General features: G+C 42.1%; 2 protein-coding genes and 1 long non-coding RNA gene across 6 annotated transcripts; 2 read left to right on the top strand and 1 right to left on the bottom strand.

The window, feature by feature from the left end:
* Positions 1-33,437: 33,437 nt before the first annotated feature.
* Positions 33,438-36,385, top strand: tmem82 (transmembrane protein 82). The gene is made up of 6 exons (XM_029723268.1): positions 33,438-34,201; positions 34,368-34,440; positions 34,918-35,119; positions 35,247-35,661; positions 35,829-36,013; positions 36,136-36,385. Exons 1-6 carry the CDS (start codon positions 34,117-34,119, stop codon positions 36,217-36,219), a joined length of 1,044 nt encoding a protein of 347 aa, XP_029579128.1. The 5' UTR covers positions 33,438-34,116; the 3' UTR covers positions 36,220-36,385.
* Positions 35,762-46,435, bottom strand: LOC115168213 (uncharacterized). Its single transcript, XR_003870635.1, has 2 exons — positions 45,792-46,435; positions 35,762-36,002 (listed from the first exon to the last, which is right to left on the bottom strand). It is a non-coding gene; the product is annotated as an uncharacterized LOC115168213 (long non-coding RNA).
* On the top strand, positions 44,707-96,043 carry spen (spen family transcriptional repressor). Of its 4 annotated transcripts, none has more exons than XM_029723265.1 (15): positions 44,707-45,535; positions 53,053-53,373; positions 60,066-60,659; positions 74,604-74,761; positions 75,561-75,776; positions 75,948-76,099; positions 76,216-76,341; positions 76,473-76,586; positions 84,370-84,483; positions 84,613-84,713; positions 84,822-92,664; positions 92,835-93,170; positions 93,330-93,524; positions 93,723-93,881; positions 94,056-96,043. In XM_029723265.1, exons 1-15 carry the CDS (start codon positions 45,453-45,455, stop codon positions 94,185-94,187), a joined length of 10,644 nt encoding a protein of 3,547 aa, XP_029579125.1. In that variant the 5' UTR covers positions 44,707-45,452; the 3' UTR covers positions 94,188-96,043. The 4 variants fall into 4 exon arrangements, with proteins under 4 accessions (XP_029579125.1, XP_029579126.1, XP_029579124.1 ...); XM_029723266.1 differs by having other exon boundaries at positions 74,601-74,761; positions 75,561-75,761; XM_029723264.1 differs by having other exon boundaries at positions 74,601-74,761.
* The last annotated feature ends 15,898 nt before the right edge of the window (positions 96,044-111,941 follow it).

Genomic DNA, 111,941 nt, shown 5'->3' with positions numbered 1-111,941 from the left:
ATCAGAAAGGGGGCAAATACTTTTTCACATTTCTATCTGAAGCAGTAATGTGGCTGCTAAAGAGGCAACTGGACTTCCCTGAGTTCTTTGGAATAGTGTGCTGATATTCCTCCATTCAAATATCATCATGGCATACTGAAGAGTCCAGAGGCTGACCACCTGACAGACTTGGGCTGACGCTCATGGATTCCTTTCATTCCAAACATACATTAGTTTAACATTTGGGCATACCTTCCCGATATCGGTGTAGCATTAAGTTTAAAGTAGGTGCTCACTAAAGCTTTTATGGACGTCAGTTTTTTTGCACTCGATCCCTGCCCAAAATACAGTCTGACATTGTACCCAAGTTCCTACTTCAGTGAAGTACATTAGAAGAAATGAATGCAGTTGACAGTGTGTGTGTGTGTGTATGTATATATATATATATATATATATCAGTTAATTCCAACTGTGGTTCTGGGGGGGGGGGTCATATGGGGAATAAATGTACTGCTGTACCCTTAATGAGGAACCACCTACTGTATACAGTTGGAATTAACTGATATTTACAGGATTATTTAAAATGGGGTTTAGTTCATGTTAATTTAAATACTGCTCTGATATTACTACCGCCTCTTGCAGAAAAGCTGCTTTAAGAATGGAGATAAGTGGATTTTGGTCTATTTGTTCTTTTGTTTTACTGTTTCTAAAAAATAAAAAATAAATGAAATCAGGACAGTCTGAGACAACAAAAAAGCTCACTTTAAAAAAAGAAAAGACCGCTGTAAACAGTACTTCCACACATCACCCTCTTAAAAACTAATGGCAAGTGACAGATTATTTGATCATCATCCATAACCAAAATGTAAATAAAATAAAAACGTAAGGAACAGTATCTCCAGTATTATGGCTGGATGAAGCTGCATCATTCCTCTATTGCCTTGATTTGCTTCGGTCACTATTCTTCTCTCCTCTGTTTTCAGGAATCCTCTGTACTCAGTATTTCCATATTGAAGAGTCCACGGCTGATGTCCAAATTAGCTGCATAAAGCAGAACCTCAGGTTTCCCATGACGGACCGGTTGCTGGTCACACTTTAGGCAGATAAGAGACAAGGAGAGGATTCCTTGGGCAACATGGGTGTAGGGTGGGGTACTTAAAGGGACCATCACAGTGAGCAGAGTCCCAAGATGTCTTTGTCACAGGGTTAAAACAGTTGTGGTGGGGTGGAGAGAGAGAATGCATGTTTCCCCTCTAAGCCATCCCACACATTACCAGTGGGAGCCATGAGGGGAGAACATATGCATTTAGATTCACAGCACAATCCCATAGAATTGGAGGCCTTTTGTATTTTTTTTTACACCCTACTATAACCCCAGCCATTTCATATTCCTCTTAAATCACTCTCCCCATGTCAGGATGGCCCCTATTCCACTTATCTGTTTTGGCGAAAGGCTTGTGTGCCATCTAGGCATGCTAGTTGGTGGACAGCATGATTTTTTGATTGGTCCTCTGGGGGTGTGGTGGAATTTGTAATCCCTGGTTCAGGAGGTAGGGAGAAGACCAAAAACAGTGGTGCTTATGTACAGTATAAATTATGTGATCAACTACAAAAACATTGCTTTAGTCAAAGTTGGGCTTCCAAAATATATGTAGCAGATAAATGACAAGATACCCAGACTTTGTTTACAGAATCAGAGATTGATGTCCGATCCGAACAGCCACAGGTATACACACATACAGTAGGCCTATACTTGTGTAACAGTGTAGGTTCCGTCCCTCTCTTCGCCCCAACCCGGGCTCGAACCAGGGACCCTTGCACACATCAACAACTGACACCCCACGAAGCATCGTTACCCATCGCGCCACAAAAGCAGCGGCCCATGCGACGCAAGGGGAAACCCTACTTCAAGTCTCAGAGCGAGTGACGTCACTGATTGAAACGCTATTAGCGCGCACCACCAACTAACTAGCCATTTAACATCGGTTAGACTCACCCCCCTTTGACCTTCTCCTTTTCCGCAGCAACCAATGATCCGGGTCAACAGCATCAATGTAACAGTGCAGGTTCCGTCCCTCTCTTCGCCCCAACCCGGGCTCGAACCAGGAACCCTTGCACACATCAACAACTGACACCCACCGAAGCATCATTACCCATCGCGCCACAAGAGCCACGGCCCTTGCGACGCAAGGGGAAACCCTACTTCAAGTCTCAGAGCGAGTGACGTCACTGATTGAAACGCTATTAGCGCGCACCACCGCTAACTAACTAGCCATTTCACATCGGTTACACTTGGGATTAACAGTTGTATCATGGCAGCTGTGCAGTGGACACCATTTTGCCCTGCACTGTCAACTGGTAACAGCGTGCATAAGGTATTTATTTACCCGTCTGCATTCAGCTTTTCCTGAGGCCACTCTTCAAGGCTGGCGCTGAATTGTATTCTCTTCCTGGCCTCTGCGTATGCCTCCTCCCGCTGGGCCAGGGACTTGACCTGTGGCGCGGGACGGTTCTGGCCCTGGGCCGACCCGTTACTGGAGGGTCTCTTCAGAATGTGGATCTGGGGCAGAGGCGCTGCGTGGGGGGAGTTGTTCTGGATCACGATGGGCGTCTTCAGAATTCGACAGACTGGGAGCAAAACGACAAACTAGTGTGAATGGTGATTTCAGTGAGAAGGCTGTGAGTATGAGAGGACTATGAATGCGGCTGAACCAGTGGGAGATGAGGGGAGGTCAATGGAAGTATAAGAGAAAATGCTTAGTGCGTGTGAGGTGGACAGGAGATGTTTTGAGTAATGTTAAGTTTGTGAAATGCAAATGGTTTAATTAAGAGACTATTTTCCAAAATTCCTGTCCATTATCAGAAATGTTTGCCCTATGACTTGTTTGAGTAATGCACGTGTCAAACTCATTCCATGGAGAGCTGTGTCAGCGGGGTTTTGCTCCTTGTACTTCATTGATGAATTAAGGTCACTAATTAGTAAGGAACTCCCCTCATCTGGTTGTCTAAGACTTAATTGAAAGGAAAAAAATAAAACCGAAGGCCAACAGTGTCAGCATTTTACTCCCTTCTCTTTCTGGCTAATCTTAAATGTTTTAATCTTCTCTCCATTTCCTGCATTTAAGAGACAGAACAGAAAGATCTGTGGTTAAAATGCAATTGTGCATGCGAAATTTGTAACGTTATGCCAAATGTAACTGGAAAGTGGTAACCCGGGAGGAGTAATGTTAGCAGGAAGAAAGGGGGAGTGGAGGGTGGCTGAATCTCTGGAGGCCTGGATTCTGGCAGTGTGGCAATAAAGCAAGGCTGGAAATATAGTCTAGTAGCTGGAAAATTGACATTGAGGTAGACACGATTGGCACCATAATTATTCAATAGATGCTAGCTGTAATATTGATATCGCTGCTAGAGGGGCACACGAATCAGTATCAAACGTTTTATGAATTCATAAGTTAGCTAACGTTAGCCAGCTAGCCAAGACGTGGATTTTAAAGCGCAACGTTAGCATTTCAACAAACTATTTTGGACTGAGCCCCACAGTGGACGCGTCATAATACCCATAAAACCTAGCAGTGGAACACGAAAATGAATCTAATCGTTTTCCAATATGGGATTTTAGAGCCACTTCAAAACGGGGGAGAACTTCATTGTTTGTATCCATGAGCTAGCTTTTTTATGACCAGCCGTGTAGGTGCGAGACAACTTTACCAGCATCATAGCATATGTAACCGATGTGAAATGGCTAGTTAGTTAGCGGTGGTGCGCGCTAATAGCGTTTCAATCGGTGACGTCACTCGCTCTGAGACTTGAAGTAGGGTTTCCCCTTGCAAGGGCCGCGGCTTTTGTGGCGCGATGGGTAACGATGCTTCGTGGGGTGTCAGTTGTTGATGTGTGCAAGGGTCCCTGGTTCGAGCCCGGGTTGGGGCGAAGAGAGGGACGGAACCTACACTGTTACACATAGGTATCGATGAATCGTTGTGACATACATTTTTCACGTAGTTATTACACATTGATTACACTATCACTCGTATTTCATATGTCACAATGATTCATCGATACGTATGCTATGATGCTGGTAAAGTTGTCTCGCACCTACAGTGCTGGACATAAAAAAAAAGAGCTAGCTAGGTCATGGATGCAAACAATGTAGTTCTCCCCCAAAAACATAGCAAAACGACAATCAGTTTCAGTACTGTAGCTGTAGTTAGCATCATCTAAAAAATAGCCCTAATTTATAAGAAAGTTCTTATTTGATTAATGGTGGTCGGACCCATCTGAAGCTAGCCACAATAAGGATTAGCCACAATAGTGGACTTTCCGGTTAGCCTTCAAAATAAAAGTATGGCATAATTCTACTATTCGTATTCATTTGCATCACTGTCAATGACACTTATTTTGAATGCAAACCGCAAATTCCACTATTGTGCCTAATCCTTATTGTGGCTAGCTTCATAACCCGGTCCGGTCAAGCCTGACTAGCCAGATGAAGCTAGCTGGCTGCTTATAACGTTATCTTTGGTCAACAGGGTTAAGTAGCTGGCTATGTATTTTCATGAACTGAAGTTAAATTTCAATAGGCGAACAACAAGTGGCAACCTAGCTAATACTTACAAGGATTCCTAAATCATTGCTAAGAATAATGAAAATGACTGCAGTTTCTACTGGTCATTGTTTTCTGGCTGGTTGTATAGGTGCTAGCTAGGTACCAAGCTAGCTACCCCAGAAGTTGCGGTCGAACAAATGATGCTTTATTACTAATGCGGTATTGTAAACACATCGTTCGTGGCCGGTGTTTGCAGACTTGTTTTATACAGCCTTGACAGTGCTACTGTATCTTTTTTGACACGCAAAGACCCAAACGGAATTCCATAGTATGTATGTCGTGAAGCTAATAGCGGTGACGCCATTACTGTGCATCTCAGTAGGGCAACATCTGAAAAATAGCCACCAGTCGGGAAAAGCCAACATCACCCATGACAGTGAACGGTTGATTGTCAATGGCAATGAATTCCATTATCGTGGCTTTAATGGATTTCGCCTTGGAGTTGTCTCGCTGAAATTCTTACACTTTCAAATGACTGCTTAACTTGTTGACTGCTCGCTCGATCGACACAGCAGACATTGTGGGCTAGGTTAGGAATGCTGTGTTGCACGTGTAGCGCCAATTTTTACGTGGCATCATAGCGTCATGTACCTACGTTTATATAGGTATGCACGGTAGCATTGACATTGGGCTGATACCGATGTTGCCATTTTTAGCTAATATCGGCCGATTACGATATGTGCACCCCTAGTCCTGAGCTACAGGCAGTTAGATTTGGGTATGTCATTTTAGGCGAAAATTGAGAGAAAGGGTTGGATCCTTAACTAATGTCTTATTTATGCATTTGGTCTTGTTTGTAATACTATCCTAGTAGCTGTCACATTTACAATGTGCCATGAATACTACGCTAGTTTATTTGCAAAGAAACTAGCTAGCAACCTACCTACGATGATATTAGCAACATGCCCGTATTCTAAATGTGAGCCCTTATCATTTTTGAACAAGATGAAATCTATTTCAATTTATGGTGTCAGAATGCACTGCTGTATTAAAGCAATTCAGAACTAGTTGACATGTTCTGTTGCAGATTCAAAGCCAGATTAACTCATTGCAGAATGTATCCATAATCATGAATGAATAAGCATATTTATTTGACAAGAATGCACCTAGTCACCCATTAATCACATCAAACCTCTGAACTCCAGCAATTGTTTTAAAGAAACCAAAATAGTAGACAATGCATACATATGCCTTTTATACATAATGTAAATATTTAATTTATTCACTAATGCCACAAAGCTGGAACATCGAAGAGCACCATATGAACTATTATTAGTATCCAAGAGCGCACAGATTCTTTGGCTTTTCCATTATAGGAATTAGACCAGCACAAATAACAAAATGTAAAACAGCATATTGTGATTTTTGGTGGGTGAGTTAAAAATGGAGAAACTACTGGATGGGTAAGGTAGGTTTAATATAAAATACCAGGTCAACTCCAGCAGAATGAGAAACACACTTTAGACAGAAAAACAAGGAAGCCATGCCTAAACGCAGCTATATCAACATCCATATCAATTTAACAGGTCCATGTTGCTGCTGTCAATTGTGAGCAGCACATTTATCACTGCATTCAGTTTGAACCCCAGAATAAGCAGTACATTACACAGGTGGAAAAAAAGGTAGCAAAAACAGCACAACACTTTTAAACGTGTTACTGAGTGTAAAAAAGGCCCATGGAGTTGGTGGAATAATCATTTAATTCATTGCCATTTACTCAGCTGGGCCAGGGGCGCTTTAATTAGGTCAGGTGGAAATGTCCGACAGATCTCAACTCCATAAAAGGAGAAAATCGCCTGATCGCGCTGCTTTCTCTTCCTTAACTCCGTCTAATCCAGAAATTCTGTGCGTCCATGAATCCACCGAATCGGTTACCTTTCATCTGAACTATCTGTTGCAATCGGGAGAGTGGGCCATCAGTTGTTTTTCCTAGGGAGTTTTTCCTAGCCACCGTGCTTCTTTCACATGCATTGCTTGCTGTTTGGGGTTTTAGGCTGGGTTTCTGTACAGCACTTTGAGATATCAGCTGATGTACGAAGGGCTATATAAATAAATTTGATTTGATTTGTTTAGAGTTATTACCGCGGAGTGCACGCTCCAAACATATTGTGTAATGTGAGTGGTCAATAGGCCAATTATGCAATCGATATGGTTAATATGTAATGAAATTACATGTACACATGAAGGCACTTGAAAGGGTGAAATAAGAAAGTCATTGTTTGTTGAACTGATCGACTCTGATATCCAACTAATGGCGATTATAGATTGAATAACCGATCATTGTTTATTATTCTTTCATGATAAATAGTTACGAGCCTAAATTACTCACGGATGATTCCTATTGACTTCTTAATGAACTGGATTGTTGAATCCCCTAAATTATGTTACTAATGAATGATTGTTATGATTTGATCTTTGTGATTATGAATTTGATTGGATACATGTTATTCTGTTTCCTTTGTTATGCAGCACAGACTACACAGTAAATAAACCACTTTATGGTTAAAGGAATTCCTGCCTCAGTCTCATCCATTCCTCTGTCACCTGACCCGTGACCACCTGTTCACCCTCACTGTCAGTCATCCTACCTGTCCAGCTACCCACACAGATTCAACTAATCTTTCACTGAGTCTAGATATCAAATCAGGACAACTAGTGAAGGAAGCAGCGTAGGATTATAGTCAAGATGGAGATATCCATATTGAGGGAACATGGGGCATGACAGGCATAGTGTGGAATAAAGGTTATCTAGAGGGGTGGTTGGCTATGAAATAAACATAAAATGGGGTGCTTCTGCACCCCTTTTAGATCGTTGTCAGAAAATATTCAAATGGAGTTCATCTTGAGTGTGAATCACAACATTAAAGATGAGTGATCACAGCATTTCCACCAATTGAGCCATACACAATACAACTTATCCTCTTTTAAGCATTAAGGACAGCATTTTGTTGACAACATGGTGGTTTACACCATGTCTAATGTATGTGAATGACAGAAGAATCTTCCCCAGCTGTAGGTCCATTTGAGTGTGTGTGGTTACTTAGGCCAGCACATCAACCAGTACTGGGACCATTGTCAGACAGGGCAGGTATAGACCATTGTAGTCTTCTGGCCTGCAGCTGCTCCCTGCTTTGCAGCCGCCACCTTGGCATCAGTAAACAAGTTTAACTTGAGAGGAGCATGCATTATACAGTATATCAGTCAACAAGTTCAACTTGAGAGGAGCATGCATACATCAATAACTTGGGAAAGTATTCAGACCCCTTGACATTTCCCATTTTGATACTTTACAGCCTTCAAATGGATTAAATTAAAATAATTCCTCAGCAATCTACAAACAATGACAAAGCAAAAACATGTTTTTAGAATTTTTTGCAAATTGATTAAAAACAGATACCTTATTTACATACAGTACTTGTCAAAAGTTTGGACACCTACTCAGTCAAGGGTTCTTTATTTTTTACTATTTTCTACATTGTAGAATAACAGTGAAGACAAACTATGAAATAACACATATGGAATCATGTAGTAACCAAAAAAAGTGTTAAATCAAAATATTTTATATTTCAGATTCTTCAAAGTAGCCACAATTTGCCTTGCTGTCAGCTTTGCACACTCTTGGTATTCTCTTAACCAGCTTCATGAGGAATGCTTTTCCAACATTCTTGAAGGAATTCCCACATATGCTGAGCACTTGTTGGCTGCTTATCCTTCACTCTGCGCTCCAGCTCCGGGTCATTGTCATTGTCAGACTGGAATATGTTCCGGGATTCCTCCAATGGCATTGAGGAGTACACTACATCTGTCACTGGCTTCATCAATAAGTGCATCGATGACGTCGTCCCCACAGTGACCGTACGTACATACCCCAACCAGAAGCCATGGATTACAGGCAGCATCCGCACTGAGCTAAAAGCTAGAGCTGCCACTTTCAAGGAGCAGGACTCTAACCCGGAAGCTTATAAGAAATCCCGCTATGCCCTCCGACGAACAATCAAACAGACAAAATACAGGACTAAGATCGAATCGTACTACACTGGCTATGTTGCTCGTCGAATGTGGCAGGGCCTTCAAACCATTAGACTACAAAGGGAAGCACAGCCAAGTGCTGCCCAGTGACACGAGCCTACCGGATGAGCTGAACTACTTCTATGCTCGCTTTGAGGCAAATAACCCAGAAACATACATGAGAGCACCAGCTGTACCGGAAGACTGTCTGATCACGCTCTCTGCAGCCGATGTGAGTAAGACCTTCAGACAGGTCAACATTCACAAGGCCGCAGGGCCAGATTGATTACCAGGATGTGTACCGTGAGCATGCGCTGACCAACTAGCAAGTGTCTTCAATGACATTTTCAACCTCTCCCTGTCCAAGTCTGTAATACCAACATGTTTTAAGCAGACCACCATAGTGCCTGTGCCCAAGAACACTAAGGTAACCTGCCTACATTTACATTACATTTAAGTCATTTAGCAGACGCTCTTATCCAGAGCGACTTACAAATTGGTGCATTCACCTTATGATATCCAGTGGAACAACCACTTTACAATAGTGCATCTAAATCTTTTAAGGAGGGGGGGGGTTAGAAGGATTACATTATCCTATCCCAGGTATTCCTTAAAGAGGTGGGGTTTCAGGTGTCTCCGGAAGGTGGTGATTGACTCCGCTGTCCTGGCGTCGTGAGGGAGCTTGTTCCACCATTGGGGTGCCAGAGCAGCGAACAGTTTTGACTGGGCTGAGCGGGAACTGTGCTTCCTCAGAGGTAGGGAGGCGAGCAGGCCAGAGGTGGATGAACGCAGTGCCCTTGTTTGGGTGTAGGGCCTGATCAGAGCCTGAAGGTACGGAGGTGCCGTTCCCCTCACAGCTCCGTAGGCAAGCACCATGGTCTTGTAGCGGATGCGAGCTTCAACAGGAAGCCAGTGGAGAGAGCGGAGGAGCGGGGTGACGTGAGAGAACTTGGGAAGGTTGAACACCAGACGGGCTGCGGCATTCTGGATGAGTTGTAGGGGTTTAATGGCACAGGCAGGGAGCCCAGCCAACAGCGAGTTGCAGTAGTCCAGACGGGAGATGACAAGTGCCTGGATTAGGACCTGCGCCGCTTCCTGTGTGAGGCAGGGTCGTACTCTGCGAATGTTGTAGAGCATGAACCTACAGGATCGGGTCACCGCCTTGATGTTAGTGGAGAACGACAGGGTGTTGTCCAGGATCACGCCAAGGTTCTTAGCACTCTGGGAGGAGGACACCAGGGAGTTGTCAACCGTGATGGCGAGATCATGGAACGGGCAGTCCTTCCCCGGGAGGAAGAGCAGCTCCGTCTTGCCGAGGTTCAGCTTTAGGTGGTGATCTGTCATCCACACTGATATGTCTGCCAGATATGCAGAGATGCGATTCGCCACCTGGTTATCAGAATGGGGAAAGGAGAAGATTAATTGTGTGTCGTCTGCGTAGCAATGACAGGAGAGACCATGTGAGGATATGACAGAGCCAAGTGACTTGGTGTATAGCGAGAATAGGAGAGGGCCTAGAACAGAGCCCTGGGGGACACCAGTGGTGAGAGCGCGTGGTGCGGAGACAGATTCTCGCCACGCCACCTGGTAGGAGCGACCTGTCAGGTAGGACGCAATCCAAGCGTGGGCCGCGCCGGAGATGCCCAACTCGGAGAGGGTGGAGAGGAGGATCTGATGGTTCACAGTATCAAAGGCAGCAGATAGGTCTAGAAGGATGAGAGCAGATGAGAGAGAGTTAGCTTTAGCAGTGCGGAGAGCCTCCGTGACACAGAGAAGAGCAGTCTCAGTTGAATGCCCAGTCTTGAAACCTGACTGATTAGGATCAAGAAGGTCATTCTGAGAGAGATAGCAGGAGAGCTGGCCAAGGACGGCACGTTAAAGAGTTTTGGAGAGAAAAGAAAGAAGGGATACTGGTCTGTAGTTGTTGACATCGGAGGGATCGAGTGTAGGTTTTTTCAGAAGGGGTGCAACTCTCGCTCTCTTGAAGACGGAAGGGACGTAGCCAGCGGTCAAGGATGAGTTGATGAGCGAGGTGAGGTAGGGGAGAAGGTCTCCGGAAATGGTCTGGAGAAGAGAGGAGGGGATAGGGTCAAGTGGGCAGGTTGTTGGGCGGCCGGCCGTCACAAGACGCGAGATTTCATCTGGAGAGAGAGGGGAGAAAGAGGTCAAAGCACAGGGTAGGGCAGTGTGAGCAGGACCAGCGGTGTCGTTTGACTTAGCAAACGAGGATCGGATATCGTCAACCTTCTTTTCAAAATGAAGGACGAAGTCATCCGCAGAGAGGGAGGGGGGGAGGAAGAGGATTCAGGAGGGAGGAGAAGGTAGCAAAGAGCTTCCTAGGGTTAGAGGCAGATGCTTGGAATTTAGAGTGGTAGAAAGTGGCTTTAGCAGCAGAGACAGAAGAGGAGAATGTAGAGAGGAGGGAGTGAAAGGATGCCAGGTCCGCAGGGAGGCGAGTTTTCCTCCATTTCCGCTCGGCTGCCCGGAGCCCTGTTCTGTGAGCTCGCAGTGAGTCGTCGAGCCACGGAGCAGGAGGGGAGGGCCGAGCCGGCCTGGAGGATAGGGGACAGAGAAAATCAAAGGATGCAGAAAGGGAGGAGAGGAGGGTTGAGGAGGCAGAATCAGGAGATAGGTTGGAGAAGGTTTGAGCAGAGGGAAGAGATAGGATGGAAGAGGAGAGAGTAGCGGGAGAGAGAGAGCGAAGGTTGGGACGGCGCAATACCATCCGAGTAGGGGCAGAGTGAGAAGTGTTGGATGAGAGCGAGAGGGAAAAGGATACAAGGTAGTGGTCGGAGACTTGGAGGGGAGTTGCAATGAGATTAGTGGAAGAACAGCATCTAGTAAAGATGAGGTCAAGCGTATTGCCTGCCTTGTGAGTAGGGGGGGAAGGTGAGAGGGTGAGGTCAAAAGAGGAGAGGAGTGGAAAGAAGGAGGCAGAGAGGAATGAGTCAAAGGTAGACGTGGGGAGGTTAAAGTCACCCAGAACTGAGAGGTGAGCCATCCTCAGGAAAGTAACTTATCAAGGCGTCAAGCTCATTGATGAACTCTCCAAGGGAACCTGGAGGGCGATAAATGATAAGGATGTTAAGCTTGAAAGGGCTGGTAACTGTGACAGCATGGAATTCAAATGAGGAGATAGACAGATGGGTCAGGGGAGAAAGAGAGAATGTCCACTTGGGAGAGATGAGGATTCCAGTGCCACCACCCCGCTGGCTCGATGCTCTAGGGGTATGCGAGAACACGTGGGCAGACGAGGAGAGAGCAGTAGGAATAGCAGTGTTATCTGTGGTAATCCATGTTTCCGTCAGCGCCAGGAAGTCTAGGGACTGGAGGGTAGCATAGGCTGAGATGAACTCAGCCTTGTTGGCCGCAGACCGGCAGTTCCAGAGGCTGCCGGAGACCTGGAACTCCACGTGGGTCGTGCTCGCTGGGACCACCAGGTTAGAGTGGCAGCGGCCACGCGGTGTGAAGCGTTTGTATGGCCTGTGCAGAGGGGAGAGAACAGGGATAGACAGACACATAGTTGACAAGCTACAGAAGAGGCTACGCTAATGCAAAGGAGATTGGAGTGACAAGTGGACTACACGTCTCGAATGTTCAGAAAGTTAAGCTTACGTTGCAAAAATCTTATTGACTAAAATGATGAAAATGATATAGTACTGCTGGCTGGTGGAGTAGGCTAGCTAGCAGTGGCTGTGCTGTTGACTTTGGACGTGTAGCTGGCTAGGTAACCTCGATAGTTTCAGTACTACACCTTGTCATGATACAAAAGCAACTTTGTAGCTAGCTAACATAACACTAATCAAGACGTTCCTTTGTAATGTATTTAGTTTCTACAGTGCTGCTCGTCGGTAATAGTTGGCTACTTTTGGAAAAATGGCGTCGCGGGGGACGGAAATAGCTGGCTAGCTAACCTCGATAATTACTAAACTACACAATTATCAAGCTATGACAAAGACAACTATGTAGCTAGCTAGCTAACACTGCACTAGTCAAATCGTTCCGTTGTAATGTATTAGTATCTACAGCGCTGCTAGTCGGTAGCGGTTGGCTAGCTATCAGTGGGTTTGATGATGACTAAGTCTGGAGTCTGGACAACGGACAACGGCGTCGCGGCTGGCTAGCTAACCTCGATAATTACTCTAAACTACACAATTATCTTAGATACAAAGACAGCAAAGACAGCAATGTAGCTAGCTAACTAACACTAACACTAAACTAATCAAGTCGTTCCGTTGTAATGTAATAGTTTCTACAGTGCTGCTAGTCGGTAGAAGTTAGCTATTTGGCTAGCTAGCAGTGTTGACTAGCTAGCTAGCAGTGTTGACTACGTTAGGACGAAAATAGCTAACCTCGATAATACTCTAATTACTCTAAACTACACAATTATCTTTGATACAAAGACGGCTATGTAGCTAGCTAAGAATTGCTCAGATCAAACAAATCAAACCGTTGTAATGTAATGAAGTGTAATATTACCTGTGGAGCGAAGCAAAGTGCGACTGCTCGCTCCAAACCGGAAGCCTAAATGACTACTGACCCGTAGCACTCACATCTGTAGCCATGATGTGCTTTGAAAGGCTGGCCATGACTCACATCAACACCATCATCCCAGAAACCCTAGACCCACTCCAATTTGCAAACCGCCCCAACAGATCCACAGATGATGCAGTCTCTATTGCACTCCACACTGCCCTTTCCCACCTGGACAAAAGGAACACCTATGTGAAAATGCTATTCATTGACTACAGCTCAGCGTTCAACACCATAGTGCCTTCAAAGCTCATCAATAAGCTAAGGACCCTGGGACTAAACACCTCCCTCTGCAACTGGGTCCTGGACTTCCTGATGGGCCGGCCCCAGGTGGTAAGGGTAGGTAACAACACATCCGCCACGCTGATCCTCAACACAGGGGCCCCTCAGGGGTGCGTGCTCAGCCCCCTCCTGTACTCCCTGTTCACTCATGACTGCATGGCCAGGCACGACTCCAACACCATCATTACATTTTCAGATGACAACCGTGGTAGGTCTGATCACCGACAATGACGAGACCGCCTATAGGGAGAAGGTCAAGACCTGGCCGTGTGGTGCCAGGACAACAACCTCTCCCTCAACGTGATCGAGACAAAGGAGGTGATTGTGGAATACAGGAAAAAGAGGACCGAGCACGCCCCCGTTCTAATCGACGGGGTGCAGCAGGTTGTGAGCTTCAATTTCCTTGGTGTCCACATCACCAACAAACTAACATGGTCCAAGCACACCAAGACAGTCGTGAAACGGGCACGGCAAAACCTATTCCCCCTCAGGAGACTGAAAAGATTTGGCATGGGTCCTCAGATCCTCAAAAGGTCCTCCTGCTGCACCATCGAGAGTATCCTGACGGGTTCCATCTAGAGGTCGACCGATTAATCGGAATGGCCGATTAATTAGGGCTGATTTCAAGTTTTCATAACAATCTGTATTTTTGGCCACCAATTTGCCAAATATTTTTTTTAATAATTTTTTGTATTTATTTTGTATTTATTTATTTTATTTTTATTTTTTACACTTTTATTGAACTAGGCAAGTCAGATTAAGAACACATTCTTATTTTCAATGACTGCCTAGGAACGGGGGTTAACTGCCTTGTTTTGGCCTTTCTAGGGAGTTTTTCCTAGCCACCGTGCTTCTACACCTGCATTGCTTGCTGTTTGGGGTTTTAGGCTGGGTTTCTGTACAGCACTTTGAGATATCAGCTGATGTAAGAAGGGCTATATAAATACATTTGATTTGATTTTGTTCAGGGGGGATTCGTTACTAGTCCAACGCTCTAACCACCTGCCTTACACATTGCACTCCACGAGGAGCCTGCATGGCAGGCTGACTACCTGTTACGCGAGGGCAGCAAGAAGCCAAGGAAAGTTGCTAGCTAGAATTAAACTTATCTTATAAAAAACGATCAATCTTAACATAATCACTAGTTAACTACACATGGTTGATGATATTACTAGTTTATCTAACGTGTCCTGTGTTGCATATAATCGATGCGGTGCCTGTTAATTTCTCATCGAATCACAGCCTACTTCGACAAACGGGTGATGATTTAACAAGCACATTTGCGAAAAAAGCACTGTCGTTGCACCAATGTACCTAACCATAAACATCAAAGCCTTTCTTTAAAATCAACACACAAGTATATATTTTTAAACCTGCATATTTAGTTAATATTGCCTGCTAACATGAAATTGTGTCACTGCTCTTGCGTTCATTGCCTAGCTTGTTGCAAACTAATTTGCCAGAATTTTACGTAATTATAACATACCATTGAAGGTTGTGCAATGTAACAGGAATATTTAGACTTAGGGATGCCACCCGTTAGATAAAATATGGAACGGTTCCGTATTTCACTGACAGACAAAAACGTTTTGTTTTCGAGATGATAGTTTCCGGATTCGACCATATTAATGACCTAAGGCTCGTATTTCTGTGTGTTTATTATAATTAAGTCTATGATTTGATAGAGCAGTCTGACTGAGCGGTGGTAGGCACCATCAGGCTCGTAAGCATTCATTCAAACAGCACTTTCGTGCGTTTTTCCAGCAGCTCTTCGCAATGCATTGCGCTGTTTATGACTTCAAGCCTATCAACTTCCAAGATTAGGCTGGTGTAACCGATGTGAAATGGCTAGCTAGTTAGCGGGTGCGCGCTAATAGCGTTTCAAACGTCACTTGCTCTGAGACTTGGAGTAGTTGTTCCACTTGCTCTACATGGGTAACGCTGCTTCGAGGGTGGCTGTTGTCGATGTGTTCCTGGTTCGAGCCCAGGTAGGGGCGAGGAGAGGGACGGAAGCTATACTGTTACACTAGCAATACTAAAGTGCCTATAAGAACATCCAATAGTCAAAGGTATATGAAATACAAATCGTATAGAGAGAAATAGTCCTATAATAACTACAACCTAAAACTTCTTACCTGAGAATATTGAAGACTCATGTTAAAACGAACCACCAGCTTTCATATGTTCCCATGTTCTGAGCAAGGCACTTAAACGTTAGCTTTCTTATATGGCACATATTGCACTGTTACTTTCTTCTCCAACACTTTGTTTTTGCATTATTTAAACCAAATTGAACATGTTTCATTATTTATTTGAGGCTAAATTGATTTTATTGATGAATTATATTAAGTTAAAATAAGTGTTCATTCAGTATTGTTGTAATTGTCATTATTACAAAAAATAAAAATCAGCTGATTTAATCGGTAGCGGGTTTTTTGGCCCTACAATAATCGGTATCGGCGTTGAAAAATCATAATCGGTCGACCTCTAATATATATAGTGTGTGCAAATGGCGTGAGGTGGTAAGGCAATAGTAGTAGTAGGCATAGTAGCAAGTAATTACAATTTTGCAAATTAACACTGGAGTGATAGCTGTGCAGATGATGTGCAAGTAGAAATACTGGTGTGCAAAAGAGCAGAAAAGTAAAAAAACTACGGGGATGCGGTAGGTAGATTGGATGGGCTATGTACAGCTGCAGCGATCAGTTAGCTGCTTGGATAGCTGATGTTTAATGCTAGTGAGGGAAATAAAGTCTCCAGCTTTAGCGATTTTTACAATTCGTTCCAGTCATTGGCAGCAGAGAACTGGAAGGAAAGGTGGCCAAAGGAGATGTTTGCTTTGGGGATGACCAGTGAGATATACCTGCTGGAGCGCGTGCTACGGGTGGGTGTTATCGTGACCAGTGAGCTGAGATAAGGCGGAGCTTTACCTAGCAAAGACTTATAGATGACCTGGAGCCAGTGGGTCTGGCGACGAATGTGTAGCGAGAGCCAGCTGATTAGAGCATACAGGGTGATATATGGGGCTTTGGTGACAAAACGGATGGCACTGTGATAGACTGCATCCAGTTTGCTGAGTAGAGTGTTGGAGGCTATTTTGTAAATAACATCGCCAAAGTCGAGGATCGGTAGGATAGTTAGATTTACTAGGGTATGTTTGGCGGCGTGAGTGAAGGAGGCTTTGTTGCGGAATAGAAAGCCGATTGGAGTTGTTTAATATGAGACTGGAAAGAGAGTTTACAGTCTAGCCAGACACCTAGGTATTTGTAGTTGTCCACATATTCTAAGTCAGAACCGTCCAGAGTAGTGATGCTAGTCGGGCGGGCAGTTGCAGGCAGTGAATGGTTGAAAAGCATGCATTTAGTTTTACTAGCGTTTAAGAGCAGTTGGAGGCCACGGAAGGAGTGTTGTATGGCATTGAAGCTCATTTGGAGGTTTCTTAACAGTGTCAAAAGAAGGGCCAGATGTATACAGAATGGTGTCGTCTGCGTAGAGGTGGATCAGGGAATCACCCGCAGCAAGAGAGACTGTTGATATATACAGAGAAAAGAGTAGGCCCGAGAATTGAACCCTGTGGAACCCCCATAGACTGCCAGAGGTCCTGACAACAGGCCCTCCGATTTGACACACTGAACTCTGTCTGAGAAGTAGTTGGTGAACGAGGTGAGGCAGTCATTTGAGAAACCAAGGCTGTTGAGTCTGCCGATAAGAATACGGTGATTGACAGAGTCGAAAGCCTTGGCCAGGTTCGATGAAGACGGCTGCACAGTACAATCTTTTATCGATGGCGGTTATGATATCGTTTAGTACCTTGAGCATGGCTGAGTGACCAGCTCGGAAACCGGATTGCACAGCGGAGAAGGTACGGTGGGATTCGAAATGGTCAGTGATCTGTTTATTAACTTGGCTTTCGAAGACTTTAGAAAGGCAGGGCAGGATGGATATAGGTCTATAACAGTTTGGGTCTAGAGTGTAACATCACATAAATGAACAACATTATTCTGTGTAATTGCGGGCAAATCGGTCGTTTAAAAAAAAAAATGTAAACGTTATTTATGTGACTTCAGAGATCCCAGTCCACCAACACTGGTCGCAACTCAACGTCATTGCAATGAAAATCGTCGAGTTTAGTTGGCTACGCCACCAGTCATTAACTAACGTTACTGGCTAGCTCAAACCTAACCGGTGTTAATACCAGTAGCTAGTAATTTTGGCTAGCTGGCTAATCCTAGTCTAACATAGGCTAACGTTTTTTTAGTTCGCTAACAATTAACACAACATTAGTTACTAGTTTCTGGCTAGCTAACGCTACCTGAGGTAGCTAGCTATTTTAGCTACAGTTGGCGCGCTGGCTAAGCTACCTGTTGCTAAGGAAGAGACACAACAGGTCAAAATACCAAACCCATTAAGGTTGCTGGCTGAATGCCTAGAAGCTCTGGTTAGCTAGCTAGATGTATCCCATTATAAAGTAGTTAGCTAACGTTAACTAGCTAGCTATGCTGGTTGCCAGCTAACCTTAGCTACATTTGGTGGCTGGTTCAACATACATTTTCATGTGTCAGCTCCCTAGCGCAAATTTAATTTTAGCTAGATGACTGTCTGAAAACAACTTTCATTTCTGGCTTAGTTTCCTTGTTAGCTAGCTATCTTAGCTAGCTAGTTAAGTTAACGCTTACTGCCTAAAATGAGTCGTGACTGTCAATTGACCATTTCCTCAGCAAAAAAAGGTATGATTTCAAAAGCATCCAACTTGGTCTTACACACTAACTTCCCACATATCTCCAATGTTGCATATCCTTACCCCACTGTCTGCTGCTTCAACCCAACATCATCATCCATGTTTCATTATTTCAAACAAGTTGAAGAGTTTTCTCTCGTGTATGGTTCCATATTAACTCGATCCTTAACAAGATCCTCTCCTTAAAACCTGTTGGGGCTAGGGGGCAGTATTTGCACGGCCGGATAAAAAAACGTACCTCATTTAAACTGGTTACTACTCTTGCCCAGAAATGAGAATATGCATATAATTAGTAGATTTGGATAGAAAACACTCTAAAGTTTCTAAAACTGTTTGAATGGTGTCTGTGAGTATAACAGAACTCATATGGCAGGCCAAAACCTGAGAAGATTCCATACAGGAAGTGCCCTGTCTGACAATTTGTTCTCCTTCTGTGGCATCTCTATCAAAAATACAGCATCTCTGCTGTAACGTGACATTTTATAAGGCTTCCATTGGCTCTCAGAAGGCGCCAGTAAGTGGAATGACGTCTCTGCAGTCTCTGGGCGAAAAACAGCAGGAGTTTTTGTGAGTGGTCAGGCAGGGAACAATGACACTGGAGATGCGCGTTCACGAGACGAATCCTTGTTTTTCTCCCGGTTGGAATATTGTCGCTATTTTACGAGAAAAATAGCATAAAAATTGATTTTAAACAGCGTTTGACATGCTTCGAAGTACGGTAATGGAATATTTTGAATTCTTTTGTCACGAAATGCGCTCACGCACCCTTCGGATACTGACCTGAACGCACGAACAAAACGGAGCTATTTCAATATAACTATGGATTATTTGGAACCAAAACAACATTTGTTGTTGAAGTAGAAGTCCTGGGAGTGCATTCTGACGAAGAACAGCAAAGGTAATCCAATTTTTCTCATAGTAAATCTGAGTTTGGTGAGGGCCAAACTTGGTGGGTGTCAAATTAGCTAGCCGTGATGGCCGGGCTATCTACTCAGAATATTGCAAAATGTGCTTTCGCCGAAAAGCTATTTTAAAATCTGACACCGCGATTGCATAAAGGAGTTCTGTATCTATAATTCTTAAAATAATTGTTATGTATTTTGTAATTTAGTAAATTCACCGGAAGTTTGCGGTGGGTATGCTAGTTCTGAACATCACATGCTAATGTAAAAAGCTGTTTTTTTATATAAATATGAACTTGATTGAACAAAACATGCATGTATTGTATAACATAATGTCCTAGGAGTGTCATCTGATGAAGATCATCAAAGGTTAGTGCTGCATTTAGCTGTGGTTTTGTTTTTTGTGACATATATGCTTGCTTTGAAAATGGCTGTGTGATTATTTTTGGCAGGGTACTCTCCTGACATGATCTAATGTTTTACTTTCGCTGTAAAGCCTTTTTGAAATCGGCCAATGTGGTTAGATTAAGAGGCTTGTCTTTAAAATGGTGTAAAATAGTAATATGTTTGAGAAATTGAAGTTATAGCATTTATGAGGTATTTGTATTTCGCGCCACGCGATTCCACTGGCTGTCTTGCCCAGGGAGGTTAAAAGTGGGTGAGGTGGCAATGATGGGACTGGGGGTTGGCATCCTCTCACATCAAAACATATCTGCAGACGAGAGACAGATGGAGGGAGAGAGAGCATGCTTAAGCCTTGTGTTTTTATTTTTATTCTAACATTGTTAGTCATCATAATAATCAGGAGGTGAAATTCATAACTGACCTTGGATCATTAACTCTGGGACTACTGCATCTCTATGTGTATTCCAATGTAAAGCATCTCTTTAATAATAATTCCTGTTGACCTGACCATGTGACCTCTCACCTCTGATCAGGCTGTGCACTCTATGTAGCCAGTTCAGATACTGGAGGGGTTCACCAACACAGCTGATATAACCTAGAGGATTTAGGGAGAAGAGGAGAGAGGGATGAAGTAAAGGAGAGAGACTTCTTGAGAAAATAAGGTAGTTAAAGACAGTGTTCAACAGGAATCTGTATGTGTGGCCTCACCTGGTGTTCACACTACACTAAGTGGCTGCTGAGTACTTTATGCTGAAAAACATGAACGGACACACGAGGACAAACAATATAGTGTAGTTATAGAAATAATGGAAGTGTCTTACTATTCTCCATGGTTGGCCCTCTTGCCTATTCTTTGAAGGTGGAAGGAGCCACAGTTATACACCTGAGCCTGTTTACTGCACAACACAATCCATCAAAAAGATTGATACATGAGTGTGTAGGTGTGGGTTATAGGGTGTCTAATTGTTCTACATTTGTTCAATATGGGTGATCTGAGGCATCTGGAGCAGGTTTTCATCAAGGATCTCTCTGTACATTGCTCCGTTCATATTTCCCTCGATCCTGACTAGTCTCCCAGTCCCTGCCACTGAAAAACATCCCAACAAGATGCTGCCACCACCATGCTTCACTGTAGGGATGGTGCCAGGTTTCTTCCAGATGTGACGCTTGAGTCTTTAGGTGCCTTTTTGGCAAACTCCAAGCAGGCTGTCATGTGCCTTTTTAAAATTTTATTTCACCTTTATTTAACCAGGTAGGCTAGTTGTTAACAAGTTCTCATTCACAACTGTTCTCATTTACAACTAATTTACAACCTGGCCAAGTTAAAGCAAAGCAGTGTTTCCAAACTTCTTCCATTTAAGAATGGACCTTCAATGCTGCAGAAATTGTTTTAGTACCCTTCCCCAGATCTGTGCATCGACACAATCCTATCTCAGAGCTCCACAAATAATTCCTTCGACCTCATGGCTTGGTTTTTGCTCTGACATGATCTGTCAACTGTGGGACCTTATCTAGACAGTGTGCCTTTGCAAATCATGTCCAATCAGTTGAATTTGCCACAAGTGAACTCCAATCAAGTTGTAGAAACATCAAGGATGATCAATGGAAACAGGATGCACTTGAGCTCAATTTCGAGTCTCATAGCAAAGGGTCTGAATAATTATGTATCTGTTTTTTGTGTTTAATACATTTGCACAAATTTCTAAAAACCTGTTTTCGCCTTGTCATTATGGGACATTGTGTGTAGATTGCTGAGTTTTTTTAGTTGATCAATTTTAGAATAAGGCTAACATAACAAAATGTAGAAAAAGTCAAGGGGTCTGAGTACTTTCTGAATGCACTGTACAGAAATAAGACAGATCCAGCTTTTGTTGCCTGTTTGAGAGTTTGTTTAATAATACCCTGCTGATTCCGTGAGCTCCATGCCTCACGTCACCACAACATGTCGGATAGAACAATTTCACAATTCTTTATTTTATTTTTATCTTTGCTATGCTGTAATAAAGGCATTACCATTTTCCCCCATTAGAACACACTCTCTGGTATTAGTTATAATTTATTTCGTGTTTACTCTTCCAAACGGTCAGAAATATTATATTGTAATCTAACAGCACCTGTTTTTTCTTGATCTCCTCCTTATTGTTTTAATTACAATAATAAGTAATGTCATTATCATTAGTAGGCTTAGTATAGTAGCCTTGTATAACCACCATTGAGCTGTAGGCCTAAGAGCGTGTCCTGTCTTAATACGTAACTTACTTAGGTCTATAGTAAAATATATATAGGCTACTGTATACTTAAATTCACCACTTTACAAGCTGGACAGCTAACTCTTTCAAATAAACCATTTTTTATTATGGGATATGTCAAATAAAGCTACAGATTCAGTCTGACATTGACAATTAGCTAATTGTTACCTTTATTTCAATATTTCAGTGGGGAGTCAAGTGAGGGGACTATGTTTCATGAAGCCATTACATTCTTAGAACTCAAAAGGGTTCTATGCTTGCATCATATGAGACCTCTTAAGGTTTTATATACACTGAACAAAAATATAAGCGCAATATGTAAAGTGTTGGTCCCATGTTTCATGAGCTGAAATAAAAGATACCAGAAATGTTCCATTCGCACAAAAAGCTTATTTCTGAGGACCATTGTCATGCCATTCATCCTCTGCCATCACCTCATGTTTCAGCGTGCTAATGCACAGCCCCATGTCGCAAGGTCTGTACACAATTCCTGGAACCTGAAAATGTCCCAGTTCTTTCATGGCCTGCATACTCACCAGATATTCCACCCATTGAGCATGTTTGGGATGTTCTGGATCGACATGTACGACAGCGTGTTCCAGTTCTCGCCAATATCCAGCAACTTTGCACAGACATTGAAGAGGAATGGGACAACATTCCACAGGCCACAATCAACAGTCCAACTCTGCGAAGGAGATGTGTCGCACTGCATGAGGCAAATGGTGGTCACACCAGACACTGACTGGTCTTCTGATCCACACCCCTACTTTTTTGAAAGGTATCTATGACCAACAGATGCATATCTGTATTCCCAGTCATGTGAAATCCATAGATTAGGGCCTAATTAATGTATTTAAATTGACTGATTTCCTTATGTGAACTGTAACTGTAAAATCGTTAATTGTTGCATGTAGTGTTTTGTTTATATCTTTGTTCAGTATAGAACCGAAATTGGTTTCATATAGAACCCTATATGTTTATACAAGGGTTATATATGGAACCAATTTTGGTTCAGTGAAGAAGAACCCCTGGGGTTGTGATCAATGAACACTACAAAATGGTTCTATATACAACCTTTAGGGGTGCCATTTAGGAAGCTAGCAATTGAAACCTTTTTGGTTCTATCCGGAACCTTGTTTTATAAGAAGAAGACTGTTGCTGACAGAGCAGGTATGTATAAATGATGTATAATATTATTTTTTATTTAAACTTTATTTTGACAGGGAGTCAATGCTGAGACCAAGGTCTCTTTTCCAGATGAGCCCTGGATAGCACCTCGATACACATCAAAATACAATACACATTAAACTACACATTCATATACACAAAATACATGTTATTATATACAAATAGTAAAACAAATATAAAAAAGACATTCTTCAGTTGAAAAGGTCCCCTAGCAACTGTCTGAAATGCCCTAGAGCAGGGATCTCTAACCCTGTTCCTGGAGAGCTACCCTCCTTTAGGTTTTCAATCCAACCCCAGTTGTAACTAACCTGACTGAGCTTATCAACCAGCTAATTATTAGAATCAGGTGTACTAGATTAATGTTGGAGTGAAAACCTACAGGATGGTAGCTCTCCAGGAACAGGGTTGGAGAGCCCTGCCCTAGAGGCACCAATTCCTCCCATTTTAAAGTGTATTGTAGGTCATTCCACATGTAAGGTGCAAGGAAAGGCTGATGTACCTAACTCTAGACACCAAAGGAGTCTCCAGAGTTAACCAGCCCTGTCACAGGATCCAACGAAAGTGGCGCCCCTCCTCGGTCGGGCGGCGCTCGGCGGTCGTCGTCGCCGGCCTATTAGCTGCCACCGATTGTTGTTTCTGTGTCTTTTGGTTTTGTCTCTGTTCCGCACTGGTTTTGTGTCTGTCATTAGTGGGGCCTTATTTAGTGTGTGTTTTCAGTTGGGGTGTTGTGCGGGATTGTTTATTGTCCACTCAGGACGGTGGGCCGTGAATATATTTATTTCGCTGTTTGTATTTTGGATGTGCTGGCTGACGTCTTATTTTTCTCTCCGGACCGTTTTGCCCTGTGTTTTGGGTTGGTCATTATTATTACGCGCCCTTCTGTTTTGGCGTGACCGTTTTTGTGCCGGAGAAAATAAAGACGATATACTTTACCTCTGCTCTCTGCGCTTGACTCCAACCACCACTCCTAGAATCCTTGACAAGCACAGTGAACGGATTTGATAACTTGCCATTTTAAATCTTCACAGTGATGTTCGATAAGTCGGAAGTTTGTGGAGCAGGGCTTTGCAAACAAAATGTGTGTAATTATGTGATCTACATGACTTCAAAGGGGTCCAGCCAACCTTTTGATAAAGAATACAGTGATGAGTAATAAAACTGTCTCCTGTGATAAAAAAGGGCGCTATGAAAAACGGCATCCAGGGATTAAAAAGTATAGGCAGCTGCACTTTGTTAAATAGTATGACCATAATCAAGAACTGATAGAAAGGTTGACTGCACAATCTGCTTCCTGCTGACTAGAGAGAGACAAGATCTGTTTCTATAAAAAAAGGCCACTTTAAATCTTAGTTTCTTAACAAGCTTAGTCATATGTTTTTTAAATGATTGACCTCAATCCATATACTAAGGTATTGTATGCAGGGACTCGTTCTATTATAGAACCATCCGATGAGTAAAGATCCAATCCATCTGAGACAATCTTATGAAGACTTAAACAACATGTATCTAGTTTTGCCCGTATTAAGTACGAGTTTTAAGTCATTAAGGGCTTCCTGCACAACTGGAAAATCTGACTGTAGCCTTGTCACAGCAGTCGGGGCAATTGCATACATAACAGTATAATCCGCATATAGATGAAGTTTAGAATGAACAGATTGACCAATAAAATGTATATAAATAGTGAAAAGAAAAGGTCCTAGTATCGATCCCTACGGAACACCTTCATGTACTTCAAGAAAATCATACTTAACCCAATCAATCACGAGGGGGTGAGTTTTGTCACTAAGATAATCATGAAACCATGAACAGGCCTGAGCTCTGATGCCTATCAAGGACAACTTATTCAATAAAATAGCATGATCAACAGTATCAAAAGCTTTTGACAGGTCCACAAACCTAGCAGCACATTTCATTTTAGTGTCTAAAGCTTTGACAAGATCATTAACAACTGAAGTGGTTGCTGTAATAGTGTTATGCCCAGGCCTGAACCCTGATTGGTTTTCTCTGTATACATCAATGATGTCGCTCTTGCTGCTGGTGATTCTCTGATCCACCTCTATGCAGACGACACCATTCTGTATACTTCTGGCCCTTCTTTGGACACTGTGTTAACAACCCTCCAGACGAGCTTCAATGCCATACAACTCTCCTTCCGTGGTCTCCAACTGCTCCTAAATACAAGTAAAACTAAATGCATGCTCTTCAACCGATCGCTGCCTGCACCTGCCCGCCCGTCCAGCATCACTACTCTGGACGGTTCTGACTTAGAATTTGTGGACAACTACAAATACCTAGGTGTCTGGTTAGACTGTAAACTCTCCTTCCAGACTCACATCAATCATCTCCAATCCAAAGTTAAATCTAGAATTGGCTTCCTATTTCGCAACAAAGCATCCTTCACTCATGCTGCCAAACATACCCTCGTAAAACTGACCATCCTACCAATCCTCGACTTCGGCGATGTCATTTACAAAATAGCCTCCAATACCCTACTCAACAAGCTGGATGCAGTCTATCACAGTGCCATCCGTTTTGTCACCAAAGCCCCATATACAACCCACCACTGCGACCTGTATGCTCTCGTTGGCTGGCCTTCACTTCATAATCGTCGCCAAACACATTGGCTCCAGGTCATCTACAAGACCCTGCTAGGTAAAGTCCCCCCTTATCTCCGCTCACTGGTCACCATAGCAGCACCCACCTGTAGCACGCGCTCCAGCAGGTATATCTCTCTGGTCACCCCTAAAGCCAACTCCTCCTTTGGCCGTCTCTCCTTCCAGTTCTCTGCTGCCAATGACTAGAACGAACTACAAAAATCTCTGAAACTGGAAACACTTATCTCCCTCACTAGCTTTAAGCCCCAGCTGTCAGAGCAGCTCCCAGATCACTGCACCTGTACATAGCCCATCTATAATTTAGCCCAAACTACTACCTCTTCCCCTACTGTATTTATTTATTTTATTTATTTTGCTCCTTTGCACCATATTATTTATATTTTAACTTTGAACTTTCTTCAAATTACAAATCTACCATTCCAGTGTTTTACTTGCTATACTTTATTTACTTTGCCACCATGGCCTTTTTTGCCTTTACCTCCCTTATCTCACATCATTTGCTCACATTGTATATAGTCTTATTTTTTTCTACTGTATACCTGATTGTATGTTGTTTTACTCCATGTGTAACTCTGTGTTTTTGTATGTTGTCGAACTGCTTTGCTTTATCTTGGCCAGGTCGCAATTGTAAAGGAGAACTTGTTCTCAACTTGCCTACCTGGTTAAATAAAGGTGAAATAAATATATAAATAAACATTCAAAATACATTCCTCAGATAAAGAGCAAAGTTGTAAATTTACCAAGGACTCAAGAATCTTAGCTAGACAAGGAAGCCTTGAAATGGGACAAGAACGCAGTCCAGACCAAACACAGGAAAAGAACCAGGCTTATTATTAGTTATTTGACTATGAGTATTTGATGAAATACAGCATCATAACTTTATCTCTGAAACATTGAGTATAGCAGCACATTTATGAGCACATCTGATGCAGATTAGGGAGACGGGGCTATACCGGGGTTATAGGCTACTGAATAGCAAAAGTAATATGAAGATTGGGACACAAGTGATGCTTCATTATACAGATGATTTAACATTAGCATTTTTGTACAATAAAGAAATGACTTGTATGGACAAGTGGATTTGTTTAGGTGTTTTACATTTGGCATTCTGAAACCAACCTGACCAGATGAAAAAAAATACAATGTAACAAATAATCTTACTCTGATTTGAACTACACCTCAAAACTGTGTGAAAACGCCCTAAGTCAAATGTCTTCCACACATCTGACTTCCTCTTTCCCTCCTGAGCAACCAGTAAACATTCCCCCATTTCGAGTTTATTTTTCACGTCCTCCTCATCCATTATGCTGTCATGTGTTATGGTGTTGGAATTTAAAAAACAATTTATTGCTGTGATTATGCTATAGGTTAGGCTCTATTGGTCATGTGCATGCGATGCATACGTGTCACGTAAAGAGAGCAAGGGTTTTTCCTAAACCAACTTTTTCCTAAACAAATTAGGGATTTTGGTAGCAGAACTTCTCAGTCAGAGAAACAACAAGTAAGAAATTAGAAATGGATGTAATTATGTTGCAGCTTTAGCACCACAGACAGCGCAATAAACACTGTTGCTATGCTGTGTTGCCTGGTTACTCTAGCAGGGAGGCGAGAAAGACAACGTGCGCTAGTCACAGGAACTCGCTGTGTTTAAAAAAAAATTTAACAGAGCGGTAAGTCTGAGCCCGGCCCGGCCCAAATCAATTGCCGTCGAGCTCCCTCTGAGTCATTGTGTATTAATTATTTCATCAAACAGTGAGCTTAAAGCATGAGACAAGCTCAATAGTTAGTGTTGATTTTATTAAAACACATAGGGTGTGTTTATATATGGAAAAACAGAAGTAAAACAATTTCAACCAATCGATTGACTCTCAGTTGACCAATATTTTTTTTTGTCGGGGACAGCCCTACACATGTTTATATAGATTGTTATCAATTAAGTGAGTAGCATTTAGGCAACTGATCAGTAGTTCAATCAGATTTCAACCAAAATGTGATTTGCTTATAAGACGTCCCGACCAGATTTCAACCAGAAAAATGTCTTTATCATGTTGTATAGATGTTTTGGTTGTTTGGCAACAAAAACACTGTGTGCAACTATGAGGCAAAACAGACATGCAATCGCACACATGTTGATTTTTGTGCTCCACACCAGATGCGATCAGGACACGCAGGTTTAATATCAAAATTAACTCTGAACCAACTAAACTCAGCAAAAAAAGAAACGCCCCTTTTTCAGGACTGTCTTTCAAAGATAATTCGTAAAAATCCAAATAACTTCACAAATCTTCATTGTAAAGGGTTTAAACACTGTTTCCCATGCTTGTTCAATGAACCATAAACAATTAATGAACATGCACCTGTGGAACGGTCGTTAAGACACTAACAGCTTACAGACTGTAGGCAATTAAGGTCACAGTTCTGAAAACTTAGGACACTAATTAGGCCTTTCTACTGACTCTGAAAAACACCAAAAGAAAGATGCCCAGGGTCCCTGCTCATCTGCATGAATGTGCCTTAGGCATGCTGCAAGGAGGCATGAGGACTGCAGATGTGGCCAGGGAAATAAATTGCAATGTCTGTACTGTGAGACGCCTAAGACAGCGCTACAGGGAACGCTCAGACTGTCCGCAATAGGCTGAGAGAGGCTGGACTGAGGGCTGTAGGCATGTTGTAAGGCAGGTCCTCACCAGACATCACCAGCAACAATGTCACCTATGGTCACAAACCCACTGTTGCTGGACCAGACAGGACTGGCAAAAAGTGCTCTTCTCTGACGAGTCGCGGTTTTGTCTCACCAGGGGTGATAGTCGGATTCGCGTTTATCGTCGAAGGAATGAGTGTTACACCGAGGCCTGTACTCTGGAGCGGGATCGATTTGGAGGTGGAAGGTCCGTCATGGTCTGGGGCGGTGTGTCACAGCATCATCGTACTGAGCTAGTTGTCATTGCAGGCAATCTCAACGCTGTGCGTTATAGGGAAAACATCCTCCTCCCTCATGTGGTACCCTTCCTGCAGGCTCATCCTGACATGACCCTCCAGCATGACAATGCCACCAGCCATACTGCTCGTTCTGTGCGTGATTTCCTGCAAAACAGGAATGTCCGTGTTTTACAGGAATGTCCGTGTTCTGCCATAGCCAGCAAAGAGCCCGGATCTCAATCCCATTGAGCACGTCTGGGACCTGTTGGATCGGAAGGTGAGGGCTAGGGCTAGGGCAATTTCCCCCAGAAATGTCTGGGAACTTGCAGGTGCCTTGGTGGAAGAGTGGGGTAACATCTCACAGCAAGAACTGGCAAATCTGGTGCAGTCCATGAGGAGGAGATGCACTGCAGTACTTAATGCAGCTGGTGGCCACACCAGATACTGACTGTTACTTTTGATTTTGACCCCCCCTTTGTTCAGGGACACATTATTCCATTTCTGTTCGTCACATGTCTCTGGAACTTGTTCAGTTTATGTCTCAGTTGTTGAATCTTATGTTCATACAAATATTTGCACATGCTGAAAATAAACGCAGTTGACAGTGAGGATGTTTCTTTTTTGCTGAGTTTATATTGAGTTGAGGACAGGTCGAAACACGTGAAACACTCATGGACATTTAGCTAGCTAGCTTGCTGTTGCTAGCTAATTTGTCCAGGGATATAAACATTGGGTTGTTATTTTACCTGAAATGCACAAGGTCCTTTTATCTGGATCTTTGTATAATTTTTACCCATTTTGAGTCACAAAATTGTGTGTTCTCTACTCAGACAACTAATCCACAGATAAGAGGAAATCTACTTAGTTTCTAGTAATCTCTCCTCCTTCAGGCTTCTTCTTCTTTGGACTTTATAAATGGTGGTTGGCAACCAACTTTAAGGTGCATCACCACCACCAACTGCACTGGAGAGTACCTCAGTTCATCTTTCAATCCCCCACATGGGTATACGCTCCTAAAAACGAATGAGGAGATGGGAGAGGCGGGACTTGCGGCGCATCAAGCGTTAAAAATAGAACCAAATTCTATTTTAGCGCCTGGTTGAGCAGATGCACGTGAGCAGTTTAGATTAAATTATTGAATAACTTCTACGGGATCGGTGAACCCCCCACTCCCCCCGGGACGGCTGAGCTAACGTGCGCTAATGTGATTAGCATGAGGTTGTAAGTAACAAGAACATTTCCCAGGACATAGACATATCTGATATTGGCAAAAAGATTAAATTCAGTTTAGTTTAGTTTACAGTAGCTATTACAGTGAAATAATACCATGCTATTGTTTGAGGAGAGTGCACAGTTATAAACTTAAGTGTATTAACAAACCTGTCATGGTTGTCGTAGGGTTGAGACCAAGACGCAGCGGGAAAATGTACACTCATCTTCTTTTATTAAAGTGAAGAAGGAAAAACACCAAAAACTTATACAAAACACAAAACGAACTTCACAGTCTTGTCAGGCACACATATCTAAACAAGAACAATCTCCCACAAAATACTAACACAAACACATACCTATTTATAGGACCCTCAATCAGAGGCAACTAGAAAACACCTGCCTCCAATTGAGAGTCCAACCCCAATTACCTAAACATAGAAATACAAATGACTAGACTAAACATAGAAATCCATTACATAGAACAGTGCCCAAAACCCAGAATAATAAATGAAACACCCAACTACTAACACAACCAGCCCGAACCACATAAAACAAATACCCCCTGCCACGTCCTGACCAAACTACAATAACAAATAACCCCTTTTACTGGTCAGGACGTGACATTTGGGCAGTCTTGATACAATATTTTTAACAGAAATGCAATGGTTCGTTGAATCAGTCTAAAACTTTGCACATACACTGCTGCCATCTAGTGGCCAAAATGCACCTAACTTGGAATATTACATTTTGGCCTTTCTCTTGCATTTCAAAGATGATGGAGCAAAAACAAAACAATAAAACTCATGTTTTTGTCTTTGTATTATCTTTTACCAGATCTAATGTGTTATTCTCCTACATTAATTTCACATTTCCACAAACTTCAGTGTTTCCTTTCAAATGGTATCAAGAATATGCATATCCTGAGCTACAGGCAGTTAGATTTGGGTATGTCATTTTAGGTAGAAATTGAAAAAAATGGTTCGATCCTTAAGAGTATAACATGTATGTGTACATTTATTTTGCAACACTCGCAAACGCAATGTGGTCAGTATGTTAGATTGTTGACATGAATTGACCTAATTAGTCAAAACACCTGAAAACAAGACATAGTATCAAGAACAAGATTAAACTAGCTGAAACGAGTCACTACATTCCCACATTGCAGTTTCTTGTCATTGCTTGTAGCTATCTGGCCATCCAGAATCACAACTCACAGACAAGCGTGCGCATCGTTTGTGACATTGTCAGCTAACCCAAATATGCCCACAGAGTCATCCATCATAGTCCTCCCAGACTTGAAGTGCACATGAATCCAATAGCATTAGGCCTATGTCTACATAAATGGCTTAGCACCCCAGTTTTGAAGAAAACGTGCTTTTAATTCAAGTCATTTAAGTTAATATTTACAGAGTTAAATTATATATAAATACTGTAATTGAATTCATAGCTCACAATTTTGGGGATTTTCTGGCCCGGAAAATTAGGCTACTTATGTTTTACTGTAAAATCTTCGACGTACTCACCCATTGGCGGTATTATTCCTTACGTCATAATGATGGAATATTACCACCATCTGGCGGCAGTCGGGCTAGTAAAATATTTTATGAACAACGCTGACAATAACCCTTTTCATGGCTTCCCGCCTGACATCCTCATGAAGACAGTTGGCAATATTTGTAACATTTGGAGAGATCTCGAGTACATGATACGGACCAATATAGTCACGTATCATTAATCTTAGCTCTCTGATAGGTGGGAAAGCCTGACAGTCAAAGACACCAAACAAGGATGGTAGACAATGATCAAACCAAGTTAAGAGACAAGCCACACTTGTTTTGAACGCCTAAGAAACTGTCTTTGCAAGAATAACCATATGATATAGACTACTGGTTATAAACTACATGCATAAATCTGTCGTTGGCTATTTTGTTGCTATAGTATATGCTCAAAGCAAGCTTGTGCTGATTTGTAGGCTACAGAAAGTACAGTAGGGGAGAGTGGGGTAAGTTGAGCCAAAGGGGTAAGTTGAACTTGAGCCTCCCTTATTTCTAGGAAACCACACACAAAATGTATTATTTATCAGTGAAGGAAGAAACAACATGAAAAAAGTGGTAAGCAAGTTAGGTAAAAAAAATGATTTTCACCAAGTCAAATTAATTTGTGTTAGAGGTATCGTGATGCTTGTATCTAAACCAAAGTAGATCATTTAAGATTGCTCTATGCACCAGTTGGGGATCTCTAGAAGCTTCAATATGAGGTCCTTAACCTAGCATGAAAGTGCATCATTGTAGCTGTGTGGGCTAATATAGTCCAAATGTTTGCCATTGGGTAAGTTGAGCCAATGGCCATGGGGTAAATTGAGCCAGTGGTTGAGACAATGGCAAGTTAAGAAAATTCAAGTGTTTTCTTCCCAGGTGTAATGCAAGGCATTATTGCTGGGATATGAGGTAACAACAGGACCTGGCCTATGTTAAGTGTTTAAAAAAGTACAAAGTGTTTGGTAGTTGTCAAGCCTGTGTTAAAAGATGCTTAATAAAATGATTAAAAAACAAAAAAGCAATTGTGATTGTGAATATTGTGTTTGGGAAATAAAGATTAGACATGGTTTTAAAAAGTAGTGGTAATATTTTATTCTGCACAGAAATGTGTAGGTTGCTTAACTTACACTGTCCCGCGGCTCAACTTACCCCATTCCTGGGGTAAGTTGTGCCAAGAGGCCATTTTATATGGACAAGCTATGTTTTCAAAACTGTATAATGTTTACATTAATTATGATTATTTCTAGGGATACACAACATTCTAAAATATATGTACTGTAGATGTTTCAAATGGTTGAAACTGTTATTTAAAGGCTCAATGCAGCTGTTTTTATATCAATATCAAATCATTTCTGGGTAACAATTAAGTACCTTACTGTAATAGACTTACATTCAAATGGGGAAAAATTGCTTTTTAGCGAAAACTATTTCTCAAGCAAGAATTTTGCGAAGACTGTCTGGGAGTGGTCTGAGTGGGGAGGGGAAAACTGAAAACTAGGTTTGGAAATCTTTTTGTTATTGATCTATTAACCAATTTCCGCATGTTGAAACTCTCGCCCCTGCAAACCTGCTGATTAGAAGGTCATGAAGATTGTATTTTCAACCAGAAACTATCAGGAATTAACACTGATCAAATTCCTTTTTACAGTGTTAATTGCATCAGCTGTTGTACAATAGGATATAAAACACAGGGGAAAAAATAGTTTTATTGATGATTACACACGAGCTACACTGATAAGTTTGAATTGATTTAAGTTTTAAAAGAACATTTGAACACACCCCAAATGCCTCTGAAGTTGTGAACTCAATGATATCACAACATATAAATCAAATCAAATTGTATTTGTCACATGCTTCATAAAACAACAGGTGTGGGCTAACAGTGGAATACTTACTTACGGGCCCTTCCCAACAATGCAGAGAACGGAAATAGAAAAATAATAGAAAAGTAAAACAAGTAATGAGCTCTAGTCAATGAACAGCATTCTCACATACAGTAGGTGTTCCTTTTGTCCAAGTGTGAAAGGGCAGTGTGGAGTGCATAGAAATTGCGTCATCTGTGGATCTGTTGGGGCAGTAAGCGAATTGGAGTGGGTCCATGGTGTCTGGAATGATGGTATTGTGAGCCATAACCAACCAGCCTTTCAAAGCATTTCATGGCTACAGATGTGAGCTCATAGAAGGCATTTAGCTCATCTGGTAGGCTTGTGTCACTGGGGCAGCTCATGGCTGTGTATCCCTTTGTAATCTGTGATAGTTTGCATGCCTTGCCACATCCATTGAGCGTCAGAGCCGGTGCAGTATGCTTTGCCTGTTTGATATAGGTGACTTAGTTATGGTACTGGGACAATCACCGGACTTCGGATACTCTTATACAGAGTGAATTACAGTAGTGAGTTTTTGTTGTACTTCCAAACACATTATTTACACTATTTTCTCTAGTGAAGGTTTATTTTATTAAAATATCACTTTTACATTTAAGGTGTATTTTTGCCACACATTTTTGGTTGTAGAGTAATTACATTGGTTGTTTCTACAACAATTAAACGTTCTTTATTTAAAGACACCTTTTATTAATGAATTTCACATACATTTTTGTCTCACAGTTTTTGTCTCACAATGACTGCCCACGACTGACCTTTGAACGGCACAATGACTGAGCAAAGCGTAGTTATTTAATCACAGAGAAATAGACAGAGGTAGTAATTTAAACTTTTGAAATTATTTAAGTATTTTGTCAATTGACAAACTGGCATGGTCTTATCTTTTATCGAAATATAACTGTGGCAATTAAATGACCTATTTCTGTAATTAGCCTATTATTTCAATTCAAAGTGTATTGGTCATGTGCACACGATAGGGTGTAAACCGGCAATAGGTTTGATATCGAAACTAGCTATAGCTTTAGGGAATCATTCGTCTAATATTCTAGCGATTTAACGAAAATGTTATCTTTAATTACATCGTTCCTTCCGAGTTTACCTGTATGGCTGACGCTTGATGCAAACCCCCTGGACAGTCTACTCCAAGGTGAGATGTTTGTATCGTTCTAGGCTACCCCGGGTAAAGGGCCTTCTCCTTTCTTGGTTTGTTCCCGAATGCATTTTTGCAGGTTGCTACTCATGCTGTACGTTTATTTTAAGAACCATATTATATAATACAATTTTGTTGATGATAAATGTTTTGTGTGACACAGGGCTTGTCGGCGCATGTGGGATCTCTGTTCTCTGTAACCTGTTGAGAGTACACGTATTCTTAGAGGCTGAAAGGTGAGAAACGTGTACAACTATGGACAACTCCCAAAATATGACATTGGAAGATATTATTTCACTTGGATCTCAGGCTACACTTCTTGTTATTATCATACCTTTTTAATTACATTGTAGTTAGACAACTTCAGTATATAGGTTAGGCTACATTGTTAGTTGTAATAGCATTTGATAAATAAACAAACTGATTGTTGCTATACCTTTTGCCCTATAATTAGAATCTGGATGCAATTACCATGTTATAGACAGGGACATTTAAAAACACGTGAGAAACGGGACCAAACCATATAGATGTGGATGTAGATAACTAACCTCATACCTGTAGTTTAATAATTTGTGCTATTGAATATTGTGCTTGATTTCGCCACTATGAACAAAGACTGTAATGTGATTTACATTGTCAATAGTAATCAATGTATCCTTAGAAATCATTGTTTTGTATTTCACTGCTTTGAAATGAATACTTTCTCTACTCAGTTCAAGCAACAAAAGCAGCAGTAAAGAGACATCTATGCAGAAGAAACCAAGGCATCAAGCCAGTGCTAAAATTGGGCTGAGTGGAACTCTCCAGTTCTTGTTCCTGTCAGTGATGCTGGCTGTAGTGGGCTCTCGGGTTGCCTCCCTGGTGGTTCTAGAGTTCTCCCTCAGAGCAGTGTCAGCTTGGGTCACAGCTGGACCAGTGAGGCACTTGCAAGATAATAACATAAATGTCACTTATAATTATATGAAAATCTCTCTCACATCTCCCATTCATCAGCCTTGATTCATCTCTAATTTAATTTCCCTCCTGCTCTCTGAATCTGCAGGACTCCAGTTGGTTCCTACAGCAGCTGCTGGTGCAGTGCCAGTTCTCCCTGGGTTGTGCCCTCAGCTGCAGTCTCCATTTCCTCCACGAGGGGGCGCCGCAGCGCTGGCTCTGCCTCCTCCTAGCTGCAGGACTGAGCTGGTTCCTGGCCAGCCAGACTGGGCGCCTACGGCTCCATGTCATTGCACTGTACAAACTACACAGTTCCCAGCGCTACTGTGGAGTGTGCATTGCACTGCTCACATCAGGTTGCTCTTTGTTACCACACCTGATCAGGGCCCTTATGCTCAGCTTTGCAGTGGCTGCCATTTCCGCCATATCTATAATAAACAAACACTTCCTCTCAGCTACAGAAGCCCTCAGGTTCTGGACTCCACTGACAATCTGCTACACACTGCTGGTGGTGTATATGCAGGGTGAGAGACTGAACATACTGTATCCTGTATGGGGAAACGTTTAAGCAGCAGATTGTCAGATACTATTTGGGTATTTTGTAAATACCACAAAACAAGTAAATGACAAGCATAGTGTTGTTATTCTCATTGGGAAAGCATTCAACTGATGATAATTATTTTCTACTCAGAGGAGCAACATCGCCAGCCAAGTGGCCAAGCTGTTATAAACACAGTGGTGGTGCGTCTGGGGGGGCTCACGGTCCTGATGCTGACTGTCGGCCGCTGGGCAGATGTGCTCCATATCCTTCTGTGCTTCCTGGGTGAGGCTGGCTGTCTGATACCCTCCAGAGACCTGTTGGATGCTACAACACAGGTGAGAATGATTCTCCTTCAATTTACCGTGCTGTTGCAGGTTGCCCTGCGTTCATCAATCTATGTAAATATTTCTGTCATTTCAATTTATCTAACATAATATAAATGTGTGTTTGTATGCAGGATATGGAGGAAGTTCCCAGACATTCCCAGGGAAGTGAGAACCGGAGGAGACACCTGACACCTGGCAAAGACCACCAGAGTTAAGTCATGGGAAGAAACTATTCGTGCTGGGAATCTTTCTTAAGCAATAGTGTATTATATTCTATGATTATAATCATATCAATTATTGACAAGTGTTGACTTTTATACCGAGGAATGATATAATGAAAATAATAATAAAATTGTATGACACATCTACTAACCTTTTGAATAAGGTACCTTGCAATAATATTATTTTCACATAGAAATGCAGAGCTCTTGGGAGATAGGAATGATGCTCTTGCCACTGTTTTCAAATGTCACTGCATTAAATTGAGCCAGAAGCTGTTTAGAATGCACAGAATGGACCTTATCAGCCCTGAAGTAATCTAACAAATGCTGCTTTAGTGTAAAGCATTGGTTAAGGCTACATCATCTCATGTAACAGTAGCAGCTGCTGTAACAGTATCACTTGACACCAGAGATGTGATCATAATCTCTTGAACACAGGATGTTTATGGTATACAATTTCCTCTACTTTCTTTGGGTAGATTGTATTTCATCACAGGCAGGCTCTCCAGCGCAAGCTGTCATATTATGTTACAGTGGCAAGAAAAAGTGTGTGAACCCTTTGGAAATACCTGGACTTCTGCATAAATTGGTCATAAAATGTTATCTGATCTTCATCTAGGTCATAACAATAGACAAACACAGTCTGCTTAAACTAAACACACAAACAATTATACGTTTTCATGTCTTTATTGAACACCGTGTAAACATTCACAGTGCAGGGTTGAAAAAGTATGTGAACCCTTGGATTTAATAACTGGTTGACCCTCCTTTGGCAGCAATAACCTTAACCAAATGTTTTCTGTAGTTGTGCAGGTCTGATCCGCAACGGTCAGGAAGAATTTTGGACCATTCCTCTTTACAACACTGTTTCAGTTCAGCAATATTCTTGGGATGTTAGGTGTGAACTGCTCTCTTGAGGTCATGCCACAGCATCTCAATCGGGTTGAGGTCAGGACTCTGACTGGGCCACTCCAGAAGGCGTATTTTCTTCTGTTGAAGCCATTCTGTTGTTGATTTACTTCTGTGTTGTAGGTCATTGTCCTGTTGCATCACCCACCTTCTGTTGAGCTTCAAATGGCGGCCAGATAGCTTTACATTCTCCTGCAAAATGTCTAGATAAACTTGGGAATTCCTTTTTCCGGCGATGATAGCAAGCTGTCCAGGCCGAGGCAGCAAAGCAGCCCCAAACCATGATGCTCCCTCCACCATACTTTACAGTTGGGATGAGGTTTTGATGTTGGTGTGCTGTGCCTTTTTTCTCCACACATAGTGTTGTGTTCCTTTCAAACAACTCAACTGTAGTTTCATCTGTCCACAGAATATTCTGTCAGTAGCGCTGTGGAACATCCAGGTGCACTTTTGTAAACTTCAGACGTACAGCAGTGACTTCTTCCGTGGTGTCCTCCCATGAACACCAACCTTGTTTAGTGTTTTACGTATCGTAGACTCGTCAACAGAGATGTTAGCATGTTCCATAGATTTCTGTAAGTCTTTAGCTGACACACTAGGATTCTTCTTAAACTCACTGAGCATTCTGCGCTGTGCTCTTGCAGTCATCTTTGCAGGACGGCCACTCTTAGGGAGTGTAGCAACAGTGCTGAACTTTCTCTATTTATAGACAATTTGTCTTACCGTGGACTGATGAACATCAAGGCTTTTAGATATACTTTTGCAACCCTTTCCAGCTTCATGCATGTCAACAATTCTTAATCTTTGGTCTTCTGAGATCGCTTTTGTTCGAGGCATGCTTCATATCAGGCAATGCTTCTTGTGAATAGCAAACTCAAATTTTGTGAGTGTTTTTATAGGGCAAGGCAGCTCTAACCAACATCTCCAATCTTGTCTCATTGATTGGACCACGTTAGCTGACTCCAATTAGCTTTTGGAGAAGTCATTAGCCTAGGGGTTCACATACTTCTTTTCAACCTACAGTCGTTGCCAAAAGTTTTGAGAATGACACAAATATAAATTTTCACAAAGTCTACTGCCTCAGCGTCTTTAGATATTTTTGTCAGATGTTACTATTTAATACTGAAGTATAATTACAAGCATTTCGTAAGTGTCAAAGGCTTTTTTTTAATTTTTACAATTACATGAAGTTGATGCAAAGAGTCAATATTTGCAGTGTTGACCCTTCTTTTTCAAGACCTCTGCAATCTGCCCTGGCATGCTGTCAATTAACTTCTGTGCCACATCCTGACTGATGGCAGCCCATTCTTGCATAATCAATGCTTGGAGTTAGTCAGAATTTGTGGGGTTTTGTTTGTCCACCCGCATCTTGAGGATTGACCACAAGTTCTTAATGGAATTAAGGTCTGGGGAGTTTCCTGGCCATGGACCCAAAATATCGATGTTTTGTTCCCCGAGCCACTTAGTTATCACTTTTGCCTTATGGCAAGGTGCTCCATCATGCTGGAAAAGGCATTCTCCGTCACCAAACTGTTCCTGGATGGTTGGGAGAAGTTGCTCTCGGAGGATGTGTTGGTACCATTCTTTATTCATGGCTGTGTTTGTTCTTAAGCAAAATTGTGAGTGAGCCCACTCCCTTGGCTGAGAAGCAACCCCACACATGAATGGTCTCAGGATGCTTTACTGTTGGCATGACACAGGACTGATGGTAGCGCTCACCTTGTCTTCTCCGGACAAGTTTTTTTCCAGATGCCCCAAACAATAGGAAAGGGGATTCATCATAGAAAATGACTTTACCCCAGTCCTCAGCAGTCCAATCCCTGTACCTTTTGCAGAATATCAGTCTGTCCCTGATGTTTTTCCTGGAGAGAAGTGGCTTCTTTGCTGCCCTTCTTGACACCAGGCCATCCTCCAAAAGTCTTCGCCTCACTGTGCGTGCAGATGCACTCACACCTGCCTGCTGCCATTCCTGAGCAAGCTCTGTACTGGTGGTGCCCCGATCCCGCAGCTAAATCAACTTTAGGAGATGGTCCTGGCGCTTGCTGGACTTTCTTGGGCGCCCTGAAGCCTTCTTCACAACAATTGAACCGCTCTCCTTGAAGTTCTTGATGATCCGATAAATGGTTGATTCAGGTGCAATCTTACTAGCAGCAATATCCTTGCCCGTGAAGCCCTTTTTGTGCAAAGCAATGATGACGGCACGTGTTTCCTTGCAGGTAACCATGGTTGACAGAGGAAGAACAATGATTCCAAGCACCACCCTCCTTTTGAAGCTTCCAGTCTGTTATTCAAACTCAATCAGCATGACAGAGTGATCTCTAGCCTTGTCCTCATCAATACTCACACCTGTGTTAATGAGAGATTCACTGACATGATGTCAGCTGGTCCTTTTGTGGCAGGGCTGAAATGCAGTGTAAATGTTTTGGGGGGATTCAGTTCATTTGCATGGCAAAGAGGGACTTTGCAATAAAAACTGAGGCAGCAGACTTTGTGAAAATTAATTTTTGTGTCATTCTCAAAACTTTTTGCCATGACTGTACACTGTGAATGTTTAAATGATGTATTCAACATATACAAAAATACAATACATTGTGTGTTTATTAGTTTAAGCACACTGTCTATTGTTGTGACTTTGATGAAAATCATATCAAATTTGATGACAAATTTATTCAGAAATCCAGGTAATTCCAAAGGGTTCACATACTTTTTCTTGCCACTGTATATTAATGTGAACCATGCCAACTCATCTTAAAAATAAACTTGTACAAAATGGCTGAAGCATAATGTTGGCACTTGTAAGTCACACAAAATGGCGTTATACAAAGTGACTATACAGGCTATTTTCAGAAAAGAGGAACAAACCAATCCCATAACTCACTGCATAGAAAGTGTCAAATCTAATAGTTTGAATTCTGATTGTTTTGAGTGTCTTCAGACACGCAAGTATATTATGTGTATGAATAAATTGACAATAATTACATCGAATATACCTAAACACTAAAATGTAAATTATGCCTCCCACGAAAAGCCTATTCGGCGCTGTTTTCCTTGCTGTATGCAGTTCTCGTTTAAATCCGAAATTTATGGCACCCACAAACCAATTTTTTATCAGTCCTTTATCTTTTGATAGCAGTTTTGAGACACTGTTTATATGAGCCGATTTTATTTGACAGTTGGTGACTTATTTGCCTGCATCCAACATGGGGCTTTGTTTATTCCGTTAATTTATTCCATGATCTGTTGAAGAAATGTGGATAATAAAACGGTGCCGCATTTTCAAAATAATCCAGGGTCGACCAAGACCGAAGTTGTAAAGGACATTGGCATGGTATAGGTTCGGTAGTTCCACCACAATGTTTTTAGGCAATACGAACATTTTACAATCCACGATGTTATTGGTAGACTTTATTAAGCTGTTCCTTTTTACATCAGAACGATGAATTCGTTGAGTTTACTGGAAGGACACGATTATTTCCAACAGCGCTCAAGTATGGATTTCTTTAAAAAAAAAAAAAAAACAGTGGGAATTATCATTTTCCTGTACCTCCTCTGACGGCTGGACTCTACTGTAGCCTATTTCTAGAAATGTCTCTCTTGACCCCTTGGTAGCATTCCATACGCATGCGTCCTTGTTCCAAAGTGCAGATCCCTTTTTTACCGCATTGCAGCGCATGCCTACTAATAGAAGGCAAATTCGTTTTCAAAATTCGTTATCAATCTTTATTCAAACTGTCCATTAGATTTCATGAAACCTTCACTATAAACTGTATCATTCCTTCAAGTAATTTTATATTTAACTAGCCTACTGCACTTGCAATACAATGGACGTTGACCAATAGGCTATCATATCTTATCACATTGAATACTTGGTTTTTTGGACTTTGGGACTTGTGCCTGATTTCTGCTGGCAATTATTAAACAGCTCAGAAAAGAGCAAAAGTGTTGAATTACTGACATTGTGGTATAGCCACTAAATTGAAATGGCATTGCAACTCATTTACTTATTCAAAAGGATATATTCTGCTAGGTATGTTATAGATTCAAGGATGTAATGGTAAAAAACGGGGAAACAACAACTTAAAAATAGGTGGGGACACCCTATTCACTAAATACAAAGGTGCTGGATGAAGTTCACCCTCCACTATATAATTGGCTGTCATAAGTTATGATCTTTGAGGGGCAGTTGAGCAGTCAGTACAATGATCACTGTTATAGAGGTATCGGTTAACCATTCTCTCTCGTGACAATTGTGTGATATTATTCTCTTGTTTTCACTCGGTGTTCCTCATGTGGATTTCAAACTATGTTCTGCTCATTCAGAAGAACAGAAGTTAGTTATATGTTTAGTTCTTGCAGATATGAAAAAAGCATAGTCTGTTTGTGCTTGCTCCAATACTGCATTTTTCAGGTATAACCTGTCTTATTCACGGTTCAAATCGGGGTTTGTAGGTGATGGTACTGTCCCCCAAATTGGTGGCCCTTCCATTATGGTTTTGACTAGAAATCTGTTTAATTCCTAATGTTAAAGGTCCAATTCAGCTGTTTTTATCTCAATATCAAATAATTTATTTGTAACAATTAAGCATTTAAATGTGATTGTTTTCAGTTAAAATTGTAAAAAAATAAAGCTTCTTAGCAAAGAGCAATTTCTCAAGCAAGAATTTTGCTAGGATTGTCTGGGAATGGTCTGAATGGGAAGGGGACAACTGAAAACTAGCTGTTATTGGTAGAAAGGTTTAACTCTCTTTGTGGATTTTTAACAAATTTACCACCATGCGCATGCACGTGTTTCTCAGAGGGTATTTTTGTGTCTCAGTTGCTATGTGTGCAACCTGAACTTGTGACGTGTTCCAGGGCATCAGTGTTAAGCACATAAAGTTGAAGTCGGAAGTTTACATACACCTTAGCCAAATACATTTAAACTCAGTTTTTCACAATTCCTGACATTTAATCCGAGTAAGAATTCCCTGTTTTAGGTGATTTAGGATCACCACTTTATTTTAAGAATGTGAAATGTCAGAATAACAGTAGAGAGAATTATTTATTTCAGCTATTATTTCTTTCATCACATTCCCAGTGGGTCAGAAGTTTACATACACTCAATTAGTATTTGGTAGCATTGCCATTAAATTGTTTAACTTGGGTCAAACGTTTTGGGTAGCCTCCCACAAGCTTCCCACAATAGGTTGGGTGAATTTTGGCCCATTCCTCCTGACAGAGCTGGTGAAACTGAATCAGGTTTGTAGGCCTCCTTGCTTGCACACACCTTTTCAGTTCTGGCCACACATTTTCTATAGGATTGAGGTCAGGGCTTTGTGCTGGCCACTCCAATACCTTGACTTTGTTGTACTTAATAAGCCATTTTGCCACAACTTTGGAAGTATGCTTGGGGTCATTGTCCATTTGGAAGACCCATTTGCGACCCAGCTTTAACTTCCTGACTGATGTCTTGAGATGTTGCTTCAATATATCCACAAAATTTTCCCTCCTCACGATGCCATCTATTTTGTGAAGTACATCAGTCCCTCCTGCAGCAAAGCACCCTCAGAACATGATGCTGCCACCCCCGTGCTTCACGGTTGGGATGGTGTTCTTCAGCTTGCAAGCATCCCCCTTTTTCCTCCACACATAACAATGGCCATTATGGCCAAACAGTTCTATTTTTGTTTCATCAGACCAGAGGACATTTCTCCAAAAAGTAAGATCTTCGGTTTTGGAGCAGTGGCTTCTTATGACTCGTTTTACTGTGGATATAGATACTTTTGTACCTGTTTCCTCCAGCATCTTCACAAGGTCCATTACTGTTGTTCTGGGATTGATTCGCACTTTTCGCACCAAAGTACGTTCATCTCTAGGAGACAGAACGTGTCTCCTTCCTGAGCGGTATGACAGCTCATTTTCTGGAATTTTCCAAGCTGTTTAAAGTCACAGTCAACTTAGTGTACGTAAACCTCTGACCCACTGGAATTGTGATACAGTGAATTATAAGTGAAATAATCTGTCTGTAAACCATTGTTGGAAAAATTACTTGTATCGTGCACGAAGTAGATGACCTAACCGACTTGCCAAAACTATAGTTTGTTAACAAGAAATTTGTGGAGTGGTTGAAAAACAAGTTTTAATGACCCCAACCTAAGTGTATGTAAACTTCCGACTTCAACTGTACCAGTCGGCACACTAGCTCTGATCCAGGGCATTATGTTAGTGTGTTTAGTAGCATAGTGGTTGAAGTTGGGAGAGTTAGCTAGCTAGCTTTTTTCAGGATGAATATATTGTTTTTATAATTTTTGGATACAATGTTATTATTAATGCAAAGAAATCACTACACACATGCAACCACTATTGCTTGTGCTTTAGCTGTCACCTTGATAAATTGGCTACACTGGCTAGCTAGTACTATTAGCAAAGATAGACAACTAACCTCTTGTCTGCGCTACTTTTCATTTTAAATGTAATTGCACACCGATGCTGTTGGTGGTAATGCACCATCCTCTCTGGCACCATTCGACATCCTGTCTCATCCTGTCTCACAGCGAAGGTACAGTGCCTTCAGAAAGTATTCATACCCCTTGACTTATTCCAAATGTTGTGTTACAGCCTGATTTTCAAAATTTATTAAATACAACTATTCTCACCCATCTATACACAATACCCCATAATGACATAGTGAAAACATGTTTTTAGAAATCTTTGCACATTTATTGAAAATGCAATACAGAAATATCTCATTTAAATAAGTATTCACATCCCTGAGAATACTTTGTAAAAGCACCTTTGGTGGCAATTACAGCATTGGGTTGTCTTGGGTATATCTATCAGCTTTGGGGATTTTCTTGCATTCTTTCTTGCAGATTTTCCCAAGTTCTGTAAAATTAGAAGGTGAGCAGCAGTGAACAGCAATCTTCAAGTTTTTCCACAGATTTTCAATGGGATTCAAGTCTGGACTTTGGGCACTCAAGGTCTTTTACTTTTACATTCTTGTTCTGAAGCCATTCCAGCTTTGCGTTGGCTGTATGCTTGGAGTCATTGTCCTGTTGGAATGTAAATCTTCACCCCAGTCTAAGGTCATTTGCACTCTGAAGTAGGTTCTCATTAAGGATTTGCCTGTATTTGGCTCCATTCATTATTCCCTCTATTATTACCAGTCTCTCAGTCCCTGCCGCTGAAAAGCATCCCCATAGCATGCCACTACCATGCTTCACAGTAGGGATGGTATTAGATGGGTGATGAGCTGTGCCTGGTTTTCTCCAGACACAGCGCTTTGCATTCAGGCCAGAGTTCAATTTTTGTCTCATCAGAACACATCATCTTTTGCCTTATGCTCTGAGTCTTTCACATGCCTTTTTGCAAACTCCAGGCATGCTGTCATGTGCCCTTTTCTCAGGAGTGGCTTCCGTCTGGCCACTCTCCCATAAAGTCCAGATTGGTGAAATGCTGTAGAGACTGTTAAGGAACTCTGTAGTTCTGTCAGAGTGGTCATTTGGTTCTTGGTCACCTCCCTGACCAAGGTCCTTCTTGCCCGGTTGCTCAGTTTGGTTGAAAGACCAGCTCTAGGCTGGTCATTTATTTATTATTTTCAAGAATTAAAGAATTTCTAATTCTTGAAAATAATACATTTCTATAAGCTTATAAATATCGTATGAGCTTAGTACAAATGTCTAATAAATGTTTTATTCTCCATTGTTTGTTTTTGTCATTTGGGTCTTTGAATAGCAACTGAAGCCTACAGTTCATTTTTTTTCTTATACCACTTCTTATGTATACTTTGTGACACTATTCAATGTCACAAAGTAAAACATTCTTCAGTGGCCTGTTGTAGGACTGCTTGCCAGGTGCTATCTGTCTCTGTGAAATATTCTATTCACACCCTCCTTCTACCCAAACCCCAAACTCACACATCGATACCCACGCATGCGCAAGACGAAAGGCGATCTCGTCTGAAAGCGAAAAAAAATAGTTCTCACACAGTGCCACGCGTGCGCTGTGTGCACCTCATTACGAGCAAGGTTGCTGCATCTTTTTAGGTAGCTACAAGCGTTTTTTCGACAGCCAAAGGGTCGCATGGTGTCAGGGACGCGCCTAGTCACGGGAACAGTAATACAGCGCGTGCTCGTAAGCCCAGATCGCGCTTAGACAGCAAAGGGAATCAAACAGCGTGCAAGAATTGAACCCCAATGGTTACATTGGGACAGAACATGCAGTCGATGATATACGCACAATACTTCGCTGCGCTCAATTTCGCAACGTATTTTACTTTGTATCGGAGAAGATAAGGACATCAAACTCATCTGTATGATCGGGGGACAGGAGCGCACAGTATGGTCCGGGAAACCAGACATTTATGGGTGGGAAATTTACCCGAAAATGTACGAGAGGAGAAAATCATTGAGCATTTCAAACGGTGAGTAACGCTAAACAGTTATGCCAAATATTTCACTGAGTAACGTTATCCCACAACTGTCAGCATCTGTCTGCCTGATTCCCCTTAAATCAGAGGGAGATCAATTCTGGATCGAATTGCCCAGGCAAGTGACAGCCTGGCTAACCCACTGCCAACAAACCAGAAACCCAATGCAAACAACTCGGGTGAAGAGGAAGATAGATATAACTAACTAAACAACATGAGCTTACCAATTGCTATCTTATGGCCCATTTACCTGGATTTCGAGGTCTTGCATGCCACTTCTCCCACGCGGTGGACTTAGAAATAGCTTAGGTAGCTAGCTAATTACTTTAGAAAACAGCTAGCTAGCGCCACTGAACAATCGTGCCACTGTAGCAGCCTGCTGGTTGTGGTGTGTTAAGACCGAGCGACTTGGCTTGTGTTTCAAAGTTATGCCATGGTATAGCCTAATTAAAACTTGCCAGTTGTGGAGTGTCTCCAGCAATGGAATTATAACGAACCATGCAGTGGTTAGAAGTCTGTCAGCAATCAATCATAGTTCTAAAATCAAAACATACTGCCCACGTGCAATGTACTCACACCTTCGAAGCATGTTAATCACTACTTCGCATCAATGTTTTTCCTTGTTGCAACTGCTCGCTGTTCAGCCAAGTGATGGTCCATTGTGAGATCAACTGCCATTGCTGGGCCCCACCGCAACATTTGTTGCAAATTTCAAGTAGTTTCAAAGTGTGAAGTTCCGCTGAGACTCTGCAACGTAAAAAATATTGAGGTGGCTTGTGCGAGGTGATGCAGAGCTGACTTGCCAGCAGCATCATACTGTGTGTGACTACTGGCGTCAATTAGCCAAATAATGTAATTAAATGTCAGTGGTTAGCAATTGACAATCAACATGTTTTTCCAAAATAAACTGACATTTTAATAGAATACATGTATGGTTGCTATGAATTGTTATTCAAATGAGTAATATTGCCTAACATTTCGTAGGCCTATAGGTAACAGCCTACAATTTCAAGATTGTCCCCTTCTTTACATTGGTTGCATTCATAAATGGTGTAAACAAACGACAATAATGATGACCATAAGCCCTAATTAAACTGTCAAGGTAGGAACAGGAATAAGAAACACGGTGATTATATGGCACTGATCATATTCCCTATTGGTAGCCTACATGATTGTCGATATAGCTAACCCTATATAAACTATAGGCTATTGGAACATTCTTTTTCACTTCTGAAATGTAAAGCGATTTTATTGCCGTTATTCAATTGTTATTACTTCACATTTTTATCATTATGTCAAATCAGATTGTCTGATGGTAAACTATATAGCTTTTGTGCATTTAACACAAACATTTCCCAACATCTGAATTGGGCTAAATTTGGTTATTGTCTTGACACTGTGCGCTCTCTAGTTCCTACTCTCTGTCAAAGAAAAAACAGGCCGCCTATCTGTCGAGCTAGGCAGGAGGAGTAGCCTAATTAAAATACGCGATAACAGTATTATTTCTTTCCGTTATCTGAAGTGCTGCATTTTTAAGTTAGAACAGTATGGCTGTATGTCCTAAGTGGCGTATTTCTGCCACGGTTTCCAGCGCAGGTTTTGCTATCGAGCCAATAGAGACAAACAGCGTATTCTCATCAGACCATTATGACTGGCAATTTGACTGTATTTTGTAGGTTAATCTCAAACGGATGCTCATTTAGGCCTAATTTCATTGAATTTAATCGTTGATGTTATGTTCAGATGCATGCATGAATTCTGGTAACCTATCTGCTTTTCAAATCTTGCGGTGCATTTATGTCATCCTTATGATTTTCATGCATTATATCATAGGAACGTAATATGCATAGACTATTAAAAACGTTTGACAATAGATCACAGACATTTTGATTTTGTTTTGAAGATGAGGCATTCATCGAGGTAATGAGTGCGCATGGAAAAACATTTCGGGTGCTCACTGCTCGTCGTGTAGCTTCTGGTTATATTGTAACAAACAAAGAAGCAGACAGCGTATGCAGGTGCATGACAGCTGAATGTGTGATAGGAGTCATTGAAGATGGGGGACGGCAGAATGAGTAAGCAGTGTGAACGGGTTTCTAAAATGGCGTCGAAGGCTATTCAATGTGGGAACTGGCATACCTTAGAGTCTACACGTATGGGCATTCTCTGGGTGTCTGTCGGACAATGAGCAGAAATAGATAGATGTATGTTCTGTTTTCATTTTCTCCCTCAATATAAAAAGTGTTGTATGGAGTAGCCTAAGCTCCCCAAGACGTTGGCAAATAACTCGAATCAGAAATAACATCGTAACTGTAACATTTTGTTACTCCAGTTGTTTTATAGACGCCATAGGCTACAATGAAATACATTTTAAGGCAATAACCCATTTTAATTATAGGCTACATCCAGGGAAACGATTGCAATTACTTTTTCCTCTGTGAAATACACTTTAATTTTCCTTGCATAAAACAGTTGCACTTTCCGTATGAAAATGTAGAAGCCCATATAGCTATATTTCTCTTTAGCAAGCCTTATTGGAAGGACAAGTGAAATTATCCCATATTGCGTAATGCATCGGGTTTGCACCCACAAGCAAGAGGAGGGCTCCACAGTGCGACCGTTTTACTCTTATATGCGCCAAAATATATATATATATATATATATATATATATATAGCTTTCAGACCTGATATTTTAATTTAGGAGCACCAGTGCGCCTAGACAAATTAAGGATTCAAGCATTCATTTTTCATTGTGCTCCTACATTTATTTGTGTGCGCCTAAGTTTTTCAACTTACGCGCACACGTGCTCCTTGTAACAACAAAATAACTCAGTGTAGAGCCCTGGGTCCTCATGTATAACCTTTGCGTAAATTAACACGAAATATCTGAGCACACCAATATTGAGAATTGTTTACTTGGCGCACGCCATACATCCCCATGTTTCCCGTTATAAATCAAACCTGTCGTAAAATGGTGCGCGCGTTAAACACGCCCATAATTCATATTTTATGGTGACAAAACCAGCCTGTATACTTTGGAAGTATTGGAATTAGGCCAAGACGGTATCTAAAGGAAATTGCAATGGCGAACTTGATTAAAATTTATTTGGAGGTGTTGGCAGAACGTTTTGTTTTCCAGTGACATTGCTGTATCTGACCATTTTTATGAAAGACAAAAACAATTCAATCGATTAATTTATCAAATGTATTTATGAAGCCCTTACATCAGCTGATGTCACAAAGTACTGTTCCGAAATACAGCCTGAAACCCCAAACTGCAAGCAATGCAGGCGTAGAAGCACGGTGGCTAGGAAAAACTCCCTAGAAAGGCCGGAACCAAGGAAGAAACCTAGAGAGGAACCAGGCTATGAGGGGCGGCCAGTCCTCTTCTGGCTGTGCCGGGTGGAGATTATAACAGAACATGGCCAAGATGTTCAAACGTTCATAGATGACCAGCAGGGTCAAATAATAATAATCATCATCATCATCACAGTGGTTGTAGAGGGTGCAACAGGTCAGCACCTCAGAAGTAAATGTCAGTTGGCTTTTCATAGCTGATCATTCAGAGTATCTGTATCGTACCTGCTCACTCTAGAGAGTTGAAAACAGCAGGTCTGAGACAAGGTAGCTTGTTCGGTGAACAGGTCAGGGTTCCATAGCCGCAGGCAGAACAGTTGAAACGAGCAGCAGCACAACCAGGTGGACTGGGGGACAGCAAGGAGTCATCAGGCCAGGTAGTGGGGAGAGGGAGAAACACTTAAATTCACACCGGACAAGAAAGGAGAAATACTCCAGATATAGCAGACTGACCCTAGTCCCCTGACACAAACTATTGCAGCATAAATACTGATTGCAAATTGTTGTGGACCTGTAAACAAATTGTTTGAATGCAGTAATGTTTGCATTCACTTTTTCCCTAACCTAAATATGCTGCACTGTCTGAGAATTTTGAAACATTGTCCACTTTGAAAAAAATGAAAACTACAGTAGACCTAGTTAGTTTGCATTGAAGTGTGTAGGCTACCACTATCTGTTCACCTATTACATTCTACTGTATACTATAAACCGATGCATAGAGCGAAAGCTTGAAATTATAATATCCTTTCTAATAGGCCCAATATAAATGAGAGATGGACATGGTCATTTGTTGTATGGCTACTTCGGGAATATGAACTCTGCTGTCTCAACATGGCCAGAAAAGGTGAGGAATTTATTCTGCAATGGTTATGATAAATGTATATGTTTATAAATTAAATATTGTCTACTCGAGAGATTTGACTTGCCAAGAGTGTGCAAAGCTGTCATCAAGGCAAAGGGTGTCTACTTTGAAGAATCTCAAATATGACATTTATTTTGATTTAACACTTTTTTTGGTTACTACATTATTCAATGTGTTATTTCATAGTTTTGCTGTCTTCACTATTATTCTACCATGTAGAAAATAGTAAAAATAAAGAAAAACCCTGGAATGAGTCGGTGACCGAACTTTTGACTGATACTGTATACTGAACAAGAATATACATGCAACAATTTTAAAGATTTTACTGAGTTACAGTTCATATAAGGAAATCAGTCAATTTTAAATAAATTCATTGGGGCTTATTCTATGGATTTTACATGACTGGGCAGGGGCACAGCCATGGGTGAGCCTGGGAGGGCATAGGCCCACCCGCTGGGGAGCCCGGTCCAGCCAATCAGATTTTTTTTCTACCACAAAAGGACTTTATTACAGACAGAAATACGCCTCAGCGTTAACTTGAAACGTATAAATGCCAACTTTTGCGTGAAAACAGGCGCACGCATATTTTGGGACATATTTTGTGCGTACCCAACATTTATAAATGAGCCCCGGAAGAGCAAACCAGGAAATTTCACGTGTGTATATATATGCTGCGTTGTGCAGACCTCATCAGAGTTCCATCTTTGAATAACTTAAAGAAGGGACCTTTCTTATAACTGGAATACATGATATATTGAATGTGTGTACAGGTAGCATGTAGGATAGGCCTACAAAGTATATTGAATGCAGGTGCTTCCACACAGGTGTGGTTCCTGAGTTGATTCAAACATTTCAACTTTAAAATCTATGCCAAACAAAGTTTAATAAACCATACAACTCGATGCACAAGGACTACGTTGAACAATTTAAACAGGACATTTCACAAAAACACTTTTAGTGGAAGAACTATGCAGATGCTAAGTTTAAAGTAAAATCTCCATCAGTTTATGAGACTAAGTTTTCCAAAAACTCTTAAGTATCTGCTCCAAATTAAGATTCAGAGATGTCTGCAGAAAGAATGGGGTGTCAGCTATGATGTGACACCTTGGGTTTCATTATTATTATTTTTGGCTATTGGAACTATGGTAGGTGAAGTGGATTCACATCCGGTAACGGAATTACATCATGGGTCCCTGATCTGTATTATACAGAAATGCCTAATTACGCATATGAATATCATTCTCTTACTTCATGGTAATGTATCATGAATAGGTACACAAAGGTAGAAATATGCAATACTCTTCTTTTGCATATCTGGGTATTATTCAACACGCTGGCTATTATTGTAATGAGTTCCACCCCGAAACAAGAATACATTTGTTTGTTTCAGATTTGGTCTGGTCAGGAACAATCATAGACATCTATGTTTCTCAAGTTTGGACATCACAGTAGAGTACATTTAAAGTCTATGTACAGTACATTATACTGTACTGTACTGAACTCTGCTCTACTGTACTGTTCTCTACGGTGCTGTCCAAACTTGTGAAACATAAATGTCTATGATTGGTTCAGATTTGGTCCGGCCAGGGTGGACTGACCCAAACTACTTTTTGACATCCAGTGTCGGTTGGTGCTCAGTAGGTGAGGATGTTTGTTACAGTAAATGTAACTAGGATAGGTGTCATGGTAGGTGCCAGTAAGAGCTGGGTGAGGTAACATTTAACTTGAAAGAGAAAGAAGAGAGAGGGCAGCAGAGAGGGAGAGGTTGTCCAGACTGTTTTCACAGTCTTGCTTTGACCACCAGACGACAGAAAGAGAAACAAAACAGTTATGAGCTGAACATAACAGTATGTCAGTGGAAGGGAGGACAGTAGCAGGTGACCCAACTGTGGTTTGTCTCTACTATGATTTCCCATTGTAGCCAATTCAATTGCAGTAATTCCGTAACTGATTTGGTAACAATTCCAAGTTTTAATCACTTAATTATTCATAAACTTGATATCAGTAAAATCAGTAACTAATTGGCAGGTCTACCTTTACTTGTTGCTTCTATGAACTTTCATTATCCTCCCTTATGAGGGAGAGAAATTAGAAAATATCTTAAAGATATGTGCACAAGGCGATGTTTCTAAAACTTACAGAAGGCAAATAATTTCTAAAACTAAATAAAGTGTTCATATTAGTTCTCAGGGGTCTTCAACATTTGTGTTTTGATGTATTTCTAATACCTTAAGACTTTTTCTGGTAGTTGTTGTCTAAGACCCCTTTTCCATCTGTTTGACCAGAAATCAAAGCTGTTGCTTATACCTAATTATTAGGATGGAAAATGGTTGTTATATAACAAATTATATATATTTTTTAAACATACTCTTAGCTTTCATTTGACATTCTCCTATGAACTTCACATGTTAGTGCTCATGGGTCAAACTCATTCCATGGAGGGTCTAGTGTCTGCGGGTTTTGGGGTTTTCCTTTCAATTAAGACCTAGACAACCAGGTTAGGGAAGTTCCTTACTAATTAGTGACCTTATTTCATCAATCAAGTACAAGGGAGGAGTGGAAACCCGCAGACACTCGGCCCTCTGTGGAATGAGTTTTAGAAGTGTTTTAGATGGAAATGTCCTTAAGCAATTAACATACCATCATGCTTAAGGTCATGTAAAAAAATGACCAGTTGCCCATTACTTTTACTACCATGGCTAGAAAACATCTCAGTGACTTTGAAAGAGGGTCTTGAAGGAGCATAGGAAGTTTAAACTATGCGTGTTTGTCACCAGATCTCAAAGCAAATGAACACTTATGGGAGATTCTGGAGTGGTGCCTGAGACTGTTTTCCACCACCATCAACAAAATACCAAGTGATGGAATTTCTAATGGAAGAATGTTGTCGCATCCCTCCAATAGAGTTGCAGACACTTGTAAAATCTATGCCAAGGCACATTGAAGCTGGTGGCTCGTGGTGGCCCAACATCCTATTTAGACACTTTATGTTGGTGTTTCCTTTATTTTGGCAGTTACCTGTGTATCGTGCTATGTGCCAAGATTTGTAGTTGCTTGGTTACTGTTGCCTGGTGAGGTTGGGAAATGACAGTGGCCTAATAAATATTTTGTAAGGACACCCCTTTGTGGACCCCCCTTGCACGCACATACACATCTTGACTCAATTTTATAAAATGCATCGGTCTACTTTACCTATTGACTTGTTTCCATTTCCAATAAAACATTCCAATTGGTATACAACTTAAATCAATAAATAAACAGTTTTCTTTTCATTCTCCATTTCCTCCCTAGATATGGACGGGTGGAGAGTGTCAAGGTCCTTCCAAAGCGGGGGTCAGAAGGTGGAGTCGCAGCCTTTGTGGATTTTGTGGACATTAAAAGTGCTCAGAAGGCACATAATTCTATCAACAAGATGGGGGACAGAGACCTGCGCACTGATTACAATGAGCCAGGCACAATCCCTAGTGCTGTGAGAGGGCTGGACGATAGCCTGTCCTTAGGCTCTCGTGGACGGGATGTTTCAGGGTTCATAAGGGCGGCAGGGAGCCCGGTGTATGGGCCCCCTGCATCTCTCCACAGCAGAGAGGGACGCTATGAACGCAGACTAGACGGGTAAGTGGACAAAGTTTCTCTGAAGGCAGGGGGAACTTGGTTTCTGATAACTCACCCCCAAGCATTTTTCCATCTATTGATTTACTTGTTTGGGAGTTAGAGGTTCATAAGCAAGAATAAATCTGTAGGCACCCCTTCTAAAGTCCTCAGAGCATTGCCATCGCTCATGGATTGATATGGTAGACACCAAGCTATACTGTAAATGAGCATGTATGTACATTATGCACACAATTGTACTTCTATGTGTGTGGTAAATAGCGTATTGGCTGTTGGGGATTATCTTTGTGAGCTTAAACATTCCGTGAGGTGGATATCCCATTTGCGGAGAGTACGGGGCATATTGGATATCGTAACATTCCTGGGATTAATGGATGCTGGAGAGAGTTTGTTCGAGCGGCCTTCCCTGGGATCTCCAGGATCTGGAGTACCGTGCCCTCCTTGCTGGATTAATGGGTCACCCTATTTTCATATAACAACCAAGAATACATAGTTAAGCATTTTAAGACGCATTAACTAGTTTTTGGATTAATAGAAATTGGGTTCTCGATCATTCTGCAACCCTTCCAGTGATGTTTTCAAGTGCAGCACTTTCCTTGTGGTCCGGAGTCATGTGGATAACCTAAAGCGGATATGTATTCCCCTATTGGATTAAAACTGTCCAATCACGAAAGGATATTCTATCATTTGATAAAGGTATGGGTTTTCCGGTTTTGTGATGGGATTGTTTGATATCAGGGTTTAACAATTAAATGCTGGGAGACCTCAACTGTTGATCAACTTTGTAGAGAAACGACAGAAAGGGTGAGCAAATTATTTACTTTTTTTATCCAAACAAATTTTTGTTGGTGGTTCAAATAATTTGTTATATTTTTGATCTTGAAAGAGTGAGACTGTCCAATGGATGTAGGGGAAGCATTAAACAGAATCACGTAATAGAGGATTGGATTATTTTGGAATCATACAAATCAATACAATTACATGGAAATATGGGGCTGAAGAACATGGTACTGGATGTCAGTGGAGATACCTGCCTTCTGTCAGTGGATTACCTCTCTTCTGAATGTGGAACTACATCTGTCCATCCTTGGATACAATTATTCTCAGAATCAGAAAAGACAACATCCTGTCAACATCAAATTAGCCTACTGCCTTTTAGACAACTGTACCTATGAGGGAGAATCATGGAGTTTAAGACATGGATTACTACTGACAAATAAACTTTGTTATTACCAGAATTTTCACTTCAATGGATCTAGTTGGACAATTGCTCAATTTTGCACACAGAATGTGGCGGACTATTAAAGATTAAATACTTTTTTCCCCCACTAGTTGTGTGCCATGATGCTCCAGACTCATTACTCGTGGGGAATCAATAGAGCACTGTTTACAGAAGCTGGACAATTGGATATAATTTATCGATTTGACTGGACTATGTTGCCTATTTTCCATGAACATTTAAAAATTGATCCGTTACGTTTTATGTAACCATTTTTGAAAGAATAGTTTAGTCTGACTTCCTTTGACTATTTTCCACCACAGCAAAATCTTGTTACAATTGGATTAGATTTTTGGATTAGTTGATATTCCAGCCCCTCAAAGCAAGTGATGATTCCCGCCATACCGATGAGGATGACTATTTTGAACATAAACCTGCCCGGAATATATTATATTTTTTAATATCATTTTTTATACCAACCCTACAGTTTTCCTTTTTGCTCACAAAGTTCTGTCTCCCTAGATTGTATTTGGAATTGTAGGTCGGGTTACCGCTGTCTCAAAAGGTTGGTATGTCCTGCCTTGTGTATTTTAGCTGTTCTCTCTAACCCCTAGTTTGAACCCCTGTCTCTCTCCATATTTCCTACTAACAGAAATGGCTGTTAAACAGACTGTTTAATTGCTTGTTGTTGTTGTTTGCAGATTATGTACCTTTTCCCGGCTGTGCCCTTCACCCTGAACCTACTCGACCCACTTCCCAGCTCCTAGTCAATAGTACCTTGTTACTTAGATATTTTTCACATTAAGTGAAATGAGAGTGAAAAATGTACACAGGCCAAATAATCTTAAAAGAGGGATGCACCTCGGGAATGTTTTTTTTAAACCATGAACAATTACATCAGATTTAATAGTTGTTAGTAAACAAAAATAAGATTAGATTCAACCTAATTTGAATTGCTACTGTATATTACATTTCACTGTCAGATTTGTCATGACTAAAGGGTTTATGACAATGTTTAGAAGGCTATGGCAAAGTCTCTCATTTTGTCAGTGGCTGAACCTTTTTCTTCTGAGCCAAAGAGTAGGATATCTCCAGGAACAGATGAACTTGTGCATACCATTTTTATGTCTATGTGTCCAGTGTGACGGAAGTTAGAGGTAGTTTTGCGAGCCAATGCTAACTAGCGTTAGCCCAATGACTGACTGGAAGTCTATGGGTATCTGCTAGCATGCTTTGCCCAAGATTATCACAAGACATGGACAAAATGCTTAAGTGATTTGTATTTTCCTTAAACTGTCTGAGGAGGCAAAGCGAGAATGCCCCTGTCTGTTTGTTTACCACTTTGTGTAGTTGTTAGGGATAATGCCAATGATAACCGTCTTCTGATAGATGGAAAAGCTTTCCAAAAAACCTTCTCAATTAAATGTTAACTACAAAGTAGCCTATGCCTGCCTGGTAGAATTACATGATTATTTGCATCAATCCAGTGGCAATTTTTTTTGCTTTTTAGCAAACTCCGTAATAACGTGCACTACAGAAACACCACAAACCAAACAAGTCTCTTGCTGGTGCAGACTTGAATTAAAGGGTATCTACACCCCAAAAATGTACATTTCTTAGATTTTTCCTAGACCTCAAAAGTGGCCTCCTGATGTCGTTTGAGCGTTGTTGTGGACTTAGAACATCCAATTTTGTTATTATTCTATTAAAGTGATTTCTAGAGAGAGAACCTGAAAAAACTAAATGGAATTTGGGAAAAAAATCGATAGAATTACGCAATAAATAAAACAGATTTTATAGGGCCCTACAATAGGTGTGGTTTTGAAACGTATCATTAAACTTCCATCATACTCATCACTGTATTCAGAAAGGAAGTTATGGTAAAGGTTTATTTTACAGATGGCTTATGTAACAGGTAGTTATTTTAAATTACATTTTAAATTGTATAGTAGTTATAATTTGGTTTCTTTGAGATTCATAGACTTAAGTGTCACTATGTACCATTTAGTACCATGCAGTTACCAATTGTTTTATTCCTTCAGGTGCAGAAAGTACTAGAAAGACAGTATCCATTGTTACCCCAGTTTTTTTTAAAGGTACCATCTTAAACCAGGCTGTATAAAGTGTTACCGAAGTTAGATCCAGCACCTTCTAAACTGCATTTCAATAAGTCTGATTCATCTCATACGTATGAAAAGGTGAACTAATCATCTAATATGCTGGCCACACCACTCGTGTCACGTGCACGAGCATTACAAAATAAATGTACACATACATGTTATTCAATCATTGCACCGACACTGCTCGCGCGCGTCAACAAGTGTCTGCACTGAAAAGAACTTGCTTCTATTTGTGACGCGCTGCAAGTCCTGCTTCTCCCATCTCCTCATTGGTTTTTAGGAGCAAATATCCACACTGATGATTTGAAAGATAAGCTGAGGTCCCAACTCCAGTCCAGTTGGTGGTGGTAATGCACCTTAAAGTTGGTTGCCAACCTCCATATAAAGTCCAAAGAAGAAGAATTCTGAAGGAGGAGAGATTACTAGAAACAAACTCTGTTTACCCTTTTATTTGTGGATTAATTGTCGGTGTAGAGGACCTTGTGCATTTCAGGTAAAATAACAACCCAATGTTTATATCCCAGGACAAATTAGCTAGCAACAGCAAGTTAGCTAGCTAAATGCTTTTCGACTTGTCCCCAAATTAATATAGTTGGTTCAGAGTTCGTTTTTGATAATTCAACCTGCGTGTCCTGATCGTTGTCTGGTGTGAGTGGACAAAATCAACATGCGCGGGGTCTGGTCAGCATGTTAGCGTGATTCTTACATTGTAATCTCAGTGGAGATTACCTGTTTTGTGTTCAATTTTTAAGTAGGCATTACTTTTTATTTATTCCTCCCCCTTAATTCTAATATTTGTTGATAAATCACCACCTTGTTAACTCTCACATTTTTGATAGACCCCAACTGCCTCTTTATTGAAGTGGTGGTGTACCTGCTATAAGAACATAAATTAGTATAATTGTATTCATTAGCAGAGCATATGATTCAATTTCAGTGTACATAAAATCTTTCAAATTGGAATGGTGTTTGTACTATTTTAGGCATTCCGACAGATGAAGGCTCTCGCACCTTGACAAACTACCAGTTAGGAGGTCTAGTGATTTTTGTAGTTTAGATAGCAAGTTATGTTGCAGGATAATCCTTAGAAACTGCTGCTATTTTGTAATGATTCCAGTAATTGAATATGGATCCATGCAGTATCTTTCTACCGCTGCGCAATTCCCTAAAAACTAAAATAACTAGTTGTGCAATAACATTATGATCTTATTTGCACAATACAGTGAAAACCCTAAAAATAATCGCAAATACACAGTTATCATAAATATCAAAATCTTATTCTGGACATCCCTAATGGCAAGCTCAGTAGATTATTATTATTATTATTATTATTATTGAGCTTTCATCAAAGAATCCTCCATTTGCAGCAATTACAGCCTTACAGACCTTTGGCATTCTAGTTGTTGATTTGTTGAGGTAATCTGAAGAGATTTCACCCCATGCTTCCTGAAGCACCTTCCACAAGTTGGATTGGCTTGATGGGCACTAGTTACGTACCATACGGTCAAGCTGCTTCCACAACGGCTCAGTAGGGTTGAGATCTGGTGACTGCTGGCCACTCCATTATAGGCAGAATACCAGCTAACTGCTTCTTCCCTAAATAGTTCTTGCGTAGTTTGGAGTTGTGCTTTGGGTCATTGTTCTGTTGTAGGATGAAATTGGCTTCAATTAAGCAACGTCCACAGGGTATGGCATGGCATTGCAAAATGGAGTGATAGCCTTCTTCAAGATCCCTCTTACCCTGTACAAATCTCCCACTTTACCACCACCAAAGCACCCCCAGACCATCACATTGCCTCCACCATGCTCGACAGATGGCGTCAAGCACTCCTCCAGCATCTTTTCATTTTTTTCTGCGTCTCACAAATGTTCTTTGTGATCCGAACACCTCAAACTTAGATTCGTCTGTCCCTTGTCTGTGTTCTTTTGCCCATCTTTGTCTTTTCTTTTTATTGTCCAGTCTGAGATATGCCTTTTTCTTTGCAACTCTGCCTAGAAGGCCAGCATCCTGGAGTCGCCTCTTCACTGTTGACATTGAGACTGGTGTTTTGCGGGTACAATTTAATGATGCTGCCAGTTGAGGACTTGTGCGCCGTCTGTTTCTCAAACTAGACGCACTAATGTACTTGTCCTCTTGCTCGGTTGTGCACCGGGGCCTCCCACTCCTCTTTCTATTCTGGTTAGAGCCAGTTTGCGTGGTTCTGTGAAAGGAGAAGTACTCAGCATTGTACGAGATCTTCAGTTTCTTGGCAATGTTTCGCATGGAATAGCCTTCATTTCTCAGAACAAGAATAGACTGACGAGTTTCAGATGAGGTCTTTGTTTCTGGCCATTTTGAGCCTAAAATCGAACCCACAAATGCTGATGCTCCAGATACTCAAGTCAAAAGAAGGCCCGTTTTATTGCTTCTTTAATCAGAACAAGAGTTTTCAGCAGTGCTAACATAATTGCAAAAGGGTTTTCTAATGATCAATTAGCTAATCCAAGTTTATCATTTTAAAAGGCTAACACAACGTGCTATTGGAACACATGAGTGATGGTTGCTGATAATGGGCCTCTGTACGCCTATGTAGATATTCCATAAAAAATCTGCCATTTCCAGCTACAATAGTCATTTACACCGTTAACAATGTCAACACTGTATTTCTGATATATTTTATGTTATTTTAATGGACAAAAATGACATTTCCTTAATTTCTAAGTGACCCCAAACTTTTGAACGGTAGTGTATATACTTTTTGCGTTTAGGTTTTAGCATTAAATCAATTGTAAAGGCCCCAGACTCTTGTTTTTCCAGATCAGGGTGTGCTCTATATTATGAGTCATAAGAAATTTATCAACTAAATTATTTTTTCTGCTTTTCAGTCGAGTACATGTAATATGGTGTCTAAAATATCTACTCCTTTTTATTTAGGTTCTTACCAGTTTTCAATACATTTTCCAATTGAGAAGATTTGGATGTTCATCAAAATACTAGAATAAAATTCAAACAACTGAAAGATTTGATATAAGTTGCCTAGTTAGTAGCAGTTAAACATTTTCATTTAGATAATCTGAAAGTATCTAGACAAATATAGGTGACATTCTGCAACAAATAATGAGCGAAATGAATTCATTAGAACATTTTACAAAATATTTTAAACTAAATATCTTGCTAATGTAAAGTATGATATGTCAATTGAAATGCTTACTGTATACCGTTTCAAACAGAAGCCCCATTTGAACACTCAACTTGACTGCTGTCTTAGTTATTTGATACCCTAAAGCATAATGTGTATCTCTTTCTCTCTCTCTCTCTCTCTCTCTCTCTCTCTCTTTCGCCATTTTCTCCTTCCGTCCCTATCCCTGTCACTCAGGACTGCTGAAAGTCGGGATCGAGCATATGATCACAGTGCCTATGGTCATCACGAGCGTGCTAGCAGCAGCTTTGACCGGCAGCGTCACTACGACACAGACTATTACCGAGATACCAGGGAGAGAACACTTAACTCGGGGACTGGAACTGCCTGTGGAGGTGGTGGGGCTGTCTCTGCAGGGATCGGTGGAGGGGTTGTAGGTGCTGGCGTCAGTGGAACAGGTGGAGGGGCTGTGGCTGGAGGAAGTGGAGGACCTTCATCGGTTGGTGTGGGATACTATCGTTCACATAGCCGGAGCCCGAGCCACTTTGATACACCAGAGCCTCGATATGAGCCTCGTGCCAGAGAACCATTTATACTAGCCAGCGTAGTTCACAGGGATTTGTACCAAGAAGAGGGAGGTCGGCGTAGAGATCGGTCTTACCACGACAGTCGCAGCCGATCTCCACACTCTACACATTCACGTAACCCCTCTCCACAAAGGTTGTCGACTCAGGCATCCCGGCCTCCCTGCTCCCACAGTGGCTCTGGCTCTCGCAGCCGTTCCTCTAGTTCCGACTCAGTCAGCAGTACCAGCAGCAGCACCAGTGGCAGGTAGGTAGAGCAAGTGCTCATTAGTTTCACTTTCATGCATTCTGTCCCTTGCAGTTATCACATGGTGTCTCTGTGCCCATCTTTCTGCGTTACTCAGAGTACAACTTGCTCAATGAAATAATAAATAAATACAATTCTTAAACAAGAAGCATAGTTAGCCACCCAAATGTAGTACTCAGCCACCCACATTCAAAGTTATGTTAACCTCAAAATGCAACCTAAACTCAGCAAAAAAAAGAAACGTCCTTTCACTGTCAACAGCATTTATTTTCAGCAAACTTAACGTGTAAATATTTGTATGAACATAACAAGATTCAACAACTGAGACATTAAACTGAACAAGTTCCACAGACATGTGACTAACAGAAATGGAATAAGGTGTCCCGGGAACAAAGGGGGGGTCAAAATCAAAAGTAACAGTCAGTATCTGGTGTGGCCACCAGTTGCATTAAGTACTGCAGTGCATCTCCACCTCATGGACTGCACCAGATTTTCCAGTTCTTGCTGTGAGATGTTACCCCACTCTTCCACCAAGGCACCTACAAGTTCCCAGACATTTCTAGGGGGAATGGCCCTAGCCCTCACCCTCCAATCCAACAGGTCCCAGACGTGCTCAATGGGATTGAGATCTTCGCTGGCCATGGCAGAACACTGCCATTCCTGTCTTGCAGGAAATCACGCACAGAACAAGCAGTATGGCTGGTGGCATTGTCAGGATGAGCCTGCAGGAAGGGTACCACATGAGGGAGGAGGATGTCTTCCCTGTAACGCACAGCTTTGATATTGCCTGCAATGACAACAAGGTCAGTATGATGATGCTGTGACACACCGCCCCAGACCATGACGGACCCTCCACCTCCAAATCGATCCCGCTCCAGAGTACAGGCCTCGGTGTAACGCTCATTTCTTCGACGATAAACGCGAATCCGACCATCACCCCTGGTGAGAGAGAACCGTGACTTGTCAGTGAACAGCACTTTTTGCTAGTTCTGTCTGGTCCAGCGACGGTGGGTTTGTGCCTATAGGTGACATTGTTGCCGGTGATGTCTGGTGAGGACCTGTCTTACAACATGCCTACAAACCCTTAGTCCAGCCTCTCTCAGCCTATTGCGGACAGTCTGAGCACTGATGGAGAGATTGTGCGTTCCTGGTGTAACTCGGGCAGTTGTTGCCATCCTGTACCTGTCCCGCAGGTTTGATGCTCGGATGTACCGATCCTGTGCAGGTGTTGTTACACATGGTCTGCCACTGCGAGGACGATCAGCTGTCCATCCTGTCTCCCTGTAGCGCTGTCTTAGGCGTCTCACAGTACGAACTTTGCAATTTATTGCCCTGGCCACATCTGCAGTCCTCATGCCTCCTTGCAGCATGCCTAAGGCACATTCACGCTGATGAGCAGGGACCCTGGGCATCTTTCTTTTGGTCTTTTCAGAGTCAATAGAAAGGCTTCTTTAGTGTCCTAAGTTTTCATAACTGTGACCTTAATTGCCTACCGTAAGCTGTTAGTGTCTTAACGACCGTTCCACAGGTGCATGTTCATTAATTGTTTATGGTTCATTGAACTAGCATGGGAAACAGTGTTTAACCCCTTTACAATGAAGATCTGTGAAGTTATTTGGATTTTTACGAATTATCTTTGAAAGACAGGGTCCTGATAAAGGGACATTTTTGCTGAGTTTAGTTATGGGTGATTCCTCGTGAAACTAGAACAGAACCATACATTTTTTGATTTTCATAAAATGTGATCTATAGAAGGGTCCTTTAGAGAAAGGATTGTTTACATATATTTGGCATTTGTATTTTAAAGCATAATTGAGACATTAATTTAAGTTGGAATATTTGTGCCATTTTGGCCTTACCAAGGCCTCCTTTATGACTTCATCGGTATCTGTAGAAGCTACAAAGCAAAAGTTGGTGTCATATGAATCGTTACAGCTTATACTGCAATATGAGTAGTATTTTGATTTCAATAACCATTTTCTTACATTAATGAATTAATATAAAAAACCTGAATTGAAATTAAACAATTTTATTTGTCAATTTGTTTCAAAATCTTTTTTTACATAATATATTCTAATGGCATATCAACGTTCCTGAGTGGGCCGAAATTGGCATAGTAGACAATCACAGCCCTCCTTTTACACCTGCACATCCTGCAAATCACTAGCACAGGGCGACAATTTTTGAATCCATTTTTTCATTCACTCTGTTGGTAATGCTTTCAAATTGGATCATAACATTTAAGGTAGAAGAGATCCCACTCTGGAACTTGTATATACGCGTAGAGTATATTATGTCAACAATATATAGAAAAATTACCCAAATCAAAATGGTATATTTTCAATATTCATACATTTTTAAGAAATGTGCTATTGAAATGTGCAAACTCAAAAAAAGTTCTGAGACACTGAAGTCCATGGAGAATAAGATTACCTCCTCCCAGCTGCCCAGTGCACTGAGGCTAGGAAACAGTCACCACTGATAAATCCACTATAATTGAGAATATTAATAAGCATTTTTCTATGGCTGGCCATGCTTTCCACCTGGCTACCCCTACCCCGGTCAACTGCCCGGCACCCCCACAGCAACTTGCCCAAGCCTCCACCATTTCTCCTTCACCCAAATCCAGATAGCTAATGTTCTGAAAGAGCTGCAAAATCTGGACCCCTACAAATCAGCCGGGCTAGACAATCTGGACCCTCTCTTTCTAAAATTATCAGACGCAATTATTGCAACCCCTATTACTAGCCTGTTCAACCTCTCTTTCGTATGGTCTGAGATTCCCAAAGATTGGAAAGCTGCTGTGATCATCCACCTCTTCAAAGGGGGAGACACTCTAGACCCAAACTGCTACAGACCTATATCTATCCTACCCTGCCTTTCTAAGGTCTTTGAAAGCCAAGTTAACAAACAGATTACCGACTATTTTGAATCCCACCGTACCTTCTCCGCTATGCAATCTGATTTCAGAGCTGGTCATGGGTGCACCTCAGCCACGCTCCAGGTCCTAAGCGATATCATAACCGCCATTGATAAGAGACATTACTGTGCAGCCGTATTCATCGACCTGGCCAAGGCTTTCGACTCTGTCAATCACCACATTCTTATCGGCAGACTCAACAGCCTTGGTTTCTCAAATGACTGCCTCGCCTGATTCACCAAGTACTTCTCTGATAGAGTTCAGTGTGTCAAATCGGAGGGCCTGTTGTCCAGTCCTCTGACAGTCTCTATGGGGGTGCCACAGGGTTCAATCCTCGGGCCGACTCTCTTCTCTGTATACATCAATAATGTCGCTCTTGCTGCTGGTGATTCTCTGATCCACCTCTATGCGGACGACACCATTCTGTATACTTCTGGCCCTTCTTTGGACTCTGTGCTAAATAACCTCCAGACGAGCTTCAATGCCATACAACTCCCCTTCCGTGGCCTCCAGCTGCTCTTAAATGCAAGTAAAACTAAATGCATGCTCTTCAACCGGTCGCTGCCCGCACCTGCGCGCCCGTCCAGCTGCCCGCACCTGCACGCCCGTTCTGACTTAACATCTGGACAACTACAAATACCTAGGTGTCTGGTTAGACTGTAAACTCTCCTTCCAGACTCACATTAAGCATCTCCAATCCAAAATCGAATCCAGAATCAGCCTCCCATTTTGCAACAAAGCATCCTTCACTCATGCTGCAAAACATACACTCATAAAACTGACCATCCTACCGATCCTCGACGTCGGCGATGTCATTTATAAAATAGCCTCCAACACTCTACTCAGCAACTTGGATGCAGTCTATCACAGTGCCATCTGTTTTGTCACCAAAGCCCCATATACAACCCACCACTGCGACCTGTACGCTCTCGTTGGCTGGCCCTCGCTTCACATTCGTCGCCAAACCCACTGGCTCCAGGTCATCTATAAGTATTTGCTAGGTAAAGCCCCGCCTTATCTCAGCTCACTGGTCACCATAGCAGCACCCACCCGTAGCATGCACTCCAGCAGGTATATCTCACTAGTCACCCCCAAAGCCAATTCCTCGTTTGGCTGCCTTTCTTTCCAGTGCTCTGCTGTCAATGACTGGAACGAACTGCAAAAATCACTGAAGCTGGAGACTCATATCTCCCTCACTAGCTTTAAGCACCAGCTGTCAGAGTAGCTCACAGATCACTACACCTGTACATTGCCCATCTGCAAATAGCCCATCCAACTACCGCATCCCCATACTGTATTTATTTATTTATTTGTCTTGCTCCTTTGCACTCCAGTATCTCTACTTGCACATTCATCTTCTGCACATCAATCACTCCAGTGTCTAATTGGTAAATTGTAATGACTTTGCCACCATGGCCTATTTATTGCCTTATCTTACCCTTATCTTACCTCATTTGCACACACTGTATATAGATTTTCTTCAACTGTATTATTGACTCTATGTTTTGTTTATTCCATGTGTAACTCTGTGTTGTTGTATGTGTCGAACTGCTTTGCTTTATTCCTGGCCAGGTCGCAGTTGTAAATGAGAACTTGTTCTCAACTAGCCTACCTGGTTAAATAAAGGTGTAAAAAAATAATAATAATTGAAATCAAAATACTACTCATATTACAGAGCAAGCAGTAAAGCTTTATATGACACCAACTTGTGCTTTGTAGCACTTACAGATTAAACATTATAGAGTCTTAAAGGAGGCCTGGGTGAGGCCAAAATAGCACAAATATTCCAACTTCATTTAATTATTTCTCAATTATGCTAAGGATCGGACCCTTTTTTTTCAATTTTCACCTAAAATGACACACCCTAGTCTAACTGCCTTTAGCTCAGGACCTGAAGCAAGGTTATGCATATCCTTGATACCATTTGAAAGGAAACACATTGAAGTTTGTGGAAATGTAAAATGAATAGGAGAATATAACACATTTAGATCTAGTAAAAGATAATAGAAAGAAAAAAACATGTGTTTTTTTTATTTAATTTCTTTGTTCCTTGTTTGAAATGCAACAGAAAGGCCATAATGTATTATTCCAGCTCAGGCGAAATTTTGATTTTGGCAGCAGTGTGTGCAAAGTTTTAGACTGATTTAAAAAAAAAAAATGTATTTAATCTTTATTTAACTAGGCAAGTCAATTAAGAACAAATTCTTATTTTCAATGACGGGCTAGGAACAGTGGGTTAACTGCCTTGTTCAGGGGCAGAACGACAGATTTTTACCTTGTCAGCTCGGGGATTCGATCTTGCAACTTTTCGGTTACTAGTCCAACGCTCACCACTAGGCTACCTGCCGCTCCAATGAACCATTGCATATCTGTTCAAAATGTTGTATCGAGACTCCCCAAATGTGCCTATTTGGTTTATTAATACATTTTCGAGTTCATAATTGTGCACTCTAAAACAACAGCATGGTATTCTTTTCACCATAAAAGCTACTGTAACTTGGACAGTGCAGTTAGATTAACAAGAATTTAAACTTTCTGCCCATATCAGATACGTATATGTCCTGGGAAATGTTTTTGTTACTTACAACCTCATGCTAATCACATTAGCCTATGTTAGCTCAACCGTCCCGCGGGGGGTTGAAGGGATACTTCGGGAGTTTGGCTATGAGGTCCTTTATCTACTGCCCCAGAGTCAGATGAACTCGTGGATACCATTTTTATGTGTATTGTGCAGATGGAAGGAAGTTGCTAACTAGCGCTAGGGCAAATGCTAACTAGTGCTAGCGCAACGACTGGAAGTCTATAGTATCTGCTAGCATGAAACTACCTCCAACTTCCTTCATACTGGATGCAGAGACATATAAATGGTATCCATAAGTTCATTTGACTCTGGGGAAGTAGATAAAGGGCCTAATTTGCCAAAATCCCGAAGTATCCCTTTAAGATACAAATGTAAAAAAAGATGTTAACAATCCTTCCTCCAAAGGACCCTTCTATAGATAATATTTGTTGAAAATTCCCAAAATCATGGTGTTGTTTTGTTCTAGATTTGTGAGGAATCACCCTTATGTAATTCTTTATGATAACCAATTGTTATGAAAAGCATGCCCCTCCAAGAACTTAAAGGACTAGCTTATTCATCTTGCTTGTGTCACGATTTGAATTCACTGAACTCAAATTGATAGTAGTTTAAGCACCTCTGGCTCACAAACTTCTGAGTGAATTAAAGCTAGTTAGCGTTATTAGCATCGGAACTCCTGTTCAGTATGCACCAACTTGGCTTTGACGAATGTAATGCAATGAACTCAATAGTAGAAAATGGTTCTAATTCGGTTTTAACAAAAATTGTACAGTACTATTACCACTTTGGCTTATTCGGTGTGAATTTCTCAGACCCACTAAATTCCTTGAAAAAAAAGGTTTGGGTGTGAAATGCTAAAACAAGGGTATTCCAGTCTTACCCTGTGAGGTCTGGAGTACTGCTGGTTTTCTCTTCTAACTGATAATTATTGCACCCACCTGCTGTCCCATGTCTAAATCAGTCCCTGATCAGAGGTGACGAATTAAAAAGCAGTGGAACTGGCTTTGAGGTCTAGCTTTGAATTTGAGGGGGCTAGAATTTAAAGCCCCACTAATCTTGAGCCGAAGTAACTCCTTGGAAATCTGGTATAAATGTGACAACAAATTCCAACAACCGGCGTCAAAAAGTAAATTGATATGGTATGACAGTGAAAATATGCAAGGAGACTTCTTTAGCACGGCAAGAATAAGTAGGTTCTATAATTTAAGCCGTTTCATTGGTTATTTGAGAGCATTGCGAACTGACACAACAGACTGTGCAGCTTGACATGCTTGGTGGTTTCAGGAAGAAATGCTACAGGGAATTTTTTGGAGACTGCTGGTGTGTTTTCTCACTGCCCACCTCTGTGTATGGGTAATGCCCACCCTCCCTCCGTGAGATCCAGTTAGAACTGGAAATTTCTAGCCACTGCTGGCTCCTTGCCCACTCCCACAGGCCAGGCTCCATAAGCAGCACTTATGGGAGTGTCTGAGGGAAGGAGGAGGAGCAGAGGCAAACAAATAGCAGAGGGAAGGCTGGAAAATTGCAAAGGGCATGAGAATAGTGGGGTGTACTACTAAAGGGATGCACGGCTTATGAAATGTTTACTACTGTGTGACAGTATACTGTGATATTAAAAACTATTTGAGCATAATTTAGCAAAGCAAAATAAATTACCATCTCACAAGAGATTGGAATGGTAGAACTGTACAATGAAAATACGAAAGTAATTGTTTTATTTTTATTACATATGAGGATTGCAGGTCATATTTATTTTCTAAAACATTTCCTTTTTTGCTCCCTGTCTGTTACTTCTGTTATAAAATATATTATTCCATCTAACAACACAAGCAGTATAATTTCACAATTGCTCTCTATTTGCTCTACAAAAGCCACTCTCTTTCCGTTTTGTCATCTACCTGTAAGTCATTGTTTTCTAAAATTGGAATCTATGCACTTGTGATCTATTGTAGTTCTCAGCTGCTCTCAAACCTTGGTTGTTAGTCATGGTGATTTGAATTAAATCCATATGGGCATGATCTGCTGAATGCACTCATGGATAACTCATATATTCACTAACACGGTGAACAGAATATTCTGCTTCAACATATAAATAGAAAAACACTATCTCAACAGATTTGATTCCATTTGTATGAATTGTGAGAACAGTGCCACTCAAAGACAGGTAATGGTATTACATATTCCTTTATGCTAGGGTAACCTTCATTATTTCCAACATATAGAAGTTTGTTCAACATGATTGTTGTTGAGTGTACTGGGTGATTCTCACAAAACTGGCACTTGACAAAAAATGTTTTACCAAAAAAATAGATTCTACACCATAATTTCTCTTGGATCAATAAGATTAGCATCTGTAGTTACCTATTTCATAATTATTGTTATGTTTATTGATCAGATATTATGCATTTAACCACCATTTCTACAACTATCAATACAAAAACTCTCATTACCACAACAGTTGTCGAAATCCAAAAAAGTGGGAAACAAATCAATTTGTAATATTTAACATTGCTCACCTAATGAAAAGGCCTAAGTTAATGTATTTTGTAATATATCTCATTACCGCAACACAACCTTCTTCTGAATGTTGTTTTTTGTCATAATTACTTGTGCATGTACAGTTGAAGTCGGAAGTTTATATACACTTAGGTTGGTAGTCTTTAAAACTCGTTTTTCAACCACTCCACAAATGTCTTGTTAAGAAACTAGTTTTGGGAAGTCGTTTATGACAAACAATTTTTGGAAAAATTACTCTACTTTGTGTCATGCACAAAGTAGAGTAATTTTTCCAACAATTGTTTGCAGATAGATTATTTCTCTTATAATTCACTGTATCACAATTCCAGTGGGTCAGAAGTTCACATGTGTAACAGTACAGCTTCCGTCCCTCTCCTCGCCCCTACCTGGGCTCGACCAGGGACCCTCTGCACACATGAACAACTGACACCTATGAAGCATCGTTACCAATCGCACCACAAAAGCCGCGGCCCTTGCAGAGCAAGGGGAACAACTACTTCAAGGTTTCAGAGCGAGTGACGTCACCGATTGAAACGCTATAAGCGCGCACCCCGCTAACTAGCTAGCCATTTCACATCGGTAACACATGCACTAAGTTGACTGTGCCTTTAAACAGCTTGGAAAATCCCAGAAAATGATGTCATGGCTTTAGAAGCTTCTGATAGGCTAATTGACATAATTTGAGTCAATTGGGGGTGTACCTGTGGATGTATTTCAAGGCCTACCTTCAAACTCAGTGCCTCTTTGCTTGACATCATGGGATAATCAAAAGAAATCAGCCAAGACCTCAGAAAAACAATTGTAGACCTCCACAAGTCTGGTTCATCCTTGCGAGAAATTTCCAAACGCCTGAAGGTACCACGTTCATCTGTACAAACAATAGTACGCAAGTATAAACACCATGGGACCACACAGCCATCATACCGCTCCGGAAGGAGACGCATTCTGTCTCCTAGAGATTAACATACTTTGGTGCAAAAAGTTAAAATCAATCCCAGAACAACAGCAAAGGACCTTGTGAAGATGCTGGAGGAAACAGGTAAAAAAGTATGTATATCCACATTAAAACAAGTCCTATTTCGACATAACCTGAAAGGCCACTCAGCAAGGAGGAAGCCACTGCTCCAAAACCGCCATAAAAAAGCCAGACTACGGTTTGCAACTGCACATGGGGACAAAGATTGTACTTTTTGGAAAAATGTCCTCTGGTCTGATGAAACAAAAATCGAACTGTTTGGCTATAATGACCATCATTATCTTTGGAGGAAAAAGGGGGAGGCTTGCAAGCCGAGGGAACACCATCCCAACCATGAAGCATGGGGGTGGCAGCATCCTGTTGTAGGGGTGCTTTGCTACAGGAGGGACTGGTGCCCTTCACAAAATAGATGGCGTCATAAGGAAGGGAAATTATGTGGATATATTTAAGCAACATCTCAAGACATCAGTCAGGAAGTTAAAGCTTGGTCGCAAATGGGTCTTCCAAATGGACAATGACCCCAAGCACACTTTCAATGTTGTGGCAAAATGGCTTAAGGACAACAAAGTCAAGGTATTGGAGTGGCCAGCACAAAGCCCTGACCTCAATCCTATAGGAAATTTGTGGGCAGAACTGAAAAAGTATGTGCGAGCAAGGAGGCCTACAAACCTGACTCAGTTACACCAGCTCTGTCAGGAGGAATGGGCCAAAATGCACCCAACTTATTGTGGGAAGCTTGTGGAAGGCTCCCCAAAACGTTTGACCCAAGTTAAACAATTTAAAGGCAAAGCTACCAAATAAGTCTATGTAAACTTCTGACCCACTGGGAATGTGATGAAAGAAATAGAAGTTGAAATAAATCATTCTCTCTACTGTTATTCTGACATTTCACATTCTTAAAATAAAGGGGTGATCCTAACTCACCTAACACAGGGAATTTTTACTAGGATTAAATGTCAGGAATTGTAAAACAGAGTTTAAATATACTTTGCTTAGGTGTATGTAAACTTCCGACCTCAACTGTATGTATGTTATTTTTATGTACACATTTTTGATAAAGAACAAATGAACACTCAGATTAATCCAAAATTCCTAAAGTATACGTTTTACTTTTCGTGATATTTATTAAATATTGGTGCATTACGGTAATGATGAGCAGTTTTCGGAAATTAGTGTTACATAGTTTGCCATTGAAAAACTGTACATTTGTTAATCCCAAATGCTTTACATAATACTAAAATCACTGATCTTAATGCTATTGTCTAAAATACCCCTTTGTTTAGCATAATTATAAGTACTGTATTTACGTGCATGTGTTTTCAAAAGTGGACTTAAGTATAAGGTAAAAAAAATGAACGTAATTTCTCCAAGGTCTTTACAGGTAATTGGTGTTAGGATGTGGCTATGTGTGGTTCTAAGGTATTTTTGATGCATTTCTAAATTGACATACCACCACAGTCAGAGGCTGGCTCTAAGACAGCATTGAATGAGCTGTATTCCACCATAAGCAAACAAGAAAATGCTCACCCAGAGCTGGCGCTCCTAGTATCCGGGAACTTTAATGCAGGGAAACTTAAATCCGTTTTACCAAATTTCTATCAGCATGTTAAATGTGCAACCAGAGGAAAATACCTCTGGACCACCTCTACTCCACACACAGAGACGCTTACAAAGCTCTCCCTTGCCCTCCATTTGGCAATTCTGACCATAATTCTATCCTCCTGCTTACAAGCAAAACTTAAAGCAGGAAACACCAGTGACTAGATCAATAAAAAAGTGGTCAGATGAAGCAGATGCTAAGCTACAGGACCGTTTTGCTATCACAGACTGGAATATGTTCCGGGATTCTGCCGATGGCATTGAGGAGTACACCACATCAGTCATTGGCTTCATCAGTAAGTGCATCGACGAAGTCGTCCCCACATTGACCGTACGTACATACCAGAACCCATGGATGCACTGAGCTAAAGGGTGGAGCTGCCGCTTTCAAGGAGCAGGACTCCAACCCGGAAGCTTAAAAGAAATCCCACTATGCCCTCCGACGAACCATCAAACAGGCAAAGCGTCAATACAGGGCAAAGATCGAAGCGTACTACACCGGCTCTGATGCTCGTCGGATGTGGCAGGGCTTGCAAACCATTACAGACTACAAAGGGAAGCACAGCAGAGAGCTGCCCAGTGACACGAGCCTATCAGACGAGCTAAATTACTTCAATGCTCACGTCGAGGCAAATAACACTGAAACATGCATGAGAGCACCACGCTCTCCGCAGCCGATGTAAGACCTTTAAACAGGTCAACATTCAGATGGATTACCAGGACGTGTACTGCGAGCATGCGCTGACCAACTGGCAAGTGTCTTCACTGACATTTTCAACCTCTCCCTGTCTGAGTCTAATACCAACATGTTTTAAGCAGACCGCCATAGTGCCTGTGCCCAAGAACACTAAGGTAACCTGCCTCAATGACTACCGACCTGTAGCACTCACGTCTGTAGCCATGAAGTGCTTTGAAAGGCTGGTCATGGCTCACATCAATGCCATTATCCCAGAAACCCAAGACCCACTCCAATTTGCATACCGCCCCAACAGATCCACAGATGATGCAATCTCCATTGCACTTCACAATGCCCTTTCACACCATGACAAAAGGAACACCTATGTGAGAATGATCTTCATTGACTACAGCTCAGCGTTCAACACCATAATGCCCTCAAAGCTCATCACTAAGCTAAGGACCCTGGGACTAAACACCTCCCTCTGCAACTGGGTCCTGGACTTCCTAACAGGCCTCCCCCAGGTGATAAGGGTAGGTAACAACACATCCGCCACGCTGATCCTCAACACAGGGGCCCCTCGGGTGCGTGCTCAGTCCCCTCCTGTACTCCCTGTTCACTCATGACTGCACGGCCAGGCACGACTCCCAACACCATCATTAATTTTGCCGATAACACAAGTGGTAGGTCTGATCATCGACAATGACGAGACGGCCTATAGGGAGGAGGTCAGAGACCTGGCCGTGTGGTGCCAGGACAACAACCTCTCCATCAACGTGATCAAGACAAAGGAGATGATTGTGGACTACAGAAAAAAGGACCGCACACGCCCCCATTCTCATCGACGGGGCTGCAGTGGAGCAGGTTGAGAGCTTCAAGTTCCTTGGTGTCCACATCACTAACAAACTAACATGGTCCAAGCACACCAAGACAGTCGTGAAGAGAGCACAACAAAACCTATTCCCCCTCAGGAGACTGAAAAGATTTGGCATTGGTCCACTGATCCTCAAAAGGTTCTACAGCTGCACCATCGAGAGCATCCTGACTGGTTGCTTCACTGCCTGTTATGGCAACTGTTCGGCCTCTGACCGCAAGGCACTACAGAGGGTAGTGCGAACGGCCCAGTACATCACTGGGGCCAAGCTTCCTGCCACCCAGGACCTCTATACCAGGCGATGTCAGAGGAAGGCCCTAAAAATTGTCCAAGACTCCAGCCACCCCAGTCATAGACTGTTCTCTCTGCTACCGCACGGCAAGCGGTACCGGAGTGCCAAGTCTAGGTCCAAGAGGCTTCTAAACAGCTTCTAACCCCAAACCATAAAATTCCTCAACACCTAATCAAATGACTACCCAGACTATTTGCATTGCCCCCCTCCCCTCTTTTTTTACACCGCTTCTACTCTGTTATCATCTATGCATAGTCACTTCAATAACTCTACCTACATGTAAATACAACCTCAACTAACCGTGCCCCCACACATTGACTTTGTACCAGTACCCCCCTGTATATAGTCTTGCTATTGTTATTTAGCTGCTGCTCCTTTAATTACTTTTATTTATTATTCTTATCCGTAATTTATTTTTTTACTGCATTGTTGGTTAGGGGTTCGTAAGTAAGCATTTCACTGTAAAGTTTACACCTGTTGTGTTCGGCGCATGTGACTAATACAATTTGATTTGATGTTTTACAAAAAATATATATTCTATAGTTGTAACAGTGGTCCTAGTAAATAAGAAAAGTTACCTGCATAGCACACCCATTGACTATACATTAGAATTTTATTATTATCATTACCGAAACAGACCTAAAAATGATTCAGTAATGAGATGTGTGATTCGGTAATGAAAGCTCCATCTGCAAGTAATAGGAGACAGACATTGAGTCAGCAAACAATTCACCATTACTAAAGCCCATTCGAGCCTTTATGTTGGCAAGGTAATGGTTTTCAAAGTTTTTCCCAATTGGAGCTTTTTTGTCATTTCGGTGAAAGTGTCTTAAAGGGATGTTTGAGAAGAAGATCCTCATTCTGAAGGCATATAAATTAAAATAACTTGTGCTCATCTAAGGACTACTCCTCTAGATGATGCATCATGGGTGAATTAAACTTTATTTTAAAAATGATTGCCATTTTTATAGCAACTTGAAAAGTCTTACGGTAATGAGAAACATCTACAGACACTGTTTTAAGTAATAAATATAACTTGTATGATTTATGGACAAACTACAGCAACATATTTTGTGTTTTATTCAACATTTTATAAAGTTACCCGGATATTTAATTGGACTCATTTCGGTAAAAAATGTACTATTTATTTTAAATAAGACACTGTGCCATAAACTAGGCATCTTAGTCTTCAGAATGATAGTTGTTTGTTGCAGATGCATCAGTTTTCTAAACTCAATTTGTTACTGCCATGATTAAAACTGGTTTCATGAGAATCACCCGTATAATGGATTGACTATGATTTCGATATATATCACATCTGTGAGCTATATCAATATTTTTGTGCATAGAGATGTCTTTTAAATGTAATATTTCAGACAAAAGCACACTATCTGAGTCATCAGTTCTTTACAGTGATTTGCTCCTCTTCTTATGATGGATATATGGGATTCTGTGACATGCACACTAATCTATTTTCCATTAAGCCTCTGTGTTCCTCTTTGGCAGCAGTGATTCCAGCAGTAGTTCAAGTGATGGCTCCCCAGCACGTTCAGTTCAGTCTGCTGCCGTCCCTGCACCTTTATCTCTGCCTTTGTCTGCCCTTGACAAGGATGAGCCTCGAAAAAGCTTTGGTGTCAAGGTCCAGAATCTTCCTGTGCGATCTACAGGTGAGGATTTGACCCCTTCAGCTGTGCAGCGGAGGGAAAAAGTACCCAAAGGTCATACTTGAGTAAAAGTGAAGTTACCTTAATAGAAAATGACTAAAGTAAAATTTAAGTCACCCAGTAAAATACTACTTGTCCAAAAGGATTTGGTTTTAAATATACTTAAGTATGAAAAGTAAAAGTATAAATCATTTAAAATTCCTTATATTAAGCAAACCAGACGGCATCATTTTCTTGTTTTAAAAATGTACGGATAGCCAGGGCCACACTCAGACATAATTTATAAATGAAGCATTTGTGTTTAGTGAGTCCGCCAGATCAGAGGTAGTAGGGCTGACCAGGGATGTTCTCTTGATAAGTGCGTCAATTGGACCATTTTCCTGTTCTGCTAAGCATTCAAAATGTACCGGATACTTTTGCTTGTCAGGAAAAATGTATGGAGTAAAACTACATTTATTTTCTTTAGGAATGTAAAAGTTGTCAAAAATATAAATAGTGAAGTACAAATACCCACAAAAATGACTTATTTTTATTTAATATTTTATTTAACTAGGCAAGATACTTTAAAGTATTTTTACTTATGTAGTTTACACCACTGCTGCTGTGTATATACCATACTTTATCTACTCCACGCTACATGTGGGCAATAGACTGTTAGGTTTTGGTAAAAATATAATTTGTTGAGTTAATTACATTGTTGATGATTTTTGTACTGCAGATAAGAATTAGTCACTATGTATGCACCTGAAGGTATTTAGTCAAAAATGTTTATTTTAGTATTTGTTCCCTCCTCTGCTTTCAGATACAAGTCTGAAGGATGGCCTGTTCCATGAGTTCAAGAAGTATGGGAAGGTGACGTCTGTGCAAATCCATGGAGCTTTAGAGGAGCGCTATGGACTAGTGTTCTTTCGCCAGCAGGAGGACCAGGAAAAGGCCCTGGCTGCATCAAAGGGGAAGCTGTTTTTTGGCATGCAAATTGAGGTCATTGCCTGGAACGGCCCTGGTGCGTCCACAACTGGTATATAAAGGGGCTTGAGTTTTTCCTAACCATGTAACCTGACCAGGAAAATCTCTGGGTTCTATTAAGATTATGTAAAAAAAAAAGATATATATATATATATATATATATATATATATATATTTTAAATGATTTATACAGGTTCATGAAAACATGCATTTCTCTTTTCAGAGACTGAAAGTGAGAATGAGTTCCGGCCTCTGGATGAGAGGATAGACGAGTTTCACCCCAAAGCCACACGGACTCTGTTTATTGGCAACCTGGAGAAGACCACCAGCTACCATGATCTGCTCAGTATCTTTCAGCGCTTTGGGGAGATAGTGGTAAATGAAATACATTATAAATCTGCATGCTGCAAATGAGATTTTATGAGGAACACATTTCCTAATTCGACATTGCCTCTCTTAATTCAGTGTTGCCTTTCTTTCCATTCACATAGGATATTGACATCAAGAAAGTTAATGGTGCCCCTCAGTATGCCTTTCTACAGTACAGTGACATTACCAGTGTCTGTAAGGCCATAAAGAAGATGGATGGAGAGTACCTCGGCAACAATAGACTAAAGGTGAGAAGAGAATAAAACTAGAATTTCACGAAACACATCTTTTGAATGTACAACTGAGATTTTTTGTTGTTGACTGGAGTGATGTCAACAGGATAATATTGTTGACATGTTAATTCTCCATCTTTCTACAGCTTGGATTTGGAAAAAGTATGCCCACAACTTGTGTTTGGTTGGATGGTTTAGCCTCCAACATCACAGAGCAGTATCTCACTCGTCATTTCTGTCGTTATGGACATGTTATCAAGGTAAGCCTGCTCCTTATTCCTGTTTAAGCCTTTTTCTTGTGACACATCCCCATGTCATTATTTTTTATATATATATGCATGCATTAAGTTGGAAGTTTACATACACTTAGGTTGGAGTCATTAAATCTCGTTTTGCAACCACTCCACAAATTCCTTGGAAAAATACAATAGTTTTGGCAAGTCGGTTAGGACATCTACTTTGTGCATGACACAAGTAATTTTTCCAACAATTGTTTACAGACAGATTATTTCACTTATAATTCACTGTATCAAAATTCCAGTGGGTCAGAAATTTACATAAACTAAGTTGACTGTGCCTTTTAAACAGCTGGAAAATTCCAGAAAATGTCATGGCTTTAGAAGCTTCTGATAGGCTAATTGACATCATTTGAGTCAATTGGAGGTGTACCTGTGGATGTATTTCAAGGCCTACCTTCAAACTCTATGCCTCTTTGCTTGACATCATGGGAAAATCAAAAGAAATCAGCCAAGACCTCAGAAAAACAATTGTAGACCTCCACAAGTCTGGTTCATCCTTGGGAGAAATTTCCAAACGCCTGAAGGTTCCACGTTCATCTGTACAAACAATAGTACGCAAGTATAAACACCATGGGACCACACAGCTGTCATTCCGCACAGGAAGGAGACGCGTTCTGTCTCCTAGAGATGAAAGTACTTTGGTGCGAAAAGTGCAACTCAATCCCAGAACAACAGCAAAGGACCTTGTGAAGATGCTGGAGGAAACAGGTACCAAAGTATCTATAGCCACAGTAAAGCAAGTCCTGTATCGACATAATCTGAAAGGCCGCTCAGCAAGGAAGAAGCCACTGCTCCAAAACCGCCATAAAAAAAGCCAGGCTACGGTTTGCAACTGCACATGGGGACGAAGATCATACTTTGGTCTGGTCTGATGAAACAAAAAATAGAACTGTTTAGCCATAATGACCGTCGTTATGTTTGGAGGAAAAAGGGGACGCTTGCAAGGCGAAGAACACCATCCCAACCGTGAAGCACGGGGGGTGGCAGCATCATGTTGTGGGGGTGCTTTGCTGCAGGAGGGACTGGTGAACTTCACAAAATAGATGGCATCATGAGGGGAAAAAATTATGTGGACAAATTGAAGCATCATCTCAAGACATCAGTCAGGAAGTTCAGGCTTGGTCGCAAATGGGTCTTCCAAATGGACAATGACCCCAAGCACACTTCCAAAGTTGTGGCAAAATGGCTTAAAGACAACAAAGTCAAGGTATTGGAGTGGCCATCACAAAGCCCTGACCTCAATCCTATAGAACATTTGTGGGCTGAACTGAAAAAGTGTGTGCAAGCAAGGAGGCCTACAAACCTGACTCAGTTACACCAGCTCTGTCAGGAGGAATGGGCCAAAATTCACCCAACTTATTGTGGGAAGCTTGTGGAAGACTACCCGAAACGTTTGACCCAAGTTAAACAATTTAAAGACAATGCTACCAAATACTAATTGAGTGTATGTAAACTTCTTACCCGCTGGGAATGTGATGAAAGAAATTAAAGCTGAAATAAATCATTCTCTCTACTGTTAGTCTGACTTTTCACATTCAGGGAATTTTTACTAGGATTAAATGTCAGGAATTGTGAAACTGAGATTAAATGTATGTAAACTTCCGAATTCAACTGTATGTACATACTTTTTCTTGCCACTGTATGTATGTGAACCATTTGGAAGTATCTGGATTTCTACATAAATTGGTCATAAAATTAGATCTGATCTTCATTTAAGTCACAATAACAGACTGCTTAAACTAATAACACACAAATTATTGTATTTTTCTTGTCTTTATTGAGTACATTCACAGTCTAGGTTGGAAAAAGTATGTGAACCCCTAGGCTAATGACTTCTCCAAAAGCTAATTGGAGTCAGCTAACCTGGAGTACAATCATTGAGACGAGAGTGGAGATGTTGGTTAGAGCTGCCCTGCCTTTTAAAAACACTCACAACATTTGAGTTTGCTTCTCACAAGAAGCATTGCCTAATGTGTCCATGCCTCGACCAAAAGCGATCTCAGAAGACCCAAGATTAAGAATTGTTGACTTGCATAAAACTGGAAAGGGTTGCAAAAGTATATCTAAAAGCCTCAGTCCACAATAAGACAAATTGTCTATAAATAGAGAAAGTTCAGCACTGTTGCTACTCTCCCTAGGAGTGGCCGTCCTGCAAAGATGACTGCAAGAGCACAGAGCGGAATGCTCAATGAAGTTAAGAAGAATCCTAGAGTGTCAGCCATAGACTTACAGACATTTCTGGAACATGTTAACATCTCTGCTGAGAAGTCTATGATACGTAAAACACTTAACAAGAATGGTGTTCATGGGAGGACACCACGGAAGAAGCCACTGCTGTCCAAAAAAAAACATTGCTGTACGTCTGAAGTTCGCAAAGAGCATCTGGATGTTCCACAGTGCTACTGGCAAAATATTCTGTGTACAGATGAAACTACAGTTGAGTTGTTTGGAAGGAACAAACAACACTGTGTGGAGAAAAAAAGGCACAACACACCAACATCAAAACCTCATCCCAACTGTAAAGTATGGTGGAGGGAGCATTATGGTTTGGAGCTGCTTTACTGCTTCAGTGCCTGGACAGCTTGCTATCATCGCCGGAAAAATGTATTCCCAAGTTTATCTAGACATTTTGCAGGAGAATGTAGGGCTATCTGTCTGCCAATTGAAGCTCAACAGAAGTTGAGTAATGCAACAGGACAACAACCCAAAACAGAAGTAAATCAACAACAGAATGGATTCAACAGAAGAAGGATACGCCTTCTGGAGTGGCCCAGTCAGAGTCCTGACCTCAACCTGATTGAGATGCTGTGGCATGACCTCGAGAGCGGTTCACACCAGACATCCCAAGAATATTGCTGAACTGAAACCGTTTTGTGAAGAGGAATGGTCCAAAATTCCTCCTGACCATTGTGCAGGTTTGATCTGCAACTACAGAAAATGTTTGGGGTTGAGGTTATTGCTGCCAAAGGAGGGTCAGCCAGTTATTAAATCCAAGGATTCATGCACTTTTTCCACCCTGCACTGTGAATGTTTACACGGTGTGTTCAATGAAGACATGAAAATGTATAATTGTTTGTGTGTTATTAATTTTAGCAGACTGTCTATTGTTGTGATTTAGATGAAGATCAGATAAAATTTGATGACCAATTTATGCAGAAGTACAGGTATTTCCAAAGGGTTCACATACTTTTTCTTGCCACTGTACATACATACATGCATGCATACATACATACATACATACATACATACATACATACATACATACATACATACATACATACATACATACATACATACATACATACATACATACATACATACATACATACATATGCATGCACTACCATTCAAAAGTTTGGGGTCACTTAGAAAGATCCTTGTTTTTGAAAGAAAAGCACTTTTTTGGTCCATTTTTAAAATAACATCAAATTGATCAAAAATACAGTGTAGACATTGTTAATGTTGGAAATGACTGTTGTAACTGGAAACGGCTGATTTGAAAAATAATAATAATGAAATATCTATATAGGCGTACAGAGGCCCATTATCAGCGACCATCACTCCTGTGTTCCAGTGGCACGTTGTGTTAGCTAATCCAAGTTTATCATTTTAAAAGGCTAATTGATCATTAGAAAACCCTTTTGCAATTATGTTAGCACAGCTGAAAAGAAGCAATAAAACTGGCCTACTTTACACTAGTTGAGTGTCTGGAGCATCAGCATTTGTCGGTTAAATTACAGGCTCAAAATGGCCAGAAACAAATAACTTTCTTCTGAAACTCGGCTATTCTATTCTTGTGCTGAGAAATGAAGGCTATACAATGCGAGAAATTGCCAAGAAACTGAAGATCTCGTACAACGCTGTGTACTACTCCCTTCACAAAACAGCGCAAACTGGCTCTAACCAGAATAGAAAGAGGAGTGGGAAGCCCCGGTACAAAACTGAGCAAGAGGACAAGTACATTAGTGTCTAGTTTGAGAAACAGACACCTCACAACTCAACTGGCAGCTTCATTAAATAGTACCCGCAAAAAACACCAGTCTCACCGTCAACAATGAAGAGGCGACTCCGGGATGCTGGCCATTTAGGCAGAGTTTCTCTGTCCAGTGTCTGTTATTTTTCCCATCTTAATCTTACATTTTTATTGGCCAGTCTGAGATATGGCTTTTTGTTTGCAACTCTGCCTAGGAGTCCAGCATCCCGGAGTAGCCTCTTCACTGTTGACGTTGAGACTGGTGTTTTGCGGGTACTATTTATTTAATGAAGCTGCCGCCAGTTGAGGACTTGTGACACACACACACACACACACACACACACACACACACACACACACACACACACACACAGTACCAGTCAAAAGTTTGGACAAACCTACTCATTCAAGGGTTTTTCTTTATATTTACAATTTTCTACATTGTAGTACAATAGTGCAGACATCAAAACTATGAAAAAACACGTCATGTTGTAACCAAAAAAGTGTTTAACAAATCAAAATATATTTTAGATACTTCAAAGTAGCCCCTCTTTGCCTTGCTGTCAGCTTTGCACACTCTTGGCATTCTGTCAACCAGCTTCACCTGGAATGCTTTTCCAACAATCTTGAAGGAGTTCCCACATATGCTGAGCACTTGGCTGCTTTTCCTTCACTCTGCAGTCCAACTCATCCCAAACCATCTCAATTGGGTTGAGGTCGAGTGATTGTGGAGGCCAGGTCATCTGATGCAGCATTTCATTACCCTTACACAGCCTGGAGGTGTGTTGATTTATTGTCCTGTTGAAAATAAATTATAGTCCCACTAAAGGTGGCAGCCATGCTGGTTAAGTGATTTGAAATAAATCACAGACCGTGTCACCAGCAAAACAACCCCACACCATCACACCTCCTCCTCCATGCTTCACGGTGGGAACCACCGATGCGGAGATCATCCGTTCACTTACTCTACGTCTCACAAAGACACTGCAGTTGTTACCAAAAATCTCAAATTTGGACTCACCAGAACAGAGGACCGATTTCCATCGGTCTAATGTTAATTGCTTGTGTTTCTTGGCCCAAGCAGATCTCTTCTTATTGGTGTCCTTTAGTAGTGGTTTCTTTGTAGCAATTCGACCACGAAGGCCTAATTCATGCAGTCTTCTCTGAACAGTTGATGTTGAGATGTGTCTGTTATTTGAACTGTGACGCATTTATTTGGGCTGCAATTTCTGAGGCTGGTAACTCTAATGAACTTATCCTCTGCAGCAGAGGTAACTCTGGGTCTTCCTTTCCTGTGGCGCTCCTCATGAGAGCCAGTTTCATCATAGCATTTGATGGTTTTTCCGACTGCACATGACGAAACTTTAAAAGTTATTTTAATTTTCCGCATTGACTGACCTTCATGTCTTAAAGTAATGATGGACTGTCGTTTCTCTTTGCTTATTTGAGGTGTTCTTGCCATAATATGGACTTAGCCCTATTTGGAAAAAGACCATCTTCTGTATACCACCCCTACCTTGTCACAACACAACTGATTGGCTCAAACGCATTAAGAATTAAATAAATTCCACAAATTAACTTTTAACAAGACACACCTGTTAATTGAATTGCATTCCAGGTGACTACCTCATGAAGCTGGTTGAGAGAATGCCAAGCGTCTGCAAAGCTGTCATCAAGGCAAAGGGTGGCTACTTTGAAGAATCTCAAATATAAAATACATTTTAATTTAACACTTTTTCGGTTTCTAGATGATTCCGTAAGTGTTATTTCATTGTTTTGATGTCTACACTATTATTCTAAAATGTAGAAAATTGTAAAAAAAAAGGAAAAAAAAAGAAAAACCCTTGAATGAGTAGGTGTCCTAACTTTTCACTGGTACTGTGTGTGCATTCGTACATTGGCTTCAGAATGTTGTCAGACCCCTTCCTCTTTAATTTTTTTGTTACGTTTACAGCCTTATTGTAAAATGGATTTAAAAAAAATTTACATCTCAACCTACACACAGTACCCTATAATGACAAAGCGAGAAAGGTTTTTAGAAATTTTTGTACATTTATTACAAATAAAAAAACATATCTTATTTACGTAAGTATTCAGACTCTGGGCCATTAACCGAAAGGTTGCTGAATCAAATCCCCAAGCTGTCAAGGTTACAACTGAATGCCCAGTTCTGCCCCTGAGCGAGGCAGTCAGCCCACTGTCCCCCTGGCACCGATGACGTAGATGTCGATTTAAGGCAGCTCCCCGCACATCTCGTATTCAGAGGGGTTGAGTTAAATGCAGAAGACACATTTCAATTGAATACATTCAGTTGTAATACTGACTAGGTATTCCCCTTTCCCTTTGCTATGAGACTCAAAATTGAGGCCCGGTGCATCCGGTTTCCATTGATCATCCTTGAGATGTATCTACAACTTGATTGGAGTCCACCTGTGGTAAATTCAATTGATTGGACATGATTTGCAAAGGCACACGCCTGCCTACAGGAAGGTCCCACAGTTGACAGTGCATGTCAGAGCAAAAACCAAGCCATGAGTTCGAAGGAATTTGTCCGTAGAGCTCCTAGACAGGATTGTATCGAGGCACATATCTGGGTAAGGGTACCAAAACATTTCTGCAGCTTTGAAGGCCCCCAAGAACACAATGGCCTCCATCATTCTTAAATGGAAGAAGTTTGGCACTACCAATCCTGTTCCTAGAGCTGGCCGCACAGCCATACTGAGCAATCGGGGGAGAAGGATCTTGGTCACCTCCCTGACCAAGAACCCGATGGTCACTCTGACTGCGCTCCAGAGTTCCCCTGCAGAGATGGGAGAACCTTCCAGAAGGATAACCATTTCTGCAGCACTCCACCAATCAGGCCTTTTATGATAGAGTGGCCAGACGGTAGCCACTCCTCAGTAAAAGGCACATGACAGCCCGCTTGGAGTTAGCCAAAAGGAACCTAAAGGACTGTCAGACCATGAGAAACACGATTCTCTGGTCTGATGAAACCAAGATTGAACTCTTTGGCCTGCATGTCAAGCATCACGTCTGAAAGAAACCTGGCACCATCCCTATGGTAAAGCGTGGTGGCAGCATCATGCTGTGGGGATGGTTTTCAGCGGCAAGGACAGGGAGACTAGTCAAGATGAAGGGGAAGATTAACGGAGCGAAGTACAGAGATCCTTGATGAAAACCTGCTCAGACTGAGGCAAAGGTTCACCTTCCAACAGGACAATGACCCTAAGCACAGAGCCAAGACAACACAGGAATGGCTTCGGGACAAGTCTCTGAATGTCCTTGAGTGGCCCAGCCAGAGCCTGGACTTGAACCCGACCGGAAAATAGCTGTGTTGTGACGCTCCCCATCCATCCTGACAGAGCTTGAGAGGATCTGCAGAGAAGAATGGGAGAAACTCTCCAAATACAGGTGTGCTAAGCTTGTAGTGTCATACCCAAGAAGACTCTAGGCTGTAATCGCTGCCAAAGGTGATACAAAAGTACTGAGTAAAGGGTCTGAATACTTACAGTAAATGTGTTATTTAAGTTATTTTTAAATATATTTGCCAACAAATTCTTAAAGCCTGTTTTTCCTTAGTAATTATGTGGTATTGTGTGTAGAGTGATTGGGGGGGGGGACTATTTAATCAATTTTAGAATAAGGCTGTAATTTAACAAAAATGTGGAAAAATTCAAGGGCTCTAATACTTTCCGAATGCACTGTATATAAGGAAGATCATTTTGGTTTTACTAAATATATGTTTCTTACTTCTCTCATCTCCCACCACAGGTTGTATTTGACAGACCCAAAGGAATGGCCCTTATACTGTATAATAACATAGAATATGCGCAGGCGGCTGTCAAGGAGACCAAGGGTTGGAAGATTGGTGGCAACAAAATTAAGGTAGCAAAAAAATGTCTTATGAAATAGAATCCCTGTTGGTTGGGGAAATAGGCTAGGTAATTGAAGACCATAGTCCAAACAATGATATTTGTCTCTGATTTATCAACTTCCATGTGTTTTTGTTTGCAGGTGGACTTTGCCAATCAGGAAAGTCAGATGGCTTTCTATCACTCAATGCAGGCATCTGGGCAGGACATTCGCGACTTCTATGAAATTCTATCTGAGCGAAGGTTTGTATCATTTTTACTAGATTCATTTTGTCACATATCCCCATTTGAAAAATTCCAATGACATTGAATAATATGAGTTTGGTTCCTCTTTTTTTGTGTGTTTATCAGGGATGAGCGCCGGCCGCAATATGAGTTTACAGCTGAACGGCCATTCTTTGACAATAGTGTGCGAACACCTGGAGGAACCTTCACAGAAGATCCCCGTCGCAAGTTACCTGACAGAGGCCGCGAGTTCTACACAGAATGGGACTCATACCAGGGGGATTTCTATGACCCACGTTACTTTGATGATCCGCGTGAATACAGAGATTACAGAGACCCCTATGAGCAGGACATCCGCAAATACAGTTATTTGCAGAGGGAGCGTGAGCGGGAGCGCTTTGAAACAGACCGTGAACGTGACCATGGGCGGAGAACAATGGAACACAGCCAGAGCCCTTCTCACCCTCATCGCCCTGCCAGTCCTACAGCGTCCCACTCCCTTTCTGAGCGTCTACCAAATGACTCTGATCGCCGCATTTGCTGTAGATCCTCAGAGCGAAGTGCCAGCTGCAGTTCACTCTCACCTCCGAGATTTGACAAGGCACGACCCGATCGGTATAATAAGAGCGATAAGCCAGAGAAGGAGAGACCATTTGAAACTGAACATGGTACTGGGGGTGATAAGGAAAAGTGGTCTGGGCGCAAGGAGAAGGGTGAGAAACAGAGGGTGAGAAAGCTTAAATTGCAATCTCCCAGCATTCCATCGACTGAGACAGTGCCTAAACTGGAAAGAGAAGTTAGTCCAGATGCAGGCCTTCGACGCAAAGTCAGCAAGTTTCCTCTTAAGGAAAAAGAAGGCTCAGGCAAAGGACGGCTAGACCTTCCACCTTGTGTGGTGCAGCTAACACGTGTGAAGGAGAAGGAAGGGAAATTGCTTGGTCATGCTGTCCTAGAAAAACAAAGAGTTAGAGGTGGGAATGACAGTATTCGGCTTGCATCACCTTCAAGGGATCAGAAAAGTCCTCCCTTCCGCATAGATCCCCAAAAAGGAGATATAGTCAAGCATGGGAAGGTGCCAAAAGACAAAATCCTTGAAGTTGTAGACAAGGATGGTAAAATGAAAGCCAAAAAACGTATGAAAGCTGACCCTAGGTATGATGGTTCTAACTCTGTGGATGTTGACCGTCTAGCTGCACGAAAGAGGCGTTTTGAAGACTCCATGGGGAAGACCGATCAACTGAAGAGGGAGAGTCCGGAAGAGGAAGAGGGCAGTAGACTGGGACTTAGGAAGACACCTGACAGTGCTATGGCAAATGAGAATGAGGGTGAAAAGAGCCCATTGCGAAAAGTGGTGCATAAGATGGAGCATTGCAAGGCTAAATCTGAGAGACTTGTTACTGTTTGCAGTCCTAAAGATGAACAAGAGTCTGAAATAGTCTCCATGGGAATGGGGCTTGGACTCAGTTTGGAACTTCAGTCACGACTTGGAGAACCAACGGAAGAGGCAACAGATCCAACCTGTCTGAAAATTCAGTTTTGGGGATCAAGTCTCACGAAAATCTCTGATGGGAGTCTTGACCAGGACGCATTCACGCAACTGCAGCAACAAGACAATGGCGAGCAGGGTGTAGGACTATACAAAAGTAAAGGGGAGACTGAGGAACGACTTGAGTCTGACCTTGACCACTCTCAGAACTGCAGAAAACAAATGGAACAGAGCCGACAGCTTCGGCTGAAGCTAGAAGAGCCTGACAAATCACATAAATCAGAAAGCCCACAAGCCCACAACACAGAGGACTTTGAAAGGTGTCGTCTGGTGCATGAGGTAGGAAAAACACCTCAAGATGTTACAGATGATTCTCCATCTAGCAAACGTAAGAAATCCGAGAGTTTTGACTTTGACTTGCTAAGTGGTAAGAGAGACCGCAACTACAGGTCTTCCTGTGAATTAAATGAAGACCTTGACCTGAGTGTCATATCTTTTTCTGGTTCTGGTCCCTTTCCCTCAAATGAAGAAGAGTGTGCTTCCCGGTTAGCACAATCAGTTACCAATAAAGAGACTAAAGACTCTCCAAAAGAAGAGGATAAAGTCTACTCGCATGTAGATTCATTGAAATACAGCTTGGACATGACACCTAATCGTTTCCGTTCCCCTATCACAGAATTTCCTAAGCTTAAATCAGCATTGCTTGGGTGTAACGAGCAGCTACTTCAACGATGGGAGAGCAGAATCAAATCTGACTGCCTCAGAATGGACATGACCTTCCCCAGTAGCATTGTGAAACAAGAAAGCATTTGCAAACGTCTTGTGTGTGAACTAGAGCCTGGAGAAGTACCGTCAGATTCAGATGATGATGATGATGATGGTGAGAACAAAAACCACTCCCCTAAGCCCAACACCTCACTGTCCTCTATCCTCGGGGAGCGTGAAGAAAGGTTGACAGGCCTCAAGCTCTCATGCTCCCTGGAGAAGAACAAGTTCTATTCTTTTGCATTAGACAAGACTATCACTCCAGACACACAAGCACTTCTTGAGCGAGCCAAGTCATTGTCCTCCGCAAGGGAGGATAATTGGTCCTTTCTTGACAGAGACTCTCGCTTTGCCAGTCTTCGCAGTAGCTCAGACAAAGATAAGGTAGAGTCTGTACCACGACCTATCCCGTCTTGGTACATGAAAAAGAAGAAGATTCATGCCGACTCTGAAGGTAAACTGGATGACAATAAGAAAGAACCCAAAGCAGAGGATCTGGAACGGCAGGAGCTGTTTGCATCTCGTTTTCTTCATAGTTCAATCTTTGAGCAAGATTCACGGCGTCTACAACATCTTGAGCGTAAAGATCCTGAGTTGGGAGTTGGCAGACATCCTGCCAAACAGGATGCTGTCAAAGGACAATCTGGGCCATGGGGAGGGGACCTTCAAGAGCCAATAGTGCTTTTTCATAGCCGCTTTCTGGAGCTTCAACAACAGAAGGAGACCTCATGGGGCCACTTTCCACAAGAAATTGAAAGTGTTGATGAGAGTGAACAAGAAGAGTCTCCCAAAGTTTTAGAGTTCATGCAGAAGGCCGATGTTAAATCAGTCAGCCCTTCTCTCATCTTGCCAATTTCACAGTTTCTTTCTTCACCCAGAGAGATGTCTCCACAGCAGGAGAAAGAAGTTGTTTTAACTACTTCATCCTCTGAACAGACTGTTTCACTGATTGAAGAGGAAAAAGTAGAACATAATCTTGAAGTGTTCCCACCCCAATCTCCTCTAGTAGAGATCCAACCCCCTTCCTCGATTTTAATCACACCCTTATCACCTTTCCTTTCAGATGCTGAGGTTAAAGTTGAACCCAAAGAGGTATTATGTGAACCCAGAGTTACAACTGAAGGCAATCTTACAGTGGATCATACATCTTTCCTTGATAATAAGCCTCCCACTCCTGGTACCTCATTAAGTAGTTTTGAGGCAAATGCTGCTGAATTCACCTGTTCTGCTTCCCCCAAGGTTGACGAGAATATAGAAATGGTAAAGATAGAGACCCAGCCAGAGAAACCATATTCTAAGGACTTTGACAAACCTCAGAAATCTGACGATTCCCAAGAGGTTCACATACCAGTCTCAGAGGCTGGAATCAAACCAGCAAAGCCAATTCGCAAACAACCCAAGAGTAAAAGAGCAAAGCCAAATGTGTCAGTAACACAAATCGTGGAGCCCCCCAAAACCGTTGTCTCTGAGAAACCAGTAACTCGAAAGAGTGAGCGAATTGACAGAGAGAAGCTGAAAAGGTCTTCATCTCCACGAGGAGAAGTATTAAAGGCATCATCAGAACCTAAAACCCCAGCCAAGTCACCAGTTAATATCCCTGACTCTGAGAATGAATCAATCCTAATCCACGGAAGGAGCAGACGGCGAAATGTTCGGTCAGTTTATGCCACACCATCTGAAGGGGATGCCCAGCCACCATGTAAAGAGGTGGTGGAGTCCTCCTGCTCCACCCGTAAGTGTGGTGTTGACAAGGATCTAGTGCAGCAGCATGATGCATTGAACACATCTACCTACACAAGGCGAGGTCGCCCACCCAAATCACGCAGGCGAGGGGAAGATGTGTCACCAGTGAAAGGGGGCTCGCAGAAATCATCAGAGGAAGACATTGACATGAAAGAGCCTGCGAACACTGGACAGGGTTCCAGAATGTCTGAGGGGTGGTGTTCACCCCGTATGCAGAAAGTGCAGACAGCTCAAGTGTCTTCACTTACTGGGGCTTCAATTGGTAGGAAAGCAAGTAGAGTAGACAAACAATCCAAGAGTGCAACATCATCAGGAGAGAAGTCAGTTGATAGTACAACTACTGAAGAGCCTGAGCCCAAAATAAAAGATGAGTCAGAAGAAGCAGGGAAATTATTAGAGGAAGCAATGCAATGCTTGCCAACACAGAAAGACGAAGAAGACAAAGTGCTAACTGATCAAATTGAGAAAAAGTATTCTGAAGGGGACATTGAGAGGATAGAATCTACCCATGTGGAGAAAAGACAACAATCTGAAAAGAGTGGGAAAGTAAAAGCACCAAGGTTTACACGAAATGCCAAATTGGTGACAGAGGATAAATCGCATGGCTTGAGAAACCTTGAGATTCGTGTAAGCGTAGATGATGTGAAAGGGTTGCTTTGCTCTGAGGAGGATGAGGCTGAATCTTTTGAGGCAACTGCTAAAAATGTCAAACCAGGAGTACCAGATAAAGAAGAAGCAAGGACTCAATGTTATCTGAAAGATGCCGCAGAGTTCAGCCCAGAGGAAAAGGAAGATGTTCTATTAGACCCTGAACAAACGGTAGACCCAGCAGCCGCTATTTTGGCACGTCAGATGGAACTGGAACGGGCAGTGGAGAATATTGCCAAACTTACAGTTGTGCAACCTCTTCAACCCTATAAGGAACCACCTGCAGAGCCACCTACCCTGCTGCCCCCTGTCACTGTAGAACCAGAGAATGAAATAGAGGGGGAGAAGTCAACTATTCCTGCCAGTGAAACTGAACTAGCTGCTGCTATTGATTCCATTACTGCTGAAGACATATCTACTGATACAGATGCTTTCACAGCTCCTTCCACTTATAATGCAATTGTTCCTACCCCAGAGCCTCTGGTCTTACCCTCTGCCAATGATGTCTTGGAACCAGAAACACACATGGCTATCAGCAACATTATTGACCCAGACCCAGAGATGGGAGTTTTGATTCCCAGTGCCAAACCCCTGACGACAGACGCTAAAGCCTCTGAATCAACAGTCTCTGGGGCCTCTGCCGAAGATGAGTCCCTTCCACCAGAAACACACACAAAAAAAGGGAAAGCAGTCAGGCCTAAGACTCTAAAGAGGTCCAGAGGACGAAAGGCTGTGAACCGGAAGGGAGAGACTGCTGAAGAGGTATCAGAAGCTGAGACCTCCCCCTTCAAGCTACCAGAGTCCATTCCTGAAGAAATTGAAGTCATCAACTCTAAGGCAGCGACTGCTACAGCAACAGCCACTGTTGTCACCGCAGCTGCTACCTGCAAATGTGATATCACATGCACCATGACTGTGAACACTCCCAAGGAGGCAGAACAACCTGCTGTGGAACAACCCGTACCTGAAGAATCAGCCTTTCACTCTGGCACCAAGAGACTTCCTCATTTCAAAAAGTTTCAAATATCAGCGGTAGCCCCTGCTCTCTCTCCATCCCCTGCGCTCACACCTTCTCCAACCCAATTGAATGTCCCTCCACCCTGCCAAGGCAAGATGCCTGTTTCACCAGACTGGCTTCACAGATCTGAAGAAAGTATAATCCATGCTACTCCTGCAACTCTAGTTTCTGTAGTGACTCCCTCTGCCCCAGCAGTAACTGCACTTGGAAGCCAGTCGGCAAATCCACTTATGCCTCCTGATACTAAGGCATCGGATATTGACCCTAGCTCCAGCACTCTCAGAAAGATCCTCATGGATCCCAAATATGTGTCAGCATCAAACAGCAATGCCATTCCTACTACAGTGCTAACCACAACGCTGGCAGACCCTCGCATGTCAGAGAATGAAAACTCATCTGACACAATGGCTGCTAGGCACACGCATCCTGAAGACAGACCCTTGCCTTTCACTCTTCAAAAACCATCTCCGCTCACCGAGACCCAGCAGAACTTTGGAGTGAAGATGGTGAATTCAGTCATTTCTTCCCCTACTACCTCTGTCATCAGCCGGATTCCAATGCCCTTTGACACTGAGGAAGCTCCTCGAATCTCCCTAAGTAACCGTAATGCTGGCCTATCTATAACCAAACAGAAATCCAGATCAAGTATGAACGAGAACAACTGTTACCATGGAGTGGATGTGGCAGAGGATGTAAACTGCAGAGGACGGTCTGCAGTTGAGAGCACACCCTACAACACAGGTTCCAGTCGTGGCCTCAGGGTAAATACATCAGAGGGTGTGGTAGTACTAAGTTACTCAGGGCAAAAAACAGAGGGACCTCAACGGATCAGCGCCAAAATTAGCCAGATCCCACCGGCCAGTGCAGTCGACATAGAGTTCCAGCAGTCTGTGTCTAAATCTCAGATTAAGCAAGAACCATTTGCCCCATCCCAGCTTTGCACCCCCAAGGGACCCCTGACACCCACAGGGTACGGACACCCGGGGGTACTCTTAACTGGCCATACATACAATTCTCAGCCTGTCATTTCCACCATTAAGCAGGAGAGTCCTGGTTCTGAAAAATCAGAGTTGTCATATCACACTGGACCACAAGGTAGCGCAGTGAAGATGTTTCAACAACCGGTCACTAGTCCTCAAATATTGATGTACAATCGGGCTGTGATGCAGCAGCACGTAAAGAAAGAGCCTGGAGCAGAATCCAAACCGATGGTGGATATGGCAAAGGCACACCAGACATCCAACCTCAGCCCAATCATGAATCCACATTACCTGTCTTTGACTGGAAACCGCATGAGTCCTAGTCCCAGTACCCCATCTGATCGGTCAGTCCCACACCTCAAGCAAGAGCCTCATTCCCCTCGAGCAACAGGCCACTCACCTTTACCCTTTGCAAAAGTTTGCTCTCCCAGAAACTCAATGTCCCCCCATGCCAGCTCTATAGTTTTGCATCCTGGCATGCCTGAGATGTCTCCATATGTTGCCAGTATGCACCACCCCCACCCAGAGCAGTCTGTTATAATGACCCCGGTGTCACACAGCGTCACCCAGTCAGTGTCTATAGGTCACCTCTCGCACAGTGATGTCAGGATGAATACCCCACAGCTCTCTGGAATGAATCATGGAAGACGGGCGAATTCCCTGACATCTCCCCGCACTGGACCTCCTCAGCGTGCCAACACCATCAGAGAAATGGTGCTGCAGTCACATGCGGGCCCCACTCGGGGAGCCTCAGACAGCTGCGCCGAAGAGAACATGAAGCACTACCACCAGGGGCTGTGCAGACCCTCTGCACCCCAGCTCCAGTCAGATGTGAGGATGATGCCTGCAGAGCAGCACAGAGGGCTGCATCACGCAGGCCTACGTCTGGACCAGTACAGCATGGCCTCCCGAGACATCAGAGACATGCGCGACATGCGCATCCTGATGCACCATCAGCTAGGAGAGCACACCATTGCAGAGGGACGTCGGTCACAAACTCCTGAGGCAGGAGCAACCTCAATCACCAACCTCTCTGCTGCCTCCAAGAGTCCAAAAGGCATGCCGCAGATGCGGAAGGAGATTCCTAAAACATTGGAGGCAAAGATGTCTCACCCACCTCATACTGAGAGCAGCAGGATCATGGGGGTCCATCCATCTGTCCCTGTTATGGTGTCTCCTCATCATCATCCTCAAGGTGTTCAGCTGATTCATCCAGGTGGCACTGGCTCCTTCCCAGTGTACCGGGATATGCAGGGCTTCCACTCCCAGTTTTCCAGTCACTCTTCGATGGGATTGAACCTGGCTCCCCGTGGCATCACACCTTCCCAGGTCAGAGAACTATGCATTCATGTTTACATTTAGTTCATTAGTTTATCAGATGTTTAGTGTTTTTGCCAGCATTTTCAGTTAGGATTGACTTTGACTATTATTTGAGTGTTTCTCTCCTACAGTACATTACTTCTATGTAGATAGCACTGAAGTCTTATTCGTATCCTCAGGGTGGTGATCTCAGCCACAGAGGCAAGCTATCTCAGTCACTCTCTGCTGGTTCACTTGGTGGAGGAAGTGAAACCAAATCGGACAACTCCCACCTCCGTCACACAGCCTCCATGGACTTATCCCACATGCCCCGGATGCAGAGGGACACCATTTCACCCTCTTATACTTCTCCCATGGCTCTCTCCCACAAGCAAGAGCTAGCTCTGCAGAAGGGCCCACCAGTCTTCATGCCGAGCCCTCCAGTAGCACCCCTCTCAAGTTCCTCACAGTGGCACCCTGAGGGTAAACTGGGGCACTCAGGATACCGGTCCGTCGATATGGTGCAGCTTTTAATGGTAAGGAGGCTGATCATGGGAATTAAAACAATACTGAAGACTTTCAGTCATCATTAGTAAGGATAGATTAGAATTAGAAATCAGTTTAGATAATATTGCTTATACTTAAAATGTCATATATTTCTCTGATCTGTCTTTGCTCCACTTTTGTTTGTGCAGAAATACCCCATAGTATGGCAAGGCCTGCTGGCACTGAAGAATGACTCGGCTGCCGTGCAGCTCCACTTTGTCTCTGGCAACAACGTTCTGGCCCACCGTTCACTGCCGCCACTGGAGGGAGGGGCCCCGCTCCGCATCGCACAGAGGATGAGGTTGGAAGCGTCCCAGCTTGAGGGCGTGGCTCGCAGGATGATGGTGAGTTGCTAGTTATCCGTCATTGGAATTATGCATTTTAGCACGGTTCTTGTAGAATGTTTTCAAACTAGGACACTCTTTGGTAATGTTTTCTTTGCAGGCAACTAGTTCTCATTACAACTGTGAATGTAAACATGCTTAATATTTCAGTAACATTTCAGGTGAAAGCACAACCGATTTGATGATTGTTGTTTATAGGTGGAGAGTGACTACTGCCTCCTGCTAGCTCTGCCATGTGGACGGGATCAGGAGGATGTTCTCAGTCAGACCCTTCTCCTGAAAGGAGGCTTCATCACCTACCTACAGCAAAAACAGGCAGCTGGGATCATCAATGTCCCCAACCCCGGCTCCAATCAGGTTTGTGGTGCATTCTGACTGTTAAGCCATATCAGCATCCATTTCAAATGGACCTGTAATGGCCCTTCTCTTTCAAGTAAATATTAGGTGGAGATGGGAGTATGGTACTGAAATGATTTCAAACAATGAGGTTGGAAACACAACTAACACGTGTCTTGTCTCTTCCTTCCCCAGCCGGCATACGTGGTGCAGATTTTTCCGCCGTGTGATTTCTCTGAGAGCCACCTGTCGCGGCTCGCCCCCGACCTTCTCAACAGCATCTCCAGCATCTCCCCTCACATCATGATTGTCATTGCCTCCGTGTAATACCTCCAATTAAAAAAAAAACCTTCATTCTCTAGAACCCAACAGAATCAAGCCAACACCAGCCTTTTTGGACTTTCATCCAGGTTAGAAAACTGGAAATGCCTCAGTTTGGATGGGTTTGACCTCTTTTTGTTGTTTTTAAAACATGCGCTCACTCTTACTTCTCTTCACCAAGTCCTTAAGTCATCCTTCCACCTCTGATTCCACAACTCCCTGCCTTTACGGAGAGCATACGGAAGGGTGGATTGGGGGTTTTCATGATCAATTCTATGATCATACATTTCACTTTTGCAATCGTTGGAGGTAAACCGGATTGCGTCTTGATTTTGAAAGTATTCGAAGAGACGGAGGAACGAAAAGAGAAAGACTTACTAAGGGATGTTTTTACTCTCAATGAAATAATGATTGTGATTTTATTTACATTTTTGGGGAATTTTCTTAGAAAACAGATCCAATCAGTCATTGCACTATGTTGAGAAAAAAAACATGATCTTTGTACAGATTAGAGAATAAAATGCTACCTATTATAATAGACATGCGCCAGTGACCAGCTTTACTTGTGCAAGAGAAAAATAGAAAAAGGAATAATGTCTGCTTCATCAATCTTCTGTACTGCTTTTACTCTTCTACCATCGGCTAACTTGATTTCCTTCTCCTTCATTTCCAGAGTCAACTCTATCCTCAGAGGGTACTATTTGAGTTGTACAGTTTGCACTTAATGCCTCAACAGGCGACCATATATATAATTTGTTTATTTTTGTTTGTCTTATTTACAAGTCAAGGTGTCATAGACAATTGCAAAGCTGTAAATATTATAAATATTTAAAGATTAAAAATATGTAAGGAGGCCAAGTGGATTATATGACAACTCATCACTATCAACCTTTTGGGGGTGGTGAGGGGTGGCAACTGGCAAGGACCCCTACAAAACTCCTAGGAGTGACATTTACAAACTTTTGTTATTAGAATTGATTCTGTGCCAAAATCTCTTTTTCAAAGAACCCCCAGAACCTATTTTCATACTTGACTTTGTATTTGTCACTCAGATCTACTGTACCAGCCTCTGTTTGTACTTTGTTTATTTATATATTTTCTTCATCAGCCCAACCTGTTACAGCATACATACTACTACTCCATTGTGAAATCCTGTCCTCATTTCCATGGAGTGCCATAAACTGTTCAATTTGATGTTGGTGAACATAGTCCTTCTGTCTCTCTCCTTGTGTCCTCCACTGCCCTTTACTGTTCCTCTGAAAATACTCCTGGATACCAATATGTGCTCCCAAAGTCAAAAGGAAATTACTCAATGACAGCTGTAGCATGCTTAACTTGAATAAGTAAAGGGTAAATCCAATCCGTAAGGCAACGAATGTGACTAAAACTTTAAACAATGCTGGGAATGGATGTGTAAACGGTCTCTTTCCTTTCCCTGAACTAGTGTCTCCCTGAGCCAATTCTGTAAATACTCATGTTCTCAATATGTGCTCTTGTGTACTTTCCCTTATTACTGTCTCCGTTCAGGGTCCTCATGTTTTGTTTTGTTTTGTTTTGTGTGACAAAACAAAGCAGTCCGAAAGACGAAGCTACTTGTGAACCGATGCAGAAAGTAAACCCTCATTCTCAGTTTTTGTGGTGTAAATATTTCTATGACTGCAGGCTGAATACTTTCATGGTGATGTTGAAGGCACTTATAATTTTTGTATACAAATGACAAGAAAATACCCCAAAAACAAAATTATTTATCTTAAACTGTCTTTTGATCAATCTTATTTCATAATTTTCAGTGTATTTTGCTGTTCCTCCATGAGGACATTTTTAAACTGTAAAATAAATGGTTGTTTAACATCTACAGATCATTTAATGGTCCGTCACTCTTGATTTGTGTTTGCTTGCTTTTGCCCGTTGTCTTAGTATGCCTTGTTCCACTGCAGATACATTACTGCAAGATATATTACCAACAGTATTATATAGTTACACTGATTATGCAGAACATTTTTTTCAGGTTACTACTTGTTGTGAAATATGTTGCAGTTCACCTTGAAGTCACAAGATGTCAGCATAGGATAATACCCACAGGGCACAGACATCAGTTCAATGTTTAGTTTTGATCTCCATTTGGCTGAGTTATCAACTAATGTGAATTAAACATGTAATCGCCCTGTCATTGGATTTAAGTTAAACATTGGGTGAAAAGACAACTCCCTTACGTTGATGACTTTTGCAAATCCAATCAGTTTCCCAAATGAATTTAATGTCATTACGCAGATTGTTTTGTTGTTGGAATTTCTGTTTGTACTTCTGTAGTGCCTGTAGCCTAAAGCCCACCATGCTCATTTTATGTTTTGAGTTAGAAAACTCTAACTGCACTATTAGTTGACAATCCTAGTTTATGTAGACAAATGGCTCTCATAAATGAATTTTGGAAAACTACCACTATTTCATAAACATGGCAACTGCAGTGAAAAATCCACAGTACAGCTGTGTGTACATGCATAGGAGAGAACGATGAGAAGTTGATTTCTCCAACAATGGCCTTGCATTGTTAGTCTTCCAAAGAAAGTCAGACATTTATCTGATATGTACCCATATTTTGCATTTATGTGAAGCAGTCTGAAGATAAGTGACTATGGAGAAGTATGTTTAAAACTGGGATCGGCACAAGGGAAGGGCAATTAAAGTTGCACTTTTGTACTTATCCTCCCCGAGGCTATAGGGCTCTATAGTTTAAAAATGTTAAGACTAATGCCTGAACATTAGGGTGTCTTGCTGCTCCTGTTACATTCAAAAGCACACTGAAGAATTCTCAGAGGGATGCCGATTGGGAGTTATTGGTGAGGAATTCCCTGTGGGAATGTTCGGCGGACAGGCCCGTGTGGACTCTCATCACATTTGAAGGTACTGAAAAGGGTAAAATGAATGTCCTCAAAGGGGGGGGACTGCCTGCAGCGAAGAGACCCCAAGTACCCCAACTGTACATTATGGTTTTATAACCCTCAATTTCAGCCATCAAAGGATGTTATAGAGTTCCAAAATGGTGGCTTCTTCCTGAAATGTCAACTGTGGTTTTCGCTTATTTAAACACTCATCCCACATGCTTAATGCAATAATATATAATTTTTCATAACAGTATTTTATATCAGAGAGAAAACGGAGCTACAAAGAGATGTGGAAGGGCTGAGGTTGTGAAAATAAAGGTTCTCAAACTACGAGGCCACTGGATATCTGAGGGAGGGAAAGAGGATCATGCTGGAACTCATCAAAGACACATCACGCCTCTCCTCTCTCTCTTTTCATTACAGGAGGAAGAAGGGAGTGTGACCATGGAAAAGAGGTGAAGCGCAAGCGATTTATAGTGCCTCGACAGGCTAAGACAAGGAATGTTAATTGAGGCCCAGCATGAGATGAAGCAGAGATGGTGGAACACAGTGTGAAGAGAGAACACAGAGAGCAAAGGGGAAACTCAAGATGCTGCTCCTCTCCTCACTTTGTCCCCCCTCCTACCCTGCCCTCTGAAATTACAGACCTAGCCTATGACAAAGAAGATGGCGAAGCAGCAGCAGGAAGAGTACGAAGGAAAAAAGTTATGCGTCCTTCATGCTTGCTCAACCACCTCCATCTTTCTGTCATTTTAGTCTGTCTTTTGAAGTCTTAGCCCGCAACATTACATTCCAAAGGCCAAATTGAGCTAGTAAAAGAAAATGCAAAGAACTTTGAAAATACTGGTTTTGGCTTTTTCTGACATTGATAAGTGCTTGTTTTCTTGTTTTGGGTTTTAGGCTTTTTGCTCTGATGTTCCATGCAGATGTTGCTCTGAATGTATTATCCACAGACACATTTCAACACATGACAAACACAACTAGATGGGAAGCATTACAGTTATGTAATGTATTTTTTAAATTCTTTCTTCTGACTCTTAGAGATACCCTAAAGTTACATAATGTAGGGGTAAACTCACTTCATCTATGTCAATGTGGAGCATCCACCTGGGTGGATCCTCAAAAGGTTCTCCAGCTGCACCATCGAGAACATCCTGACGGGTTGCAACACTGCCTGTTATGGCAACTGCTCGGCCTCCGATCGCAAGGCACTACAGAGCGTACGGCCCAGTACATCAGTGGGTCCAAGCTTTCTGCCATCCAGGACCTCTATACCAGGCGGTGTCAGAGGAAGACCCTAAAAATTGTCAAGACTTCAGCCACCCCAGTCATAGACTGTTCTCTCTGCTACTGCACGGCAAGCGGTACCGGAGCACCAAGTCTAGGTCCAAGAGGCTTCTAAACAGTTTCTACCCCCAAGCCATAAGATTCCTGAACATCTAATCAAATGGCTACCCAGACTATTTGCATTGCCCCCCCTCCCCCCTTTTACGCTGCTGCTACTCTCTGTTATTTTCTATGCATAGTCATTTTAATAACTCTACCTACATGCATACATCACCTCAATTACTTTGACTAACTGGTGCTCCCACACATCGACTCTGTACCGGTACCCCCTGTATATTGCCTCGCTATTGTTATTTTACTGCTGCTCTTTAATTATTTGTTACTTTTATTTATTTATTTAAAAAGAAAATGTAGGTATTTTTCTTAAAACTTCATTGTTGGTTAAGTGCTTGTAAGTTAATAAGGGCTTGTAAGTAAGCATTTCACTGTAAGGTCTACACACCTGTTGTATGTGACAAATTACATTTGATTTGATTTGGATCTGGATGCAACAGCAAAATCCTAAAGACCTCTTGAATACTCTTACATGTTCTGTTTATAGAGTTGCAGATTTTGTCACATTGGCATTTTAATTGTCTGAACAATAACCTTCGCTGAACCATTCGGAAGAGGTCTAGAGTGGGGGCAGCAGTTGTGCCCTGGAGAGAATTGTGACTCCAAATGATGAATGGGAGGATGTTCACTGTTCAGTAAGCTCTTCATTTGGGAGATTAGACCAAAGAAGCCTGTGTTTTACATATCTGGTTTGTGGATACTCTCTGTTGGAAGATTTTAGCGGCATGTCTCGCCCCTCTCTTAACTGTGTGTGGGAGGACTTGATAATAGGGTGGTGTGGAGAGTTCCAGATCCTTGTCAAAAACAGCCTCATTTGGTGGAGCAGCTATATGGAATTGTTTTAAGGTCTTACCAATGATCATTTTGCTATTTGATTTAGAATTTTAAAACCCCTTGAAGTATGGAAAACAAATATGAAAAAATGATTTGTTGAAATGCATTGAATAACAGATTCACTATACGGAACAACAGTTAGTCCCCCCAAAAATCTAAAGGAAGTTTTTTCTGAAGTGTCTGTCCTATATTTGAGAGATATAAGAAAGATCAGGATTTTTATTTTTGTAATCTTTATTTAACTAGGCAAGTCAGTTAAGAACAAATTCTTATTTACAATGACGGCCTACACCAGCCAAACCCAGACGACGCTTGGCCAATTGTGCGCCGCCCTATGGGACTCCCAATCACGGCCAGTTGTAATACAGCCTGGATTCAAACCAGAGTGTCTGTAGTGACTCCTCTAGCACTGAGATGCAGTGCCTTAGACCACTGCGCCACTCGGAAGCCGAAACATAAATTTTTTTGGACATGTATTTAACCAATTTAATCAATTTTAGAATAAGGCTGTAATGTAACAAAATGTGGAAAAAGTCAAGGGGTCTGAATCCTTTCCGAATGCACTATACTTACATCCATTTTTTCAACTGGTACCGGGGGACATTCAGATGACTCTTGTGAAGCCTGTGGGCGTCCTAGAGCAAAACAGCCCATGTGTACATGTTTGTGATAGTCTCACCTTTACACAGAGGGGTAATATTAGGCCAACCCGTATGGACTCTACAGATGATTTTGTGAGAAGACCGATTTCATGGTCTGACAAACACTGCTCTAGCTCTGTCACCTTTCAGATGCATCCAATGCAACAAAAAAAACAGATACTGCATGTCTATCTTAAATTGATGAATTTTTATGGGGATTATTTTATTATGCTAATTAGATGTCCCCGGGGTCATGGACATCGACTCTAGGGTGTTAATCCAAGAGTCTAGATAAGAACACAGACAATGTGAAAAGAGACAGATGAGAGGCTGCTTGTGGTAGCAGAAAAATAACAGAAGCAGGAAGTACAAGGGAGCAAAGGTCATGTGTATAAATATTTATTTAGTAACACACAAAATGTACAAAATCACACAGCCCAATAGGCCTACTGCTAGTACTGCATTTGGTCTCTGACTCAGTCTTTCTAAATCCTGATTTTGGCCCATTTTTCTCAGTAGAACATGGCTATGCCTCCATGCACTCTTCTATGTACAGTCTAGTACCTCCCAGTCCTCTTTTGTCCCTATTACCTGGTCATAAGAGAAAGGTGTCAGCCCACCCAAGGTGCATACTACATGTCTGACTTATCCCACACACTTCACAATAAGTGAGCTCACGTCCGCAGGCCTTGTTGTCAGAAAGGTCAATGTTGTCATGCTAACACGATAGGACCAGTGAAAGGATGAGGATAAGGTGATCATTCCACCTTTTCCAGCCTCCAGTATTTATTTATATTTTTCTTTTATTTCCCGTACTGGTCCCGTATGGCTCAGTTGGTAGAGCATGGTGTTTGCAACGCCAGGGTTGTGGATTTGATTCCCACGGGGGACCAGTACGGAGAAAAAAATTGTATGAAATGTATGCATTCACTATTGTAAGTCGCTCGGGATAAGAGTGTCCGCTAAATAATGTAAATTTCACTTTTATTTGACCAGGTAGGCTAGTTGAGAACAAGTTCTCATTTAGAACTGCGACCTGGCAAAGATAAAGCAAAACAGTGCAACACAAACAACAACACAGAGTTACACATGGAATAATCAAACATACAGTCAATAATACAGTAGAAAAAGTCTATATACAGTGTGTGCAAATGAGGTAGGTAAGGCAATAAATAAGCCATAGTGGCAAAATAATTACAATATAGCAATTAAACACTGGAGTGATGGATGTGCAGAAGATGAGGTTACAAGTAGAGATACTGGGGTGCAAAGGAGCAAAAATAAATAAAATAGATAACAGTATGGGGATGAAATAGTTGGATGGGCTATTTACAGATAGGCTATGTACAGGTGCAGTGATCTGTGAGCTGCTCTGACAGCTGGTGCTTAAAGCTAGTGAGGGAGATATGAGTCTCCAGCTTCAGTGATTTTTGCAGTTCGTTCCAGTCATTGGCAGCAGAGAACTGGAAGGAAAGGCGGCCAAAGGAGGAATTGGCTTTGGGGGTGACCAGTGAAATATACCTGCTTGAGCGGGTGCTACGGGTGGGTGCTGCTATGGTGACCAGTGAGCTGAGATAAGGCGGGGCTTTATCAAGCAAAGACTTATAGATGACCTGGAGCCAGTTGGTTTGGCGACGAATATGAAGCAAGGGCCAGCCAATGAGAGCATACAGGTTGCAGTGGTGGGTTGTATATGGGGCTTTGGTGACAATATGGATGGCACTGGGATAGACTGCATCCAATTTGCTGAGTAGAGTGTTGGAGGCTATTTTGTAAATGACATCGCCGAAGTCAAGGATCGGTAGGATACTCAGTTTTACGAGGGTATGTTTTGCAGCATGAGTGAAGGATGCTTTGTTACAAAATAGGAAATTGATTCTCGATTCGATTTTGGATTGGAGATGCTTAATGTGAGTCTGGAAGGAGAGTTTACAGTCTAACCAGACACCTAGGTATTTGTAGTTGTCCACATATACTAAGTCAGAACCGTCCAGAGTAGTGATGCTGAATGGGCGGGCAGGTGTGGGCAGCGATCGGTTGAAGAGCATGCAATTAGTTTTACTTGCATTTAAGAGCAGCTGAAAGCAGCTGGAGGCCACAGAAGGAGAGTTGTATGGTATTGAAGCTCGTCTGGAGGTTAGATAACACAGTTTCCAAAAAAGGGCCAGTAGTATACAGAATGGTGTCGTCTGCGTAGAGGTGGATCAGAGAATCACCAGCAGCAAGAGCGACATTATTGATGTATACAGAGAAAAGAGTCGGCCCGAGGATTGAACCCTGTTGCACCACCATAGAGACTGTGTCACGTCCTGACCATGGTAAGCTGTTATTTTCAATGGTAGAGTAGGTCAGGGCGTGACAGGGGGGGTCATTCTATGTGTTCTATTTCTATGTTCTTAGGTTCTAGTTTTTGTATTTCTATGTTGGTTTGTTTGGGATGATCTCCAATTAGAGGCAGCTGGTCATCGTTGTCTCTAATTGGAGATCATATTAAGTAGGGTTTTTTCTTCCTGGGTTTTGTGGGTGATTATTTTTGAGTAGTGTTTGTTTCTCCTCTGCGTCACGATTTGTTGTTTTGTCAATTCAGTTTATTCATGTATTGCAAAGTTTCACAGATTAAATAAAATGTGGAACTACACACACACTGCACCTTGGTCCTCTCCTTGTGACAGACTGCCAAAGGTCCGGACAACAGGCCCTCTGATTTGACACACTGAACTCTGTCTGAGAAGTAGTTGGTGAACCAGCCGAGGCAGTCATTTGAGAAACCAAGGCTGTTGAGTCTGCCAATAATGTGGTGATTGATAGAGTCGAAAACATTGGCCAGGTCGATGAATATGGCTGCACAGTAATGTCTCTTATCGATGGCGGTTATGATATCGTTTAGGACCTTGAGCATGGCTGAGGTGCACCCATGACCAGCTCGTAAACCAGATTGCATAGCGGAGAAGGTACTGTGGGATTCGAAAGGATCGGTGATCTGTTTGTTAACTTGGCTTTCGAAGAGCTTAGAAAGGCAGGGTAGGATAGATATAGGTCTGTAGCAGTTTGGGTCTAGAGTGTCTCCTCCTTTGAAGAAGGGGATGACCACGGCAGCTTTCCAATCTTTGGGGATCTCAGACGATACGAAAGAGAGTTTGAACAGGCTAGTAATAGGGGTTGCAACAATTTTGGCGGATAATTTTAGAAAGAGAGGGTCCAGATTGTCTAGCCCGGCTGATTTGTAGGGGTCCATATTTTGCTGTAGGGGTCCAGATTATGCTGCAATAGTTTGTCGGGGGGCTATCCGGTGTCCTGTGTGAATTTAAGCATGCTCCCTCTAATTCTCTCTCTCGCTTTCTCTCTCTTTTCTCGGAGGACCTGAGCCCTAGGACCATGCCTCAGGACTAACCTGGCCTGATGACTCCTTGCTGTCCTCAGTACACCTGACCGTGCAAAAATCAGAAACTTTCTGTCCAAAAATGACGCAGAAAAATTAATCCATGCTTTTGTTACTTCTAGGCTCGACTACTGCAATGCTCTACTTTCCGGCTACCCGGATAAAGCACTAAACAAACTTCAGTTAGTGCTAAATACGGCTGCTAGAATCCTGACTAGAACCAAAAAATTTGATCATATTACTCCAGTGCTAGCTTCCCTACACTGGCTTCCTGTTAAGGCAAGGGCTGATTTCAAGGTTTTACTGCTAACCTACAAAGCATTACATGGGCTTGCTCCTACCTATCTTTCCGATTTGGTCCTGCCGTACATACCTACACGTACGCTACGGTCACAAGACGCAGGCCTCCTAATTGTCCCTAGAATTTCTAAGCAAACGGCTGGAGGTAGGGCTTTCTCCTATAGAGCTCCATTTTTATGGAATGGTCTGCCTACCCATGTGAGAGACGCAGACTCAGTCTCAACCTTTAAGTCTTTACTGAAGACTTATCTCTTCAGTAGGTCCTATGATTAAGTATAGTCTGGCCCAGGAGTGTGAAGGTGAACGGAAAGGCTGGAGCAACGAACCGCCCTTGCTGTCTCTGCCTTGTCGGTTCCCCTCTTCCCACTGGGATTCTCTGCCTCTAACCCTTTTACAGGGGCTGAGTCACTGACTTACTGGTGTTCTTCCATGCCGTCCATGGGAGGGGTGCGTCACTTGAGTAGGTTGAGCCACTGACGTGGTCTTCCTGTCTGGGTTGGCGCCCCCCCCTTGGGTTGTGCCGTGGCGGACATCTTTGTGGGCTATACTCGGCCTTGTCTTCGGACAGTAAGTTGGTGGTTGTAGATATCCCTCTAGTGGTGTGGGGGCTGTGCTTTGGCAAAGTGGGTGGGGTTATATCCTGCCTGTTTGGCCCTGTCCGGGGGTATCATCGGATGGGGCCACAGTGTCTTCTGATCCCTCCTGTCTCAGCCTCCAGTATTTATGCTGCAGTAGTTTATGTGTCGGGGGGCTAGGGTCAGTCTGTTACATCTGGAGTATTCTCTTGTCTTATCCGGTGTCCTGTGTGAATGTAAATATGCTCTCTCTAATTCTCTCTTTCTTTCTTTCTTTCTTTCTTTCTCTCGGAGGACCTGAGCCCTAGGACTACCTGGCATGATGACTCCTTGCTGTCCCCAGTCCACCTGGCCATGCTGCTGCTCCAGTTTCAACTGTTCTGCCTGCGGCTACGGAACCCTGACCTGTTCACCGGACGTGCTTGTTGCACCCTCGACAATTACTATGATTATTATTATTTGACCATGCTGGTCATTTACGAACATTTTAACATCTTGACCATGTTCTGTTATAATATCCACCCGGCACAGCCAGAAGAGGACTGGCCACCCCTCATAGCCTGGTTCCTCTCTAGGTTTCTTCCTAGGTTTTTGGCCTTTCTCAGGAGTTTTTCCTAGGGAGTTTTTCCCAGCCACCGTGCTTCTTTCACATGCATTGCTTGCTGTTTGGGGTTTTAGGCTGGGTTTCTGTACAGCACTTTGAGATTTCAGCTGATGTACGAAGGGCTATATAAATAAATTTGATTTGATTTGATTTGCTGCTCCAGTTTCAACTGTTCTGCCTGCGGCTATGGAACCCTGACCTGTTCACTGGACGTGCTACCTTGTACTGGACCTGCTGTTTTGGACTCTCTCTCTACCGCACCTGCTGTCTCACTGAATGATCGGCTATGAAAAGCCAACTGACATTTACTCCTGAGGTGCTGACCTGTTGCACCCTCTACAACCACTGTGATTATTATTAACTGACCCTGTTGGTCATCTATGAACGTTTGAACATCTTGGCCATGTTCTGTTATAATCTCCACCCGGCACAGCCAGAAGAGGACTGGCCACCCCTCAGAGCCTGGTTCCTCTCTAGGTTTCTTCCTAGGTTCCGGCGTTTCTAGGGAGTTTTTCCTAGCCACCGTGCTTCTACATCTGCATTGCTTGCTCGTTGGGGTTTTAGGCAGGGTTTCTGTACAGCACTTTGTGACATCGGTTGATATAAAAAGGGATTTATAAATTTGATTGATTGAATATCGAATACAATGCCACAGGAGGAATCATGATATGTATCAAATAGCTCTAAGGGGTCATAGTACATGTTGTAGAGTAGACTCCTAGGTGGGGACAGGGAGGGAGAGATCCAGGTATGGGTCTTAACCAGATGACTCAGAGTCACCATGAATACATTAAATGTGTCACCATCCGGCTACATCAGCTCCTCTCATCCCAGGTTGAAATTGGATTTTGGGCCATATGTATCAAGCATCTCAGATTAGAATAGATACTTCACACTGGTTGAATCAACATTATTTCAACGTAATTTGTCAATGTATTATGACGTGGAGTCAACGTGGAAAATACACTCAGTGAATCCAGGTGAAAGCTATGATCCCTTATTGATATAATTTGTTATATCCACTTCAATCAGTGTAAATGAAGGGGCGGAGACGCTCACCATTTTCCCATGTGTATCAAGAATGGTCCACCACCCAAAGGACATCCAGCCAACTTGACACAACTGTGGGAAGCATTGTAGTGAACATGGGCCAGCATCCCATTAGGTGTTCCTAATGTTTTGGGCAGTCGGTGTACACACACACACACACACGCACACACACGTTGAGAGGCAGTGCAGCGCCCCTGGCTGGAGAGCAATAGGGGGGAGTAGGAGGGCTAATTTAGGATCAGTTCCCCCATGTCCATGTAACGTTTTCATTGTAATCTAAAAGGCTAAACTAATCCTAGATCAGCACTCCAATTCTGAGACACCTGATTGACATGAATATGCCCCTGAAATACAAGTAATAAGCAGATTTATCTGAATTATATGATTTGTCATCACCCCTCTTAGGTTCTTGTTTTCCTCCTCCTGTGTTGCTGTGGAGGTGATGAAATGGGATGTGGCTTTGGGGGAACTTGGGGAAGTGATCTTGTTTTGGGGAAGTGATCTTGTTAAGGGGGAAGTGATCTTGTTTTGCGCCAGTTTCACTTTTTTTATGTGTAAATAAAATAGTGTATTTGTAGTTTATCAATTCTATGCAATTTAAAAATGATGTGCCCCTTCTCTTTTGGCTATAGCCGCTCCAGAATTGAAACCCAATATGCCAGTGACAGTGAGTGTGAGAGAGTGTTATCTGTTGGTTCTTACTATAGGTAGGAGGTGAAGCAGGATTTACATCACCTTTTTCATTTTGTAACTCAGGACTTTAACTGCCTTTTCAACTTCCTTGTAACTCAGTGTCTATGGCGTGGAAGCACAGTATTTGAGTGGATAGTGAAAGGGCTATTAGGCCGATGATGCTGTATCTACAGTAAAGCAGAGGGTGAGTGGACTTCTGCAATTCTCTATCTATCCATATCTATCAAAATACTCACTGATGATGGATGATAAAGATCAAAGTAAAGGATTATTTCGGGATGAGGTAAAGTGGATATCAAAAAGAACAGATATGTAGGAAGAGGGCACTTTTGAGGGGGTGGGAGAATTGAAATTCCCCAATGAAGGTTTTGTGCAGGGCTCTTCAGAAAAATGGTGGGGTGGCGGTGGGTAGTAGTGAAGGGGTTAGGAAGGGATAGAAACATTTACTGGACTGTTCTGGCCATCAGTATTTGTTTGTTAGGTCCACTTTGCAGATATGCTGGTTGAAAAGTTCCCTTTTCCTGCCTGCGTCACAATGTGTGGTGACCACTGTGGCATCAAACACAATTTGCAGTTTGATTTTCTTCTCACATTAAAAGGTCAAGTGAGTTTTGATATCAACATCAAAAGATGCAAGGAATTGACTGTAGAACGTCCGGTATTTATTGAATTAGCATTGGGGACGATAAAAAAATAACTCCCACATATCGCCAGGGCTAACTTGCATAACTGTAGATGTAATCATTAAATATTATTGATGTTATTTCACAAAACCAATTCTATCCCTCAAACTGCTCCCATTCTGATGTGCAGTAAGTACACTGTGGTTTGACCTTGGTTGAGACAATTATCATGTTCTGGTTTATTGTCTGATATTGTTGTCAGATTTTTACATACATGTGATTTATGCCTTGTAAAACGCACTGGGGCACAGTCTCCCGACTAAGATCTTTGGACTCCATGCTTGCTTAATCCAACAGTCACGTGTTACATAACTGTTTCTCTTCACGTGCTTTCACTGAATCACTGCCGTCTCAGAAGGACACACTTTACATGCCAACCGTTTCACTGACTTTCAGAATTCTGTCTTGTCCTGGAGAAAATATAGCTTTCTCTGTGGTTTGGAACTGGGAGCTGTTGAAAGAGAGCAGACAAGCAGGAACAAGCTTTCTGAGACATGCTGGAGGAGTGACAAGCGTTGATATGAGCTGCCATTCCACAGGCAGCTGTCATACACACTACTTTGTTCCCCCAGCACTATATAACTATCTAAGTCCCATTGACCCTTAGCTTAGCACTCACATGGCTGGGCAACACCTGTTTGTATGCTCGCTCCCCTTTCTCCTACACTTGCCTCAATGGAGGTTACGGCTGTATTTGGTCACCTAATTGTTGAAATCTACTCTCTGTTTTCACCCGCAGAGCAGCATGAGAAAGTGAATGTGTGTGTGTGTTTGTGTTTTTGTGCATCTGTCTGTGCATGTGTGTGTGTTGGTGTGTATATGTGTATGTGTGTGTGTTTCCTGGTGTGTTAAGACTATGGAAACATCACTGCTTTAAAACCACCTCCCCTGGTGACCAAGAAGATGGCAGCTGTATGGCACCACCCGTGTGTCTGTAAACAGGGACATTAATTGATATCTCCTCATATGCAGGTTCTAGCTACACACACTCCCTACATCCTCCTGAGTAACTATAGCCTTATTTGGCACTGCAACTATTATATACAGTACAGTACACAAGCCTTTGTTATGATGAGAGGATTAGATGACATGGTTGAAAGGCCTACTGTATAAGAACAGCACTTATCTCAATCAAAAAGGCTCTGAAATATTTTCCATCTGAACAGTGATTGTTTAATAATCTTTCCAAGTAACAATGTAAGTCTGATTTATGAAGCTACCTTTTCACCAACCCTGCTTCTCCTGGTCTACTTAAGGCAAATTGCTGGTGAGCAAAAGTACCACACTCCTACGCAACAACAACTATCAACACTTTGTGAAATTCTTACTTTTGGTAACAGTCTTGCGTGTATGTATGCACACACACACACACACACACACACACACACACACACACACACACACACACACACACACACACACACACACACACACACACAGGCATACACACACACTTTATATAGTTGTCCTAACACTTTCATTGGCACAACCCCCCTTCTTTGCCAGGAAGTGGGGGCCGGTAACATATGGAGGAGGGTCAGGCATGCTTCACATGCCTACCTCAGCAAACCGCAGACCACCATGGGTCTGCAGGGGCAACTACAAGAACAGGTGCTGCCCAACAGCATGACATCACTGATCAGCATCGTCAACCATTTTGCCTGGAAACCCCCTGAAGAACCTGGCACTTCTCTACTACATCTCTCTCTCTCACTTTCCTTTTCTCACTTTCTTTGAATTATTTCTTTATGTTTATCTTTCTCTTCCTCTTTCCCTCTCTCTTGCTCTCTCTCGCTCTCGCTCTCGCTCTCTCTCCCTCTCCCTCTCCCTCTCCCTCTCCCTCTCCCTCTCTCTTTCTCTCTCTGTCACACAAATACAGACACACACACACACAAACACACACATACACCTGATCGGGTAATCTAAAAAAGTTTAGGTCATTTGGAACAGAATCAACAGGTGGCTATCAATGGGCACCCCTCATGCCCTCCAGACTCTCTTCCGCCCTAAGCCCTCAGGGGTCCATCTCACACATTCTGGATGTGCTTTCTCCAGTACACTTCCTTCAAGGCATTGTCTTGAATGTATTCTGACCCCAGTAGTGTCATTTGATATCGAGGAGGTACGCATGGCCTCAGGATCAGCTCATTCTACTTGGGTGAGCAAATACAACATCTGCTCTCACTAGCCCTCTCTAGCGTGACCTGTGTCTCCAATAAAAAGGGAGGCAACGAATATGAGTGTGTTCCAGCTCAGGGCATCGGAATGTTGTGATAATGACTGAATTAATATATAACGCCTATTCACTTCAGCCCAGGGGGATGGATGATCTGTAATTTCCAAAGAGGAGTTCATTTAGATGAGATTTCTGAATAACTTTGTTGTTGTGTCATGATTCTCAGATTCTCGCACAAGGTTAGAGAACTTTGAATATGAGAGAGAGCTCCTTGTTACAGGTGTGGATATACACTGAGTGTACAAAACATTAAGAACACCTTCCTAATATTGAGTATCACACCCTTTTGCCCTCAGAACAGCCTAAGTCTGGACTCTACAAGGTGTTGAAAGTGTTCGACAGGGATGCTGGTCCATGTTGACTCCAATGCTTCCCACCATTGTGCCAAGAAGGCTGGATGTGCTTTGGGTGTTGGACCATTCTTGATATATATGGGAAACTGTTGAGCATGAAAAGCCCAGCAGCGTTGCAGTTCTTGACACAAACCTGGCAGCTACTACCATACCACATTCAAAGGCACTTAAATATTTTGTCTTGCCCATTTACCCTCTGAATGGCACACACACAATCCATGTCTCAATTGTCACAAGGCTTCAAAATCCTTCTTTAACCCGTCTCGTCCCCCTTCATCTACACAGACTAAGGGATCATAGCTTTCCTACCTGAATTAACCTGGTCAGTCTATATCATGGAAAGAACACAATGTTTTGTACACTCAGTGTATTTCAATATAATAATGATTGCTTTGTATTGGGTTTGTTGACATATGGATTGTAAAAACCTATGCTATCCTTTCCTCTCTATTCAGAGCATGAGTGTTTTCCGGTCCCAGACTTTCATAATGCAAAACTCACCAGTCTCTTCAAGGAACTTGACCCTACTCCATACCCCCCACCCCAGTATAGAATTGTGTAGTATACTGTAGAATACTATAGTATTTTTTTTTTAACAGCGCTGTAGTAAGTACTACAGAAATGTCCGCAAAAACACTACAGTCTGCAAAAACATTTATTTTTACTCTAGTAAATACTACAGTATGTAATTTGCATAAACCCCGCCCATTCCCCTTCCATATCCCAAGTTGTGCCACCCATAACGTAGAAACCTACACGCCAAGTATAGACCATATATTGTGTTCCCTGTGGTTATAGAAAAGAGCAGAAGCTCTGAACTCCCTTTTCAGAACCCAGACCTACTTACTTACTTACTTACCTATCTACCTACTTACTTACCTACCTACCTACAGGTTATGGAACATTTGTTTTTTTAGTATTTCTGTAAATACCACAGTATACTACAGTGACTACTACAGTAAATTCAGCAATGGTATACAGAACACTGTAGTTTTTTTTTCATGTGGGATCTTTCTGAATAGTGTTATTACTGGGATGCTAGTGTTCAATCCCGACTCACCCTGTCAGCCTTTAGCTACCCCACAGATAGTTTGCTCAGCTCTTTGCACTTTGGTATCATTGTATAAAAAAAAATATCTTGACTACTTAGGAATCGAATAGCTGTAAGTCTGACAGGCAGTGGGGAACAGTGTCGTATACAGAGACAAAAACAGGTATAACATAGCCACAAATCAACAGTGTCATGTGTTTTGTATCATTTGTAGGCAATCAGACTAACAGATGAGGCTCTCACACATGCGCTCTTTGTCGGTCCACACTTTCTGCTGTTGCTGCTGTGTGTTGCTGGGGTTGGGTAACAATGGGCCTGCTGTCCCCCCCACTCTGATGCTGCTGAGTTGAGTTACTACACCTGTGCTTGGCAGCTCTCCCAACCAAGTCAGCCCCCTTGAACCCCCTTCACTGGGGGACAGCAGGCCCATTGTTACCCAGCCGCAACAACACACAGCAGCAGCAGTAGAAAGTGTGGACCGACCAAGGGAGCATGTGTGAGAGCCTCATCTGTTAGTCTGATTACCCCCCAATACCCTACAGATTTGTAGCATCGGCAGGTAGCCTAGTGGTTAGAGCGTTGGGCCAGTAACCGAAAGGTTGCTAGATTGAATCTCCGAGCTGACAAGGTAAAAATCTGCCGTTCTGCCCCTAAACAAGGCCGTTAACCCACTGTTCCTAGGCCGTCATTGTAAATAAGAATTTTCCCTTAACTGACTCGCCTAGTTAAATAAAGGTTAAATAAAAAAATCTACAGATGTCATAAATAAGCCAACTTTGATCAATTCTTTGTAATTATGCTTTTAGATACAAATGTCACATATATGCCAACAATCCTTCCTGCAAAGGACTATTCCATGGATTACATTTTGTGAAAATTCCCAAAACCATTGTCTTTTTTGTCAGGGTTTCATGAGGAATCACTCTTTTGTGGCATTTCATAAGGCTCCAGGCATTCTCCCTGGTGTGAGAGGGGCTTTATGAAACCAGAGCCCCGGGGTAAGGGGAGGTCGGATGGGGAGGGAGGATTCGCACATGGCTGGGGCCCGTCTGCCGCGGAAACAGAGAGAAGCCCAATC

Source organism: Salmo trutta, chromosome 30 (genome assembly GCF_901001165.1).
Source record: "Salmo trutta chromosome 30, fSalTru1.1, whole genome shotgun sequence".
Classification (NCBI taxonomy): domain Eukaryota; kingdom Metazoa; phylum Chordata; class Actinopteri; order Salmoniformes; family Salmonidae; genus Salmo; species Salmo trutta.
This window is presented reverse-complemented; position numbering and strand designations above follow the sequence as displayed.

Coding starts and splice junctions, on each gene's coding strand:
- tmem82 (XM_029723268.1), top strand. CDS start 34,117: ATGTTATCTTTAATTACATCGTTCCTTCCGAGTTTACCTGTATGGCTG. Junction 35,120..35,246: donor CTTGGGTCACAGCTGGACCA/GTGAGGCACTTG, acceptor CTGAATCTGCAG/GACTCCAGTTGGTTCCTACA. Junction 36,014..36,135: donor TGTTGGATGCTACAACACAG/GTGAGAATGATT, acceptor GTTTGTATGCAG/GATATGGAGGAAGTTCCCAG.
- spen (XM_029723264.1), top strand. CDS start 45,453: ATGGTCCGGGAAACCAGACATTTATGGGTGGGAAATTTACCCGAAAAT. Junction 60,660..74,600: donor AGCAGCAGCACCAGTGGCAG/GTAGGTAGAGCA, acceptor CCTCTTTGGCAG/CAGTGATTCCAGCAGTAGTT. Junction 74,762..75,560: donor TCTTCCTGTGCGATCTACAG/GTGAGGATTTGA, acceptor CTCTGCTTTCAG/ATACAAGTCTGAAGGATGGC.